The 111,565-nt window shown below is 45.5% G+C and overlaps 1 protein-coding gene across 2 annotated transcripts; it reads left to right on the forward strand.

Annotated features, from left to right (window-relative positions):
* The first annotated feature begins 1,814 nt into the window (after window positions 1-1,814).
* ADAMTS13 (ADAM metallopeptidase with thrombospondin type 1 motif 13) lies at window positions 1,815-105,746 on the forward strand. Of its 2 annotated transcripts, none has more exons than XM_077468142.1 (32): window positions 1,815-1,999; window positions 8,555-8,618; window positions 12,700-12,968; window positions 15,171-15,294; window positions 15,905-16,053; window positions 19,990-20,073; window positions 34,835-34,959; window positions 38,918-39,064; window positions 42,977-43,111; window positions 43,921-44,071; window positions 45,629-45,733; window positions 52,374-52,525; window positions 54,719-54,782; window positions 58,413-58,539; window positions 61,753-61,898; window positions 63,992-64,112; window positions 64,242-64,322; window positions 64,521-64,702; window positions 64,791-64,926; window positions 66,736-66,865; window positions 68,326-68,505; window positions 71,107-71,296; window positions 72,652-72,766; window positions 74,885-75,014; window positions 78,537-78,716; window positions 78,842-79,027; window positions 82,026-82,230; window positions 86,307-86,625; window positions 90,103-90,249; window positions 92,837-93,013; window positions 99,586-99,770; window positions 101,552-105,746. In XM_077468142.1, exons 1-32 carry the CDS (start codon window positions 1,919-1,921, stop codon window positions 101,738-101,740), a joined length of 4,776 nt encoding a protein of 1,591 aa, XP_077324268.1. In that variant the 5' UTR covers window positions 1,815-1,918; the 3' UTR covers window positions 101,741-105,746. The 2 variants fall into 2 exon arrangements, with proteins under 2 accessions (XP_077324268.1, XP_077324277.1); XM_077468151.1 differs by having other exon boundaries at window positions 43,924-44,071.
* The last annotated feature ends 5,819 nt before the right edge of the window (window positions 105,747-111,565 follow it).

Consider the following 111,565-nt stretch of genomic DNA (forward strand, 5'->3'; position numbering starts at 1 on the left):
CGTACAGCGCATGCACGAGTCACGCTGCGCTTTGTGAATGGTCTTATATTGTGTGTCATACAAGGCTGTATGGGGGGGAAGGAGCAGGGGGCCGGACATGTTTATAGATCGCCATGGAAGTGGGAGCGGGTATCTGGTTTTGACAGGCACCAAAAAGTGCCAAATGTGGCAGTGGAGAGGAGAGGAGGGTGCAAACAAGCAGAGCTTCCCCTTTGAGGTGGAGCGCCATTTTAAAGTGATTATAATATAAAGCTTTGTTTTTTGTTTTTTTATAGGCAAACATGCCTATACTTACATGCTCTGTGCAATGGTTTTGCACAGAGCAGCCCCGATCCTCTTCTTCTGGGGTTCCCATGTGACCCCTACGGCACTACAGGCCCCTCCTCTTCATTGGGTGCCACTTTCACCCGTGCATGCTCGCTCCATTGACACAGACAGCGGAACTCTGACCCACCCCCGGATTTGATTGACAGCAGAGGGAGCCAATTGCTCCCGCTGCTATCAATCTGTCCAATTAGGAGAGAGACAGCGGCTGGAGCTGCTGCGCTGGTCCACATCGCTGGGCTTCAGTAAGGAAAAGGGGGTTCTGGGAGGGGGAGCTGCAGCACATAAGGTTTTTAACCTTAAAGAAGAGTTCCAACCACATATATGATTTTTTTTTTTAAATCTATATCTTTCTATCTTATAATGTTGAATTAACAATCATTATTTTCCTAATAGCGCCACTTTTATGACTATTTTATTATAAAACTTACCTTATATTATTCGTGCTTAGATATTTCCATCATAGTTGTGGGCAGGGGAAGACCACAAGCATACACTTCCTGGATATGGTGCTGCTGTATTACCAGCATGCACCGACATTCTCGCGCATGCGCAGTAAGCACAGCAAGCGGCGCAGGAAACTTCTCATGTTGCCATTACAAAGGGCAGTGTCGTCGGAAGTGCCCGCACTGTTGTGATTGCAACCAAGATGGCGCTGTCGCTCCTGTCGGGAAATAACGCAATTTTTTTAATAGTACTGCCCACTGACTCCTGGGAAATGATGGAGCACAAGTGAGGGAGGAAGTGATGCGGAGCTCCACGGACCCGGAAGTGGCAGATTAGGAGCCACTTCCAGGCAAAAATTGAACTCAGTCTCAAACAAAAGAACAACCATCCCCCTCCACCCCCTCATTTTTGTATATATATATATATATTTTTTTCTTTTTCGTTCCGTTGAGGCATGTTTTCTTCGGGAGTTCCAACTCATATCACCGTGGCCTGGTACGTCACTTTCCGCGGTTTTATCCTGCCCTCCTCCTTCCCCACACGTTGCATTCTCTGGGACTTGTGTGTGTCCCAGAAGCTGACAGGATCATTCAGAAAGCGTCACGTGACTCGCGTGAAGGCTTCACGGCCGGTTTCCCTTACTTGCAATGCTGGAGCCTGCACCCGAGGCCCAATGAACGGATTGGCTTGGGGGTGCTGACATTGCGGGCTCCCGGGACAGGTAAGTGTCCTTATAATAAAAGTCAGCAGCTGCAGTATTTGTAGCTACTCACTTTTATTACGTTTTTCCCAGGCCAGAAGTATATATATATATATATATATATATATATATATATATATATATATATATATATATATATATATATATATATATATATATATATATATATATTATAATTTTTTTTTCTACTCTTATTACATGTTTCTTTGGTTCCTTTGTTCTGCAGAGTTCCGGGCTGTTGTGCAAGCTGCTCTTCTATGGTATTGATAGCTGTGTCCAGCCCTCTGTCCACATGTTGCTTACTCTATGTAACTCTGTCATTAATCAACTACCGAACATGCACTTTATTTTACTGGGCCTCTGTATTATCCATCGCTTGGAAACTTCACATCAACAATCTACCAACCATCATCCCTCCTGGAAATAATGATTCCGTCTGTACTGGTACTGCTAGCATTCACCTTGCTCTCCCCGGGGGGCTGCGTACCACCGTGGGACACCACCGAGGTACAACTTTTTAATTATTTACTTTTTAATTATTTACTTTTTAATTATTTAAATAAGGGTATTTTCTGGCGTAGGTTTACATTCCACGCTGTACAGCAGGGTATTGGAATATGACCCCTGCTTTCAAATTTGTCTTTTAAACTTTAACCTTAAGAGGGTTACTATTTGAGAAGGGAACCAGAAGCTAAAATTCAGAATTGAGCTTAAAAACAGTTACTTAAAAAATATACATAATTTAAATGCCAAAAACATGCCTACTATTTTAAAATACATTTTTGTTACAGCACATGGATGATATACCAGTTAGTTTAAATATGATTTTAGTTTACCTTAAATAGCATTTTAGTGCTTTTAGGTGCTTTTGAAACCTTTAACTTATGCAGGCCATACACGGTCGAATTTCGAACAAATTTTCTTTTCAAAATCAGAAAATTTGTTTTTTTTGGGATCCGATGGCGCCACCATTGATTTTCGAAATTCGGCCGACCAAGCCTTCAATTTCACCTCATGTTGCTACAGAAAATTTTTTCGTGACCGGGAATCTTCTTTTCTCTCCGTAAATTTTCTTTTCTTATTACATTTCTCGCACGATTCTCCCATTATTGATTAGAATATCGTTCGTTTTTCCAAAAATTTCCAACATGTCCGATTCCTTAAATTTGACTTCCACACGAAAATCGGCTGTTGTTGCAGCCCCACTAATGGTGCAAAATTCATACCAAAATTCTTAGATATGATTTTCGAAAGAAAATTCTTTCGAAATTCGAACCGTGTATGGCCGGCTTATTCTGGATTGTTTTAATGTAAAGCAGTTTATTACATTTTAAAGGTGTCCGGAAAGTGAATGTATTACTTTCACAGTTAAGTGATGTTTCATTTGGATGCAGTTCATCTGTGTAATATTTTCATTTTTATTTATTTGTACAGATTAAAGTTGTAGCTATTTGATCAGGATAGATGATTACTTTTGTTATGCCTTTTTTAAATGCAACTTTACTTGGTTTCTTAAAAACAATCATTTCTTATCTCAGCTGTCCTTTAGCACTTCATTCTAAATTGATAATGAAACTTTATGATGCATAGGAGCAAGGATGCAAGGAGCAATGGTAATAGTTCAGTTTTTTTTGTTATCCAGGCATTGCGGTAGTACAGGGGTAGGCAACTTTAAAGAGGTGGAGATCTACCTGAACAACGTGGGAGAAGTCAAAGATCACCAGGCACAGTGTCGCCTCCTCACACCTGATTTAAACATCTAATTGCCCTACTGCCGTGTTGCAATTGCATACATTGCATGGCGATCATAGGTTTAAATCACGTGGTGAGGAGGCAACGTATCGCCTCGTCACCACCTGTCAAACTCACTGGGATCGCTTTTCAGAGGAGCAGAACTCAACATGCAGAGCCCACCAGGAAGTCGGCGCAGTGCTGTGCTAATCACAGGCAGTGAGACATTGCCGCGATGCGCAGCTGCAGAGATCAGGAAATGTCTCACTGCCTGTGATTAGCACAGCGTTGCACCGACTTCCTGGCGGGCTCTGTGGAGTGTGCGAACACGCCAGAGCTCATCCCTACTCAGCAGCAGCACCCTTATGGCTCTTCACACATAAAGTTGGCGGGTGGTAAAACCCTGCGGTTGAGTCTTGGCTTTAGCACCCACAATGTCTACCTCCTTTAGCTGCTAAGGCAGCAGCCAAAGGTATATACATGCCAAAGCAGGAATTAAACCCCCTTCTTTTGGTGGGTGATGCCGCCCTACAATTGGGACCCATTCAAGTAAATGGGGCCATTCTGCAAGCACCCCACAACTGCATGCTACTGCGGGGTCCAGGGGTGGTGAGAAAGCAACATAATGCTGCCTGCTTTAACCCCTTGTTTGCTGTACTTCGCAAGGGTTGCAGGGCACTTTCAGAGCGTCCTCATTCACTTGAAGGGGTCATGCTTGGCAGGTGCTACACCCACCAACCACGACAGGATGTATAACTCCTGCTGCGACATGAGTACACCCTAGGGTCGCCACCTTTTCTTTAAGTCAAACCCGAACACTTTAGCGCCACGCAGCAATTTTTTTTATAGTATAAACTATACATATATTTTGCTATTAAATACCATTTCTAATCATATGAAGTTAATCACAAGAGTTCCCCTTTACGTCAGAGTCGGCAGAGTTCCTCTTTTACATCTGAACTCACAGAGTTCCCTTTCACTGTAAGGGGGGACTCTGCAGACTCTGATGTAAAGGAGAACTCTGGGGACTCTGTCATAAGGGGTTCTCTGGGAACCCTGATTTAAGGTGGAACATTGAGAACTCTGATGTATGGAGAAGACTCTGATGTAAGGGGGAACAGTGTGGCCTCTGGTGTAAAGGGGAACTCTGATGTAAGGGGTGCTCTGAGAACCCAGATTTGACTTAGTGTATTCACTCACTCACCCCTTGGCAGTCAGCACCTCTCATCCAGATGTATCGGAGGCTGCTGAACTTCAAATTTCCAGCCCCAACTTTCCATTTCTGAGGCACAGCACCGGGGATTGGAGTGTGGGCAGACACAGAGGGGTAGGAGTGTTTGGGGGGTGGGGTGGGGGTGGAAGCTGCAGGAAAGCCATAGTCAATCTAAATAATGTGTCCGGGTTTCAGGCAGTCTGAAACCCGTACGCATGATTCCAAACCTGAACTGTCCGGGTGAATCCTGGGCAGGTGGCAACCCTAGTACACCCCTGGCCACTGCAGCAAGGTGCGGTTGAGGCAGGGGTCATAAAAACACGTGTTAACTATGGGATTTTACCACACCCAAACTCCATATATAAATGAACCCTTGCTTTTCTGTGCCCCCTATGAGGCTGCTTTCACACTGATGTGCTGCAGTTTACCTGCACTGCGGATGCGGTGCAGTGCATCTGCGACTTTCCTGGATTAGCTGCTCTTTGCCATAGACTTCTAGTGTATCCTGCAGGTGTGGTGCATGTTCTGAAAGTGCACCACACTGTAGGAAAAACCACAGCACATCAATGTGAAAGCAGCCATATACTATTATGCCCAGTGTATTACTTCACATAGACCTGATCACTTCATTCCTGCTGCTGGCACCACTCTGGAGACCGCTAGCTGGGATAGGAGGTGGAGTGAGTTGGTATCACTCCGCATGGGACAGGAGCCAGCACTACAGAGGAGGCATCGGCTTATGCCGCTCTTGCATCCTACTACAGCGCCATCTTTACAAGTGGTCCTTCTGTATTGTACTCTGTTTAATGGCCTGGGATGGCCCAGACTGCAATCTATCAGTCTGCTGTCCACGATCTACTGGCAGATCATGATTTACAGGTTGTTGACCCCCCGCTGTAGTGCATCAGTACACCAACTCTCTTCTGTCCTATCTGGTGATCCTGAATCAAACCTGCTGCTGATTCTTCCTGCCTATCAAACATAAAAATACTGGTGTAAAAAAATGTTTAAATGTAACTAATTTAGTTATTAGAGGCATTTACATGGTGCCAAAAACTTACACATCGCTTTCTATGCTATGCATTCACATCAGTCCCTGCCTTCAAGGAGCTTACAATCTAATGTCCCTATCTCACATGCCCACATGAGATAATTACCTGTCTGTTTATGGAGTGTGGGAGATTACTTTAAACTAACCCCCATGCAAACACAAGAAGAACATGCAAACACCATGCAGATATTGTCCCCGCCGTAATTCAAACAGAGGACTCTCCTATTCTGTAATGCAGAAGTCCTACCACTACGCCACTGTGCTAACGCAGGGTATACACTTATCAAAATTCGGCCAGTTCAGTAGGAACCGGACAGATTTTCATCCATGTGTAGCCCTGTCTGTTCAACAGAAGCCGGTTCCATAATCAGCTTCTGTGGAATGGTCCTGCTAGGAAATCAGCAAACGATCAGCCTCTGTGTATTCCGAGGTGGGGGGCGGGGGGGGGGGGGGGTCAACTGAGCAGCGTTAAAGGTCCCTGCATCAACATCGCTTGCATTGATATGGCGATCTATGACGGTTTTTTTGTTCAAGCAACTGGTTGAGTGAAAAAAACTCAATGTATATACACAAATTAAGACGTTTCTCACGGACACACCCAAATTTAAACCTGTCGTTGGAGTTTAAAAAGGAAGTAAACTCTCCCACTCTGATGCTTCTCTTCATTTAGACCATTATAATAAGTCATTATCAGACTATAGCCACTGTAATCCAGCCCAAATCACATATTACTTACTGTTTAAAGAAACTTTAAAACACTTGTTTCCAGGGGTTAGGCAGCGCCATCTTAAGTATTGTTTTCCACAGTGGAGTGTATTTCCGCCCTTACATTGAACACTTCCTGTCCTGTTAACCAAGCCTCCTTCTCAATCCAACGTTTCTATGGCAACCCTGCTTTCCTGTTCATAGCTGACTTTTATTTTATAGTATTTACTTGTGCCGATTATCTAGTGTTTGCCTATGTCAGTCTTATCAGCTTCAGCTAAGACTGCAGTAATGGCCAGATTTACACTGCATGTCATGCCACATGATCACATGGTGTGTAGGAGGAAGCTCTGAATGATTCTGCAGCCTCCTGGGAGTTCAGTGTTGTGCCGTAGGAAGTCCTGATAACAGATAGATAAGACATAGAGAGTGTGCCGTAAATTAGGGAAGATCTGGGCATGCTCAGTGACTTCATTCTAAAGAACAAAAAGGATTACAACAAAACTAAGCATGTAAGGAGATATCTACAAGCAGTGTTCATTGGGGCTTTTTATGCTGATTTACATGGGATAAAGTTGTGGGGGAGGGTTTACAACCACTATAAGGGCCGGTATGCTCCAGAACCATACAGGATGTGGAATTTTTTTGCGTTTCCCTGTAGTGTGATTTGACAGCCCATTCATTTCAATGGGCTACAAATCACATCCAAATTGCAGAAAAAGTGCATGCACTAGTTTTGAAAAATGTACCACACCAAATAATGTGGTACCACGTGATCTGGTACCTGAAAACGCACTGCGTTTGCTATCTGTGTTTTGGGTGCCATTAACAATGTATTGGCACCTTCAGCAGATTGTAAAGGAAATGTGTTTTGAGTATACCATCTGAGGGAGGATCCTGGTGTTCTTGAGTCTCGTGGAAGAACAAGATCACCTGGTCTGCTGTGCTCCGTGTTGGAATGTCACTGACAATGTTCGTTGTGAACTGTCATCTGTTTGTCCTTTTTAACCCCCCTGGCGGTATTCCCGAGTCTGGCTCGGGGTGGAAGTTTTATACCAAAAGTGGTAACCCTGAGCCAGACTCGGGATCGCATCGCTGAATCCAGGAGGAGATTACTTACCTTCTCCCTTGGATCCAGCGATGTCCCCCCCGCTGTACGAGAGGCTCGTCCTCCGCTCGATTCATCACAGAGCCGATCTCCGTTCCCTGCGAGTACGGGGACGGAGATCGGCGCCAAATTCAAAAAAGTGAAACACACACATTACATACAGTATAATGTGATCTTACAGATTACATTGCTGTATGTAATTATTTCACATCCCCTTTGTCCCTAGTGGTCTGCCCAGTGTCCTGCATGCAGTTTTATATTATAAAAACTGTTCTTTATGCCTGGAAACTGGAGATTGTCCATAGCAACCAAAACTGTCCCTTTACATCAAAAATGGTTTTAGACCAGCTAGAAAAACAGCGATAATAAATTAGAATCACTCGCAGAATTGAGCGATAGCGATTTGTGGGGAGATCCGTCATCAAATACTGAAAAGTAATGACAGCGACAATTCTGCAACTCAGCAAATTTCAGCGTTTTTGATTTGATTACATTATTGAATAATTTTTATTATTGTTATATTATTATTTGGTATAATTATTTATAGTTATTTATTATATTATAATTTATGATTTCATTTTTCAAACTTTATCATACCCGGGATGTCTGCTAGACTCTGGTTTGAACAGATTTAAGAGAGTTATTCCTAAGAATTACAGGACTACAATATAAAACGCCAAATTTTCATGCAAAATAATTGTACCGCTTTCAGCACCTAAAATCCAAAATAATCATCCCGCCAGGGAGGTAAAGGAGAAAGGCCCTGGCTGGGTATTGGCTGCAAATGTCAAAGCTCTTGCAAGCTGATAAGGGTGCATTTTATGTGGTGGAGGTCATACTTTTTGTCACGGTATGAGATATTATCATCACGAGGAGGATTCTCTAAAAATAGCGGCGTTTTACCGCCGACGCAAGGTGCGGTGTGGTGTGAAAGGGGTCTTAAAGTGATATACACTTCTCCCACTTTTTTCCTACGCAAGTGGTGTGACACCTATCCATGGTCACCTATTAAGCACACTATTATTATACTATTTTTTGTTTTTCATTATTGTGACTTATTTTATTATCATTTTTGATTCACCTATTGCTTTTTTACAATTTAGGTTTGGGTTTAGCGCAGCTCTATTTACAATTGTGGTTTTTATGGCTGTGTGTATCTTACAGCAGTGTTGCCGCTTATAGGGAATGTGGATTATTTAGCGCAGTTTCTTCTTGTTCTTTATTCCCATATTGAACAGCCTTGCATGTTTTTAGATGTTCTTGAAGACGCTTGATTCCGAGGCGCTGCTTTCGTATTTTGGCACAGAAAATGTCTCAGGTAAGCTGAAGTAACGACATGACAATGGACCCATTTGCACGTAGCTATTCTACTGTGAAATGTGATGATTTCTAATTGCTTGTACTGTACTGTATATACAACGGCACTGCTGACTGTGGAGACATTACAGTGGCTGTAAACCCTTACAAACCACTTTGGCCTACAGGTAAGCCTAGATTAAGGCTTACCTGTAGGTCCAAGAAATATCTCCTAAACCTACACGGTTTAGGAGATATTTGCCGAAAGACAGGCACCGCTGTCTACGGTGCATGCACCGTAGACAGCGGCGCGCTGGCGACTGAGCGCGCAGCAGTTAACGGCGATATGGCATAAGTGGCGCATGCACGGGAGTGACGTCATCGCGGCTTCGTCGAATGACAGCGCTGGAGCAGCGAGACCCACCAAGAAGACGGAGGCTCTGTACACAAGGGGACAGAGGTTACTTCGCTGGCTCCTGTGTCAGGTAAGTGACACATAATGGGCTACTATGTGATGCGATGTGATGCATAGTAGTCCATTATGCTTCACCTTTGCAGGGAATCAAAGAAGAAGTAAACCCATCAGGGTTTACTTCCTCTTTAATAATATGATATGTTTGTTCTCGGCTCCAGGCGTCTGGTGCTGGTAGCTTTCTACATGAGGATTCTGTCTTCAAGAACCTTTTGTGAACACGGAAGCTGCTCATTGTTTCATTAACTACTAATCTAAAAATGACCTACCTGATCTAAACCGAAACATTAAGACCCCTTTCACACCAAGGGCGTTTTGCAGGCACTATAGCGTTAGAAATAGTGCCTGCAATCCACCCTAAAACTGCTGCACCATTGTCTGTAGTGTGAAAGCCCGAGGGCTTTCACACTATAGCGGTGCACTGGCAGGACGTCAGGGAAAAGTCCTGCCAGCAGCTTCTTTGGAGCGTGTGTTTACCGCTCCTTCACTGCTGCTCCCCATTGATATCAATGGGGCAGCGCTGTAATACCACCGGCAAAACACTGCTATTGCCGGCGGTTTTAACCCTTTCTCAGCCGCTAGCGGGGGGGGGTAAAAGCGCCCCGCTAGTGGACGAAATGCGCAGCAAATCCGGCGGTAAAACGCAGCTAAAAATAATGGTGTTTTACCACCGACGCAATGGGCGGTGTGGTGTGAAAGGGATCTAAGAATTTATTATTTGTAGCTTACTAGTCTTTAGAGGTGGCTTTGCAAGTTTCCTTTTTCAGGCTTTTTGTCCTTTAATTTCAAAAGAATCATAAGCCGCGCTAAACAAATGCTAGCAACTAAAAAGGCAATGTGTAATAATATTAGAATGAATATTATACAGGGTATAGCAACCCTATATGTATACGTGATGCAAAGCACATATGTGTAAATATATCAAAACCAGAACCTAGCTAGTATGATTTAACATATACATACTGTATACAATAAGGTTTTTTAACATAAACCTCTAAAGACATAAAAAGAAAACTTAAACACCCAGTGTGCACAAATAAGTCCGTGTATAAGAGCCGCCAAAATGGTTGACGTAAAACTGTACATAGGAATCTTCTATAGATAAACCACAATACTCCTAGAGGTTCACTGTTAAATCCAAACTTGAAAACGTTGTGTTCAATCCACCACCAACATATGGTAAGGTTTACTGCTTACCAGATAGATATGACCCCCCACTACAGAGGGTCACACGAGGCTTTATGGAATTAAACGCCACTTCCAGCCAAGGGGGGGGGGGGGGGGGGGGTTCCTCAATATCCTCCTGATTCCACTGCTCCAACAGATCTCAAAAAGGGGACTCACTCCCAGATGCTTCACTTTGAAGTCCAAAGGAAGAACTCAAAGGCAGGGGCACCAAAGATCATAAAGGGAAAAAGAGGGGCTCGAGATAGTGTAAAACCCTTTATTTATAAAGATAAAAAAGTAAAAATGCACTTACAAGTATGTAAAAGAAAATAAGCCTTAAGTCCGTGGCGCCGGCCGGACGAACACAGACAGACCCGTTCTCCTGGAGCCCGTCACAAACACGAGGTGATAAGTAGCGTACCATTCAGCCCTACGCGTTTCGCAACAAAATTGCGTCATCCAGGGGCATGTCCTTTAATTTCACCTGGTGATCCTGCCAGCAACACATTTCTTGCCCAAGGATCACAACACTTACTCCTGTATCTATGGAGGAGCAGTGTTGTCACACTAGGCGGCTCTCCTAATTTGGTATACAAATACCTCCTCTCTCCTCGCCTCTATTACAAAGAGGGAAACTGCAGCTGACCATTTCACTAACCCTCAAGGCTAACTTCTCCCACAGTCCTCCCAGACTGAACACTCACGAGCCTACCCAGCTGACTCTCAGGATATCTCCCAGACATGCTGACCTGCTGCCATCTCACTTGCTCTAGTGCCTCCAGGTAAGGGTTTCCTCAATGTGTTGTGGGGGATCCTTCCAGCACCCAAGCCCCTGAACCAAGGTCCCCCCCTCCCAGACTAGGGAGTGCCCTGTGAGGGCCACCAACAGCCTCCTCTGCACTCCATCTCCATCTTCCACCCGACTGCCCTTGCTGGCATGACTCATGTCCATTTATGAGGTGAGTCTGCACCCTGCCAGCCCATTGGCCAAGGTCCTCATAAAATTTGCACGGCAGCCCCTCCTTACTGACACCCTCCAGTTCTGGAAATTTTTACCAACTTCCAGACCAGGAGGAAGTGTCAGAGGGAGCTGCCAGCAGGGCTGGACTTACCATTGGGCTTTACTGGGCTCAAGCCTATGGGCCCCACCCAATAGGGGGCCTCACAGGCCCTGTCGAGATACATAGCCGAGTGTTTACAGTCATGCCCAGTCCCGCTCTATGATGGACATAACACAGGGACTGTGTGTGACTGTGAGCAAAGTCGAGTACACTCGGCTACTCTCGGCTCCGCTCGGGACTGCGAGAGGACCCGAGAGCCACTGAGATACACAAGACCGCGTACTGACAAGGCTGCAAATGACACTGGACAAGGCTGCAGATGGATGGGCAAGGCTGCAGATGGACACTGATAAGGCTGCATTGATTTAAAAAGTTTTTTCCTTGAACTTCCCTCCTAAAAGTTTTTTAATTGCCTCCATCCCTATCTAATTGAAACAAACAGGAGGACTGAGGGTTGGGACTTTAAATGAAGCAGGCGGGTGTAAAACGTTTACATTTATAGGAAACCAGTGATAGGTTACATGAGGTTATCATGAGTACACCAAGAAAACCAATATGTTTCATTCAGTGGATAAACATACAGCAATGACAATTGACCACTAATAATGCAAATCACATATTACAGGTGATCATTAAGTAGGTAAAACATATAGTTGGCATAAAAACACGACATATAGTAGCTCTATGCATTTTGTGGATTCATCCACTCTTGAGGAGCATGCACGTGGACAACTGAATGCTGCAGTATAATAGTAACAAAAAATATCTGTAAGGTATAACCCTGTCACGGAAGGAGATTAAAACAAGGTAATTAAAGGTAATCTTGCCTAGGATAAACCCCCCAAAACCACACTCAAAAGTACCTACAATGTCTGTATCTATGCAGTAGCAATGTGCCAACATGAGTCAGAACTGGTGGGACCTGAGGTGGTTATGACTGACCAGGACTCAGAGAATGTTTCCAAGGAAGGAAATTCCAAAAGATAATGGTCAAAAATGATCACGAGTGCTGGGAACAAAAGTGAGATTATAGAATGGATTTAAAGTCCCAACCCTCAGTCCTCCTGTTTGTTACAATACAAAATAGGGTGTTACAGACATATTCATCAATGTCCCCTTCTGAGTATTGGCAAAATAACAAAGTGCAAACGTAGTCAACCCTTCCAAGGAGACTGTATACTCAGATCTAATAATAATATACCAATATTTTAAATAAAAAGCACTTTGAGGGAAAAAGTGAACAAAGTTTCTGTTTTAGATACATTTAAATACCAATTTGGTTTGTGAATGGCAAAGAGCTATTCACAAATACCAGCAACTGGGGGGGGGGGTAAATAATCTCCAGAAAAAACGTGTGTTTTAAATTTTTACAGAAACATAACACTATTTTGCTTCTTCCACAGCCTCCGACATGGCATTGACAAACCTGACATGTACCTGTGAGGACACAGCGAGGACCCCTCTGTGCTCTGCCACCCTCTGCATCCTTCACTCACACCTGGGCACATTTATATTTACATTCCAGGATGGGTATTGGCCCGTCAATGTACAGCGAGTTTTAAATGCTTCTCAGCACCACCTCATGCAATTTCCAAAGTCCTGCAGATCAATGGGCACCACTCTGCACCCCTCTGGGGTGAAATCTCTGGTCACTTTCTGTGATGGACAGCTGGTGAGTCTTAGTGATAGAAGAGTGCAGGGTTGCCTGTCAATACTAGCTGGTTGGCTATGTACACATCTGGTCTCCAAACAGTCACACTAAACCAACACAACTACAACTGGATTTACTACAAGTGAAAAATCTATTGCAGTTCTGCAAAGAAACCAATCGGCTTCTAGGTTGTTTTTTTTGCTTGTTTTTTTTTTTGTCAAAGCTTAATTGAACAAGCTGAAGTTAGAAGCTGATTGGCTACCATCAGGGCCGTCTTTAAGGCAGGGCAAAAGGGGCAGCTGCCCTGGGCCCTGTCATTGTTGTGGGGCCCAAAACAGCTGCCTCATACTTGCCAACTATCCATGTTTAAATTCCCTTGAAGTTTTATTCCTGTGCTGTGTCCTGATATCTCAATGTGAAGTGCTGGTACTAATGCTGCCCAGCTCTGCCTTATTGTTGTGTGCAGGTGACTCACCTGCAGACCCTGTGTTTACATGTAAATAACCGCCATTCGTATGTAAATTGCGGTGACTATACTGAGTAAATAGCTGCGGCTGGCGGCATTGATATGTAAATAAAGGCATCATTCCTGTGTATATCATGCTCCTCCCCTGCTGGGAGGAGGTGATGTGCTGTAACCTCTAGCAACGAATCAGTGAGCCGTTATGTGTGCTGTAACCTCTAGCAACTAGTCAGTAAGCAGTAATGATATGCTGTAACTGCTGGCAACCAATCGCAATTGCTGCCTGATGTGATATGGAAAACTGATTTTAAGTCAAGCTGCTATTTATTGTACGTCTCAGAGAAGGTGGAGAGGGAAATTGGATTGGGGGGGGGGGGCAGGGTCCAATCTATATTAAAGACGGCCCTGGCTACCATGCACAGTTGCACCAGAATTAGCTCCCTCCAATTTTAGTAAATCAACCCCACTCTGCCTTTCTTTGCAATAGAAGAAGAGATAATAACTACCTGAGATTCTCAAAAACTTTTGGGTGGTAGCTGAACTTTTTTTCTTGGAATGTTTGCTCAGATAGGGGATAAGTGACCACTAAACTAAAGGGACCTAAAATACAGATTTGTGTACATAGACCTGGCAGCTTAAGTGACGTGGGGATATCAAAACCTAAAATTGTATCAAATATTTACCGTATTTTCCTTTCCTGATGCCAATCCATGGCAGCATATATGTGATATAGCTCCGCCCCTATATTTAACCACAGGACCTGTTAAAATCTATAAAAGGAAATCTAGAGCAACCTCCCCTATTCTCTGTAAAAATAACAAGATCAAAAAAGGGAGGGTTTTGTATGCTGCCATGGATTGGTGTCAGGAAAGGAAAATTACGGTAAGTATTTAATACAAATTTCCATTTTCCTGACGCCAACATGGCAGCATACATGTGATCAATAACGAGCGAAACAGGGAGGGCTAAAATGTGTGATCAAACTTTATTACAATAGATGTGGAAACATGGACCGTCTTTCCATTGAAGTCCATTGAAGTACGAGCCCCTGGATCTTCCCCGTGGTGTTTGAGGCGGGTGCACTGCACCAACCAGCCTGCTGCTTTGCAGATGTCTCCATAGGCATTTTGCATGCACTGCCCGAACTTAAAGCGGACCTCCATCCTGAAGTGGAAGTTCCGCTCATCCGATTCCCTCCCCACCTCCGGTGCCACAAACGGCACCTTTCAGTGGGGATGGGGGTGCAGGTACCTGGATAACTTTTTTACCAAAAATATGTAGAAGAATACGTATCAACCTAAACTGAGGGAAAAAAATGTTTTTTTTATATATTTTTGGGGGATATTTATTATAACAAAATGTAAAAAATAATGTGTTTTTTTCAAAATTGTCGCTCTATTTTTGTTTATAGTGCAAAAAATAAAAACCGCAGAGGTGATCAAATACCACCAAAAGAAAGCTCTATTTGTGGGAAAAAAAAGGACATCAATTTTGTTTGGGAGCCACGTCGCACGACCGCGCAATTGTCAGTTAAAGCGACGCAGTGCCGAATTGCAAAAAGTGGTCTGGTCTTTGACCAGCAAAATGGTCCGGGGCTGAAAGTGGTTAATAGTGACTAAAGTGACCTTGCATTTTATTTAGTTTGGGGTCAATGGGACAGTTTTTCATAAATCTTAGTAGCATTTTTTTTTTACATGAAAAAAAAAAGACAGTGTTTGTTTCTGGCTAATAATATTTATTTAATCTATGTATTTTCCCAGCGCGGGTTTATCACGACGGATGTTTACAATTTCTTTATCCAACCGCTGAAGAAGAGGCATTCTTTGCAGAGTCGTGGACTTGGGGGCCTTCATATAATGTCCCGAGAGAAAATTGCACACCCAGGTACAGAGACTGAATGCGCTGCAGTAGCATCTGCTATACAATTTTTTTTTTGGAGTGAAAAGTGTCTTGGTGTGCCTACACTGCATAGTATGATTTAGCCCTTGTACACACGGTCGGAGATTCCGTCGGAATGTGTCCGATCGGAGCGTTTTGTCGGATAATCCGACTGTGTGTGGTCTGCATCGGACTGTTTCCATCGGAATATCCGTCGGACCAAATTTTCCAACTTGCCGGAAATATTTTCCGACAAAATGCTCCGATCGGACATACTCCGATCATGTGTAGAGAATTCCGATCGGACAAAGTGCCACGCATGCTCAGATCAAATTCCTACACCAAAGCTATTGGCTACTAGCCTGAACGTAGTCCTATCGTAACGTAATAACGTCATCACGTTCTGAACGATCGGATTTTCCGACAACTTCGTCCGACCGTGTGTATGCAACACCAGTTTCGGACAAAATCTGTCGGACAAAATCTGACAGATTTGGTTGTCGGAATCTCCGACCGTGTGTACAAGGGCTTAGAGAGGCTTAAAGCACACATGGAATTGCAGATATCTCTTGTACATGAGTTATATAAAGTGACTTGACCTTTGCCGGCCTTTTAGATTCCCAGAACCACCATGAAGCTCATCAACTGACAAAAAGAGCCGCTGTCGGGGTTAGACACCTGGAACTTCTGGTAGTCGTCGGCCATGATGTCTATCAGTTTCATCAGGAGGACACAGAGAGATATATCCTTACCAACCTAAACATTGTATGTACATAGAGCAACTCACCCCTTACCAACCTAAACATTGTATGTACATAGAGCAACTCACCCCTTACCAACCTAAACATTGTATGCACATAGAGCAACTCACCCCTTACCAACCTAAACATTGTATGTACATAGAGCAACACACCCCTTACCAACCTAAACATTGTATGTACATAGAGCAACTCACCCCTTACCAACCTAAACATTGTATGTACATAGAGCAACTCACCCCTTACCAACCTAAACATTGTATGTATATAGAGCAACTCACCCCTTACCAACCTAAACATTGTATGTACATAGAGCAACTCACCCCTTACCAACCTAAACATTGTATGTATATAGAGCAACTCACCCCTTACCAACCTAAACATTGTATGTACATAGAGCAACTCACCCCTTACCAACCTAAACATTGTATGTACATAGAGCAAATCACCCCTTACCAACCTAAACATTGTATGTACATAGAGCAACTCACCCCTTACCAACCTAAACAGCCAATGAGCTCTGGGCATGTTTTTTTTTTTTTTTTTTTTTTTATTAAAGCGGTTGTAAACCCTTACAAACCACTTTGACCTACAGGTAAGCCTAGATTAAGGCTTACCTGTAGGTCCAAGCAATATCTCCTAAACCTATATGGTTTAGGAGATATTTGCCCGAAAACGGGCACCGCTGTCTACGGCGCATGCGCCGTAGACAGCGGCGCGCAGGCGCACTGAGCGCGGCATTCTCAGCGACGGAGCTGCCGCGCGTGTCGGCTCCCGTGCGCATGTGCGGGAGTGACGTCATCGCGGCTTCGCCGAATGACAGCGGCGGAACTGCGAGACCCACCAACAAGATGGACGCTCCGGACTACAGGGGACAGCGGTGACATCACTGGCTCCTGTGTCAGGTAAGTGACACATAATGGACTACTATGTGATGTGATGCGATGCATAGTAGTCCATTATGCTTTGCCTTTGCAGGGAATGAAAGAGGAAGTAAACTCATCAGGGTTTACTTCCTCTTTAACCAGTTCTGCAGAAATGACATCTGGAATTTGATAGACTTCCTATAAAGCCTCTGAATGTTTTCAATAACTTAAAGCAAAGGAGCTTTATTGAAAGAAACACATAATGGTTTAGTATATTTTTTTCCCTGCTTTATCCAAAGCAGGGGCGGACTGACAACTCATGGGGCCCCCGGGCAATAGGAGATCATGGGGCCCCCATTCAATCAGAGATTAGGGGGCCACACAGTATACACAAACACACACACACAGAGTATACAATCACACAGTACACACAGACATGTTTCTATTGGCTGAGAAGGTACTGGAGAGGTGGGGCAGCTATAATCTTGGGATTTTTAGACCAAAAGGATGTCGGTAAGGGACATTTCAAAGACAGATGTAAAAAAAAGCACAATTTTTTTACATACTGTTCCTGGTTTTACTGAGACTGGCAACCCTGATGGGGGCCCCCTAGTGGCATGGGGCCCTCAGGCAGTGCCCGAGTAGCCCAATGGTCAGTCCGCCCCTGATCCAAAGTAAGGCCCCTTTCACACGAATGATCCGTTCAGGTCCGCCTGTCAGTTTTTCAGGCGGACCTGAACGGATGCTCCATAGAGCTCTATGGAGCGTCGGATGTCAGTGGTGACATGTCTGCTGACATCCAACCCGCTCCAATCCGAAAAAGTGTGACGGAGGAAAAAGCTATTTTTCCATCCGTCATCGGATCGGGTGACGACGGACACTGCGGTCCGTCGTCATCCGATCTCCCATAGGGGAGAGCGGCGCTGTGACAGGTCCGTCCCTGCGCAGTGTGCAGAGACAGACCTGTCAGCTTCCTGCTCCGGCGATCCCCACTGAGCAAGCGGATATCCACGGGGCGGATCAGCACTGATCCGCCCCGTGTGGAAGGACCCTAAAAGCAATAGAAAAAAAATTGGTAGAGAGCTAGGCTTTTAATGCTTTCTTAAAACAATGGCAGTTGTTTGTAGAGCGCAATAGCTCAAGCTGAATGACACTTATTGCGGTGTCTAACTAACAAAGGGGATAGATATTTTTTATTTTTTATATAAGTTGTATCACCATTTATAAGGCGAGAAAGAAAGAAATGAATTTACCATACATTAAAAGAGAAAAATTATTTTGTTTATTAAATGCAGTTTTTTTTTTAATAATGGTAATCAAAATGACACACAAACCACAATGATTAGTTTATAACTTAAAAATTCATGTCTAATCATTCTACTTGGTTGAAGTTATATTGGCTGGTTCGAAAGTGTCCCAACATGTTTCGCCTTTGCAAAGGCTTCTTCAGGGGAGCCAGTATTCAACACCAAGTGGTTTTCGACAATATACACTATAAACATAACAGAAGAAAATGACAAAACTGTAAAAATGGAACTGAAAGTATGATGCAGCCGGAAACCCCCCACATAGATAACAAACACCAATTTGGTAAGGGGTGAGTTGCTCTATGTACATACAATGTTTACAGTTTTGTCATTTTCTTCTGTTATGTTTTTAGTGTATATTGTCGAAACCTCTTGGTGTTGAATACTCGCTCCCCTGAAGAAGCCTTTGCAAAGGCGAAACATGTTGGGACACTTTCGAACCAGCCAATATAACTTCAACCAAGTAGAATGATTAGACATTAATTTTTAAGTTATAAACTAATCATTGTGGTTTGTGTGTCATTTTGATTAGCATTTTTTTTTTTTTTTAAACTGCATTTAATAAACAAAATAATTTTTCTCTTTTAATGTATGGTAAATTCATTTCTTTCTTTCTCGCCTTATAAACGGCGATAAAACTTATATATAAAAAAAATAATAATAATATCTATCCCCCTTTGTTAGTTGGGCACCGCAATAATCCCTCCTTCTCTACCTCCATTTTTCCAAATTACCAATTGGGATGAGGTGCCTCAGAATATTTGATTTCCCCGCCTGACCTTCCTCTCTCTTCTTGCTCATATATATATATATATATATATATATATATATATATATATATATATATATATATATATACTGATGGGAATATTATTTCTTAATTAAATGAATTCTTGACCTCCCTAGCGGTGATCCCGAGTCTGGCTCGGGTTGCAATTTCAGTACGACGAGCGGTAACCCCCGAGCCAGACTCGGGATCGCATCGCTGGATACAGGGAGGGTTACTTACCTTGTCCCCTGGATCCAGCGATGTCCCCCCGCTGTGTGTGTGAGCCGTCCTCCGCTCGATTCACACAGTGCCCGAGTGCCGCCGAGCTCCGTTCCCTGCGACGTCACGACGCACGGGGACGGAGATCGGCGCCAAATTCAAAAAAGTAAAAATAAACAAAACACACACAGCACTGTAATCTTACAGATTACAGTACTGTATAAAAACATTACACACCCCCTTTGTCCCTAGTGGTCTGTGCAATGCCCTGCATGCACTTTTATATTATAAATACTGTTTTTTTTTCTACCTGGAATTTGGAGATTGTCCATAGCAACCAAAAACTGTCCCTTTATGTCAAAAGTGATTTTAGACCAACTAGAAAACAGCGATAATAAATTAGAATCACTTGCAGAATTGAGCGATAGCGATTTGTGGGGGAGATCCGTCATCAAACACTAAATCTAATGACAGCGACAATTCTGCAAATGAGCAAATTTCAGTGTTTTGGGATTTCATTACATTATTGAATAATTTTTATTATTATTTATTATATTATAAACTTTACCATACCGGGGATGTCTGCTAGACTCTGGTTTGAACAGATTTAAGAGAGTTATTCCTAAGAATCGCAGACCTACAATATAAAACGCCAAATTTCCATGCAAAATAATTGTACCGCCTTCAGCACCTAAAATCAGAAATAATCATCCCGCCAGGGAGGTTAAAGAAACCCAGTAAGTCAATAAACTAACATTAAACTTGGCCATTTTCTATTGTAGGGGGCAGAGCTGCTGAGAGACGTCTCCCTCGGAGCTGCGATTCGCGTTCACCTGGTCAAGATGATCGTTCTCACCGAGCCACAGGTGATGGTTTCGTCATAGAGGGACACTGTAGCTGGCATGGGGGGAAAATCTATGTAACATGTCTGTCAGTCACCGCCAGTGACATCACCACTTATTTTGAGTCTATTTTGAATTCGATAATATTTTACACTATTATTTTTCTTGATTTATCCAACACCGCTGGGAGTTAGCACCTTTGTAGTGTGTTTATAGTTTGTCACTGTGCACTTTATACCAATTTAGAACTCTGGTTTATGGTATTTATTGATATTTATTTTTATATGGCTATTATCAATAATACTAGGTAATATATGATCTAAGTAGACATTTCCTGTTTTTGATTTGGTGTATTGGAATAGTTGCACTTTGCTAATGAGCACTTGGTACGAGGGCCAGTGCTACCACTAGGCAAACTAGGCAGCCGCCTAGGGCGCACTTCTGCCTAGGGGGCGCCCAGCTGCTGGTTTCCCTATGAGTTTGCATGCTCTGCAGGTTGCAGCATTTAACTAACTCAGTCCAACCGGTAGTGTAACGAGCCGTCGTAGCTATACGTCGGCTCCTTTAAGTGGGATTGCAGTCGTGCGTGCGCTCCGCTGGAAGTGTGCACCCGCTGCACTCTGGGGGTGCTGATGCTCGTGGCCAACTGTCCAGGGCCGGTGCTACCACTAGGCAAACTAGGCAGCCGCCTAGGGCACACTGCTGCCTAGGGGCACCCAGCTGCTGGTTTCCCTCCATGTTTGCATGCTCTGCAGGCTGCAGCATGTAACTAACTCAGTCCGACCGGTAGTGTAACGAGCCGTCGTAGCTATACGTCGGCTCCTTTAAGTGGGATAGCAGTCGCGCGTGCGCTCCGCTGGAAGTGTGCACCCGCTGCACTCTGGGGGTGCTGATGCTCGTGACCAACTGTCCAGGGCCGGTGCTACCACTAGGCAAACTAGGCAGCCGCCTAGGTCACACTGCTGCCTAGGGGCACCCAGCTGCTGGTTTCCCTCCATGTTTGCATGCTCTGCAGGCTGCAGCATGTAACTAACTCAGTCCGACCGGTAGTGTAATAAGAGGTGCAGCAGAGCCCTGGAGCCAGTGCTAGAGGAAGCAGAGCCGATGCTTCCTGTATAGAAGTGCCATCTGTCAGATGGGCAGGGCAAAGAGGGTGGAGTCAAGGGTGGAGTCAATAGGGCGGCAAAATGAGATTTCGCGTAGGGCCGGTTCACAATGCAGGCGATGCGAGGCGACACCGACTTGCCTCGCCGCGACCTGCCGCGACCTCAGCGGCAACTTGCAGATGACTTCTGTATAGAAGTCAATGCAAGTCGCCCCGAGGTCGCCCGAAAGTAGTACAGGAACCTTTTTTCTGAGTCGGAGCGACTCGAGTCGCTCCTCTCAGAACGGTTCCATTGTACAGAACGGGGGCGACTTGTCAGATCGAGGCGAGGCAAGTCGTGTCGCCTCGCATCGCCCGCTGTGTGAACCGGCTCTTAGGGTGTCAAAAATCCTTGCACTAGCCCTGCTTGGTACTTTCTTACACGGGAAATTGTATTTCATTCAAATATAGATAGACATACATAGCTTATCACTTGAAGTATTATACGCACAAGTTGCCTCTGGTGGGCGTTTATTTACTTTAATATTTCTTTATCTCGTTCTTTTCGTATAAGTGGTACTATATTATATATATATTAGATCTTAATACTATTATATTCTCTTGAATTCAAGCATGCACAACACTGTTTGGTGCTAGCACCTCTGTAGTTGCTTTTGCAGATTGTTATTGTGCACTTTTATTATATTCATTTATTTTTTTGCCACTTATTTATGGTAATTTCATTCATCTTTATTTAATAACATCAGGCCATATACAACCATCTAGAGCGTATTGTATACTCAAATATTGTATGTTTTTGAACCATTTGTGCTCTATTCTGTATATGAACTAGACAGAGTAGTAGGTTAGACAGTCCTCTTTTTTTTTTTTTTTTTTTTTTATAATCGAATTAGAATAGCGCGACATCAATTTACTTCATAGACATCACCACTTCGCCTCTTCACTTCTTTCAATCAAAGAACACCTTGTGCTAGGGTTGCCACCTGTCCAGGATTCACCCGGACAGTTCGGGTTTGAAATCATGTGTCCAGGTTTTCGGACTGTCTGAAAACCCGGACACATTATTTAGACTGGACTATGGCTTCCCAGCAGGGTTGCTGGCTGCAGTTGTTGCAGCTGAGAGTGTCTGTTACACCCTCTTTCACACTGCCCAAAGCCAGCACTAACAAACTATACCCTCCCCCCCCCCCAAACACATACAGGTGGGAGAGGAGAAAGGGCCTGATCTGCATCTCTTCCCCTCATCCCTACCCCTCTGTGTCTGCCCACACTCCAATCCCTGGCTCTGTGCCTCAGAAAAGGAAAGTGGGGGCCGGAAATTTGAAGCCTCAGATCCATCTGAATGAGAGGTGCTGACTTCCAAGGGGTGAGTGAGCTCACCATCCATCCCTATTTCTGACTGAAGTCTCCCCCCTTGCCCCTCCTGCCTCTGAGTGAGTACACTAAGGCAAATCAGGGTTCTCAGAGTATCCCTTACTAGTGATGGACGAACTTCCGACGGGACGTTTCGCGAACGCGAAATGCGAACGGACCCAAACGTTCGCGAAACCGACCGTTCGCCGCGGGCCCCATTGACTTCAATGGGAGGCGAACTTTGCAAACCTTCATGTCGAATTTGCGGCCACGTGGTAATTATTAGGGGGTAAAACGTAGTCCCACCATCTGGACAATGACATAATACATGTATGAGGTGAATTTGGGATCGATAACTACAAGCATTTTTATTTTATTTGGGAAATTGTTCTAACAATTCAGGACTATGGAGCTAATGAAGGCAATGGAGGAGAGGGAAGGTCAGGGACCAGGGTAGGCAAAGAAGAGGGTGCAGGAGATGATCACCAGCAGCGTGACATACCGGAATGACACATGCACCGTGATAGAGGCATCTGACAGCAGCACCGTAATACAGAGCACTGACAGCAGCACCGTGACATACAGCGCTGACAGCAGCACCGTGACATACAGCGCTGACAGCAGCACCGTGACATACAGCGCTGACAGCAGCACCGTGACATACAGCGCTGACAGCAGCACCGTGACATACAGCGCTGACAGCAGCACCGTGACATACAGCGCTGACAGCAGCACCGTGACATACAGCGCTGACAGCAGCACCGTGACATACAGCGCTGACAGCAGCACCGTGACATACAGCGCTGACAGCAGCACCGTGACATACAGCGCTGACAGCAGCACCGTGACATACAGCGCTGACAGCAGCACCGTGACATACAGCGCTGTCAGCAGCACCGTGACATACAGCACTGACAGCAGCACCGTAAGCAGCCCCAGGAGGAAGTCAGCACAGCACAGGGATGGTGTGATCCCCTCATAATAAGAACCCCCAGGAGGAAGTCAGCACAGCACAGGGATAGTGTGATCCCTTCATAATAAGAACCCCCAGGAGGAAGTCAGCACAGCACAGGGATATCATAAGCAGCCCCAGTAGAAATATGACACCGCTCAACCTCTTCAAAGAGGAGGGTAGGGGCATATAGTACGGTGTGCTTTTTTGGGTCAAGGAAGTGAGCCAAATGAATTAAGAAGGTCTGTGTGCTTGATTAAAAAAATAGTTTATAGACATATACATGGTCTACTGGTCACATGTGTTGAATTCCTCCGAGATCCATGCCTCATTCATTTTTAGAAATGTGAGGTAGTTAACACTGTGGTGAGCTAGGCGAGTACGCTTATCGGTCACAATCCCCCCTGCTGCGCTGAACGTCCTTTCGGACAGGACACTGGATGAGGGGCAAGCCAACAGTTCGATTGCAAATTGGGCAAGCTCTGGCCAGAGGTCAAGCCTGCCCACCCAGTAGTCTAGGGGTTCATCACTCCTCAGAGCGTCCACATCGGCCGTTAACCCAATGTAGTCGGACACCTGACGGTCTAGGCGTTCCCTGATGCTGGATCCGGATGACACCTGTCGATGGGTCGGCTGAAAGAATGACCTCATATCCGAAGTCACCAACACATCTTCAAACCGGCCTCTTCTTGCAGGCGCTGTTGGATTGGTACCCGCAAATCCTTCTCTGGGAGTGGGAATTGCTCCTCTGCCAGCGCACGCAAAAGCAGAATGCAGCATTTCTCGAAGCAAGGCCTGGAAGTGCTGCATTCTGACAGCCCTCTGCGACGGCGGTAACATTTCCGCCATTTTGTGTTTGTACCGGGGGTCTAAGTACGTTGCCACCCAGTACTGGTCCTTGACCCTCATGCTTTTTATACGGGGGTCCCTATTAAAACACTGGAGCATGAAGGCCCCCATTTGCACTAAAGTGGAAGCGGTGTGGTGGCCTGGCTCCTGCTCATCATCCAGGATAATGTCGTCCTCTTCATTCTCCTCTCCCCATCCTCGCACAACAGGGATCCCAGAAAGGTTTAAAGCATGCTCTTCTTGCTCCTGCTCATCCGCCCCGGCACCATCCTCCTCTGACTCCTCATCAGACTCCTGTTGTTGACTTGTCTCAGATAGAGTAGCCCCCCCTGGGAATTCATCCAGCATTGCGACTTCCTCATCTTCCCGCTCCTGCTCCTCCACAGCCTGATCAATGACACGACGCAATGCACGCTCCAGAAAGAAGGCATAAGGTACCATGTCACTGATGGCGCCATGGCTGCGACTGACCAGTTTGGTGATCTCCTCAAATGGCCGCAGAAGTCTGCATGTGTCGCGCATGAGCAGCCACTGGCGCGGTGAAAAAAAACCCAGCTCCCCAGAACCGTTTCTTTCGCAGAGTTCATACAGGTAGACGTTAACTGCACGTTTCTGCTGGAGCAGCCTATCAAGCATATAGAAGGTTGAGTTCCATCGCGTCGGGCAATCGCAAATAAGACGTCTGACCGGCAGATGGTGTCGCCGCTGAATGTCAGCAAGGCGAGCCATGGCCGTGTAAGATCTTCTGAAATGGGCCGAGATTTTCCTTGCCTGCCGCAAGATGTCCTGGACCCCAGGGTATTTGACAAGGAATCGCTGCACGACCAAGTTTAAGACGTGTGCCATGCACGGCACGTGCGTGATTTTGCCCTGTTTCAATGCGCTAAGCAGATTGGCACCGTTGTCACACACCACTTTACCAACTGTCAAATTGAGCGGTGTTAGCCACTCATCTGCCTGTGAACGCAAAGCTGAAAGGAGTGCCGGGCCAGTGTGGCTCTTTGCTTCCAGGCACAACAGACGCAGCACGGCATGGCAACGTCTCACCTGGCATGTGGAATAGGTTCTGGGGAGCTTGGGCGGTGCAGTGGAAGAGACGCTAGCAGCGGAAAAGGAGGAGGCAGCTGAGGAGGAGAGGGAGGAGGATGGAGTAGGAGGAGGAGAAGAAGAGTCAGGCCTGCATGCAATCCGTGGCGGTAAAACCAAATCTACACGGGTGCCACGGGTTACATGCTTGACGGCCGTCAGAAGGTTCACCCAGTGGGCAGTAAAACTGATATACCTTCCCTGCCCGTGTTTGCTAGACCACGTGTCTGTGGTCAGATGTATCTTGGCACCGACACTGTGTGCCAGAGATACATTCACTTGCCGCTGAACATGGCCATATAGCTCTGGGATGCCCTTCTCTGAGAAATACTTCCTTCCTGGGACCTTCCATTGTGGTGTTCCAATGGCCACAAATTTGCGAAAGGCCTCCGAGTCCACCAGTTTATATGGCAGTAGTTGGCGGGCTATGAGTTCTGACAAGCCAGCCGCCAACCGTTGGGCAAGAGGGTTATCCGGCATCATCATTTTTTTACGCTCAAACATTAGGCCCACGGAAGCCTGCCTTTTTGCAGAAAAATGTGAGCTTGGCGTGATGGAAGGTGGAGTGGAGGACAATTGTGAGGAGAGAGGAGAAGGAGAAGTAGAAGACGAGGCTGGACGGTGAGAGCCTGCAGTGTGGCTTTGTGTGTTCCGTTGCTCCCACTGGGCTCGGTGATGGCTGCTCATGTGCCTTCTTAAGGCGGTCGTCCCTAGGTGAGTATTGGGCTTACCGCGACTAACGCGTTGACTGCAAAGATTGCAGATGGCAACGCTATTGTCAGCAGCGGACACGTTAAAAAAAGCCCACACTGCGGAGCCATGTGCCGGTGTCCTGGGAGCGCCAGATGTGACCGTACATGGTCGATGACTCGCTCCTGATACATTTGCAGTCTGCTTTGTCCCTGCTGTGCAATGTAAGTCATTGCTGCTTCTCCTCCCTATCTGCTGGTCCATATCTCCCTCTGAACTCCCCTCCTCTTCCTCTCTTGTGGGCACCCACGTGACATCACTAGACACGTCATCATCAACGTCACCTTCCCCACCGCTATAAGTAGAGATCTCGGAGTAGGCAGCAACACCGGGGACCAACCTCCTCCTTGGGCTGATCTGGGTACTGGCGTCAGACTGCTGAGTAGCGCTTGTTGCTACCTCCTCTTCCTGATCCAATACCAAGAGTGGCTGCGCATCAGAAATGTCCTCTTGATATGGATCGGAAAATAATTCCAGTGACTCAAGCGGAAGGTATGTGGTGGTGGTGGTGGTGGTCGTGTTGTTGGTGGTAGTGTCTTTGGGGGTGCACATAGCAGAGAGTGAAGAAGAGGGTGCAGATCGAGAGGATGAGGAGGGTGCAGAAGAGTAAGGCTGAGCGAGCCACTCAACCAAGTCTGGTGCATCCTTTAAAGTAATTGAACGCACCTTCTGCAACTTCCCACTTTGGCTCAAGCCTGTTGCTCCTGCCCTACCCCTACCACCCCTGCGGAAGGGCCTGCCTCTTCCTCTGCATGTCATTTTTTAAATGACCCTGTGACAAAACTCTTAGTCCCTATACCGCTGAAGGACTGCTGCAGTATAGGTGAGCGGTCAGCAGTGGTGCACGTCAACCCTATCTATTGTGGACCTATAGCGGTCCTTACAGAACAGCAGACTGTACCGCACTCAAGCCTATGTACCGTAGCACCCTATACCAAGTTACCAGTCCTTATAAGAACTTTTGTGGACCAAGCAGGTTGTGTATTAGTGTTTAGCAGACTGTACGTCAGTCCCTATACCGCTGAAGGACTGCTGCAGTATAGGGCAGCGGTCAGCAGTGGTGCACGTCAACCCTATCTATTGTGGACCGATAGCGGTCCTTACAGAACAGCAGACTGTACCGCACTCAAGCCTATGTACCGTAGCACCCTATACCAAGTTACCAGTCCTTATAAGAACTTTTGTGGACCAAGCAGGTTGTGTATTAGTGTTTAGCAGACTGTACGTCAGTCCCTATACCGCTGAAGGACTGCTGCAGTATAGGGCAGCGGTCAGCAGTGGTGCACGTCAACCCTATCTATTGTGGACCGATAGCGGTCCTTACAGAACAGCAGACTGTACCGCACTCAAGCCTATGTACCGTAGCACCCTATACCAAGTTACCAGTCCTTATAAGAACTTTTGTGGACCAAGCAGGTTGTGTATTAGTGTTTAGCAGACTGTACGTCAGTCCCTATACCGCTGAAGGACTGCTGCAGTATAGGGCAGCGGTCAGCAGTGGTGCACGTCAACCCTATCTATTGTGGACCGATAGCGGTCCTTACAGAACAGCAGACTGTACCGCACTCAAGCCTATGTACCGTAGCACCCTATACCAAGTTACCAGTCCTTATAAGAACTTTTGTGGAACAAGCAGGTTGTGTGTTAGTGATTAGCAGACTGTACGTCAGTCCCTATACCGCTGAAGGACTGCTGCAGTATAGGTGAGCGGTCAGCAGTGGTGCACGTCAACCCTATCTATTGTGGACCGATAGCGGTCCTTACAGAACAGCAGACTGTACCGCACTCAAGCCTATGTACCGTAGCACCCTATACCAAGTTACCAGTCCTTATAAGAACTTTTGTGGACCAAGCAGGTTGTGTATTAGTGTTTAGCAGACTGTACGTCAGTCCCTATACCGCTGAAGGACTGCTGCAGTATAGGGCAGCGGTCAGCAGTGGTGCACGTCAACCCTATCTATTGTGGACCGATAGCGGTCCTTACAGAACAGCAGACTGTACCGCACTCAAGCCTATGTACCGTAGCACCCTATACCAAGTTACCAGTCCTTATAAGAACTTTTGTGGAACAAGCAGGTTGTGTATTAGTGTTTAGCAGACTGTACGTCAGTCCCTATACCGCTGAAGGACTGCTGCAGTATAGGTGAGCGGTCAGCAGTGGTGCACGTCAACCCTATCTATTGTGGACCGATAGCGGTCCTTACAGAACAGCAGACTGTACCGCACTCAAGCCTATGTACCGTAGCACCCTATACCAAGTTACCAGTCCTTATAAGAACTTTTGTGGAACAAGCAGGTTGTGTGTTAGTGATTAGCAGACTGTACGTCAGTCCCTATACCGCTGAAGGACTGCTGCAGTATAGGTGAGCGGTCAGCAGTGGTGCACGTCAACCCTATCTATTGTGGACCGATAGCGGTCCTTACAGAACAGCAGACTGTACCGCACTCAAGCCTATGTACCGTAGCACCCTATACCAAGTTACCAGTCCTTATAAGAACTTTTGTGGAACAAGCAGGTTGTGTATTAGTGTTTAGCAGACTGTACGTCAGTCCCTATACCGCTGAAGGACTGCTGCAGTATAGGTGAGCGGTCAGCAGTGGTGCACGTCAACCCTATCTATTGTGGACCGATAGCGGTCCTTACAGAACAGCAGACTGTACCGCACTCAAGCCTATGTACCGTAGCACCCTATACCAAGTTACCAGTCCTTATAAGAACTTTTGTGGAACAAGCAGGTTGTGTGTTAGTGATTAGCAGACTGTACGTCAGTCCCTATACCGCTGAAGGACTGCTGCAGTATAGGTGAGCGGTCAGCAGTGGTGCACGTCAACCCTATCTATTGTGGACCGATAGCGGTCCTTACAGAACAGCAGACTGTACCGCACTCAAGCCTATGTACCGTAGCACCCTATACCAAGTTACCAGTCCTTATAAGAACTTTTGTGGAACAAGCAGGTTGTGTATTAGTGTTTAGCAGACTGTACGTCAGTCCCTATACCGCTGAAGGACTGCTGCAGTATAGGTGAGCGGTCAGCAGTGGTGCACGTCAACCCTATCTATTGTGGACCGATAGCGGTCCTTACAGAACAGCAGACTGTACCGCACTCAAGCCTATGTACCGTAGCACCCTATACCAAGTTACCAGTCCTTATAAGAACTTTTGTGGACCAAGCAGGTTGTGTATTAGTTTTTAGCAGACTGTACGTCAGTCCCTATACCGCTGAAGGACTGCTGCAGTATAGGTGAGCGGTCAGCAGTGGTGCACGTCAACCCTATCTATTGTGGACCGATAGCGGTCCTTACAGAACAGCAGACTGTACCGCACTCAAGCCTATGTACCGTAGCACCCTATACCAAGTTACCAGTCCTTATAAGAACTTTTGTGGAACAAGCAGGTTGTGTATTAGTGTTTAGCAGACTGTACGTCAGTCCCTATACCGCTGAAGGACTGCTGCAGTATAGGTGAGCGGTCAGCAGTGGTGCACGTCAACCCTATCTATTGTGGACCGATAGCGGTCCTTACAGAACAGCAGACTGTACCGCACTCAAGCCTATGTACCGTAGCACCCTATACCAAGTTACCAGTCCTTATAAGAACTTTTGTGGACCAAGCAGGTTGTGTATTAGTTTTTAGCAGACTGTACGTCAGTCCCTATACCGCTGAAGGACTGCTGCAGTATAGGGCAGCGGTCAGCAGTGGTGCACGTCAACCCTATCTATTGTGGACCGATAGCGGTCCTTACAGAACAGCAGACTGTACCGCACTCAAGCCTATGTACCGTAGCACCCTATACCAAGTTACCAGTCCTTATAAGAACTTTTGTGGAACAAGCAGGTTGTGTGTTAGTGATTAGCAGACTGTACGTCAGTCCCTATACCGCTGAAGGACTGCTGCAGTATAGGGCAGCGGTCAGCAGTGGTGCACGTCAACCCTATCTATTGTGGACCGATAGCGGTCCTTACAGAACAGCAGACTGTACCGCACTCAAGCCTATGTACCGTAGCACCCTATACCAAGTTACCAGTCCTTATAAGAACTTTTGTGGAACAAGTGAGTTGTGAATGTTTAGCAGACTGCAGCAGAAGGGCAGCAGTCAAGTATAATATCCTTTCTATATTTGGAAGAAAGAATATTATACATGTACAAGCCTATTACTGTACCACTGATACCAGTCCTGAAAAGAACCTTTGTGGAACTAATAATAACAGCAAGTCTTTAAAATTACCCTCACTGCCTGACAACACTGCTTCCTTCCTGTCCCTATACAAATTGGCAAAAAAAGAGAACGATTAGTGGTTACTGGAACAGCTCTTTTGTGGACCTTGATAGTAACAGCTAATGATGATGATGATGATGATGATGATGAAAGACTAATCTGGCTGTCCCTGTAGCATACACCGTCCTTTCCCTTTCTCTAAACTAACAAAAGACACTCAGGCTGCTGCAAGAATCAGCAGCACAGCAAACCTATCAACACCTAACACCTATACCAGTCCTGAAAAGAACTTTTGTGTACCAAATAGCTAGTGGTTTATCTCTCCCTACTCCACACAGGAACCTGTCCCTATCTTAACAGAAGAAAGAATGTAAAATGGCCACCGGATCGGGTGTATTTATAGGTTAGGGGGAATGTACAAGTGTCCATGTGCTGTCATGTCTCAATTGGCTGTCCTGTATCACATGATAAACGTGTCACCAAAGGTTAAAGTTCTTGTATACATTAAACACGTAAGTCCGCCGCGGCGAACGACGGAAAAAGGCGTTCGAACGTGCGGACCGCGAATGTCGGAAATTCGCCGCGAAACGACCGCCGGGCGAACCGTTCGGCCATCACTATCCCTTACATCAGAGTTACCCTTTACAGCAGAGGCCACAGTGTTTCCCTTTACAGCAGAGTCCTCTCCGTGCATCAGAGTTCTCAGTGTTTTCCCATAAATCAGGGTTCCCAGAGCATCCCTTATGTCAGAGTCCCCAGAGTTCTCCCTTACATCAGAGTCCCCCCTTACAGTGAAAGAGAACTCTGCGAGTTCAGATGTAAAGGAGGAACTCTGTGGACTCTGATGTAAAGGGGGAACTCTTGTTATTAAGTTCATATGATTAGAAATGTTATTTAGTAGCAAAATATATGTATAGTTTATACTATAAAAAAAATTGCTGTGCGCCGCAAAACTGTTCGGGTTTGACTTGAAGAAAAGGTGGCGACCCTACCTTGTGCTCATGCAAAAAGTGAAAAGGCATTCTGTACATACTGTCTGGGCCATGCAAACAACCCACTGTGGTTACTATGCAGAAGGATAGCTGCCCAGCGCAGTAGCCTGAATACCGCTGCAATCACTACTACTGTAGTAGTGGGTGAGAAGTAGAAGTCGGAATCTAGCTTTTGAGATGCAACTCTCCATTACCTGGGGTGTCACAAAGACTCTCTGGAGTAGTCTAAGGAATATTGGAAGAATGAGAGTGCCATAAAGGTTTGAACAAGTCCAGGAGGAGCCAATGCATAGGAAAATAGCACCAGGTACTAGTATTTATATATTATAATATTTATTCAGTACAAACTCAAATTTAGTGCTTGCATACAAGCCCTTATGAAGTGAGAGTTCTGAAGCCCCCGAAATGCGATTGGATTACTGTTTACCTGTCTTGATGGAGAAAACTCACTGGACTTAGTGTTGCCACCTGTCCAGGATTCACCCGGACAGTTCGGGTTTGGAATCATATGTCCGGGTTTCAGACTTCCTGAAACCCGGACACATTATTTAGACTGGGCCAGGGCCGTCTTTAATATTGATTGGACCCCGGGCACAAAAAAAAATTGGGGGCCCCCTACCATGCAATTTCACTCTCCACCTGCTCTGAGATATACAATAAATAGAGGCTGGACTTCAAATCAGTTTACTGTATAAGGTCAGGCAGCAATTGTGATTGGTTGCCAGAGGTTACAGCATATCATTACTGCTTACTGACTGGTTGCTAGAGGTTACAGCACACATTACGGCTCACTGATTAGTTGCGAGAGGTTACAGCAAATGATTTCTGCTTGTTAATTAGTTTCTAGAGATTACTGTACAGTAATACTACTCACTGATTGCTAGAGGTTACAGCACATCATCTTCTCACTGCAGGGGAGCATGATATACATATGAATGCCACCTTTATTTAAATATCAATGCAGATGGCCACAGCTATTTGCTTAGTAATGCCGCTGCTATTTACATATGAATGCCAGTTATTTACATGTAAACACAGGGTCTGCAGGTGAGTCTGTACACAACAACAGGGCTAAAAGTTCAAGTGACAAGGAAATTTAAACCAGGATAGTTGGCAAGTATGAGGCAGCTGCTTTGGGCCCCACAACAATGACAGGGCCCAGGGCAGCTGCCCCTTTTGCCCTGCCTTAAAGACGGCCCTGGACTGGGCTATGGCTTCCCAGCAGGGTTGCTGCATGCAGTTGTCTAAGCTGAGAGTGTCAGGGTTCTCAGGTCACCCCTTACATCAGAGTTCCCCTTTACACCAGAGGTCACAGTGTTTCCCCTTACATCAGAGTCCTCTCCGTACATCAGAGTTCTCAGTGTTACCCCTTAAATCATGGTTGTCAGAGCATCCATTACTCCCCAGAGTCCTCCCTTACAGTGAAAGGGAACTCTGCGAGTTCAGATGTAAAAGGAGAACTCTGTGGACTCTGATGTAAAGGGGGACCTTTGTTGTTAACTTCATTGTTAGAAATGTTGTTTAATAGCAAAATATATCTATAAAAACTAATGTCTGTGCTGCTAAAGTGTTCAGGTTTGACTTGAAGAAAAGGTGGCAACCCTAACTGGACTTGTTCAAACTTCCAATATCCAGTATCTTTGTTATCCTTCCAAAATTTCTACATGATTTAGCATTGGCAACTCAAATTCAATCACATATTCGGGGGATGTGTTATATTCACAGGGATCCTAGGGATGCCAGATTTACCTAAACCCAGCACCCTAAGCATTTTCTGGCCCATGGAAGGAGTAAAGAGACAGACACTACATTTGTCAAAGTGCAAGATTGCTGTTAATCTGCAAATCAGAAAAAAGAAATATGTAATCAAGGATGAATAAAACAAACAAGCAAACAAGAAGGAAGAATAGAGAAAGAGGGAGGAGATGAGCAAGGGCTCATTTACACTTGCTTTGGCTTCAACACACATTACAGCGCCTACCGCTTCTACATCCTTTTATGTGTTTTTGATGCTTCAGTGGTGCTTCAATGAAGCTTTGGTGATGCTTCGGTGAAGCGTCGGTGATGCTTCTGTAATGTTCTATTGAAGCTTTGTTGAAGCCTGACTGATGCCCTGTGTGTGTGCGGATATCTTGTACCTGCAATTTCTTCAAAACAAAGTGAAGCTAAAGCTGAACTAAAGCCTCTCAAAAGCCACAGGTGCTTCAAGCAAGCTTTGTCATAGCGTTCTATGGAGGCTTTTTAGATGCTTTGAAGCACCGCTAAGGGTTCATTTTACACTTGCTCAACAAGGCTTCAGACAGGCTTTGTTAAAGCTCTCTGAATGCTGGTCAAAGCTCCTGTCAGTAAATTAAATGGTAAGCTTACAGTCCTGTTTACACCTGCTTTTGCTTTGCTTTGCTTTGCCTTTGCTTCAAAAACGATACCCCATGTAGCTACAGTGGTGCTTTAAAGCGTCTTCAAAGCCTCCATATAAGTCTATGGCAAAGCCTCACTTGAAGCCCCACCGAAGCCCCACCGAAGCTCTATCGAAGCCCCACGAAGCCTCATCAAAAACCCACTGAAGCCTCACTTGAAGCCCCACCGAAGCTCCATCGAAGCCCCACGAAGCCTCCTCAAAGACCCACCGAAGCCTCACTAAAGCTCCATCGAAGCCCCACAAAGCCTCATCAAAGACCCACCAAAGCCTCACTGAAGCTCCATCGAAGCCCCACAAAGCCTCATCAAAGAGCCACCGAAGCCTCACTTGAAGCCCCACTGAAGCTCCATCGAAGCCCCACGAAGCCTCATCAAAGACCCACCGAAGCCTCACTGAAGCTCCATCGAAGCCTCATCAAAGACCCACCGAAGCCTCACTGAAGCTCCATCGAAGCCCCACTAAGCCTCATCCAAGACCCACCGAAGCCTCGTCGAAGCACCAAGCAAAAGCAGGTGTAAACAGGACTGTAAGCTAACAATTTTATTTAGTGACAGGAGCTTTGACTGGCATTCAGAGAGCTTTAACAAAGCCTGTCCGAAGCCCATGTTTTGAAGCAAGTGTTAACTAGCCCTAAAGCTACATGGGGTATCATTTTTAAAACAAAGCCAAAGCAAAGCAAATGCAGGTGTAAACAGAACTGCAAGCTAACCATTTTATTTAGTGACAGGAGCTTTGACTGGCATTCAGGGAGCTTTAACAAGCCTGTCCGAAGCCTTGTTTTGAAGCAAGTGTAAACTAGCCCTAGAGGGAAATATGCTAAAGAAAGGGAGAGAAAGGCAGTAAAGGGGAGGAAAGAGAGAAATATGATAAATTATGAAATATGATTAAATGACCTCCTAAAGCCAGTAATAAAAAAAATTGGCACTTATTTAAATTTAGATATTTTAGCAGGATTTTCAATCCTGTGTGTAAACAGATTAAGTACAGATGGTGGAATTAAAGCAGAGCAAGTGCATCATCATGGCACATCATTATATTTGTCTTTACCATTATGCCAGCAGGCCGGGATCCAGATCAGCAACAACCTTACGTCCTCTCTGATGAGTGTGTGTGAATGGAGCCGGACAATCAATCCTCAGAGTGACTCCGACCCCCAGCATGCCGATCTCGTGCTCTACGTCACCAGGTATGAGATGAGGATAATGTAATAACAAGATATATATTATATATATATATATTTATACTGTATATATTTTTATATATATATATATATATATATATATATATATATATATATATATATATATATATATATATATATACTATATATATATATATATACTATATATATATATATATATATATATATATATATATATATATATATATATATATATTTTATTTTTTATATATAAATAAAATTATGGGTGTGTATATATTGCGTAGGTTTTGAGATCACTAAAGCCGCGTACATACGGGCGGACTGTCTGGCCAACTTAGTCCGCCGAAACACATTTCAGCGGACAGTCCGCTCGTGTGTGGGCTTCAGCGGACTTTTTCAGCGTGCAGTCTGGCGGACTAAGTATTTCGGAATTTCCGTAATATTATCCGTCAGACTTTGGTTTCAGCGGACAATCCGCTCGTGAGTAGGCTAGTTCGACGGACTAAGAATGGCGCATGCCCAGAAAGGATTTACACGGCGGAAGGTTGCATTGCTGAGTATTGGACTTCCTATTTCTAGTCCCGTCGTACGTGCTGTACACGTCATCGCGCAAGCTTTCAACGGACTGTTTGCTATCCGTGTGTGGTCAAGTCCGTTCATTCGAAAGTAGGACGGACTGTCCGTCGGATTGTATGACGGACTAAGTTGACCAGACAGTCCGCCTGTGTGTACGCGGCTTTAGTACAACTAAATACTACTACAGTAGAACCTTGGATTAAACCTTGAACCAGTTATGCTTGCAATCCAAGGTTTTACTGTGTTTCCTCCTCCTTTGTAAGCTCAGACAGCCAAAATTAGACTTTAAAACCTAAGAATCAGCATGACAGGCAGAAAATACATACAGTATCTCACAAAAGTGAGTACACCCTTCACATTTTTGTAAATATTTTCTTCTATCTTTTCATGCGACAACACTGAAGAAATTACACTTTGCTACAATGTAAAGTAGTGAGTGTACAGCTTGTATAAATAACAGAGTCAATTTGCCGTCCCCTCAGAATAACTCATCACACAGCCATTAATGTCTTAGCCGCTGGCAACAAAAGTGAGTACACCCCTAAGTGAAAAAGTCCAATTTGGGACCAAAGTGTCAATATTTTTTTTGTGGCCGCCATTATTTTCCAGCACTGCCTTAACCCTCTTGGGCATGGAGTTCACCAAAGCTTCCACTGGAGTCCTCTTCCACTCTCCCCGAAGGGAGGGGATCATGCTCTGCTTCAGTATGTCACAATACATGTTGGCATTCATGGTCCCCTCAATGATCTGTAGCCCCCCAGTGCCGGCAGCACTCATGCAGCCCCAGACCATGACTCTCCCACCACCATGCCTGACTGTAGGCAAGACACACACCTGTCTTTGTCCTCCTCACCTGGTTTCCACCACACATGCTTTACACCATCTGAACCAAATAAGTTTATCTTGGTCTCATCAGACCACAGGACATGGTTCCAGTACTCCATGTCCTTAGTCTGCTTGTCTTCAGCAAACTTTGTGGGCTTTCTTTTTCACCATCTTTATAAGAGGATTCTTTCTGGGATGACAGCCGTGATGAACAATTTGATGCAGTGTGCGGAGTATGGTCTGAGCACTGACAGGCTGACCCCCCACCCCTTCAACCTCTGCAGCAATGCTGGCAGCACTCTTACGTCTATTTCCTAAAGACAACCTCTGGATATGACGCTGACCACGTGCACTCAACTTCTTTGGCCGACCATGGTGAGGCCTGTTCTGAGCGGAACCTCTCCTGTTAAATGGCTGTATGGTATTGGCCATACAGCTCAGTTTCAGGATCTTGGCAATCTTCTTATAGCCTAGGCCATCTCTATGTAGAGCAATAATTCCTTTTTTCAGATCCTCAGAGAGTTCTTTGCCAGGAGGTGCCATGTTGAGCTTCCAGTGACCAGTATGAGAGAGTGAGAGCGATAACACCAAATTTAACACACCTGCTCCCCATTCACACCTGAGACCTTGTAACACTAATGAATCACATGACATTGGGGTGAGGAAAATTGCTAATTGGGCCGAATTTGGAAATTTTCACGTAGGGGTGTACTAACTTTTGTTGCCAGCGGTTTAGACATGAATGGCTGTGTGTTGAGTTATTTTGAGGGGGCAGCAATTTTACACTGTTATACAAGCTGTACACTCACTACTTTACATTGTAGCAAAGCGTAATTTCTTCAGCGTTGTCACATGAAAGGGGTGTACTCATTTTTGTGAGATACTGTATGTATAGAAAAAGAGGTCAAATACAACCCCTTTTATAATTAATTCTGGACAGGTTTCTATTCAGTACACAGGAGGATAGATAGACTCAAAATCAGTTTACTGTATCAGATCAGGCAGTGATTGCGATTGGTTACCAGCGGTTACAGCATATCATTACTGCTTAATGACTGGTTGCTAGAGGTTACAGCATACATTACAGCTCACTGATTAGTTGCTAGAGGTTACAGCAAATGATTTCTGCTTGTTAATTGGTTACTAGAGATTATTGTAAAGTAATACTGCTCACTGATTGGTTGCTGGAGGTTACAGCACGTCATCTCCTCACAGCAGGGGAGCATGATACACATATGAATGCCACCTTTATTTACATATCAATGCTGCCAGCCTGCATCTATTTACTTAGTAATGCCACCACTATTTACATATGGATGCCGGTTATTTACATGCAAACACAGGGTCTGCAGGTGAGTCATCTGTACACAACAATAGGGCAGAGCTGGGCAGCATTAGTAGCAGCATAGGACTAAAACTTCAAGGGAATGTAAACTGGGATAGTTGGCAAGTATGAGGCAGCTGCTTTGGGCCCCACAACAATGACAGGGCCCAGGGCAGTTGCCCCTTTTACCCTGCCTTAAAGATGGCCCTGGGTGTCTTTATTCAACCTTACTAACTATGTAACGATGTAGATGTGTACAATTCTTCTTTCAATAAAATGCATGGCTTCACGTTTACACATGTGTGCGTTTAATGTTTAGTCTTGTTTAGGAGTGCGCGTGCATACATTCTGCAGATCTGTAGATCTGTGTGGCTCTGAATGCAGAGGTGTCCTACTTTTGTTTTCTGCAGCTAAATGCAGCACATAATTTTGCATGTACATGCAGTTGTGAGTATGGATGCATTGATTATTATAGTGCTGCTTTTAGATAGGGACAAAACGGTGCACAGTGCGCATCAAAACCAGGCATGTACTGGCCATCGGGACTACCGGGAGTTTCCCGGTGGGCCGATGGCTCAGTGGGCCACTCTGATGTAAGGGGGCTGGTGATGGGACACTCTTATGTAAGGGGGCTGGTGATGGGACACTCTTATGTAAGGGGGCTGGTGATGGGACACTCTGATGTAAGGGGGTGCTGATGGGACACTGTGATGTAAGGGGGTGCTGTTGGGACACTGTGATGTAAGGGGGTGCTGATGGGACACTCTGATGTAAGGGGGTGCTGATGGGACACTCTGATGTAAGGTGGCGCTGATGGGACACTCTGATGTAAGGGGATGCTGATGGGACACTCTGATGTAAGGGGGTGCTGATGGGACACTCTGATGTAAGGGGGTGCTGATGGGACACTCTGATGTAAGGGGGTGCTGATGGGACACTCTGATGTAAGGGGGTGCTGATGGGACACTCTGATGTAAGGGGGTGCTGATGGGACACTCTGATGTAAGGGGGCTGGTGATGGGACACTCTGATGTAAGGGGGCTGATGATGGGACACTCTGATGTAAGGGGGTGCTGATGGGACACTCTGATGTAAGGGGGTGCTGATGGGACACTCAAAATGTAAGTGGGCCAGTCTGGATAAAGTCCAGGGCCAAATTTCTGTCCCAGTCCAGCCCTGATCAAAACGCATCTTTTTTTTTTCTACCCATGTGAATGAGCCGTTAGCCAACCATTCTGTTGTATTTCTTTACTGAAGGTTTGACCTAGAGTTACCGGATGGAAATAAGCAAGTTCGCGGCGTGACCCAGCTGGGTGGGGCCTGTTCATCCTCTTGGAGCTGCGTTATCACTGAAGACACCGGCTTTGACCTGGGGATCACTATGGCTCATGAGATCGGGCACAGGTAAAAATTCATTGTTATATGATCAAGATCAATGTCTCTTACAGGAAACCTGTAGAGAGAAAATAGGAAGCCTGACATGGCTGACATCTTCTTAAAATGCTAGTTGCCTGGCTGTCATGTTCATCGAATGCAGTGCTTCTCAACCTATCTTATGCCGTGGCCCCCCCTGATCAAATTTCCCAAGTTGTGGGAACCCCTAACAGTAAAATTATTTTCTTAGTGTAGGTTATCAGCACCCAAGGCAAGTCATTTGAGCCCCTAACCCGTGGACATTTAGCGCTCCCTGAGTCTCCTCAGGGACCGCATGCCGGTCGGGACCCCTGTGAGTCCGGTTGCGGGTCCCGCGGACTCGATCGCCACGGGCATACCCACGATCGTCTCACGGGGCGGCTGAACGAGGAGATGCCATTGTAAAAGACAAGTTTAAGCCAACACCCATCTGACAAAATTCCTCGGTTTTGTTGGCCAACAATCTGACCGTGTGTAGGAGGCATAAGTCCATTGGCAATGAACTGGATTATGGGGACGGGGCCAGGAATTAGGTACCGAAAGCATGAGTGCAGCTCTAACAGGTACCCAAAGACAAGGAACACCACACAGAGTCCAAAACAGAGTTCAGTGGTTCTTGTATTGTAGGGCTGTAGGTGAACAGTCAACGGAACATCAGTAATCTGCAATCACTAACACTTGTTTAATGGCTATTGCAACTGCAGCACACATTTGAGGTAACATTTCCAAACAATATGGTAGCCACAAACAGAGCAACACCAGCAAGGAAGCAGGCAGTGGCCCCTAATCTATCCCTCCTTGAGCCGGGAACCTTTCCCTAGAGCTAACTCTTTATGTATAGGGACATGGTTCCTCTTAGGAGATTTTCGAGGGAAAACGACTACTCTGTAGAATACTTGAGTATACAATATTTATTGGAAATAGTTTTTTTTGTATTTTTGTGTAGGTAAACAAAACTTACATTGCATAAGGGAAAAAAGATAAGTACATATAAAAGGTACAGGATACCTTTTATAATAAATATTGTATACTCAAATTTTCTACAGAGTAGTAGTTTTCCCTCTAAAATCACCGAAGAGGAACCAAGTCCCTATACATATACTTTCTGGGATGTGGGTTAACACTACTCCAGACCAACATAGCACCTCCCCTTAGTTTCATAGAGCTATCCCTTTGTCCCTCACCAGCGTGACTCTCGCCACTCACAAAATGCACACCAACCTCAACAGTGCACGACTGTTTATTAGCACTGCCCATACTAAAGATGGTGACTGAGATCACTCAGGGCTGCTGTGTCCGATTGTATCACAGCTCCCCTGATGACTCCTCCAGAAGCCGCAGAAGAACAATGTTCCACTAAGGCTTCATGCACCTGAGACGCAGATGCAAACTCTGCTGAACACATGCTTTCAAAAGCTGAAACCGGTGTTTAGAAACGCACGTTTTGCCGCAATTTAGCAGCGTTTTACCGTGTTCGCGTCTAGAAGCGTTTAGTTAAGCTAACATCATAGACCCTCCCCAAAAAACAGTATTATTAACTACCGTATATACTCGAGTATAGGCCGACCCGAATATAAGCCGAGGCCCCCAATTTACCCCCAAAAAAACTGGCAAACTTATTGACTCGTGTATAAGCCGAGGGTGAGACATGCCTGTCCATCCCTGTGTGTGTGTCCGTCCATCCCTGTGTGTCCATCCATCCCTGTGTGTCCGTCCATCCATCCCTGTGTGTGTGTGTGTCCATCCATCCATCCATCCCTGTGTGTGTGTGTCTCCATCCATCCATCCCTGTGTGTGTGTCTCCATCCATCCATCCCTGTGTGTGTGTGTATCCATCCATCCCTGTGTGTGTGTGTATCCATCCATCCCTGTGTGTGTGTGTATCCATCCATCCCTGTGTGTGTGTGTATCCATCCATCCCTGTGTGTGTGTCTCCATCCATCCATCCGTGTGTGTGTGTGTGTGTGTGTGTGTGTGTGTGTCCAGCCTACCTGTGTCCCGAGCCTTTGTCCCGAGCCTCCGTCCCGTGCCTTGCCTCCTTGCCTCCGTCCCGTGCCTTGCCTCCTTGCCTCCGTCCCGTGCCGTGCCTTGCCTCTGTCCCGTGTCGTGCCTTGCCTTGCCTCCGTCCCGTCCCGTCCCGTGCCGTGCCTTGCCTTGCCTCCGTCCCGTGCCCTCTTCGTCGGCGCCTCGGCGGCCATTGTAAAATTCAAAAGCCGCGCCTCCTCCTTCGCCTGTGATAGGCGGAACACTGAATTTCCCAGCAGCCTGTGTTCCGCCTATCACGGACATCGTATCATCCTCGTCCGTAGTACGAGGATGAGACGATGCCCATGATAGGCGGAACACAGGCTGCTGGGAAATTCAGTGTTCCGCCTATCACAGGCGAAGGCGGAGCCGGAGGCGCGGCTTTTGAATTATAGAATGGCCGCTGTCTGTCTGCTCGACACGCTGATCGAGCGGGCAGACAGCGATGACTCGAGTATAAGCCGAGGGGGGCACTTTCAGCCTCAAAAAAGAGGCTGAAAATCTCGGCTTATACTCGAGTATATACGGTATTTCAGCAATTTTGTGAGACCAGAGTGAGTAGCAGCAGCTGTGAGAGCGGCAGTGTACTTGTATTTAGCGTGTCACTTGCCACGGCACCTGCCACAAGTTGTGGATTGTCCACTTGCCACGTCACCTGCCACAAGTTGTGGATTGTCCACTTGCCACGTCACCTGCCAGGTCACTTGCCACAAGTTGTGGATTGTCCACTTGCCACGTCACTTGCCACGTCACTTGCCACGTCACTTGCCACGTCACCTGCCAGGTCACTTGCCACAAGTTGTGGATTGTCCACTTGCCACGTCACTTGCCACGTCACCTGCCACTTCACCTGCCACAAGTTGTGGATTGTCCACTTGCCATGTCACGTGCCACATCACCTGCCACAAGTTGTGGATTGTCCACTTGCCACGTCACCTGCCAGGTCACTTGCCACGTCACCTGCCAGGTCACTAGCCACGACACCTGCCACATCACCTGACACGTCACCTGCCACAAGTTGTGGATTGTCCACCTGCCACGTCACTTGCCACAAGTTGTGGATTGTCTACTTGCCACATCACTTGCCATCTGCCATGTCACTTGCCACAAGTTGTGGATTGTCCACTTGCAATTGCAGTTGTTTAAAATATTTTTTTAATGGTTTTTCATCATTTGCAATCATTTTTGAGATTTTTAATGTAAAAAAAAATAGGTCACCTTTAAAAACCCTTATAAACGAAAACGCGGCAAAATGCGGTAGCGGCTTTTTACCGCGTTTTGCTGCGTTTTGCGTCTGAAACGTGGAAACTTTTGCGTCTGAACCCATTTTTTTGCTTCTGGAAAAACGAGGTTAAACGCAACTGCATAAAAACGGCAAAAAACAAGACTGTGTACATGGGCACATAGGATAACATTGAATGAGTTCAGGGGCAGTTGAAAAAAGTGTCCAACTGCATCTGAACACGCGTTTAACAGCGTCTCGTGTGCATGAAGCCTTAGTCTCCACTGCCCCCTGCACATTGGCACAGCACCAGTGCCACCTACAGCACAGAGCATATACTACACCTGCCTACAGGCCTGTCTAATACCAGTCTTGGGTTTGACTGTGTGATAGGACAGATGAAACCTCCTCTACAATCACAACTGGTCATAGTGAAGCCATACTAGAATAATAATAATAATAATAATCTTGTGACCATCTTCATTCTATGATGTTATCACATGATTATCTCCATGTGGGATAAGGCAAGGGATGTCAGTGGCCTGAGTTCAGAAATTTTATCATTTCATCAACATTGTCGCATATCTTTTTTCATTGATTCGCCAAAGGCTTCACTTTTTGGGGGAATAGCTGATTTTTTTCCCTTTTTCCCGCAGTTTTGGAATAAATCACGATGGGACAGAAAACAGTTGCAGAGGAAGTGGTTACGTCATGGCAGGCGAAGGAAATCAAAACAACATCCAACTGACCTGGTCGGAGTGCAGTCGCGAGCAACTCCTTTATTTTCTCAGGTAATTGAAAGAGAAGAACATGAAGCTTATGGTTGTCACTGGGACAGGAAGGGAAGTGAAATTTCTCCATTGGGCATCAACAATAGAGACTTAGCAGTTTCTAACCCTTCCCTATTCTGGCTGGAGTTCCAATGTAACTTTGGTTTATAGTTTCATAGTTTCATAGTTAGTAAGGTTGAATAAAGACACCAGTCCATCCAGTTCAACCTGAGTGAGTGTCTGCAATTGTCCCTTACCCTGTACATTGCACACTCACATTGGTCCCTACCCTCAAGGAGTTGACAACCCTAGGTCCCAATTCTTATACTATGGTGAATTTTGGACAGAAGCCAATTAACCTACCTGCATGTCTTTGGAGTGTGGGAGGAAACTGGAGTACCCGGAGGAAACCCACGCAGGCACAGGGAGAACATGCAAACTCCAGGCAGGTAGTGTCGTGATTGGGATTTGAACCAGCGACCCTTCTTACTGCTAGGTGAGAGTGCTAACCACTACACCACTGTGCCGCCCCCATATTACTTATTTTAAAGGGAAAATACCTGTATTTCAAGGCAGGCACATTACAGTTATTATTGCTAAGTTTACTTGACAGGGATTTCAATACAGGGTTCATGTTTGTACTCCTTGTTGTATCATATTTTTATGATATGTATATCCTAAAAGGAAGTACACCCTTATCTTGGTCACTTGTAGGGCTGAAACAACTAATCGATTAATCGACAACTAATTAGTTTGCTCCTTTATAAGCATGTACATGTGAGTAAATACTGTACAGTGACATGAAAGATTTCTCTCTACTCCCTCTACAGCAGTAGCGCTGCAAGCTGCGTCAACGACTTACCAGCACTAGAGGACAATATACCGAACCTGAAGCCTGGTCTTTATTATGGAGCCAATGAGCAGTGCCAAATCGCGTTTGGGAACTCAGCGCTGGCCTGTACCTTCTCCAGGAATGATTTGGTAGGAGTTTGTTTCATTTCCATACTTATCCAACACTCTACAGACTATTTACAACCAACTAAGCTACCAGCAATCAGACTGATCTAAAAGGGATCAGCAATGGTAAATAAATGTATGACTGAATACTAAGAACGGGGTTTGTTTCTTAATGCCAGATCTAGGTGTTAAGGAAAATGGGGAGTTTTACTTTGTTTCCTCTTGTTCATTTTTACACAAGAATAGGCAATAATATGTTCCAGGATTTAATGGGCTACTTTGTCTAAATGTTATACTTTAGATATAATTGAGCCTGGTTAGCAGAATCATTTAAGGGCTCCTGATATTTCTTTGGTGCTCCAGCAGCAAAAACCCAATGCCATATCCCATGACTCTGCTTATGTCCACCTGGAAGATTTGGGTGTTTCCATCCACCTTTGTGTGTTTCAGCCCTACCTATTATATTTTTCATAATTTAAAATAAATAAAATATCCAGCAGTGATGGTGATAGTCCCTTATAGTGGCTAAGAGATAAAAGAAACTGTCAAGAGGTGTATCACTCAAGAGTCTACAAAGAAAGTCTTATTTAGGTTTCATGTACACTAGCCGCTTCTAAACTTGGCGTTTTTTTTGCCAAAGCTCCTAAACTCAACTCCAAAAAAAGCCAATGTGTCAATGTACACTAGCAGAATTTTGGGAGCTGCTGCAGTTAGGTGGGGTTCAACCTCCCTCTCCTAAACATGGAAGAATTGTTCAGGATAAGAACGTTTTGACCGTGGGAAAATGCAAAACGTGGCAAAACCGGCCCAGGTAACTGAAGGAATGGTGTACATAAAGCTTTACTCTAGTTTTGAGCTCTTGATTCGTTTTTCCATGACCAATTTGTTTGTACCAGATAACTTAAAAGTCATTGCAAAATTCCTTTTAATTGCCATTTTTGAGGTTGTTAGTCAACCTTTGTAAAGCCCAGTCTAATGCCGCGTACACACGAGCGAATTGTCCGGAGTACTTAGTCCGGCAAACGATCCGGCGGATAGTCCGGCGGACTTTCTACCGAACGGACTTGGCCACACACGGACACACAGAAAGTCCGGGGTTTGCTAGCGCGATGACGTACAGCACGTACGACGGGACTAGAAAAAGGAAGTTCAATAGCCAGTAGCCAATAGCTTCCTTCTCGTACTTGCTTCTGAGCATGCGTCATTCTTAGTCCGCCGGACTAGCACACTGACGAACGTATTGTCCGCTGAAACCCAAGTCCGGCGGAAAGATTGGAGTGCAAAACTACTTTCTAAGTCTGCCGGACTTCACGCTGGAAAAGTCCGCTGAAGCCCACACACCATCGGATTGTCCGGTGAAATGGGTTTCATCGGAATAAGTACGCCAGACAATTTGATCGTGTGTACGCGGCATAAAATTCACTTGTACAGAAGAAAGTTTTTTTTTTTTTATTTTGGGACATTTTCAGGGATATTTGGGAATGGACTTTAATCCACAGAGCCCCCCGTCTAAATTCGCATTGTATCATTTGTGGTAGTTACATTATTCCTTTTGTTGAATAATTATGGTGTTCCATACAGGATATGTGCAGCGTCCTCTCCTGTCACGTCAGTCGCGAAGATATGACTAGTTGCAGCCGACTCCTCATCCCACTTCTAGACGGCACTGAGTGCGGCCAGAACAAGGTGAAGTATAATGGGTCTTGCTGACTTCACCCAACTTTACTAATAGTGACCCACTCTGTAGCTCTGCCTGGAAACACTAACATTCCAATCGCAACAATTAGGCTTCACGGTCACTTTAGTGTTTTCTGTACTTTATTTTCTCAATAGGTTATGGAGAGAGGTTCCTTTTAAGTAACACTATTGGTGGCCAAGATGCTGCTACTACTACTCTAGGAGAGTACACTGTTTCCCCCGAAAATAAGACCTAGCCCTATTTTTTAGGAGGGCTGCAATATAAGCCCTACTCTGAAAATAAGCCCTAGTTTGAAGTGCTTGTGTGGTATTCGGGGGAAACACGGTATAATTCTCTGTTATGGCGGTGTGCAGTGTGCTGTGTGTGTGTCTCTGATCTCCTGGCTGTCGGCGGGGGATCTCAGCCACCCCCCCTTGCAATGTTAAGAGCGGGGAAGACAGCTTGGGGCAGGCGATGAAAACTCCAGGTGCTGGCGGGGCAATCTTGGCCCCTCTCCCTGCAGTGATCAGAGCAGAGAAGACAGCTCGGGTCAGGCGATGGAAGTGCCGAGCGGCGATATACGGTAAGGGTGTTTGCACAGTTCTATTGCAGCAGCACCTTTTTGCATTATATGATCCTTTTACTGGTATGTTCATACTGGGGATTCCTGCATGGCAAGCCCTACCCCGAAAATAAGCCCTAGTGTGTTTAATATAAGACCTGGGCTTATTTTCATATTGGGGATTCCTGCATGGCAAGTCCTACCCTGAAAATAAGACCTAGTGTGTTTAATATAAGACCCGGGCTTATTTTCATACTGGGGATTCCTGCATGGCAAGCCCTACCCCGAAAATAAGACCTAGTGTGTTTAATATAAGACCCGGGCTTATTTTCATACTGGGGATTCCTGCATGGCAAGCCCTACCCCGAAAATAAGCCCTAGTGTGTTTAATATAAGACCCGGGCTTATTTTCGGGGGAAACACGGTAGTTGCAGGTTTCTCAACAGGTGAGTAATGAAGTCTCTTTGCCTTGTTCATCTGGCAGCAGCTTCCCCTAAGTGCTTATGGACATAAGTTCACAAATGTAGACTCCTCTGAAGATATTCCAGAAGACACGTATCCTTCTGATTCTCCAGGCCTTAACACAGGCCGGCTTTGGGCCTTGGCTTAGGCTGTCAGCTGGGCCAGGCGGTAACAATCAAAATCTCAGTCTTCAGGGAATTAGGGAGCATATTGCTGACAATCCAATTCAATGGCACCGACTACATATACATTCATCTTATTCTATATATTTATATGATATATATAGAATATTAGATACTTGTATACATATCTTGTAACATGAGGTTACTGTCTGGACAAAACATAATACAGTTTATTTACCAGCCCGGCATATTCTAGTACACTCCCCGGGTCCTATACCACACAAAGAAATGACTACGAATTCATTAAAATGGGTTACAAGATATTTATTAAAAATTAATAATTCATTATGCCCATGCAAGGGCAGATGCTTAAGGTAGGCTAACGCATTTTGAGGTTTTCCATCTTTATCAGCACCTCCTTTACTCTAGAGGTATCCACATCACATCGCCCTAGGTGAGATGAATACCAAACGTATGTGTGTATAATTAAGGTTCTAGTAGAAGGCACATGTGTACAAAGTGTTGAAATTATACATTATACATTGTAATTGCAGACAAAAGATGTATGAAAAATGTTAAAACATTAGAACATGGAGTCATTAAGGTATTGAAGCATTAAAACATTAAAACAATAGGGCATTGGAAACCATTAAAAAAATGATTATTAAAAAACCATTAGAAGCTGAAAATTATTATTATTCTTTTAAAATTGTTACTAAAACACACTTAAAATGTATTAGAGCAGAGAACCATTAAAACTGTAAGTCATTATCTCTACTTGCTACAATGGATTCACTAAAACACAGTTATAGTTTAGAGATTAAACACTAAATATATATATATATATATATTGTCAGGTCACCTTGAGGTGAGGTGACAGATGCACACCGTAGGGATCAGGAGTGCACCGCAAGGTTGCGGACCCTACGGATGACTGCTGCGGACGGGAGACGGATCCCACCGGGGTTAGAGTGTAAGATTCCCTGGGGCGCGGAGTCTAAGAGCCAGCAGGTGTTCACAAGCGCCTCTAGTGGTGAGGATGGACTTGGCTGCAACTGGCTCCAGGTCGCGACCCCCAGGGTCCCCCAGCTCACACCCACAGTAGCCTCAGGAGGATAGGGATGGTGAGGGACAAAGCCAAGGTCGGGGCCACAAGCAGACAGGAATAGTCAGGGACACGCCAAAAGGTCAGGATCACAGGCAAACAGGGTTAGTCAAAGACACGCCAAAGTCGGTAACGGAAAACAGTAGAAGAGCACACGGCAGGTAACAGGAAGCTAACACACAAAGGTTGATCAGCGGGGCTGGCCTGCAGTGCACAGGTTAACCCCTTCCCGCCGAGCGTACGCAGATGTGCGTACTCGGCTTCCGGGGGGTATACCGGGTTGATGCCCGCACCTGCAGGCATCATCCCAGTACCGTTTTGTTCAGCTGGTGATTGGCTATCCAGGCATAACAACCGATGCGGCTAAAAGCCGCTCGGCTGTTATGCCGGAGGAGCGGGAGGGGACGCCCCCCCTCCCGCCGCCTCCCGCCGCTGTTACCGGTGCTCCCGCTCGATCGGGAGCACCGATTCAAAATCTGCTGCCTTCAGCTGCTGGGCAGGGACTGGAACGATGCCGTAATCGGCTTCATTCCAGTCTCCTCATCGTAAACACGGAAGCGACGTCATGACGTCACTTCCCGTTTACTCGGCTGCCAATGGCGCCGGTTTAAAAAAAATATCCGGTATTCAGAATCGCAGTTTTCGGCGATCTGAATACATTGAAGTGTAAAGGAGGGGTCTTTTAGACCCCCGATCCCTCCATAAAGAGTACCTGTCACCACCTATTACTGTCACAAGGGATGTTTACAGTCCTTGTGACAGCAATAAAAGTGATCAATTTTTATTTTTATTTTTTAAAAAACAATTTAGTCATTTTGAAAAAAATAAAATAAATAAAAAAATAAGAAAAAATTTTTAAAGCGCCCGCCGTCCCCGCGAGCTCGCGAAGCAAAGAAAACGCATACGGAAGTCGCGCCCGCGTATGTAAACGGTGTTCAAATCACACATGTGAGGTATCGCCGCGATCGTCAGAGCGAGAGCAATAATTCTAGCACTAGACCTCCTCTGTAACGCTAACCTGGTAACCGTAAAAAAAATTTAAAACGTCGCCTATTGCGATTTTTAGGTACCGTACTTTGTCGTCAATCCACAAGTGCGCGCAATTATAAAGTGTGACATGTTTGGGATCTATTTACTCGGCGTAACATTATCTTTCACATTACGCAAAAAAATTGGGCTAATTTTACTGTTTTTTTTGTTTTTTTATTCATGAAAGTGTCCCTTTTCCCAAAAAGTTGCGTTTAAAACACCGCTGCACAAATACCGTGTGACATAAAATATTGCAACAATCGTTTTATTCTCTAGAGTCTCTGCTAAAAAAATATATATAATGTTTGGGGGTTCCAAGTAATTTTCTAGTAAAAAAATATGGATTTTAACTTGTAAACACCAAATTCCAAAAATAGGCTTAGCCATGAAAGGGTTAATATAGAGTTCTCTGATAGGAGCTAGGGTGGAGTCATGCCAGAGGATGGATTACAAAAGCAGTCAGGTGAGGGTCGGCTGGTCTCTAGAGATGAACACATGGAGACAGGTAAGCAGACCAACTCTATTGCATAACCATGACATATATATATATATATACACACACACACAAATAAATATGTACACTCATAAAAGTACATATTCACCTACACAAAGAAAAATGCATATATTCCACAGAATGGAAGTCACTAGTGTATATTCAGTGGTGACAAGATTGGAAAAGTACTTGTGTAGACGCACCTGTGTATAGTAACCCTTTCATGACTGAGCCTATTTTTTGACATTTGGTGTTTACAAGTTAAAATCCGTATTTTTTTGCTAGAAAATTACTTGGAACCCCCAAACATTATACATATTTTTTTTTAGCAGAGAATCTAGAGAATAAAATGGCGATTGTTGCAATATTTTATGTCACACGGTATTTGCGCAGCGGTGTTTTAAACGCAACTTTTTGGGAAAAGGGACACTTTCATGAATTAAAAAAAAAAAGAAACAGTAAAGATAGCCCAATTTTTTTTGTATAATGTGAAAGATGTTATGCCGAGTAAATAGATACCAAACATGTCACATTTTATAATTGAATGCACTCGTGGAATGACGACAAACTGCGGTACCTAAAAATCTCTATAGGCGACGCTTTAAAACATTTTTACAGTTAACAGGTTAGAGGAGGAGTTCTAGTGTTAGAATTATTGCTCTCGCTCTCACGATCGTGGCGATACCTCACATGTTTGGTTTGAACACCGGTTACATATGCGGGCGCGACTTCCGTATGGCTTTTAATGCCCTAATGCAGCCTTTCTCAACCTTTTCAACACAGAGGAACCCTTGAAATAGTTCTCCGGTCTCGGGGAACCCCCTGCTAAAAATTTGAAATCTACAACTCATGGTACATTAGGTTGATGGTCGGTGGGAAGAATGGTCCTTACACTTGTGGTCATTGGGAAGAATTACCTCCTTACAGAGAGCTAAAAAGATCAATGGTGTCAGTGGGAACTTATCTGAGAGGCAGAAATTGTTCAATGCTGAAGGAACCCCTACAACCTCTGGAGGAACCCTGGTTGAGAACCACTGTCCTAATGTTTTAATGCTTCAATACCTTAAAGAGGGATTCCACCTACAAACAAAATATTAAAAGCCAACAGCTATAAATACTACAGCTGCTGACTTTTAATAAATGGACACTCACCTGTCCCGGGTTCCAGCGATGCCGGCAGCCAAGGCCAATCGATCGCTCGGCTCTCGGCTGCTGCCGCCACCATTCTAGGTGAGGGAATCAAGAAGGGAAGCGAATCGGCTTCACTTTCCGGTTCCCTACTGCGCATGCGCGAGTCGCGCAGCGCAATAGGAATTGTCCGCGCTGTCTCTGGGACCCGTGTGTGTCCCAGCAGACAGTGTGGCAGGACAGGAAGTGGGTGTAAATACCTGTCTTTGACAGGTATCTCCACCCCCCCTCCCCCCTGAAAGGTGCCAATTGTGACATCGGGGGGGGGGGGGGGTTCTGATCAGTGGAACCCCACTTTAATGACTCCATGATCTAATGCAGCCTTTCTCAACCTTTTCAACACAGAGGAACCCTTGAAATAGTTCTCCAGTCTCGGGGGAACCCCCTGCTAAAAATTAGAAATCTGCAACTCATGATACATTAGTGTGATGGTCGGTGGGAAGAACGGTCCTTACACTTGTGGTCATTGGGAAGAATTACCTCCTTACAGATAGCTAAAAAGATCAATGGTGTCAGTGGGAACTTATCCGAGAGGCAGAAATTGCCCAATGCTGAAGGAACCCCTACAACCTCTGGAGGAACCCTGGTTGAGAATCACTGGTCTATACATTTCTATAACAATAGACAATCAAGCTAAGCATTATCATTTTATAAAAAAAAAAACCAAAAAACAACTACTTGTAAATATTCTTTCTCATAAATAGAATCCCTACAACCTCTGGAGGAACCCTGGTTGAGAATCACTGATCTAATGTTTTAACATTTTACATACGTCTTTTGTCTGTAATTACAATGTATAATGTATAATTTCAACACTTTGAACACACATGCCTTCTACTAGAACCTTAACTATACACACATACATTTGATATTCATCTCATCTAGGGCGTTGTGATGCGGATACCTCTAGAGTAAAGGAGAATACATCACGTACTATGTGATACATCCATGATCTCTGAATCAGCCATTCCTCTTCATGTTTATCTACCACAGCTTACAGAATTTCTTTTTCTTCTTCTTCTCTCCAAGGCTCTGATGAAGAGGGGAAAACCTTGAAACCCGTTAGCCTATCTTGAGCATTTGCCCTTTCATGGGCATAATGAATTATTCATTTTTAACGAATATCTTGTAACCCATTTTAATGAATTTGTAGTAATTTCTTTGTATTTATCTACTTTGTCTATGAATAAATCATATCACTTTGATTCATGCATTATATCACACGCCTTCCACCCCCCCCCCCTTTTTTTTTTTCCTCTTAGCTCCCTTCGGACCACCCCTGGTCAGTCTAGGTAGCGGGACACGCATGATCGTTCTACACTACTTACCATTCGGAATTACTACTACTTTACACTAATACCACCTGCACGAGCGCAGGAGAAATACCTTTTCTGTTTATATTCTCCTATACTACACTCGCCTGCCCAGTCTTCTTCTTTTATTTTCATTACTTTAAAAAAATATTGCAGCAGCCTGGATCTATTATTATAAAGACAGGCCTTTAAGACATATCTCTCTGTATATGGGGACTGGTAGGTCCTCCTGTCAATCTGTTGTAGCTAAATTATAACCTTTCACATGAGAAGTTTTGCAGATTTGCAATAAGTTATGAAATAGTCTGAACGAATGGCATTTTTCTTAGTTCTAGTAACAAAAAGTATTTAAGTGGACTTTATCTTTTCCACAGTGGTGTCACCAAGGTCACTGCAGATCCCTTGAAGAGCTCAATCCAGTTGCAGCAGTGCATGGCGTCTGGTCCAGCTGGAGTGCCTTCTCACCCTGTTCTCGGAGCTGCGGAGGTGGAGTGATTGTGCGGAAAAGGCAATGCAACAATCCCAGGTAAAACATATGCTCAAGCATTGTATCCTGACACCTAGTATTGCCAGTAAAGCCAGGAAGCTAGCATTTTCAGAAGGAGAAATTCTCATAACTGACAGTTTTTTTTTTCAGTTTATAAACAGGAAGCTAGAAATTCTCATAACTGACAGTTTTTTTTTCAGTTTATAAACAGGAAGCTAGAAATTCTCATAACTGACAGTTTTTTTTTCAGTTTATAAACAGGAAGCTAGAAATTCTCATAACTGACAGGTTTTTTTTTCAGTTTATAAAGCTCTACAGTGCACCTTCTCCACTGTACATTTCACATTCTTCAAGTTAACCACTTCAGCCCCGGACCATTTTGCTGGCTTAAGACCAGACCACCTTTTTGCGATTCAGCACTGCGTCGATTTAACTGACAATTGCGCAGTCGTGCGACGTGGCTCCCAAACAAAATTGACATCCTTTTTTTCCCCCACAAATAGAGCTTTCTTTTGGTGGTATTTGATCACCCCTGCGTTTTTTTTTTTTTTGCGCTATAAACAAAAATAGAGCGACAATTGTGAGTGAGTGACTTGTATAGCGCTACCTATGCAAACTGAATCGTCTCGGGGAGCTTTCTTGCCACCAGAGTCCATCTGCGGCTTTGCATGGTCCTTTTACCCTGTAAGGTCCCGACACGCTTACAAACACATACAACATTGGCATACACATACTAAGGCCAATTTTTAGACGAGGTCTAATTAACCTACCAGCATGTCTTTGGAGTGTGGGAGGAAACCGGAGTACCCGGAGGAAACCCACGCAGGCACAGGGAGAACATGCAAACTCCAGGCAGATGGTGTCGTGGTCAGGATTTGAACCAGCGACTCTATTGCTGCTAGGTGAGAGTACCAACCACTACACCACTGTGTTTTGAAAGAAACGCATAATTTTTTTTACTTTTTGTTATAATAAATATCCCCCAAAAATATATAAAAAAAACATTTTTTTCCCTCAGTTTAGGCCGATACGTATTCTTCTACATATTTTTGGTAAAAAAAAATTGCAATAAGCGATTATTGATTGGTTTGCGCAAAAGTTATAGCGTTCACAAAATAGGGCATAGTTTTATGGCATTTTTATTAATAATTTTTTTTTTTTACTAGTAATGGCGGCGATCAGCGATTTTTATTGTGACTGCGACATTATGGCGGACACATCGGGAATTTTTGACACATTTATGGGACCATTGTCATTTATACAGCAATCACTGCTATACAAATGCACTGATTCCTGTGTAAATGACACTGGCAGTGAAGGGGTTAACCAGTGGGTGGCAGTGTAGGGGTTAAGTGTTCCTAGGGGTGTGTTACTAGGGGTCCTTTCATCCGCCCCGTGGATATCCGTTTGCTCAGCGGGGATCACTCCGTCGATCCCCGCTGACTCCGTCGATCCCCGCTGAGCAGGGAGATGACAGGTCTGTCTCTGCACACTGCGCAGGGACGGACCTGTCACAGCGCCGCTCTCCCCTATGGGAGATCGGATGACGACGGACCGCAGTGCCCGTCGTCACCCGATCCGATCCGCAGACGGATGGAAAAATAGCTTTTTCCTCCGTTACACTTTTTCGGATCGGAGCGAGTCAGATGTCAGCGGACATGTCACCGCTGACATCCGACGCTCCATAGAGCTCTATGGAGCACCCGTTCAGGTCCGCCTGAAAAACTGACAGGCGGGCCTGAACGGGACGTCAGTGTGAAAGGGGCCTAACTGTGGGGGGGCTGGGCTTTGTGTTAATGAACACTGATCTCTGCTCCAATCACATGGCAGAACGAGGAGATGCTGTTTACAACAGCGTCTTCATGTTCAGCCGCCCCGTGAGAGTCCGCGGAACCCGCGACCGGACTCACGGGGGTCCCGACCGGCACGCTCGCGATGGCAGGGCGGCATTTAAAACTGGACGTACCAATATGCCTGCCCGTGCCATTCTGCCGACGTACATCGGCATGCGCCGGTCGGGAAGTAGTTAAAGAATCTTCCCAATTCTTTGCAGATAGGAGGCTTATTGGAAGGCTTTTAATCTCTGTATGCAACAAGGGTTCCTTACTGTAAGAGCTGTGAAAATGTGGAATAGTTATCCAAAGGAACCGCTGAAAGTTGATACCTGTCTGCTACTAAACATCACTGCAGTATGAAATAAGCCCAGTATATTTGTCCTCCTTTCCTCCACAGGCCAGCATTTGGTGGTCGGGACTGCAAAGGATCCAGTCTCCAGGCTAAAATGTGTAATTTGGAGGTAGGTCTCTGCTTCTGATTTTTTTTATGCTAGCTATTATTGAAACATTCATTGTTACTGCATTTGTTGGGGCAGCTGGTTCAAGCTTAAAGAGGAAGTAAACCCTGATGAGTTTACTTCCTCTTTGATTCCTTGCAAAGGTAAAGCATAATGGACTACTATGCATCGCATCACATCGCATCGCATCGCATCGCATCGCATAGTAGTCCATTATGTGTCACTTACCTGACACAGAAGCCAGCGAAGTCACCGCTGTCCCCTTGTGTACGGAGCCTCCATCTTCTCGGTGGGTCTCGCTGCTCCGCCACTGTCATTTGACTAAGCTGCGATGACGTCACTCCCGTGCATGCGCACGGGCGCCGCCACTCGCGGCATTTCGCCGTTGACAGCGGCGTGCTCAGAGCGCCTGCGCGCCGCTGTCTACGACGCATGCGCCGTAGACAGCGGTGCCTGTGTTTTGGCAAATATCTCCTAAACCGTGCAGGTTTAGGAGATATTTCTTGGACCTACAGGTAAGCCTTAATCTAGGCTTACCTGTAGGTCAAAGTGGTTTGTAAGGGTTTACAACCATTTTAAATGGCTTTCCTCCCAATGGCTGTTTGGCTGAAAAGTATCACACAAAGGGGGTTATTTACGAAAGGTAAACCCACTTTGCTCTGCAAGTGCACTTGGAAGTGCAGTCGCTCTAAATCTAATGGGTAGATCTGAAATGAGGGGGAAGCTCTGCTGATTTTATCATCCAATACTGCACAAGCTAAAATGCTGTTTTTTATTTTCCTTGCATGTCCCTCTCGGATCTACAGCGACTGCACTTCCAAGTGCACTTTCAGTGAAAAGTGGATTTTCCTTTAGTAAATAAACCCCAAAGTCTTTTTAACATGTTGGAATGTCTCTATACAAAGGAATTGATTGATAAAGAATTCACCCAGTAAAAATGCATGTACATTCATTCTGTGTGAATAGGGCAAAATAATGACTGTAAATAGTAGCTATAGCCTGTGTTGTTCAAATGTAAATCATTGATTTATATGGGAAAATGCAGCATTTTGCCACTAGATGGAACTAAGTAATATAGAAAATTCCTATGATGCTTAGCTTCATCTAGTGGCCAAATGTAGTAGGTTCATTTTAAATCAATTGTTTGCATTCAAACAGCACAGGATACAGCCTATTTACAATAGTTTAGGAAATAGCCTATACATATAATAGCCTCCGCACAGGGTCACACAGAATAGCAATCTGTCACCGGCTGTGTCCACAGGGCACAGCCAATGACTGATCAGTGTACTGGCTTGCTGTCGGTGTCATGTGACCGCCGTGATGAATCACAGCAGGTCACATGACAGCTGTACACAGTGGATGTCTTTCTTTCATGCCATCCAATATGTACAACTGTGTTGGAAGCTCTGATTGGTCAATTTGATTACATGGTACAGACAGGGTCAATCACAGCCCATTGTACCATGTGATTAGCTTTGACCAATCACAGTTAATTACAACAGATTGAATGAATGAATCGGTTTCATTCAGTAAAATGCTTGCTTATGTAATGAACTGCTATAAGCAAACATAATGTGTAAAATAGACATGTGCAATTCGCTTCGTACGATTTGAAAATTCGTACGAATTTCCGTAAATTTGTACATTCGGGAGGATCCAAAATACGAATTGCTATGCTTCCGAATTTTGTAAGAAATCCGAAATTTAGTTTTACGAATTACGGATAGAAATTCCGTTACAACGGAAACGTGACTGGTGTTTTGTTGACCAATCAGAGGTTTTCTTCTGCTGCAGAGTGAGGGTTGGGAAAATTACCTTTTTTAATATGGGAGTGGGAGAGACTGGTACTGGTAGTCGATGGGAGATTCAGAATCGGACAAAATAAGAATTTTTTTTGTTAATTACAATTATTCGTTATGATGAAGTTAAAAACCCAGGAAGTCATCACAGCACAGGGATGGAGGGAGCCCCACATAATGATAAATTCATCATAACAAACGTTCCTAATTGTTGCGAAAAGTTCACGAACCTAACGAAAATTCGTATTTTGTACAAATCTAAATTGAATTTCGGACATGAATTACGAAATACGAATTAACAGCTAATACGGAACGAAACTAAACAAATCTATTGACGGCGCACATGTCTAGTGTAAAACAAAAACCTGATCGCTTTCCCCGGAGCAATACCATGTTACTATGGTAACATTATATTGCTCTGGTCAAAGTGTGTTAAAAATAATCATTAAAAAAAAAAGGAAAAAAATTAAATAAAAAAAAAAATATATATATATATTTTTTTAAATGATAACTTTTTTCTTTCTGTCACCAGTCAGTGTCCCTGATCACCGACACACCAGTTAATGATGATGCTGTACTGCAGTGGTGAGAGTCAGGCATGTACTGGCCATCGGGACTATCGGGAGTTTCCCGGTGGGCCAATGGCTCAGTGGGCCACTCTGATGTAAGGGGGCTGGTGATGGGACACTCTGATGTAAGGGGGCTGGTGATGGGACACTCTGATGTAAGGGGGCTGGTGATGGGACACTCTGATGTAAGTTGGTGCTGATGGGACACTCTGATGTAAGGGGTGCTGATGGGAAACTCTGATGTAAGGGGGTTGGTGATGGGACACTCTGATGTAAGGGGGCTGGTGATGGGAAACCCTGATGTAAGGGGGTGATGATGGGACACTCTGATGTAAGGCGGTTGGTGATGGGACACTCTGATGTAAGGGGGCTGGTGATGGGACACTCTGATGTAAGGGGGCTGGTGATGGGACACTCTGATGTAAGGGGGCTGGTGATGGGACACTCTGATGTAAGGGGGTTGGTGATGGGACACTCTGATGTAAGGGGGGTGCTCATGGGACACTCTGATGTAAGGGGGGTGCTGATGGGACATTCTGATGTAAGGGGGGTGCTGATGGGACACTCTGATGTAAGGGGGTGCTCATGGGACACTCTGATGTAAGGGGGTGCTGATGGGACACTCTGTTGCAAGGGGGTTGGTGATGTGACACTCTGATATGTAAGGGGGTTGGTGATGGGACACTCTGATGTAAGGGGGTGGTCATGGGACACTCTGATGTAAGGGGGTGCTGATGGGACACTCTGATGTAAGGGGGCTGGTGATGGGACACTCTGATGTAAGGGGGCTGCTGATGTGACACTCTGATGTAAGGGGGTGCTGATGGGACACTCTGATGTAAGGGGGTGGTCATGGGACACTCTGATGTAAGGGGGCTGGTGATGGGACACTCTGATGAAAGGGGGTGCTGATGGGACACTCTGATGTAAGGGGGCTGGTGATGGGACACTCTGATGTAAGGGGGTGGTCATGGGACACTCTGATGTAAGGGGGCTGCTGATGTGACACTCTGATGTAAGGGGGTGCTGATGGGACACTCTGATGTAAGGGGGCTGGTGATGGGACACTCTGATGTAAGGGGGCTGCTGATGGGACACTCTGATGTAAGGTGGTGCTGATGGGACACTCAAAATGTAAGCGGGTCGGTCTGGATGAAGTCCAGGGCCAAATTTCTGTCCCAGTCCAGTCCTGGTGAGAGTATGTAAAAAAAACGTACTTCTATGTAAAAAAAAAGAACATTTTTGGTGTGTTTGTCTTCAAGGATTGTGGAAAGACGCAACTAGATTTTATGACAGAACAATGTGCGACTACAGACCACAAACCCCTCGTCTTGTCCCCTGGGGTCATTTCAAAATACAGCTGGACATCGGCTGCTGCCTTTGCCTATGGTAAGTGTGTCTATCTAACCAAAAAATATTTGCAAGAAATGACAAGATGACCATGACACATTGAGGTTGATTTGCTAAAGGCAAATAGGCTTTTTACTTTAGAAAAAACTCAAGATACACTATCAATGACCTCCCGATTAGTATATCATCCCAGCGCTCAAACTCTCCCTCCCCCCAGCTGCCACTTAAAAAATTTAATATATCTCTAAGAAGGTGAAAAAAGCAAACCTACCACTTACAATGCAAAAAACACCTTGTGGCGCTACAGAAACTACACACTGTTAAATAGCAGTGTACTATGATAACCAAAGCTACACAACGTGAAAATTATAAACACATGTGCATAAATAAATATAATCAACAATAAAGTAAATAGTGATTAAATAGCGAAAAAATGCAATCAAAAAATAATCGCACAAAAGTGATACAGTGAATATGTGACAAAACATAAATATAGAGAATGAACACAATGACAAATAGTGCTCTAATGGAAATGTGCAGTTCCAAAATAAATTAGATTGATCTTCAATCAAATACAATTATTGAGGAGCAATAACTGTAATGACGGCAATAGTTCAAAAAAGAAGAATTCATTTTCAAGTGAACATTCTGTAACCAAGTGTCCATAAACCGCAGAGCCTCCACCGCACCCTTGGTGTTAGTGCCCCCCTTGTTTAGAACACTCACCAGCAGTATTGCCCAGCACTCTCGTGTCGGGCAAAAAACGCTTATAGTGTATACAGATGATGACTATTTCTCCAGCCACTTCTTGTGAAAACTTCGCAGCAGAGGATAATCACTTAATATCTCAGAGTTACCTCAGGGAGACAAAAGAAACTTCCCATAGTGCAACATTGCAAAACTATTTTTAATCTCAATAAAACGTTCGATTAAAATCACACTCACATGGATCCAATTAAAAACAGGCACTTCAAATAGACATTCCACTGGTCAATTCAAAGATCCTTCACTCATAGGCATTGGTGAGCACACTGGAAGCAAGCTAAGTTTATATCAAATAGCACCGTCTCTACACAAGGTATCTGTGTGGTACCTGACAGCAGACAACCCAATTTGAAAGCAGCGCCAGATAGTGATATCCAGTCCTTCAACTTGTGTGTTCTCCTTCCTCCGCCTTCTTTCTAGTCTTTTACTGTGTGTGCTGGTCGCCGTATAGCCACGCCCCCCTACACGCTGTGTAGCTTTGGTTATCATAGTACACTGCTATTTAACAGTGTGTAGTTTCTGTAGCGCCACAAGGTGTTTTTTGCATTGTAAGTGGTAGGTTTGCTTTTTTCACCTTCTGAGAGATATAGGCTTTTTACTTTGCAAGGTAATAGTTAGTGAATGAGGTGAAGTTTCACTTTGTAAAGAATATCCAATCACTTGCAGAAAAAATTTAAAAAGCAGCAGTTTTGCTTGCACATGAATTAAAGATGGAAGTCAGCAGAGCTTCACCTCATTCACTAATCTCTGGGGAAAATTCCCTTGCAGAGTGAACAACCTATTTGGCTTTAGTAAATCAACCCCTTTGGGTTAAAATGTAGTAACTTTATATGAGATCCTGCATTGCAAAAACACTGCTAATGCATTTCAACATGACCATGGAATGCTGATGCATTCATGGGATAGTGCCAAGGTGTAAGCGTGTCAAGATGGAACTCCCTCATTTCATGCCACAACAAGGAGGATTTTTCTAAAATAGGGAAAATCCCTTTTTAATTATCACTGGAACAGGTGTACCCATTGGAGGATTACCTCTCCATTATTGTTTTGGTGGTGACAACTGTAAAATTTTGGATTTCCCATCACTTTCTGTCTTGGTTTCAGTGATCACCAAGACAGATTGGAAGGGTCAATCTCTGCAGTGGTCACATATACAGGTATGTTCTAACCTTTCCACACTCCATTCAAAACAAGAAAAAGTCGGGCCCGGAGGAAAATTCCAGAAGGAATAGATAGAGGGACAGAGGGACAGGATGACTGGGTTAAAAGGGGAGTGGAGGACAGGGGTGGAGAATTTTGGAAGTTTGATGGAGGCAAAATGGACCTAATTGGTGAAGTAGACGAGACAAGAGGGGTCCATAGGGGGTTGTAGGTAGGACGGTCCCAAGAAAGTTTTAGTAGGAAGACAGCAGACATCAAGGAATCTTCCTGCCCTCCCTCCCCTGTAATTTTGGAGTTTTCGATTCTGTCATGGGTCAGTTTCTGGTAGATTAGGGATCTGTCACGGTGGCTGGCGGAGTTCAAGGCCCGTCTTGGGTACGGGTTCCCCTAAGTTCGTACCTTTATGGCAGTAAATGGTGTACCTGACCCTGTCTCAGAGTCGGTGGCGTGTGGCTGGAGGTCTACTTTTTGGGTCATAGGTATTACCAGGGCCGTTTTTAAGGCAGGGCAAAAGGGGCAGCTGCCCTGGGCCCTGTCATTGTTGTGGGGCCCAAAGCAGCTGCCTCATACTTGCCAACTATCCTGGTTTAAATTTCCTCATCCCTTGAGGTTTTAGTCCTGTGCTGTGTCCCAATACCTCAGTGTGAAGTGCTGCTACTAATGCTGCCCAGTTCTGCCCTATTCTTATGTACAGATGGCTCACCTGCAGACCCCGTGTTTTCATGTCAATTACCGGCATTCATATGTAAATAGCAGCAGCATTCATATGTAAATAGCAGCGGCTGGTGGCATTGATATGTATATCATGCCCCCCTGAGGTCATATCCACAGTAATCTTTAGCAACCAATCAATAAAGCACAAATCATGTGCTGTAACCACTAGCAACTAATCAGTGAGCCCTAATGTGTGCTGTAACCTCTAGCAACCAGTCAGTGAGCGGTAATCATACACTGTAACCCTCTGGCAACCAATCGCAATAGCTGCCTGATCTGATTCAGTAAACTGATTTTGAGTCTAGCTGATATTTATTGCATGTCTCAGAGCAGGTGGAGAGCAAAACTGCATGGGGGGGCCCCAAGAAAAATTTTGCCCAGGGTCCAATCAATATTAAAGAAGGCCCTGGGTATTACTTGGTTGCCCACAAGGGGCATTGAGACTCCAGTATACATTCAGTCTTTTACTTGTTATTTGGTATGAATATTTGGTATTTATATGGTAATTTAAATTGTTATTTATATTGATAGTTTTGGTAATTAAAGTGGCTACTATGGACATTAAATCCCAGTTGGTGCCAGTGTGTTGTTATTCTTTTGTTTGAAAACCAGGTGATGAGCTTTGTCAGCATATGTGTCAGGCAGAGGGGATGAGTTTCATGGTGCGAAGAGGGGAGTGCTTCATAGATGGCACCCGATGTCAGCAAAGCACAGAGGCAAACGGCATGTTTAACATCTGCGTTGCCGGTCGATGCAAGGTGAGGCCAGTAAAAAGTTATTAAAAATGTAGTTTCTTTTTTTTTTTTTTTTTTACTATAGTAACCACTGAATTTTATCCAATAAAGGACAATGATATCATCAGAAATAAATTGTAATTAGAAAACAGTAGCTTCACTAATGTAAAGTAAAACGTATCACTGGACAGCAGCAATGTGAATCCAGAATTTATACATTTTATTTGCAATGATGTCACTTCTGTAAAATATATTTGAAGGGTGATGTCACTGCTATAAAAAAAAAATCTAACATCATTTTCAGAAGTGATATTTCTGCTTTGCAAAGTGTAATATATTTAGAGGTTTGTGATTTGAAAACTTTATTTGATGATGATTTGATGATACAATGTAATATTTGATATATAGCTTATGGAAGAGCCCTGGGGCCATCAAAAAGAATTCTGAATTATTTTTTGAGTTTGAAAGTCAGAATTCTGACTTTGAATCTTAGAATTCTGATTTTCAAACTCAGAATTCTGAGTTTTAATCTCAGAATTCTGACTTTCAAAGTCAGAATTGTAAATTTAAATTTTTTTTTTTTTTTTTTACAGAATTCTGAGTTTCAAAGTCAGAATTCTGACTTTCAAACTCAGAATTCTGAAAAAAAAAATTTTGATGGCCCCAGGGCTCTTCCATAGCTATTCTATTTGTACAGTACAGCTAATATATATAGAGGGGGATGGCTTTGGTCCTATAAAATATGCTGATCTCACCTTTACGGTATAGGAAAGATTTGTAAATGTAGGAAAATCCAGACAATTACATAGGTAAAGGTGGGAGTTTCTCTTGAAAGTGTATAAGGGAAGAAGATGCAGAAAGAGTCTCCGTAAAACCCAACTCTAAAGCCGCATACACACGATCAAACAATCTGGTAGCAAAGTCCGGCGGGCCCATGTGTGGGCTCCGGCGGACTTTTTTTACCCAAAAGTCCAACGGACTAAGAAAGTAGTTTTGCACAGAGGATGCTGGGACTGTGACATCATAATGGGCGGGAACATCATCCGGCGATGTCCCTATATAAGTCGCCACACACCGTGTGCCTGTCATTGTGACCAGAGACAGCCACGAGGCAACAGCTCAAGAAAAGAAGAACAGAAGGTGGCAGCGACAGAAGACCGGGCCACCGCTTGTAAAAGAGCTGGAAGAAGGCCCGGTGGCCCAGTAAGAAGAACTGAAGAGGGAGACAAGACCACTGAAGAGGGGGACAAGACCCCTGAAATCGGAACAAGAGGGGGCGGCGTCGAAGAAGAAAGCCGGGCTCCTCCGCTAGTAAAAGAGCTAGCAGAAGACGGAAGAAGACAACCGGAACTGTGCAATAAACTATTTTAACCCTTGTGTGTTGTGTTTTTTTTAAATTTTTTGCACAGGTGAATGGGTAGGGGTACATTGTACCCCATACTCATTCACATAGGGTGGGGGGCCGGTATCCGGGGGCCCCCTTATTAACGGGGGCACACGGATTCCGATAAGCCCCCCGCCCACAGACCCCAACAACCAACGGCCAGGGTTGTCGGGAAGAGGCCCTTGTCCTCATCAACATGGGGACAAGGTGCTTTGGGGTGGGGGCCCCCCCTTCCCCAAAGCACCCCCCATGTTGAGGGCACGCGGCCTGGTATGGCTGAGGAGGGGGGGGGGGCGCTCGCTCATCCCCACCCTCTTTCCTGACCGGCTGGGTAGTGTGCTCGGATGAGGGTCTGATATTTATTTTGTTGTGGGCCCTAACCCTATTGGGAAGATTTTCCCTCATGTCCTGTCAATACAGGAAGTGATGGTAAATATCTCCAGCAGGAACCTAGAAACAAAACACATTTTTTCAGTAAATTAAGGAAAGGTTGGAACCTCTGTCAGGGTAAAATTACTGTTCTAGTCTTTCTGCCCCAGTGGCAACTGCTGCCATGACAACTTCCTGTTTTTCAGACATGTCCGAAAAACAGGAAGTGAGGTGAAATCTCCTCAACAGGGTCATGGGCAGCAATACATTTTTGACAGAAGTATTTACTTTTTCCAAGCCTATCCAAAATGAAAAAAGGTTGGCCTTTAAATCTGCCTGTGTCTAATGCAGGTGTCTCGCTCAGGTCTTTGGATGCGATGGAGTGATGGATTCTGAGATGGTGGCGGATCACTGTGGAGTCTGTGGCGGGGACAACAGTACATGCAACAAAGTTAGTGGCTCTTTTACAGAAGGAATAGCTGGGGGTAAGTTACAATCCTTTGGATAGTGAAATCTAAATCCAAACTTGCTAAAAATAAAATTTAAATGCTAAATCTTCTGTCTATCTATATATCTATACATCTATCTATCTTTTTTTTTTTCTTATGCTGCAGAGTATTTCACATTCCTGACCGTCCCGGTTGGAGCCATGACACTTAGAGTGACCAATAAAAAGCCACTCTTTACTCATTTAGGTAAGAAATAACAAGCTATCCCACAATCCCTTGTAACTATAGTCATATCATGGGGGTAGGGAGGGCGGTAGACCCTAATTTGTGAAATGTTTGCATTAATGTATTTTTACATTCGTATCATGCTACAAAAAAAAAAAAAGCTGTGATGGCCCAGTTAGAAACTTTCACAGATATCTGAATTTTTCTGTTGTGATCCAGCTATTAAAGAAAACTCGGACTACATTGTAGCTGGAAAGCAGAGTATCTCCTTAAACATCACTCACCCCTCTGTCGTGGAGGACAAGCAGATGGAGTACAGATTGATTTTAACTGCTAACAAGCTACCCGGTCTGGAAGAAGTCCTTGTCAGTGGACCCATCTCCTCCGTCATTGAGGTCCAGGTACAAAATGATGTGAAGCATGCTGATTTTTAACTTTTTTTTTTGTTGTTGTTCAATTTTGGAATTATTAAGGCTACTGTCTTGAAAGGTCTACAGAAGATATGGGCCAGAATATGGAGAGGTCACCAATCCGGACATCACCTACAGCTATTATGTTCCCAAAAAGGATCATTCGTACGCCTGGATACAGGTCCTCGCACCCTGTTCAGCCAGCTGTGGAGGAGGTGAGACCAATAAAACCTTTCTCGTCGTATTATAAAACAAATTGTATATTTTATATTTCCTGATAGGAAGTAGAATGTGTGGGGTTTAGCTTGTGATACCACCATATAATAAGAACATGGAAAACTGGAAGAACAGAATGAAATTTACCAGCAAAGGCTGTTCTTAATGAGACTATATTGTGGTATATCGTATATATAATATAAAAATTATATATATAAATGTGACAGACCTAGCCAGGACCGAGGCTCTTGCAGGGGACTGAATGCGAGCCTCTTGCCTTGTGATTATGGGCCATCGCATTTGGGGGAACGGCGCTCTTTGTGAGCTGTATGCCTGGGGACCCCTGAGGTGGTTTTACTTGGATTCGCGTCCGTGCCCCCCCCCAAGACACACAGACTCTGGATATGTAAATGCAATAGAATGAATCACACTATTGGGACACAAACTCTTAGGCCGCGTACACACGGGCGGATTGTCTGCCCAACTTAGTCCGCTGAACCGTGTTTCAGCGGACAATCCGCTCGTGTGTGGGCTTCAGCAGACTTTTTCAGCGGACAGTCTGACGGACTAAGTCTTTCGGAATTTCCGTAATTTTGTCCGTCCAAACTTGGTTTTGTCCGTCCAAACTTGGTTTCAGCGGACAAGCTGCTCGTGTGTAGGCAAGTTGGACGGACTAAGTATGGCGCATGCTCAGAAAGCATTTACACGGCCGAAGGTTGCATTGCAGTGTATAGGACGTCGTTTTTCTAGTCCCGTCGTACGTGCTGTACACGTCATCGCGCAAGCTTTCAGCGGACTGTCTGTTCATCGTGTGTGGTCAAGTCCGTTCATTCAAATGTTGGACGGACTGTCTGTCGGATTGTCTGACGAACTTAGTTGGGCAGACAATCCGCCCGTGTGTACGCGGCCTTAGATGCTAATGTCATCAACTCCAGCCACCTGTCTGTTGTCTTGTATAATGTAAATGAGTCTAGTCTGGCTTGACACAGATTCTAAAGAATATTTCACCAATTGTTGTTTTGTTGTTTGTGCTAATTAACCTGCAATTGAATGAAGGAGTCCAGTGTTGATTAGATAATTAGCCCATGCTTATTAGGTTAGGTTTTAGTCACTGCACTGTATATATTTTGTGTGAGATCTCAAATAAACGTCATATTCCTGGTGTACTCCAAGACTGGTGTTGTCTAGTTCTTGGGGGTTCCCATAGCCAGATCCATTGGACTTGTGATGCAGGACTTAGGAAGCGGTATACTGACGGAAGCACTCAATCGAAAATTTGTATTAACTTTTGGGTGCATACTTATGTAAATATACATGTAAACATGAATTTAGCTCTATTTAGCATCCTCCCTATTTAGCTTTGCATACTTTGTCTAAGCCTGACACTTCAGCTTGAGAGCCAGAAGTTAGTGGTCAGCTAAGTTTTGACAATTGCTGTCTTGTCAACTGCCTAACCTTTAAGAGCTCATGTACACTACAGCTTCTAAACTTGAGTTAAGGAGCTTTCGGCATTTTTTTTCCAAAGCTCCTAACTGCGACTCCATAAAAGCCTATGTGTCCAGGTACACATTGGCTTTTACAAGAGTTTAGAAGCTGCTGAAGTTAAGGGAGGTTCCATCTCCTGAATGTGGAAAATAAGCAAAGGCATTTTAAGAGGCAGCTATATAAAGCTAAATTTTGAATTTTGAATTTGTTCTTAAAGATCCAACATAGGTTACAGTCATGCATTGTACCTTAGCATAGATATCATAGATATAGCATAGATATCATCATCATTAATATTCTGTGCTTGTGATGTCATCCTCTAGGATTTCGAAATGTTGTCTATGAATGCTTCGACCACATTCTTCAAATGCCAGCTGAATCCAAGTTTTGTAATTCTTCTGAGATTCTTGGCCCAGCACAGGAACCTTGTGGTGATGACCCCTGCCCTCCGAGGTCTGTTGGTTTTATTTGGTCAATATTTGGATGGAGTATTATAGAGGACATTGCATTATAATCATATTAGAAACAAAATGATTAAAGTGGTTGTAAACTCTTACATATACCCAGTGAAGTGACTGGCCTACACAGAGATGAAACAAATCCTTCATCAATTGCTCCTGTTTATCTTATCTGGGCTCCTGAATATTTCCTCCATCAACGGCTCAAAAAAGACCACACCTGATGTGGCGGAGGTAGCTGGTCAGTGATTTGCAGGCAGGTAAAAAAACTTCTACTGTCAGAACCAGAGTTTGAGCAGCTGGACTGGAGCCTAATAGTATGCAGCTTCTTTAAAAAACCAAACTATTGTGAGGCGCCCCTCCCCAATTGTTAACAGTGTAGTGCAGTTCCAGTGGTGTGGCGCTTTGTTCTTGGGCCTTGGATCCCTCCAGCTGTTCATCGGTGTTACCAGAGCTAAGTGGACTTCACTGAAAGTGATTCTATTTATGAGAAAGAATATTTACAAGTAGTTTTTTTTTTTTTTTTTATAAAATGATAATGCTTAGCTTGATTGTCTATTGTTATAGAAATGTATAGACCAGTGATTCTCAACCAGGGTTCCGTGGAACCCTAGGGTTCCTCCAGAGGTTGTAGGGGTTCCTTCAGCATTGGGCAATTTCTGCCTCTCAGATAAGTTCCCACCGACACCATTGATCTTTTTAGCTATCTGTAAGGAGGTAATTCTTCCCAATGACCACAAGTGTAAGGACCATTCTTCCCACTGACCATCACACTAATGTATCATGAGTTGTAGATTTCTCATTTTTAGCAGGGGTTCCCTGAGACCGGAGAACTATTTTAAGGGTTCTTCTTTGTTGAAAAGGTTGAGAAAGGCTGGTATAGACTATGCAATGCAGCCAAATATTACCCTGCTCAAGTCAAAAGAGACATTGCTGTGAGGAATCCATGTTTGTGCAGCTTTCCTTATTCTGCAGTGTATTCATGTTGTTTGCCATCCTGATCCTGTTAAGAATTATTGCTGTACTTCTAAAGTTTGCACCTGTTTAGTAAACTGCAAGTTACAGTTTACCATCTGATCATTCAGCAATTACCTATTCTGTTACAAGTCCCACTGCTTGTTCCACACAAGTCTTGCCTTCTTCCAGTGTCGTTTTCTGTATAGTATGATGTGTGCGGTGTGGTGTGCTGCTCACAACTGTCAGTTTTAAAGTGCCCCTGTCACCAGAGAAAATATGGTAGTTGACCTTGTGGGCCTACTTTTGAAATTGTAATTTTCTGTATCTGTTTTCAGTATTTCCAAGGCACAGACCTGGAATACATATTTAGCAAATGAAAGTTTGCCTATGACTTGTGTGAGCTGGAAGTTCAAAGATTTTCTTTTTACAGTTTTCTCAGTTCTACATCACTGCCTCTATTACATCTATCTCCTTCGGTATGTCTTTTTTTCCCCCCAGGTGGGATGTAATGGAGTCCTCGGCATGTACTGCCTCCTGTGGAGGGGGCCTAATGAGCAGGACAATCCAGTGTGTCCAAAAGCTGCGCGACACTGAGACCATTGTGCCGGAATGGCAATGTGCCCACACCTCCAGGCCAGAAGCCTTTGTTTCCTGTAACACAGGGCCGTGCCCAGCAAGGTATCAACATGATGTGGAAAGCACTGGTAGATATTCAAAAACATTCTAATATGTAACTTCCCTCTTATCCTTCATAGATGGGAAGGAGGGAAATATAGTAACAGCAGTATATTTAGCCACCTATGTGAAAGAGGCCATAAAACGATTGAACTGTTTGCCATTTTCTCTTTCTTTGCTCACTGGATATACAGAAACCACTGGAAGCAACGAGAAAATGTGTAGTATTTGGCCCAGGGGCGGATCCAGGGTCTAGTCTCGGGAGGGGCACTGCTATAAATTATGTTTTTTTGGGGGCAATTTATCAGGGAAATGGCTGGTATTGGCGCTTCAATCATTATGGCACCATGGCCGTTATGGTGTCAGGATGATTGAAGTGCATAATTTCTATTATTACATTGTAATATAACATTAAATGGTTCAACTCACCATAATGCAGAATCAGTGGGAGCCCCGAGGGTGTCCTTTGCCATGTCGCCTGCCACCAAATGTGGATTGTCACTTGCCACGTCACTTGTCACCAAATGCGAATTGTTACTTGGCACGTCACCTGCCACACATTGCGGATTGTCACTTGCCACATCACCTGCCACACATTGCATATTGTCACTTGTCATGTAGCCTGCCACACATTGCGGATTGCCACTTGCCATGTCACCTGCCACACATTGCGGATTGTCACTTGCCACGTCACCTGCCACATATTACGGATTTCCACGTCACCTGCCACACATTGCGGATTGCCACTTGCCATGTAGCCTGCCACACATTGCGGATTGTCACTTGCCACATCACCTGCCACACATTGCAGATTGTCACTTGCCATGTAGCCTGCCACACATTGCAGATTGTCACTTGCCATGTCACCTGCCACACATTGCGGATTGTCACTTGCCACATCACCTGCCACATATTATGGATTGCCACGTCACCTGCCACACATTGCGGATTGCCACTTGCCATGTAGCCTGCCACACATTGCGGATTGTCACTTGCCACGTCACCTGCCACACATTGCGGATTGTCACTTGCCATGTCACCTGCCACACATTGCAGATTGTCACTTGCCATGTCACTTGCCACACATTGCGGATTGTCACTTGCCATGTCACCTGCCACACATTGCGGATTGCCACTTGCCACGTCACCTGCCACACATTGCGGATTGTCACTTGCCATGTCACCTGCCACACATTGCGGATTGTCACTTGCCACATCACCTGCCACACATTACGGATTGCCACGTCACCTGCCACACATTGCGGATTGCCACTTTCCATGTAGCCTTCCACACATTGCGGATTGTCACTTGCCACGTCACCTGCCACACATTGCGGATTGCCACGTCACCTGCCACACATTGCTGAGTGTCACTTGCCACGTAGCCTGCCACACAATGCGGATTGTTACTTGCCACATCACCTGCCACACATTGCTGATTGTCACTTGCCACGCCACCTGCCACACATTGCTGATTGTCACTTGCTATGTCACCTGCCACACATTGCTGATTGTCACTTGCCACATAGCCTGCCACACATTGCGGATTGCCACTTGTCACGTAGCCTGCCACACATTGCGGATTGCCACTTGCCATGTCACCTGCCACACATTGCGGATTGCCACTTGCCATGTCACCTGCCACACATTGCGGATTGTCACTTGCCACATCACCTGCCACACATTACAGATTGCCACGTCACCTGCCACACATTGCGGATTGCCACTTTCCATGTAGCCTTCCACACATTGCGGATTGTCACTTGCCACGTCACCTGCCACACATTGCGGATTGCCACGTCACCTGCCACACATTGCTGATTGTCACTTGCCACGTAGCCTGCCACACAATGCGGATTGTTACTTGCCACATCACCTGCCACACATTGCTGATTGTCACTTGCCACGCCACCTGCCACACATTGCTGATTGTCACTTGCTATGTCACCTGCCACACATTGCTGATTGTCACTTGCCACATAGCCTGCCACACATTGCGGATTGTTACTTGCCATGTCGCCTGCCACACATTGCAGATTGTCACTTGCCATGTCACCTGCTACACATTGCGGATTGCCACTTGTCACGTAGCCTGCCACACATTGCGGATTGCCACTTGCCACATAGCCTGCCACATATTGCGGATTGTCACTTGTCACGTAGCCTGCCACACATTGTGGATTGTCACCTACTGTGTCACTTTTCTGCTAAGGTGGTCTTTTGTTGTGTCCCAGAGTGAAGATAAGCGGCAGAGAGATGATGCACACAGCTTCCCGCACAGTGAGGGCGGAACTGGAGGGATGCAGGGCAGTGAGAGATGATGTCATCTCCCTGCTCCCCTGCCCGCTGGCTTCCTGATTGGCCAGCAGCCCTCCTAAGCCGCCCAGCTGCCCCCCCCCCTCACCCGTCCACTCACCAGCACTCAGCACAGTCACCCATGGAAACCGGCCGCGCTGGCACCCGCGGAACCGACCGCGCTGTCATCTGTTGGCCGTATTCTCAGAGGGGGCAATTTCCCTGTTGCCCCCCCCCCCCCCCTGGATCCGCCCCTGATTTGGCCATCTTGTTTCTGAAGACTGACATAAATGTTTTCCTTCTGTGCAGGTGGGAGGTGTCAGAAAGCGGTCCTTGCTTAGCAATCTGTGGCTCGGGGACAGCAAGGCGCCAAGTCTCCTGTGTACAATCTCAGTCTGGCTTGGACGCTGTGGTGGATGCCTCTAAATGCTCAAGGCAGGAGAAGCCATCAGAACATGTTCCATGTGTGATCAGTGTGTGCCCTGTTGGCTGGGAACGGGTGAGTATGCGTTGTCTACATATACAAACTAGAAAGAAAGAGAGATTCACAGGGGAGTTTAAAATGGTTTCCCTTCGAGATTGGAACAAAATAAAGTTGATAATTTTAAGGACTATAGCACCTTGGACACTAACCACTTGCTTACTGGGCACTTAAACCCCCCTCCTGCCCAGACCAATTTTCAGCTTTCAGCGCTGATGCACTTTGAATGACAATTGCGCGGTCATACAACACTGTACCCAAATGAAATTTTTTTTATCATTTTTTTCCCACAAATAGAGCTTTATTTTGGTGGTATTTAATTACAGCTGGGAGTTTTATTTTTTGCTAAACAAACAAAAAAAGATGCAAAATAAAAAAAAAATTAAAAATCATGTTTAATAGTTTGTTATAAAATTTTGCAAACAGGTCATTTTTCTCCTTCATTGAAATGCGCTGATGAGGCGGCACTGGTGGGCACTGATAGGCTGCACTGTTGGGCACTGATAGGCACAGTTAAGTTGGCACTAATAGGCACAGATAAGGTGGCACCGATGGGCACAGATAAGGCAGTACTGAGGGGCACAGATAAGGTGGCACTGATGGGCAAAGATGGGTGCAGATAAGATGGCACAGATGGGTGGCACTGATGAGTGGCATGGATGGGCACTGATGGGTACCACTGATAGATGGGACTGATGGGCACTGATAGGTGGCACTGCTGGGCACTGATGGGCACTGGTAGATGACACTGATGGGCACGGATATGTGGCACTGAGGTGCAGCACTGTTTTTGCGGCAGATTGTGGGCACTGATAGGTGGCACTGTGGGCACTGATAGATGGCACTGTGGGCACTAATGGGTGGCACTGTGGGCACTGATGGGGGGCACTTTTTTATTCTATAGGTGGCACTGTCAGGGGGCAGGTGGGCACTGATACGCTGGCTGTGATCGGGACTGATGTCCCGATCACGGCCGCCGGTGATCGGCTTTTTTTTTCTCCTTGCGCTGTCAGCGCGAGGAGGAAAAATAGCCGATTACCGGCTCTGTTTTGTCACATGATCAGCTGTCATTGGCTGACAGCTGATCACGTGGTAAGGGGTCGGGATCGACCCCTTGCTCCGATCCGTGATCAGGCGAGTCTCATAGACTCGCCGATCACAGAGCGTGCCCCTCAGGCATACTAGCTCATTATGCCTTTGCCTTGCAGGTTGCATTAAAAAAAAAAAGTGCCTTTACTTCCTCTTTAACACCCCATTTTTGCCAAGTCACTAAACTTTATAACTTTTCTGTTATCTCCCTTTCCAGATAAAATCTGGACCTACAGTACATGTTTATATTAATATTCATTCTGATTTATTTTCTTTGTCATCAGATCATTTCTTCAGTAAAAGGAGATTTGCCTCTCGGCGTCTTCCCCTTCTGGAATGATACGCAGGTTTTTGTGTGGAGCCCAATACAGGGTGCATGTTCTGTGACCTGTGGCACTGGTGAGTCTGCATTATCCACTAACAAATGAAGTTGCTCTGTTGTCATCCATGCAAACTTCACATGCATTCAATCTGACAGCAATGAGTAGATTTCAAGCTCAACTCCAGGCAAACAGCTGAATTCACAGATGAAATAAGGGAGCTGCTTTACCTGCAAAGGGATTTGTATTTCTGTTCTTCCAGTTCTGGGATTACACAGCCCTGTCACACAGCACAGTGTTTTCTTTATTTATTTATTACAGGTACTTGTATAGTGCCGTCAATTGACGCAGTGCTTAACAAAAATACTGTATATATTGTACATTTACATCAGTCCCTGCCCTCCAGGAGCTTACAATCTAAGGTCCCTAACTCACATTCATACATGGAGCAATTTAGACAGGAGCCAACTAACCTACTAGCATGTCTTTGGAGTAGGGTTGCCACCTGTCCAGGATTCACCCGGACAGTTTGGGTTTGAAATCATGTGTCCAGGTTTCGGACTGTCTGAAAACCCGAACACATTATTTAGACTGGACTATGGCTTCCCAGCAGGGTTGCTGGCTGCAGTTGTTGCAGCTGAGAGTGTCTGTTACACCCTCTTTCACACTGCTCAAAGCCAGCACTAACAAACCATACCCCCCCCCCTCCCCCCAAACACATACAGACGGGAGAGGAGAGAGGGCCTGATCTGCACCTCTTCCCCTCCTCCCTACCCCTCTGTGTCTGCCCACACTCCAATCCCTAGCACTGTGCCTCAGAAAAGGAAAGTGGGGGCTGGAAATTTGAAGCCTCAGATCCATCTGAATGAGAGGTGCTGACTGCCAAGGAGTGAGTGAGCTCACCATCCATCCCTATTTTTGACTGAAGTCTCCCCCCTTCCCCCTCCTGCCTCTGAGTGAGTACACTAAGGCAAATCAGGGTTCTCAGAGTATCCCTTACATCAGAGTTACCCTTTACAGCAGAGGCCACAGTGTTTCCCCTTACAGCAGAGTCCTCTCCGTACATCAGAGTTCTCAGTGTTCCCCCATAAATCAGGGTTCCCAGAGCATCCCTTATGTCAGAGTCCCCAGAGTTCTCCCTTACATCAGAGTCCCCCCTTACAGTGAAAGAGAACTCTGCGAGTCCAGATGTAAAGGAGGAACTCTGTGAACTCTGATGTAAAGGGGGAACTCTTGTTATTAAGTTCATATGATTAGAAATGTTATTTAGTAGCAAAATATATGTATAGTTTATACTATCAAAAAAAAAATGGCTGTGCGCCGCAAAACTGTTCGGGTTTGACTTGAAGAAAAGGTGGAAACCCTAGTCAGAAACCGGTCCTTGCTTAGCAATCTGTTTTTTAATATATCAAATTTTTGAATATATCTAATCTCAGAAAGCAACTCTGTTGAAGGGTTATATACAATGTTTCAATGTAATACAATAACTGTACTTTTGGTTAAAGCGGGAGTCCACCGGGACTCCGCGTTTTTTTTTTTTTTTTTTTAAAGCCAGCAGCTACAAATACTGCAGCTGCTGACTTTTAAAATAGTGACACTTACCCGCCCAGCGCGCCCGCGATGTCGGCACCCGAAGCCGATCACTAGGTCGTCTGTCGGGTCCTGCCGCCGCCATCTTGGGTATGGGAATCAGGAAATGGAGCCTTTCGGCTTAATTTCCCGGTTCCCTACTGCGCATGCGCGAGCCGCGCTGCGCAATGAGGACAGTCCCCGCTGCCTCTGGGAGCTGTGCGTTTCCCAGCAGGCAGCGGGGCACTTGCTGAAGGGGGCGGGCGCTTGCGGAAAGGGGCGTAACGTACGCCCCTTTCCGCAGAGAGCTATCCCGGAAGTGGGTGCAGTTACCTGGATTATCCAGGTATCTGCACCCCCCTCCCCCCTGAAAGGTGCCAATTGTGGCGCCGGAGGGGGGGGGGAATCCGATGAGCGGAAGGTCCATTTTAGGGTGGACCTCCGCTTTAACCTTATTCTTGCTCTTATGTTCTATAACATTTTATGTCTTCCTGTCCATTCAGAATAGAAGAGTGCAAGGTTAAAGGGAATGAAGATTTGGGTTGCCCAGACAATATTTTGCCTGCACTGCTATGCACTGTAGTAACTCGAGAAGCTCTTGATTTTGCTAATCATACTCTTTCTTTAGGAACTTTGGAACTACATTACGTTTGTGTCCAGTTTTACTCCAAAGAAGAAGTGCCTGAAAATAATTGCAACCAAACACTGAAACCAGACGCACAGCAGCGACCATGCCGACCGCAGAGCTGTCCACCTCTGTAATGAGCTTAATTTTACTAAATGTCTCACTATGTGTTTTTAATTTATTGTGTTCCTGCAAATGAGTGCAAATATTTAGCACTGCCTATTCGCACCTGTTTAGGCACTACAGGTCTAAGTTTACCCTGCCTCTGACATTTGTAATAACGGGCGCCCCCTCTCTCCAGCCACCCCATCTATGAATAATGGATAGATTCATGCATAGCATGAATCTATCCATGGCCGCCACCGCCACCTCCTATCCAGGCTTCCGGCCCCTTTTCGAACGCCGGGCGCCTGAATTACAGTGGCGGGGTGTATTTTTGAAGAACCTGATTAGAGCCATAGGCTCTGAAAGGCTACTAAAAAGGTGGATTCGGAGTGCAAAGAATTACATTTGGCGTCCACCCAGGTGTGTTATAAAAGCGAATTAATATTTGCTTTTCTAACACTGAATCGCCTCTCCGCCAATCACAAAGCGTGGATCTGTTACCTGTCACCTGATTGGCTGAAAGGACAGGTGCTGCTATTAGATGCCTATCAGGAGGAGGGGAGGAGATGCATGGAGGACACAGCTCGCCACTGCCTGACCCGCTGCAAGGTCCCACAGCTTGCTGTCATCACCCGCCACCAGGATGGGGTAAGTCCCGGGTAGACAGCGGGTGAGTGGGCACAACACATTTTTGCATATATCTAATCTCATAAAGCAACTCTGTTAAAGGGTTATATATAATGTTTCATATATTCAGTGGCAGCATTTGATGGGGTACATTGGCAGCATTTGATGGGCATAGTGGCTGCATTTGATGGTGCATTTGGTGGGCACAGTGGCAGCACTTGATTGGGCACAGTAGCAGCATTTGATTGGTACGGTGGCAGCATTAGATGGGCACAGTGGCAGCATTTGATGGGGTACAGTGGCAGCATTTGATGGGGTACAGTGGCAGCATTTGATGGGCACAGTGGCTGCATTTGATGGATACATTGGCTGCATTTGATTGGGCACAGTAGCAGAATTTGATTGGGCACAGTAGCAGAATTTGATGGGGCACAGTGGCAGCATTTGATGGGGCACAGTGGCAGCATTTGATGGGGCACAGTGGCAGCATTTGATGGGCACAGTGGCTGCATTTGATGGGCACAGTGGCTGCATTTGATGGGCACAGTGGCTGCATTTGATGGGCACAGTGGCTGCATTTGATGGGCACAGTGGCTGCAATTGATGGGCACACTGCACTGATGGGCAATGATACACTGCACTGGTGGGTAATTATGCTGCACTGGTGGGCAATGATACACTGCACTGGTGGGTAATTATGCTGCACTGATGGGCAATAATACAGTGCACTGATGGGCAATGGTAGGCTGCACTAATAGGCTGCATTGATGGGCAATGATAGGCTGCATTGATGGGCAATGATAGGCTGTACTGATGGCCACTGATATGCTGCACTGATGGCCACTGATATGCTGCACTGATGGCCACTGATATGCTGCACTGATGGCCACTGATGAGGCGGAACTGATAAACTACACTGATGGGGCTGCACTGATAACCTGCACTGATGGGACTGTACTGATGGGCACTGAACAGCTGCACTGATGGGCATTGATGAGGCTGCACTGATGGGCACTAAGAGGCTGCATTGATGGGCACTGATATGCTTTAGGTCAATATTTTTAAAGGTGTTGTTAACATTCATTTTTGGAACTTAATTCTGCATAAAACATATAACAGTGTAATTTTATGAGATAATTTCCAAGGGCCTGTTTAGGGGCGGACTTAGGGGTGGAGCATGGTAGAAATTGCTAATCAGACGATGGCAGCTTGATCCTTCTATTAAAGTGGTTGTATACTCATTTTTTTTACTTTTACCTACAGGAAAGCCTATAATAAGGCTTACCTGTAGGTAAAAAAAATATCTAAACCGTTCCCCTCGGTATGCGCCGCTGACTGCAGCGGCGCATGCGCACAAGGGGATTCTCAGCTGAAAGCCCGGCAGTGGCCGGACCCGGCCGGGATGAAATCTCCCGAGTGCATGCGCGGGAGTGACGATATCGTGGCTCCGGCCACTCACAGCGCTGGAGCCGTGATACCCGGAAGAAACGTAGAGGGAGCATGTCAGCTCCCTCGGCGTGGATCGGGCAAGATGTGGGGGCCTCGTTCTAAGGTAAGTATTTCATAATGGGCTAGTATGCGGTGCATACTAGCTCATTTTGCCTTTTGCTTTGCAGGTGGTAAAAAAAAAAAAAAAAACATTAGCGGGTTTACTACCGCTTTAAAGTGGAGTTGCCCCCCAAAAAATAAAACCACTTAAAAATCTTTAAAAAAATCAAAAAAAAATAATTGGCAAAAAAAAAAATTTTTACTCACCTCTAAATACCGGTTGCTAGGGGGTCCCTCGTAGTCTGCCTTCTTCATTGCCCGGGCTGGTGACATCACTTCCCCTCGCGCCGCACATTTACCTGGGACCTGTCACGTGTCCCAGGTGACTGTACGGCGTATCACGGCGCCCTGCGCCGCTCGCGCATGCGCAGTGGGTGCCCGGCTGTGAAGCCACAGCCGGGTGCCCACAGTATGCATGACGGCGCTGCGAGCGGAGCGGGGAGCGAGGGGGGGGCTTCGTTCCCCCGCATCGCTGGAACCCGGGACAGGTAAGTGTCCGATTATTAAAAGCCAGCAGCTGCAGTATTTGTAGCTGCTGACTTTTAATTTTTTTTTTTTAGGGGGTACCCCACTTTAAGCTTTTGCATCAGGTTTCTCATACCTATGCATGCTTGCGCTCTATATGATGACTAAGCCCCTCCCTTTCATAATATTGTCAAAAAGGGGCGGTGAATTTAAAATGATGACCCCCCCCCAAAAAAAAAAAAAAGTTCTGTGGACACCCCATGCTTCTAGATACTCATAATGTTCATTTTCTTCAGGGATGAGCAAGGAATGTGCATGAAAGGAAAATGACAAATAAAAACAGCATTTTTGCATGCACATGATTGGATGATGGAAGTCGTCAGAGCCTCTCCTCATTTACTAAGCGCTGAAGCAAATTCCCTTGCAGAGTAGAACTGCACTTGCAAAGTGCAGAGTATATTTGCCTTTAGTTTCACTCATAGTTACATAGTTAGTAAGGTTGAATAAAGACACCAGTCCATCCAGTTCTACAATTGTCCCTATCCCTGTACATTACACACTCACATCAGTCCCTACCCTCAAGGAGCCCACAATCCAAGGTCCCCATTCATATATTAGGGCCAATTTTGGACAGAAGCCAATTAACCTACCTGCATGTCTTTGGAGTGTGGGAGGAAACCGGAGTACCCGGAGGAAACCCACACAGGCACAGGGAGAACATGCAAACTCCATGCAGGTAGTGTCGTGGTTGTGATTCGGCGAGAGTGCTAACCACTACACCACTGTGCTGCTCATTAGTAAATCAACCCGAGTAATGTTATCATTGATTCAAATTATTTTCAGATAACGCTGCACAGATTTGATTAGGTGTTATTACACTGTTAAATATATTGTGTCCTTGTCTGCACAGCTGGGAGGTTCAGGAGTTGTCGCCGTGTCCGTTAACCTGCGGCGGAGGAATAATCCCGCTTTCTGTCACATGTGTCCGAAAAGAAAATGATATCTCACACAAACTAGCCCCCTCCAGGTGCAGCCACTTACCTCATCCAGGCTTCATGAAACCATGCGCCACTGAGCCCTGCCCAGTCCGGTAAGATCGATGACATATTATTAACACGTATTTACCATCAAAGAACTTCGTCTCCTAAATAGAAATATCAGTTACCTATATAGAGCACTGTGAGCAAACAGTAAACACATTGAATGGCTTTTTAGGTGGCGCTACAAGACTGGATCGTGTAGTGTGACCTGTGGAGGAGGAATTTTACAACGTGTTCTCTATTGTACTCGGGATACTCAGCAAGGCAGTACCGAGGAACAAATTGTGGCAGATGCGGAATGCCAGCACCTGCCTCATCCTCAAGAACAGGAGCCTTGCAACCAACAGCCTTGCCCACCAAGGTAAACTCATCCAATATTTATCCTCATTAACATTGCATTATATATGGTTAGTAGAGAGGAGGGGCCAAACATTCCTGGGTTTGGTTCAAAGCGGGTTCATCAAACTTTATTTAAAGTGGTTCTAAAGGCAAAAGATTTTTTTACCTTAACCACTTTCAGACCGGACCAATTTGCTGGTCAAAGACCAGACCACTTTTTGCGATTCGGCACTGCGTCGCTTTAACTGACAATTGCGCGGACGTGCGACGTGGCTCCCAAAGAAAATTGACGTCCTTTTTTTCCCACAAATAGAGCTTGCTTTTGGTGGTATTTGATCACCCCTGCGGTTTTTATTTTTTGCGCTATAAACAAAAATAGAGCGACAATTTTGAAAAAAACGCATTATTTTTTACTTTTTGTTATAAAAAATATCCCCCAAAAATATATAAAAAAACATTTTTTTCCCTCAGTTTAGGCCGATACGTATTCTTGTACATATTTTTGGTAAAAAAAATCGCAATAAGCGATTATTGATTGGTTTGCGCAAAAGTTATAGCGTTTACAAAATAGGGATAGTTTTATAGCATTTTTATTAATAATTTTTTATTATTTTTTTTTTACTAGTAATGGCGGCGATCTGCGATTTTTATTGTAACTGCGACATTGTGGGGGACCCATCGGACATTTTTGACACATTTTTGGGACCATTGTCATTTATACAGTAATCACTGCTATATAAATGCAGTGATTCCTGTGTAAATGACACTGGCAGTGAAAGGGTTAACCAGTGGGTGGCAGTGTAGGGGTTAAGTGTTCCTAGGGGTGTGTTACTAACTGTGGGGGGGTTGGGCTTTCATTTAGTGTACACTGATCTCTGCTCCAATCACATGGAGCAGAGATCAGCGTCACTAGTTGCTAGGCAGAATGGGAAAATGTTGTTTATACAGCATTTCCTCCATTCGGCCGCTCCGTGAGACGATCGCGGGGATGCCCGCGGCGATCGAGTCCGCGGGTCCCGCGACCGGACTCACGGGGGTCCCGACCAGCGCGGGAGCGCGCCGCCAGAGGCGCGCTCCCGATGGCACGGCGGCAACGAATATTGGACGTACATGTACGCCAATATGCCTGCCCGTGCCATGCTGTCGACGTACATCGTCGTGCGCTGGTCGGGAAGTGGTTAATGCATTGCAATGCCATAACATTAGTGCTGCATGTGGACTTTTAATCAGTGTTAAGTTTGACATCAAATTTCGATTTCGTTTTAGTTATAGTCTTTTTGACTAAAATGCCATTTTAGTTTTAATCGTATTTTAGTCACCTCAGTTGTTTTTGTTTTTGTCGTATTTTAGTCGACCAAAATCTCCAGTACATTTTAGTTGTCTAAAATCTAATGGGTATAACTAAATTGTAATGCATTATTTAAACATTTCTTCAGAATTAGTAAACTCAATAAATTCTCCTGGAGTAAAAAATCGAATAACATGTTATTATTGATGATATGAAAGTTTGAACATGCACTATAGACACAGATTTAGCCATTGTGATAGATAACGTCTTTATAAATAAAACCAAATTTTATGAACAAACAACTATAGCAGAAGTACAACTTGAAAATATAAAAAACAAAAAAACAAACAAAAAAACAAACTGTATAACTGTATGTCACAGTACATGTTGGCATTCATGGTCCCCTCAATGATCTGTAGCCCCCCAGTGCCGGCAGCATTCATGCAGCCCCAGACCATGACACCCCCACCACCATGCCTGACTGTAGACAAGACACACTTGTCTTTGTCCTCCTCACCTGGTTGCCCCCACACACGCTTGTCACCATCTGACACCAAATACCTTTATCTTGGTCTCATCAGACCACAGGACATGGTTCCAGTAATCCATCTCTTTAGTCTGCTTGTCTTCAGCAAACTGTTTGCTGGCTTTCTTATGCATCATCTTTAGAAGATGGCCACCGTGCTGCAGCTCAGTTTCAGGATCTTGGCAATTTTTCTTATAGCCTAGGCCATCTTCATGTAGAGCAACAATTCTTTGCAATGAGGTGCCATGTTGGACTTCCAAAGAAATATGATAAATACACTACCAAGCATTATCAAAAAACATCAAAGAGAATTTTTTTTTTCTCTTTTTGATGTTTTTTGATAATGCTTGGTAGTGTATTTATCATATTTCTTTGTTTGATATTTTATTAGCTTGCACATCCCCTGAGGAAGCCACCAGCGAAACATGTCGGGATAGTGTGCATAGATCAATCTGTTATGGCTTTACTGGACCCCATCTTTATTATTTTTTTTTTTTTACTCTCTGTATTTGAATAAAATTGTTACTTTTTTAAGAAAATACTACACTGTTTCTGTATTATATGAATTAAGCTATTACTGAGTCTGTGTAGGCACCGTAAAAATCCCAATTTTTCCTTCTGTACCGTTAAATATATTAACAATATATTACATATTTGGTTATGGGTTTAATACTGCTTTAACTGTAAATAGTACACCACTGATGCATGTTCATGCATTCTTCTTGGTATCCTGAAAAGAGTTTAAATGAGAAAAGTAGTGTCATGTAGCCAGGGCTGGTGCAAGGATTTTTGACGCCCTAGGCGAAACCTCATTTTGCGGCCCCCATTGGCCCCACCCCTGACTCCACCCACTTTATACTGCCCATGTGACAGGAGGCAGCGCTATACAGGTAGCATAGACTCGGCTTCCTCTAGCGCTGGCTCCAGTGCTGCGCTGCGTCTCTAATTACACTACTGGCCAGACGGAGCAGCTGCCTGAGACTGAGTTAGTTACATGCTGCAGCCTGAAGACCATGCAGACGTGGAGGGAAATCAGCGGCCAGGCGCCCCTAGGCAGCACTGCGCCCTAGGCGGCTGCCTAGTTTGCCTAGTGGTAGCACCGGCCCTGCATGTAGCATTTAGTTTCACATCTTAGCATTGTTGGTACTAGAGTTCAAGTTGAAACAAATCTTTCTAATAAGCTGCCTTCTTCTTTTCGTCCTCTAGGTGGCAAGTGGTGGAGATCGGTCCATGCTCTGCTGCTTGTGGCTATGGCATATCCCGGCAGAAGGTGGTGTGTATGCAGACAGTGGCAGGGACAGATATAGTGGTGGAGCCGGAATTTTGTCCACCCCATGACAGACCCTTGTCTGCTGTTCCCTGCTTTATCACCCCGTGCTTCTACACTTGGGACCTGGGGCCCTGGACGCAGGTAAAGTGCACAGGCCATATACAGTAAGTGGTTCCTTTATTAAATTCATCGAAATGTTTCAAACCTATTTTCTCAAGTCAACCTGGCACAGTGGTGTAGTGGTTAGCACTCTCGCCTAGCAGTAAAAATGGTCGCTGGTTCGAATTCCAACCACGACACTACCTGCCTGGAGTTTGCATGTTCTCCCTGTGCCTGTGTGGGTTTCCTCCGGGTATTCCGGTTTCCTCCCACACTATAAAGACATGCAGGTAGGTTAATTGGCTTCTGTCCAAAATTTTCCCTAGTATATGAATGGGGACCTTGGATTGTGTGCTCCTTGAGGGTAGGGACTGATGTGAGTGTGCAATGTACAGGGATAGGGACAATTGTACACACTCACTCAGGTTGAACTGGATGGACTGGTGTCTTTATTCAACCTTAGAAACTATGAAACTGACCTAATTTGTACTTCCAACTGCAAAGCTGTGTTATTTTTTTTTTTAAAGGAAACCTTTCATGTGTGAATTTTGCGGCTGCTTCTTTCTTCTGAAAATGCCATTTGCCTGGCTGTCTCTTATTTGCACTCAGAAATACTACAAATGCAGCTTGAAGCAGACAAGGCTCAAATGGTCTTTTGGGGTGAACTCTGAGCAAATATAAATGACACAAACTAATGCAACATTATTAGATCAATATATGCGTTTTTAAAAACAAGGAGAAGATTTATCCGAAAGAGGGACAGAGAGATGAGCTCACCGCGCCCTGCGCTGCCTCTGCTGTCCCTGTCCAGTTAGGGCTCTTTCAGACAAGCGATGGATTATTTTTTAAAATATGGAAAAGCAGATGGCAAGTGTTCACTACTTCTTCCTCATACCTGTTTTTTTTTTGTTTTTTTTTACAGCAATTTTACATCGGGACCATGCAGCAACTGCAAGCCAAGCAATTGGCTCATGGTTGCGGTGTAACCTCATTGATCTCAATGTGTGAGTTTTACAGGAGGTGCTGCCTATCAAACTCTGTAACCCAAGTCATAATTGTTGCGGCAAAGCATTGCGGCCACAACATCTGTTACGCAACATCAGGCTGTAATGTTAGAAATATGGAAGGGGGGGGGAGGGAAAAGCTACAACTCAACTACCTGGCTGTCGGTCTGAAAGAGCCCTTATAGACTAGGGAGGATCCAGGATGACCTGGACTCAGGATAAATGGGTTGAACGATGTTAGCCATCAGATGAGGACATGTAGTGGCAGAAAAAAGTATTGCGGAGGAAATCTGCATTGAAAGCCTAGGCGTGCGCATGAGGTGTACCAGGTATGCCTCGGCACACCCTAATCTGGGAATCAGCAACCCATTGATTGTATTCTACTCATCGATTGCGGGCAGGTGATGGGTAGACTGCTATCCTTTCTTGCCAACCCCCGGAACCTAGACAAGAGGGGTGGCATGGATGGCATTTACTGGAACCGATTTTGTATTTTACTCCTGAAGCAGCTGAAAGTAGGCTTCTCCTCCTCTCCCTCCTGCCGAAATTCAGCTGCCACAGAAGGAAAATACAGGGGATCAATACCAGCATACGCTGCCCCCCCCCCCCCGCTGCCCCTCCTGCTCCTCTTCTTTTTGCTGTCTGGGCCCCCTCATGTGTTCCCCTGGCCCCCTTTTTCCACCCAAAACTGCCAGCTTACCCTCCTCTTCTGCTGGCTGGAACAGGGGATTGTTTCAGGATGGAGAGCAGGGAAGGGGCTGGAAAATATGTAATTTACCTGCTCCTTCCTTCTTTGAATGAACACAGTGAGTCATCGGTACCGATCACTCACTATATTCATTGATACCCGAAGCATAGTAAACAGTGTTTATTATGCTTCAGTTTGTGAATGAACAGGAAGCCGCTCAGCACAGAGCACTTCCCATTCATTCACTGTCCTGTGCAGCTGAGGCTAAGGAGAAAAGGGACCGGGGAATCTCTGTCCTCAGTCTCCTTCTCTGTCCCAAAAGTGAGACATCAGGGATCTGTTTATTTCACCAAAGCCCCCAACAGGGCTCCTTAATAAGTTGAAAGAATAAATAAATAAAAATTAATATTGTAAACAAAAATGTAAAAAAATTTAAATGTAAAAAAAAAAAAAAAAAAAAAAAACGACTGACCCTGTCCACTGCTCTAGTGACACCAATCTCTGCCCTACTGACACCTTTCACTGCTCTACTGACATCGTCCACTGCTCTACTAAAGCCTCATACACACGATAGGACTTTGTACAAACTTTCCCTTGGATTTTTGTACAAAGGGCGTCGGCTGTGAACTTGTATTGCATACACACAGCAGGACTTTTTCAGCCAACTTTCACCAAATCATGTGGTTTTTCTGCTCTTTACCGCCACCTTTGGTCAACTTCTGTATTGTTGTCTGATCTTTTGCATTGGTTCTGAGCATGCCTGTTTGTACTTTGTACAAAAGTCCTATGGTTTTCTGTACACACGATCAGACTTTGCTCCATCGGGCTTTTGTTGCCAGAAAGTTTGTCCGTTCACACAGCCAACAAAAGTCCGATGAAAACCAAAAAAGTTTGTCCGATGGAGCGTACACACGGTCGGATGTTGCTCCAAAACAGCTAATTTGCATGTTTGTTGTCAAAAAGTCAGATCGTGTGTATGGGCCTTAACTGACACCATCCACTGTCCTACTGACACCAATGTCTGCCCAAAGGCCCGTACACACGATCGGCCTTTTGACAACAAACATGCAAATTAGCTGTTTTTGGAGCAACATCCGACCGTGTGTACGCTCCATCGGACAAACTTTTTCCGTTTTCATCTGACTTTTATTGGCTGTGCGAACGGATAAACTTTTTGACAACATAAGTCCGATGGAGCAAAGTCTGATCGTGTGTACGCAAAACCATCGGACTTTTGTACAAGGTACAAACACGCATGCTCAGAACCAATGCAAAAGATCAGACTACAATACAGAAGTTGACCAAAGGTGGCGCTGGAGTAATTGAACGTCCTCTTTTGAAGTGTCGTCAGTACGTTGTGATGTCACTACGTTCGTGTTTGTTGCCTAAAAAGTCCGATCGTGTGTATGCAATACAAACTTGTGGACTACGCCCTTTGTACAAAAGTCCACGGGAAAGTTTGTACAAAGTCCGATCGTGTGTATGAGGCTTTAGACTGACATGTCCACTGTCCATACTATCTTCTGCCCTACTGACATCCACGCACCATCCACTGCCCTACTGACACCGTCCTTGTTTGAATACATTTTAAAATGTTTGTTTACATTTATTTAGAAGTGTGTGTGTGTGTGTGTGTGTGTGTGTGTGTGTGTGTGTGTGTGTGTGTGTGTGTATGTCTATATACTGTGTGTGATGTGCTGGAAAAACAAGTCTGATCCATGGAGGCCCCACGTTGGAACTTACAAGACTAATGCCCCGTACACGCAATCTGAAAATTGGACGACAGATCGTCCGTTTTTTTTTTTTTTTTTTTTGCATGCTAGTCGTATATCGAACCTGAAGATTACTAAAGTTCCAAAAATTCTCGTACGACAGAATAAAAAAATCGGAAGTGATGTCATGTGTTGTAGTGTATTTCTATCGTATTTTCGGATGACAACAGTACTGATTAAACGAAAATCATAGGATCCGGTATCGTACGAGAAAAAATGTCGTGTTTGTCTGATCGGATAATATCAGATGTACCATAGTGATCGCCCCTCAAAAGCTTTGTACTAACGATCTGATTATCATATGATCGCGTCGAAAGCGGAATTTTCTGTCTGATTTTCGGATTGTGTGTACAGGCCGTAAGGCCTGATTCACACCCAAGCATAGCGGGAACTAGCTTCTTTTTTTTTTTTACATGTTTTTCAAGCATGTCCGCATGTGTGCTTGAGCTTTGGGGTGCACAACCTAATGCAGTAGGCTGCACACACCTATATACACCCGTCCTAATTCTTTCCAGCCTCCGTGTATCAAGGGTGTGTATTTTGCATGAGTATTTTCATTGTTAAGGTTTTCCCATCTCAAAAAGCAGATAGTGACGTGTCAGCTGGCAAGGCAGAAGTAATATGTGACTGAAATGTCTCTCTCTCTCTCTCTAGTGTTCAGCTACCTGTGGTAATGGGATTCAGCAGCGACAAGAATTCTGCATCAACTCGAAGACCCACCAGCATGTCACCCCCACGTTATGTGGTCACACACCAAAACCCGTCACACTACGTGGCTGCACTGAAAGGCCATGCCTGCAGGACACACAGACCGCTCGACCGGGTGCAACCCATACGTTGATGGGAACACCGCAGACCTCTGTTGCCCCGGATCACCAAAGGCCTCAAGATAGAGCCTCCCCCCCTGACAGTAATAACGCACCAGAGAGGCCCGGTGGAGCAGCACCAGCCGATGGTGCAGGAGATGAAAAAGGTAGATCTAGAAACTTCACCCTCATCACCGCTCAGTTAGCATGGACCTAAAAGCAGAACCACTCAATGCCAAATGGGAGCTGCAAAAGAGAAGAAAATCTTGTATAAAAAGGAGATAAAAGCATCTGACACTATATAGTATTACCGCTGTATAAATCACTTCTAATGCCGCGTACACACGATCGGACTTTCCGGCTGACTTGGTCCAGCAGACAATCCACCGGACTTTGCAGCGGAGGTCCGCCGTATTTTCCGAACGAGCGGACTTGCACACACGCAAACTGATCCGCCGGACTTTTGGCGGAGGTCCGATGGATTTTCCAAATGAACAGACTTGCCCACACACGGACTAAAGTCCGTTCATTCTGAACGTGACTCCAGGTACGACGGGACTAGAGAAGGAAGTCAATCTCGCCGCTTTCATCAGCGAGATTGACACCTTGCGAGCCCTGTCGCCTGGTATGGATTTTAAGGGTAACCCCCATGCCCAAAAAAACAGCTTGGGGGGAGGGTCCCCCAAAATCCATACCAGACCCTTATCTGAGCACGCAGCCCGGCCGGTCAGGAAAGGGGGTGGGGACGAGCAAGCGACCCCCCCCCCCCCCTCGAATTTTCTCTAGGGCCGGGACTAACCTAGCGTCGCTGTAAGCGGTTCATTTAAAGGGGGCTCAGAACTCGCTGGCAGACTTTCTGAGTCGTCAGTGTGTGAAACAGGACGAATGGTCACTCAACCAGGAAGTGTTCGAGGAGGTTGTGAGGGCTTGGGGTATACCAGAGGTGGATTTGTTCGCCTCAGACAGCAACAAGAAGGTTGCTCAGTTATTCTCCAGAGGGATAGATGACTTCGCCAGTGCATGGCACTTCAACCTGTGCTATGCCTTTCCCCCAGTAAGGCTAGTTGCGGCGGTCCTCCAGAAATTTCAGACCCAGGTAACGGATCTCATTCTGATAGCCCCGTTTTGGCCAAGAAGGGCCTGGTTTGCAGTCCTAAAGAGATTGGCAATATATCTTCCGATTCATCTTCCGAGGAGGGAGGATCTGGTTACACAGGGTCCTATCCGGTATCGTCAAATAGAGACCCTCAGACTAAGCCCTTGTACACACGGTCGGAGAATCCATCGGAATGTGTCCTATCGGACCGTGTTGTCGGATAATCCGACTGTGTGTGGTCTGCATCGGACTGTTTCCGTCGGACCAAATTTTCCAACTTGCTGGAAATATTTTCCGACAAACTGGGCCGATTGGACATACTCCGATCATGTGTAGAAAATTCCGATCGGACAAAGTGCCACACATGCTCGGATCAAATTCCTACATCAAAGCTATTGGCTACTAGCGTGAACGTAGTCCCGTCGTAACTAAATTACGTCATCATGTTCTGAAAGATTGGATTTTGCGACAACTTTGTCCGACCGTGTGTATGCAACAGTTTTGGACAAGATCCGACAGACAAAATCCGACGGATTTGGTTGTCGGAATCTCCGATCGTGTGTACAAGGGGTTACAGCGTGGTATCTGAGGAACAGCTGTTAAGGCCCCAAGGTTTTTCAGAAAGGATCATCAAGACTCTCTTAGCCCTTGTACACACGGTCAGAGATTCCGACTAAATGTGTCCGATCGGACCGCTTTGTCGGATAATCCGACTGTGTGTGGTCTTCATTGGACTGTTTCCGTCGAAGTATCCGACGGACCAAGTTTTCCAACTTGTCGGTAAAATTTTCCGACAACATGATCCGATCGGACTTTGTCTCATCATGTGTAGAGAATTCCGATCAGACAAAGTGCCACGCATGCTCAGATCAAATTCCTACACCAAAGCTATTGGCTACTAGCCTGAACGTAGTCCCGTCGTAACGAAATAACGTCACCACGTTCTGAACGATCGGATTTTGCGACAACTTTGTCCGACTGTGTGTATGCAACAGTTTCGGACAAAATCCGTCAGACAAAATCGGACGGACAAAATCAGACGGATTTGGTTGTCGGAATGTCCGACCGTGTGTACAAGGGCTCAGAATGCCGTAAGCCAGTGACCCGGGACATTTACACCAAGGTGTGGAAGAGGTTCAATTCCTGGTTAGGAGAACAGGGGCAGGAAGATCCAGGTATTCCGGCAGTGCTGGAAGAATTTCTTTAAAGCCCTCTCCAGGTCCAGGCCAGTGAAGGTCTGCCCCCTGGGATCTATCCTTGGTACTTAGTACAAAGAGTCCCTTAGAACCTATGGAGAAATCTGATGCTAAATGGGTATTTTTAAAAACAGCTTTTTTTGATTGCAGGCTCCTTACAAAGAGCACCGGCCCAGACCCCGTACTGGGGCGCCTACTGATACCCTACACAGGGGCACCATTGGACCCCTAACAGAGGCACTGACTGAGACCCCGCACAGGGGGCACCTATGGAAACCCCACACATGGAGCCCCACTGATCCCCTCACAAGGGGCACTGGCTGAGTCCCCTCACAGGGGGTATCCACTAAGCCCCTGCGGAGGGCCCACTTAGACGACCCCCCCCAAAAAGGGGGTCGCCATCAGAGCCCCCACAGTGCTGTCCTTCTGGAAGAAGGCGTCCGGCGTAGCCGTGTGAACTAGCCGAAATTTTTGGCCGCCTGCCGAGAGTGCTCGGTAGGCTGCAATGCCACGGTCTAAATTAGTAAAGGGCTATCCATCAGGTGCCAAGGTGTACCCCCCCATAGTCACAACTCGGGAGGGGTGGTGGACAGAATGTCCGAAGCACCTAAGCCAGAGGCCTGGGCCTCACCCAGGGAGGGGGAGATGTGGAGGAGAACCCCAGAGGGACCGACCACCCCAGGGAGTACCCGCGCCCCACACCACTCCAGAGAAGGAGAGGAGGGGGCCCCTCACTTACTGCTCCAGCGAGCACGCAGGTAACGCTCCCAGACAGATCCTCCTCGCCACTGAAGTGGGGGGGGCTGTCAGCCATGAGGAACGTTGGGACACAGACGGAGACCCGGTCGTATGTGCGCTTGCAAGACTTATAACTCGCAGGTCCAGCCCCCTGGCCAGACTGGGGAGACCACACTGGATCTTAGTGTCCAGCGCGTCGCCCAGTCCGGCAGTCGATTGTAGCTCTCACAGGAGGGAACTAGGTCCTTACTCCTGACTAGGCAGAAAAAAATTGGAGGCCTAGAGCAGAGAGGGGGGTGTATATCACCTAGGATTGCCTATAGGCGGAGCCAAGACTTTTTTCTGCCTAGTGTCCTACTCCTGTAGGGGGCAATAAAACCCTATGGTTCTGAATAATGGAGCGCTGTGTCTGTCAATGAACGAATGAGAAATTACATTTTGAAGTACTTTTGAATGACGTTCGACAAGTCATTGAATGTACCGAAACTTTCTGTACGAATGTTCATACAAATGTTAATGCGGGAATTTACTAGTGTATGGCCAGTGTTAATGAGAAAACTGGTAGAGGGACATAAAGTTAACTAATAAAGTTATGTTCTTCCAAACTCCTCCAGGTGTATGCGGGCAACTTTTCCTGAGCGCCTCTGGAATAATCAACACCACCGGGATTCTGGAAAACTATTGTATATTCTCGATCGGACGGCCGCTAGGAGAGATTATTGTCATCAAGATTCTGTCCAGCTCTCTGAACTGCTCAGCTGGTGGGTGTTTTTGGTCCTGAATCTTCTGTACATATAATTGTCTTAGTTTAAAGAGGAAGTACACCCTGATGAGTTTACTTCCTCTTACATTCCCTGCAAAGGTAAAGCATAATGGACTACTATGCATCGCATCGCATCGCATCGCATAGTAGTCCATTATGTGTCACTTACCTGACACAGAAGCCAGCGAAGTCACCGCTGTCCCCTGTAGTCCGGAGCCTCCATCTTCTCGGTGGGTCTCGCCGCTCCGCCGCTGTCATTCGGCGAAGCCGCAATGACGTCACTCCTGCGCATGGGAGCCGCCACTCGCGGCATATCACCGTGGACCGTGGCTCGCTCAGTGCGCCTGCACGCCGCTGTCTATGGCGCATGCACCGTAGACAGCGGTGCCTGTCTTTTGGCAAATATCTCCTAAACTGTGTAGGTTTAGGAGATATTTCTTGGACCTACAGGTAAGCCTTAATCTAGGCTTACCTGTAGGTCAAACTTGGTTGTAAGGGTTTACAACCACTTTAATCAAAGGTCTCTTAGCGCCAACTAGTGACATAAACTGTGTACTACACCAATGCTATCCTCAGTGAGCATAGTTTGATGCCACTGTCCTCAAGTCTTTAGTGTTTAAGTATTAACTATACCATTCATGCTATGTACACAGGCCACAATGCCAAGTACACAATGAGAAAATGGGATGAAAAATACCGCTCTCAAAGCAGTCATACGATAATCTGGTCGTTAGCACACAGCTTTTGAAAGACGATCACAACAGTTTATGCAAAATGATCCAAAGGGACAAACGTGAAAAAAATCTTTCTTTCACGTTTCCAGAATGAACGATTTTTATTTAATCAGTACAGACCAAGACCACGCATGCTCAGAAATGAAAGAATACATTACAATACAACACATTGCATCACTTCCAAAGTTGTAGTCTGGTGTTGTAGTCTGGTGTATGTGAATATTTGTAGCTTAATCACCTCCTTCCCACCGTATTGTAAAATGACGGGTGCAAGGTGGCTCCCACTCTCGCCGCTCCTATGTGTCCGTGAAGCGATCGGTGGTGCACTCTGTCCCTGGGACATGGCGCGTCACCGTTCTTGATAAAGAGACAATGATACGGCTCTTTACCCATGTGATCAGCTGTGTCCAATCACAGCTGATCACACGTAAAGCAGGAAATGACGGTTATCGTCATTCCTCTCCTTACACTGACAGTGTGTGAGGAAAGGAGATTCCATCGGCGGCATCTCCTCACAGGGGAGATCTGCACAGATAATCAGGGCACTGATCATCAGTGCAGCCCGAAAAGGGGCCCAGCAGTGATGCTAATCAGTACCCAGCAGTGATGCCAGTCAGTGATGCCGATCAGTGCCTGCTCATCAGTGCCACCTATAAGTGCCCATTAGTGCTGCATATCATATCGGTGTTGCCAATCAGTGCCCATTAGCGCTCAGTAAAGGGCTGCCATTCTTTGAATCAGTAACATTTAAATTGGCCCAAAAAAATAATCACGTGCAGAAAATCCAGTCCTGCGTATAAATACTATGAAAAGCCTGTTGAATCTGGCCACAATATACAGTATATTAGAGGACTATGATCAGGGCAGGACTTACCTTCGGGCTTGACTGGGCTCAAACCCATGGGCCCCGCCAAGATACATAGTTGAGTGTACTCGGCTCCGCTCTGCTCACAGTCACACCCAGTCCTGCCCTATGATGGACATAACACGGGGACTGGGCGTGACTGTGAGCCGAGCCGAGTACACTCGGCTACACTCAGCTCCGCTCGGGACTGTGAGAGACTGAGAGGACTCGAGAGCTGCCAAGAGGACCTGAGAGCCACGAGAGGACCCGAGACCTGTCGAGAGGACCCGAAAGCCGCCAAGAGCCTCCGAGAGGAGCCGAGAGTCGCCAAGAGCCTCCGAGAGGACCGTAGAGCCGCCGAGAGGACCCGATACACAGGACTCTATATCTCGGCGGCACCATTTTTAAACTTCAAGGCTGCAATGACAAGGCTGCAAATGACACTGGGGCAAGGCTGCAGATGGATGGGCAAGGCTGCAGATGGATGGCAAGGTTGCAGATGGACACTGATAAGGCTGCATTGATGGGCATTTAAATGTTTTTTTTTCCTTTAAATTCCCTCCTAAACTTGGGGTGCGTGTTATACGCCGACAAATACGGTAATGTATAGAGGGTAGGGCCCGAATGTGACTCAAGCCCAGGGGCCCCCACCACCCTAAGTCCTGCCCTGACTATGATTAAAGTAAATCTGTACCCTTTCATTAAGGATACAAAACGTAAAACTTACATTAATCTCCCTTTTGCATAGTATTCACCATAATATGACGGATAATATTTTTATCAGACCTTCTGGCAAAGTGTCAACTTCCCAGGGTGTAGGAAGAATAGGGAAAGGCTCCCCTACCCCACAGCCAGGTCCAAGCACTATGATATGAGGGGAGGGGATGGGGGGCGGGGGCGGGGCCCAAGTCAATACAAATAGTGACTTTCAGAAAGTCGGTAATTGTCTAGGGACTTGTGAAAACTCTGGGATTGATTTTTCATCGATTGATTTACTTCCTATGTAGGGGAGCTTGTATTGTTCTATGGCAGAGCTATGTGGAGAAAGTCTTGTACCCGTATCTCAGGGGTCACAGTGCAAACGCGATCGAATACAGTGACTGTGAGACTGCGCCAAGTTCAGCCCGGTAATGGAATAGCCCTGGAGTACTCAACTAGACCAGACTCTAAAACCGATCACCAAGGTACGGCAATATCATTTACTGGAATATAATGCAATTTAAACGAAATGTGCCTGGCTGTCACCCTGGTCCTCTCACTTCTGTAATGTTTCTAATGGTATGAAAGACAGGCAACAAGCATTTCCTGAATTAAAAGTCAGCTATGATGGCTTAAGTGCTGCTTCCATGAAACATTCCCTTTACATTTATTGCTTCATAAGTAGCAGCCAATGGACACGGCTTTGATGGCTACCAACTTGTGTCTAGAAATCTCTCTGCGGTGTCGGACTGAGCTGCAATTCTCTGCAATCAACATGTAATCATTGTGACTACTAGGGTTGTCACCTTTTCTTCAAGTCAAACCTGAGCACTTTAGCGGCTCACAGCTATTATTTTTATAATATAAACTATACATATATTTTGCTATTAAAGCGGGAGTCCACCGGGACTCCGTGTTTTTTTTTTTTTTTAAAAAGCCAGCAGCTACAAATACTGCAGCTGCTGACTTTTAAAATAATGACACTTACCTGTCCAGCGCGCCCGCGATGTCGGCACCCGAAGCCGATCTCTCAATCGTCTCTCGGGTGCTGCCGCCGCCATCTTGGGTATGGGAATCAGGAAATGGAGCCTTTTGGCTTCATTTCCCGGTTCCATACTGCGCATGCGCAAATCGCGCTGCGCAATAAGGACGCTCCCCGCTGCCTCTGGGATCTGTGTGTTTCCCAGCAGGCAGCGGGGCACTTGCGGGAAGGGGCGGGCACTTGCAGAAAGGGGCGTAAGTTACGCCCCTTTCCACAGAGAGCTATCCCGGAAGTGGGTGCAGTTACCTGGATTATCCAGGTAACTGCACCCCCCTCCCCCCTGAAAGGTGCCGATTGTGGCACCGGAGGGGGGGGAGGGTTCCGATGAGCGGAAGGTCCACTTTAGGGTGGACCTCCGCTTTAAATAACATTTCTAATCATATGAAGTTAATAACATGAGTCCCCTTTACATCAGAGTCCGCAGAGTTCCCCTTTACATCGGAATACGCAGAGTCTGCTCTTACATCTCAACTTGCAGAGTTCCCTTTCACTCTGAGGCTCGGTTTACAAAGGGGGCGATGCGAGGCGACACGACTTGCCTCGCCGCGACCTGCCGCGACCTCAGCGGCGACTTGCAAATGACTTCTGTATAGAAGTCAATGCAAGTCGCCCGAGGTCGCCCAAAAGTAGTACAGGAACCTTTTTTCTAAGTCGAAGCGACTCGAGTCGCTCCTCTTAGAACGGTTCCGTAGTACAGAACGGGGGCGACTTGTCAGGTCGCGGCACGGCATGTCGTGTCGCCCCCTGTGTGAACGGAGCCTAAGGGGGGACTCTGCAAACTCTGATGTAAGGGAGAACTCTGGGGACTCTAACATTAGGGATGCTCTGGGAACCCTGATTTAAGGGGGGACACTGAGAACTCTGATATACGAAGAGGACGTTGATGTAAGGGGGAACACTGTGCCCTTTGGTTTAAAGGGGAACTCTGATCTCAGGGGTGCTGAGAACCCTGATTTACCTAAGTGTACTCTCTCAAAGGCAGGAGAGAGAAGGGGGGGAGACTTCAGTCAGAGACAGGGATGGATGTAGGGTTGCCACCTTTTCTTCAAGTCAAACCCGAACACTTTGCATCGCACAGCAATTTTTTTTTATAGTATAAACTATAGATATATTTTGCTACTAAATAACATTTCTAATCATATGAAGTTAATAACAAGAGCCCCCCTTTACATCAGAGTCCACAGAGTTCCCTTTTACATCTGAACTCGCAGAGTTCCCTTTCACTGTGAGGGGGGACTATGCAGACTCTGATGTAAGGGAGAACTCTGGGGACTCTAACATAAGGGATGCTCTGGGAATACTGAGGGTGTACACTGAGAACTCTGATGTACGGAGAAGATTCTGATGTAAGGGGAAACACTGTGGCCTCTGGTATAAAAGGGAACTCTGATGTAAGGGGTGCTCTGAGAACCCTGATTTGCCTTAGTGTACTTACTCAGAGGCAGGAGAGAGAAGGGGAAGACTTCAGTCACAGACGGATGAATGGATGATGAGCTCATTCACCCCTTGGCAGTCAACACCTCTCATCCAGATGGATCTGAGGCTGCTGGACTTCAAATTTCCGGCCACTTTCCTTTTCTGAGGCACAGCGCCGGGGATTGGAGTGTGGGCAGACAAAGAGAGGTGGGGGGGAAGAGGTGCAGTTCGAAGCCCTCTCTCCTCTGCCGTCTGTATGTGTTGGGGGGGGGGGGGGGTTGTTAGTGTTGGCTTTGGGCAGTGTGAAAGAATGTAACAGACACTCTCAGCTGAGACAACTGCAGTCAGTAACCCTAGCCATAGTCCAATCTAAATAATGTGTCCGGCTTTCAGACAGTCCAAAACCTGGACACATGAACTGTCCGGGTGAATCCTGGACAGGTGGCAACCCTAGATGGATGGTGAGCTCACTCACCCCTTGGCAGTCAGCACCTCTCATCCAGATGTGTCTGAGGCTGCTGGACTTCAAATTTCCAGCCCCTGCTAAGGCACAGCGCCAGGGAATTTGAGTGTGGGCAGACACAGAGGGGTAGGGGCGGGAGTAAGAGGTGCAGATTGAGCCCTCTCTCCTCTCCTGTCTGTGTGTTTGGGGGGGGGGGGGCTTTAGGCAGTGTGAAAGAGTGTGTAACAGACACTCTCAGCTTAGACAACTGCAGCCAGCAACCCTGCTGGGAATCCATAGTCCAGTCTGAATAATGTGTCCGGGTTTCAGGCACTCTGAAACCCAAACGCACGGTTCCAAACCCGAACTGGTGGCAACCTTAGTGACTACACAGGTCAGAGAGGTTGTAGAGTATTATATAACAGGAAGTTACAGTCTTATTAGGAAGCACTGTGTAAAGTTTACTTAAATCTGACTGCAATGGGTTATATGAAACTAGGGGGAGATCTTGGCTTTGCCACAATTGCAGCAATCACTGAGTGATTTCAGCTGCATATAATCAGGGGAATTTACAAAAATTGGAGCAGCTGTGAATGGAAACCAATCAGCATCTAGATTTAAGGGGAACTCAACCCTAATACTAAAATCTCTAAATCTACTAGCATCTACAATCTAAGACTAACCTATCTAGCCATTGTAAAGAAGAAATCGCTATACATACATTTGTGCTCATAAGTTTACATTTATGGTTTCTTGGTCATTTTTCGGAGAATATGAATCATAACACAAAAACTTTTCTTTCACTCGTGGTTAGTGTTTGGTTGAAGCCATTTATTATCAATCCACTGTGTTTAATCTTTTGAAATCATAATGGCACCAGAAACTACCCAAATGACCCTGATCAAAAGTTTACATACCCTGGTGATTTTGGCCTGATCTATAATTAGTGTGTATAAAAGGTCAATGAGTTTCGGGGACTCCTGACAGACCCTTGCATCTTTCATGCAGTGCTGCTGTCAGAAACCACAAATCAGACTGAGACAAAAGAACAGTTAAATCTCACTTGTTTAATAATAATAATAAAAAAAATAAAGGTAAACATAGTCAAAACATAGCCAGAGTTCAGGAACCGGAACGGATAGTCAGACAACCCAAAACATCAGGGAGCCAGAGATGAGCGCAGAAGAACAGCAAGCAGGATCTGGAGCCAGAAGGAATGTCAGCCAAGCAAGTCTTTAACAGGAACACAGAAGAGCGTCTCTAGAAATGTGACCAGGGCAAAGGCAAAGATCATCTGGGCTGGACGGCTTAAAGCAGAGCTCCACCCGATTTATAAAAAATTGTTCCCGAATATTATTTTTCTCTGTTATATATAATGAGGACATTTAAGTTTCATGTACCTTTTGTATCCTTGAGTTAACTACCATTTCCGTGTTTGGGGGATTGCAGATATGGGCGGGGTTTCTGCGGATATGGGCGGTGTTGCTACGGCTAGGTCGACGCTTCCTTTGTGCCGCACTGTCTCCTGGGATCTTTTTTCTTGTTCCCAGGAGTCTGTGCGGCGGCCTGGCGCGAGTTATCGCGCAATTTAGAACCAAAGCTGTTGACGGCGCTCCTATACAAACATGCGCATGCGTGATATCTATGATAGAACGGGCGTTGCATTCTGGGAGATGCACATCACAGAATCCAGGAAGAGAATGCCTGTGGGCTTCACATGCCCACAGGCAAGATGACAACTATCGATATCATTTATATAAAGCGTACTTTGCTTGACAAAAAGCAATGGGAAAACTTCAAAAAACGGGACATGTAAGTAACAAATGTTAATACTAATTTATTTTTAAATGTCACAAAAAAAAAAAAGTCGGAGGCAGTGGAGCCCCGCTTTAAGTAAGCAGGACTGACAAGCAGGATATCATCAACAGGTGAGTCACTGTGGACAAAGGAGCTGGCAGTTAGCCAACAGCTTCGAGAAGGAAGGGCTGAGCCCAGCCCTGATAGCTGCACTGGATTCTGAGTCATGGGGAAAGCAAAAGAATTGTCAAAGGATCTGTGGGAAAAGGTAGTTGAAATGTGTAAAACCGGAAAGGGATATAAAAAGATATCCGAGGAATTGGGAATGCCAATCAGCAGTGTTCAAACTCTAATCAAGAAGTGGAAAATGAGGGGTTCTGTTGAAACCAAACCACGGTCAGGTAGACCAACTAAATATTCAGCCACAACTGCCAGGAAAATTGTTGGGGATGCAAAGAAAACCCACAAATAACTTCAGGTGAAATACAGGACTCTCACATGTGATGCGGCTGTTCCAAGATGCACAACAAGGAGGCACTAGAAGAAAGATGGGCGGCATGGTCGAGTCGCCAGAAGAAAGTCATTACTACGCAAATGCCACAAAGTATCCCACTTACAATACGCCAAACAGCACAGAGACAAACCTCAAACCTTCTGGCACAAAGTCATTAGGAGTGATGAGACCAAAATTGAGCGTTTGGCCACAACCATAAACTCTACATTTGGAGAGGAGTCAACAAGGAAAGGTACACCATTCCAACTGTGAAACACGGAGGTGGATCGCTGATGTTTTGGGGATGTGTGAGCTACAAAGGCACAGGAAATTTGGTCAAAATTGATGGCAAGATGAATGCAGAATGTTATTAAAAAAATACTGGAGGAACATTTTCATTCATCAGCCAGGAAGCTGCACATGGGATGTAGTTGGACATTCCAACGTTACAATGATCCAAAACACAAGGCCAAGTCCACCTGTCATTGGCTACAGTGGAATAAAGTGAAGGTTCTGGAGTGGCCATCTCAGTCTCCCGACCTCAATATCACTGAGCCACTCTGGGGAGATCTCAAACGTGCCGTTCATACAAGACAGCCCAAGAATTTACAGGAACTGGAGACTTTTTGCCAAGAGGAATGGGCAGCTTTACTATCTGAGATAAAGAGCCTCATCCACAAATACCACAAAAGACTTCAAGCTCTCATCGATGTTAAAGTGGGAAATACACGGTATTAAGAACTGGGGTGTGTAAACTTTTGATCAGGGTCATTTGGGTAGTTTCTGTTGCCATTATGATTTCAAAAGATTAAACACAGTTGACTAACAATAAATGGCTTCAGCCAAACACTAACCATGAGTGAAAGAAAACTTTTTGTGTTACCATTCATATTCTCTGAAAAATGGCCAAGAAATCCTAAATTCTGCCGGGGTATGTAAACTTATGAGTACAACTGTACCTTTTCTGAAGCCGCTCCAGTCCGGTCCCACGCTGAGCTGTCAGCTTCTCTTTAGAGGCGGGTGTAGAAGGCAGCCGACAGCGGAAGCCCCAAAGTAAGTCTATTGGTGACATCACTTCCCAAGCATTTCACAGCAGTTGTTAGCTGTCTCCTCTGCAGAGCTTCCACCGCTGGAGACCGGGCCCGAGCGGCTTCAGATAAGGTATGTATAGCAATTTCTTCTTTAGGGCTCTTTCACACGGGGCGGATCAGTGATGAGCTGCCCTGTGGATATCCGCTTGCTCAGCGGGGATCGCTCCGTCGATCCCCCTTTGTTTTTACCTGGTGATCTGGCCAGTAACACGCCTCCTGTATTTGAACACCCCCACTCTGGATGAAGAAATACCGGGAGCACCTTTGGACAGCAGCATTGCCAGTCTGTATGGGAGTATTAGATGTACTAGAAGATTTAAATACACTAACAAAGTGAAGCCAGCTCACACTTTATAAGCAGTTACAGCAACAGTTTTTTTTTCCATTTTTGGGATAAAGGGTTTACATAAATAAAAGAAAACTGATCATTGTAAGCACCCCTGTCAGTACCGTAGTAAACGGTTGGTCTCATCCCTGTAAGTGCTACATTTGTAGAACTTAAAAATAAAGGAAGGAACGCTTAAAATAGAAAACAAATGCAACCATCACATCTAAGAATTGGAAAGATGCAATACATTAAATGTTTGCTTTTGGGGTTTTATACATTATTCAACGGAACCAGAGGAAGTTGGAAGCTGATTGGATGCCATGCACAGCACCTCCCACAGATTTAGTACATTCCCTCGACTATTGTATGTAGACATTGGATGGTGTATGGACAATGTTAGGAGTCTGATGTAGCGGCAATATGACGGCGCTCTCCTTACTTCCCATAGACTGTGATGTGCAGCTGTTTGGGTTGCGAGGGGACATCCGAAATCCTGTACAGCCGCGGTTTGCGCTGGACTCCCCTGCTTGCCGTATCTTTATCGATGTGCCTCCTAAGTATACCATCGCAGTCCATGCTTTGTATATGGACCTTGAAAATGGGACCAATAAGACGCAGTCAGATTACATCCTGGTAAGTAATCACACTGCCTATGCAGGGCTGAATGGACAGACTCCACCAAAAACAGATATGTAACCTTTCAGGGGTTGTCTGAAAGTGGAATCACATGGCATACACTATATTACCAAAAGTATTGGGACACCTGACCTTTAATGGCATCCCAGTCTTAGCCCGTCGGGTTCAGTATTGAGTTGGCCTCACCCTTTGCAGCTATAATGGCTTCAACTCTTCCGGGAAGGCCGTCCACAAGGTTTAGGAGTGTGTCTATGGGAGTGTTTGACCATTCTTCCAGAAGTGCATTTGTGAGGTCAGGCACTGATGTTGGATGAGAAGACCTGGCTCACAGTCTCCGCTCTAATTCATCCCAAAGGTGTTCTATCAGGTTGAGGTCAGGTCTCTGTGCAGGCCAGTCAAGTTCCTCCACCCCAAACCCGCTCATCCATTTCTTTATGGACCTTGCTTTGTGCACTGGTCCAAATCACTTGGTAGAGGGGGGTTTATGGCATGAGGTTGTTTTCAGGGGTTGGGCTTGGCCTCTTTTATATCCAGTGAAGGGAACTCTTAAAGGGCGTCAGCATACCAAGACATTTTGGACAATTTCATGCTCCCAACTTTGTGGGAACAGTTTGGGGACGGCCCCTTCCTGTTCCAGCATGACTGCGCACAAAGCAAGGTCCATAAAGACATGGATGAGTGAGTTTGGGGTGGAGGAACTTGACTGGCCTGGCCTCAACCTGACAGAACACCTTTGGGATGAATTGGAGCAGAGACTGCGAGCCAGGCCTTCTCGTCCAACATCAGAGCCTGACCTCACAAATGCACTTCTGGAAGAATAGTCAAACATTCCCATAGACACCCTCCTAAACCTTGTGGACGGGCCTTCCCAGAAGAGTTGTAGCTGTTTTAGCTCCAAAGGGCGGAGCCAACTCAATATTGAACCCTCCGGACTTAGACTGGGATGCCATTAAATAAATTTTTCGTGTAAATGTATATTGACCTTTTTAGCATTTTAGCTCTCATAATACCTAAAGAACGGGCTTTATACCCTGACTTCTTGATTTTTTTTTCACTTGGCCACTAAAAAGTATCAGTTTCACAATGTTGTTCCTCCTCTACCTCTGTATTTGAGTCAGTGGCGGCTGGGGCTCAATTTTTTTTTGGGGGGTAAACAAAAAGATTCCCCCTTAATGGGACTTTAAATGGACCACCAATACCACCAAAATTCAAAATAAATAATTTTAAATTCATATAGCAAAATTTTTAAAGAGAAACTTCCAAACACATAGTACCTCTAATAGAGCATAAAACACATATACATAGAGAACATGTATACAAAATAACTCTCAGAATGTCCCAAACCCGACGCGTTTCCAGTCTCCGTGATTGCAGAACTTTCATCAGGGGTGTAGAGAGAAATACTGTCGGAGCAATTTTGCAGAAATTGTTACAATGTATTAAAAAAAAAAAAAAATCTTGCAAACAGTGATTGGAATTTTCCACTGTATTTTCCATTTCTTTACTAGTGACAGCTATAAAAAAAAAAAATTTTTGGGGGGGCGGCAGCAAACAAAGCTCCCACCACTCCGCTCCCCGAGCCCACACTTTTTGAAGCCAATCAGAGCCTCCCGATCTAATCACATGCTTCGAAAAAAACAAAAAAAAAACCATTGGAATCCATGAGTCCCTGCGTGTAGATTAGGGGCCGGACGCATGGATTAGGGGGCCGGTGCCCCTGGGCCCCATATGGATGGGCCACCACTGAGGTGTTGATCTGTGTGTGTTCTCATCTCCAGATCCGGGACATGAAGTCGATGAAATCCACCGCTTTCCATGGAAACAACTTGTTCTACTGGGAGTCCACAGGGAGCCGGGCAGAGGTTGAATTTAATGGCGACTTCTCACAGGACAGAGTCAGATTCCGAGCGCAGTACTGGGCGAAGCAGAGGGGGAAGCCAACTCAGAACGGAGAGTCGGTTGTCTGACCAGGCCGTGGTTGAGATAGCGGAGCGTGTTCAGGATTACCTTCAAAACAGGAGCAGATCTGCTGCCCTCTCATACCTCGGTTACTCCCCTGTAGTGCATACTGTGCATGTAAAGTTGTGACTGATCAATTTTTGTCACTCATTCAATGCAATTTCTTCAGGTTCCTGCTGTGATATAATTCCTTCAATTCATAAAAAAAGGATCTCTCTTCCCCTGATCCACAAACATTTACTGACATTCCCCAAAACATTTACTGACATTCCCCAACACCCAGATTGTCTAAGCCCTTGTACACACGGTCGGAGAATCCGTCGGAATGTGTCCTATCGGACCGTTTTGTCGGATATTCCGACTGTGTGTGGTCTGCATCGGACTGATTTAGTCGGAATATCCGTCGGACCCAATTTTCCAACATGTTGGAAATATTTCCCGACCAACTGGTTCGATCGGACATACTCCGATCATGTGTAGAGAATTCCGATCGGACAAAGTGCCACGCATGCTCAGATCAAATTCCTACATCAAAGCTATTGGCTACTAGCCTGAACGTAGTCCCATCGTAACGAAATTACGTCATCACGTTCTGAACGATCGGATTTTCCGACAACTTTGTCCGACCGTGTGTATGCAACAGTTTCAGGCAAGATCCGACGGACAAAACCCGATGGATTTGGTTGTCGAAATCTCCGACCGTGTGTACAAGGGCTTACTGTTTACCAGAAAATCTACAACGTGGTAATATTCACAATGCTTACATCACAGCCAATGTTATATTCTCCTTCAGTGAATGTTGGCCTATCTATTGCCTAGAGAGATGTGGCCTGATTGAGTCCAGGGGCAGACAGACCATTCGGACACTCGGGCACTGCCCAAGGGCCCCATGCCACTAAGAGGCCCCATCAGGGTTGCCAGCCTCAATAAAACCAGGGACAGTATGTAAAAATCTGTGTTTTTTTAAAAAAATCCCAAGATTATATCTGCCCCGCCTCTCCAGTATCTTTTCAGTGTGTGTATGTGTATTCTGTGTGTGTATATTGTGTGTCTGTGTGTGTATATACTGTATGTGTGTGTGTGTGTGTGTGTGTGTATATATACTGTATGTGTGTGTGTGTATATACTGTTTGGCCCCATAATCTCCTATTGCCCGGGGGCCCCATAATCTCCTATTGCCCAGGGGGCCCCATGAGTTGTCAGTCCACCCCTGTCTGAGTCTGACCCATATATGCAGTGCGGGGACAAGGTCATCCAGAGCCCAGGGCAAACATGCCAAACTGCCCCCCCCCCCGCCCCCAAGGTGTATGAGCATTATGCATCATCAAAAATCCTCCCCCCCAAAAAAAAAATTGAGCACTAATCTTTTTTACCCCTCTAAGCATAAATCCCCCCTCCTCTCAGTGCAAATCTGTTCCCCTGCTGAAATCCCCCCTCCCAGCACAAATCTTAACCCCCCCCCAACCCCCCCAATTCAAGTGCCCCCCCCCAAAAAAATCACTCCTCCTAGCACAAATTATCCACCCCTAAGATTACCTCTCCCGATAACCCCACTGCAAATCCCCCCCCTTCCAGCACAAAGCGCCCCAATCATGCTTCCTAGCACAAATCTTCTTCCCCCATTCCTTCTCCCCCTAAATTTTAGCATACCCCCCAAATTTCCCCTCCTAGAACAATACTTACTCCCTGCTGCCCCCCCAAATCCCCCTTTCCAACACAAATCCCCTCCCCCCTATTTCCTTGTGGTGCCCCCCCACTGCCCATGATACCACAGTGCCCAGGGCAGCCGTCCCTCCTGCCCGCCCCTTGTCCCGGCCCTGCTTATATGCCACACTGCAGATTGTAGGCTGAAATATCTATTCCCATCTGTTTGTATGTATATCCATCATTCATTTGGAGGGTTATTGTAGTCAGATCCAGAGCATTGTGTCAGGAATCCAGCAAAATGTATAAATATGCCCCTATGAAGAGCTTTGTTGAAGGTACGGGCACAGTTATGGGTCACGTTCCCATCTCATCCCTTTAAACCCAAACACCTTTGAATCACACGGGTTCTGAGGCTAATTAAATGCAGCTAAGGAACCAAGTGAGTTTAATTACCACCTTAAAGTGGATGTAAACCTTTACAAACCACTTTGACCTACAGGTGAGCCTAGATTAAGGCTTACCTGTAGGTCCAAGAAATATCTCCTAAACCTACACGGTTTAGGAGATATTTACAAAAAGACAGTAGACAGCGGCGCGCAGGCGCACTGGGCAGGCCGCAGATCACGGCGATATGCCGCTTGTGTCGGCTCCCGTGCGCATGCACCGGAGTGACGTCATCGCGGCTCCGGCAAATCACAGCGCCGGAGCAGCGAGACCCGGAAGTCACTCTGAGATACATGGCATGCAAGATGAAGACGGAGGAGCGCTTTGGGGGCTTCGTTCTCAGGTAAGTTATTCATAATGAGGTAGTATGCTATGCATACTAGCTCATTATGCCTTTGCCTTGCAGGTTGCATTTTTTTTTTTTTTAAATAGACTTTACTTCCTCTTTAACCACTTGCAGACCGGACCATTTTGCTGGTCAAAGACCAGACCACTTTTTGCGATTCAGCACTGCGTCGCTTTAACTGACAATTGTGCGGTCGTGCGACGTGGCTCCCAAACAAAATTGACGTTCTTTTTTTCCCACAAATAGAGCTTTCTTTTGGTGGTATTTGATCACCCCTGCGGTTTTTATTTTTTGCGCTATAAACAAAAATAGAGCGACAATTTTGAAAAAAACACATTATTTTTTACTTTTTGTTATAATAAATATCCCCCAAAAATATATAAAAAAACATTTTTTTCCCTTAGTTTAGGCCGATACGTATTCTTCTACATATTTTTGGTTAAAAAAAATCGCAATAAGCGATTATTGATTGGTTTGCGCAAAAGTTATAGCGTTTACAAAATAGGGATAGTTTTATAGCATTTTTATTAATAATTTTTTATTATTTTTTTTTTTACTAGTAATGGTGGCGATCAGCGATTTTTATTGTGACTGCGACATTGTGGGGGACCCATCGGACATTTTTGACACATTTTTGGGACCATTGTCATTTATACAGTAATCAGTGCTATATAAATGCAGTGATTCCTGTGTAAATGACACTGGCAGTGAAGGGGTTAACCAGTGGGTGGCAGTGTAGGGGTTAAGTGTTCCTAGGGGTGTGTTACTAACTGTGGGGGGGTAGGGCTTTCATTTAGTGAACACTGATCTCTGCTCCAATCACATGGAGCAGAGATCAGCGTCACTAGTTGCTAGGCAGAATGGAGAAATGTTGTTTACACAGCATTTCCTCCATTCGGCCGCTCCGTGAGACGATCGCGGGGATGCCCGCGGCGATCGAGTCCGCGGGTCCCGTGACCGGACTCACGGGGGTCCCAACCAGCGCGGGAGCGCGCCACTGGCGGCGCGCTCCTGATGGCAGGGCGGCATTGAATATTGGACGTACATGTACGCCAATATGCCTGCCCGTGCCATTCTGTCGACGTACATCGTCGTGCGCTGGTCGGGAAGTGGTTAATCAGCCACAGAACCTGTGTAATTAAGCTATTTACTTAGTAATGTCACCACTATTTACATATGAATGCCAGTTATTTACATGTAAACACAGAGTCTGCAGGTGAGTCATCTGTACACAACAATAGGGCAGAGCTGGGCAGCATTAGTAGCAGCACTTCACACTGAGATATCGGGACACAGCACAGGACTAACACTTCAAGGGACGAGGGAATTTAAACTGGGATAGTTGGCAAGTATGAGGCAGCTGCTTTGGGCCCCACAACAATGACAGGGCCCAGGGCAGCTGCCCCTTTTGCCCTGCCTTAAAGACGGCCCTGATGGTTGGTTGCGGTGGTGGAGATAAGTCAAGTCAGCACCTTGAATGTGATTGTGGAACCTGAACTCATCTGGAATGACGACATGAAGGTATAAAGTACCATCGTTGTTTGAAGGCATTTAATTCAATAAAATAAATTGTTGAATGTCTGGATTTTATTTTTTTGCTAAATAAAACCCTGTACTGGGACAAAGTTTTCTATTACCATTGACCTCATTCTGGAAAATGCTAAGTGGCTGGTTATTCCATGCGTCACTACACTGAGAACAAGCATGTAGACTGTTAAAGGCACTTTAAAAAAAAAAAAAAATGCAACCTGCAAGGCAAAGGCATAATGAGCTAGTATGCATAGCATACTAGCTCATTATGAATAACTTACCTGAGAATGAAGCCCCCGAAGCAGTCCTCCTCCTTCTTCATCTTCACCGCTGCCATGTATCCCGGAGTGACTTCCGAGTCTTGCTGCTCCGGCGCTGTGATTCGCCGGAGCCGTGATGACGTCACTCCCGCACATGCGTGCGGGAGCCGACATGAGCGACATATCGCCGTGATCTGCGGCCTGCTCAGTGCGCCTGCACAACCACTTTAAGTAGAAATCTGCACACTTATTCCAAGCCAATGACTCAACGTACTAGAATAGCAGGATCAGGGTGACAGCCAAACATTAGCATTTTCAGCAGAAGCATACTTAAAGGATTAGTTAACCTCTACCTAAAAACTGCCTGTGCAGGTAAGGGGCACCTTTAGACAAAAAATTAACTGTGCAGCTTTGACTAAAGTTGAATAATGCCCTTGCGATAGATGTAGGCCATTTATTTACCTCCTGAAGACTGACTGAAAAACTCCCAGAGACTGCATCATCCTGTCCTGCCTTGTTACTAGGACATTGCTAAGACCCTCCCAGACATTACTGCTCACCCCCATCATCACAGAAGTCAGCTCTCCATCCCTTACACATGTGGTCCACTGTTTCCTCTGTCACAGCATCGCTGAGCTCAGAACTACAGAGAAAGGACAGAGAGTGCTTGTAAGGGGGTTTGAATCGGCTGGGAGTGTCTTAGCAACATCCTAGCAACAAGGCAGGATGCAAGTTTTTCAGACAGGTTTCAAGGTATGTAAATGACCTACACCTATAGCAAGGGCATTATTTAACTTTAGCCAAACCTGCACAGTTTGTTCACATCTACAGTCACCCCTTATCTGCATAGGCAGTTTTTTTTTTGGGGTAAAAGTGAGCTAACGCTCTAACCACTATAGGAATTCTTTAAAGTGGAAGTAAACCCTTCTATCGTTTACAGTCAAGGAAGCCGCCATCTTGGCCTCTAATGATTCTTCAACTGCCATAATGCTGCACATGTGATCAGTTAGGACACCAGCCATTGGATGGTTTGAACGTTTGGTTGAGAGCACAACCAATGTGAAAGTTAGCATTTCCGGCATGCCGGGAATGTAAGTGTTTTTTGAAACTGTGTTTACTCCCGCTTTAAATGCTGCCTTGTAAAACAATCTATATATTTATATAGAGCAAATGTTACCATTGCTACAAAGAGTTTTCTTAACCTCACTTAGATCTGACAATTTTGTCATTTGTTACATAAACCGTTATGTATTGGCCAAGATACTTTATTTTATTTGCATTAAAGCGGGAGTCCGCCGTTTTTTTTTTTTTTTTTTTTAAAGCCAGCAGCTACAAATACTGCAGCTGCTGACTTTTAAAATAATGACACTTACCCGCCCAGCGCGCCCGCGATGTCGGCACCCGGAGCTGATCTCTCGATCGTCTCTCGGGTGCTGCCGCCGCCATCTTGGGTATGGGAATCAGGAAGTGCGGCTTCATTTCCCAGTTCCCTACTGCGCATGCGCGAGTCGCGCTGCGCAATAAGGATGGTCCCCGCTGTCTCTGGGATCCGTGTGTTTCCCAGCAGACAGCGGGGGACCTTCGGAAAGGGGCGTAGATTCTGCGGAAAGGGGCGTAGCTTCTGCAGAATCTACGCCGGAAGTGGGTGCAGATACCTGTACTGTACAGGTACCTGCACCCCTCTCCCCCCTGAAAGGTGCCAATTGTGGCGCCGGAGGGGGGGGGGGATTCCAATGAGCGGAAGGTCCACTTTAGGGTGGAGCTCCGCTTTAACATCCAAATTTTCAGGACATGCTTTGGGGATGTAACCCCTTCTTCAAGGTACAGACAGTACTAATACACCGTTTTTATTGAAATATTAAGAAGACAATCTCTGAGGGGGAATGAAACACATGCATACACAGCAATGGTAATTAAACTTGGTAGCTAGTAAGATAAGGCAGGGAGAGAGCTACAGTATGTACTGGGAGGGGGGAGGAGTCACAGAGGTGATACTGGTTATAAAACTGTTGGATAGTGATCTAGAAAACTGAGGTCCACATTTAGTCTATTATCTTTTGTGTCAATTAGAATTTTCATTCTTAGTTGATATTGTTGTCAATAATATTCTCTGTGATAGGGGGTCTACATAGCCCAAATGGTTTATAATATGTCTTCTACTGCTCAGTTCATGGTGTTGTCGTATATACTGTATGACCAGTTTTCTTTATTCTTGTTTTGTACTTAGAGTTGTACAATCTAAAACCTAAATAAACACCAAATTATCATTCTTACTTCAAAAGTTTTCCTTTCCTGAGTAGCTTTGAAGTTTTCTTTAATAACTAAAACGTTCATATAATTTGTTAAAAACTCTCCTGGGATCTCCGTTTTCATTTACTTACATTAAGGCTCGGTTCACACAGGGGGCGACACGAGGCGACACGACTTGCCGTGCCGCGACCTGCCGCGACCTCAGCGGCGACTTGCAAATGACTTCTGTATAGAAGTCAATGCAAGTCGCCCCAAGGTCGCCCAAAAGTAGTACAGGAACCTTTTTTCTAAGTCGGAGTGACTCGAGTCGCTCCTCTTAGAACGGTTCCATAGTACAGAACGGGGGCGACTTGTCAGGTCGCGGCACGGCAAGTCGTGTCGCCTCGTGTCGCCCCCTGTGTGAACCGGCCCTTACCCTCTGCAACATTGGCTGGAAAGTCATGTTAAGCAAATTGTCTAAATCACTAATGCGCAACCTGTGGCCATTTGCAGGGCCAGATTAAGAACATCATGGGCCTGGTGCTGAGGATTTTGGTGGGGCTTTTTATAAAATAAATAAAAATGCAAACAATTATTTGTTATAACAAATTAAATAAAATAGAGAGAGGGAGGATGAGAGAGAAAGGGGATGAGAGGGGTAAGGGAGGGAGGATGAGAGAGAGAGAGAGAAAGAGGGAGGATGAGAGAGGATGCGCATGAGCATGCGTGGGAGTGACAGCAACACAGGCAAGGCACAGAACCCGGGAAGGAAAACCGGGTGAAGATGGAAGCACAGGGACCTGCTGGACTGATCACAGTGCAGCATTGGAGGGCTCAGTCTGACAGGTAAGTGTACCCTAATGTGCTAATATGCTGTGCGTACTTGTACATTATGGCATAACCTACCTCAGGGCCTCTAAAAAGTAGTAATGTTAGCGAAGTTTACTAGTGCTTTAATATTGCAGGATTCCAGGGGCCTCTACTGACCTGGATGCCGTTGAGCAGTGCCCAAGTGCATAGATGCTAAAATTTCAAAAATATTTTCAGGGTCACTTTTTTACCAGTGGTATATTTAGAGTAGCTGACATCCTTTATGTTCCTTTATACATCACAGTAATAATCAAAAAATGAAATGAGTACTAATAATGGGCAGAACAAATAGGAGGACTGAGAATATTTCCTTTAGTTGAACTAACAAAAGTGTGTCCATTCTAGAGTTGGGAACATTGAACATCTGAATGCAATGGTCCTTATGAATGGACATTATAAAGTTCTTATCTATATTCCTGGTCATGTCATACAAAGCTTATTTTTTACATTGTTTGTCGTTTTCTTTGTACGATATTTTTACTGCATTTTACTGTAGAATGAATATGTGAAAATGTGCATTTTGCAAAAATCTCATATTTGGAGCTGAGATCGCTGGGGACAAAGACTGCACAGAACAGGGAGATGTTTTTTCTTTTGTTTTCTTGTTTGAACAGTAAACCAAGACTTGTACCGAGTGATTCTGAGTCATCTATGAGCCGTCTTTCCAGTCACATGACCTATGATGTCATCTCTACATACCATCTCATGCTTCCTTAACTATATTGGATTCCAAATCAGCTGACCGATCACCATTGTCATGTTACAGTGTTTACACGGTTTAATAAACAGTACCACAAGTGTAGAGAGCACAATTCTATGTAATAAATTCAGAGTGGATACAATACAAGAGATGAGCGGATAGATGTGACCTCCCTGTACATTATATCCCCTGAAATTCATAAAGACTGCCACAGACAGATTTTGTGAAAGTGTCTCACATGCGTTCCAAAAGTGGTGCAGCGTGCGCCAAATTCACATTCCTGTCTAGAACTTGCACTTGAAGTTGAGTCATGCTGCTGCACTTTTAGAACATGAGAGACACTTTCGCTAAAATCCGTCTCTCTGCACCAAAAAGAGAGTTCACGAGGCTCTGGCCGCTCCATTCCCTTGCACTATGACATCACACGACATGCTCAGGCACTGCCTCTGCCAGACCCACCTCCGCTGGCGCCACCCAAACACATTGTAGCGGGCATTTGGATGGTCTCGGCCCGGCTCTGGACCAGAAGGCCCCTTTCACACGGGACAGATCAGTAATGATCCGCCCCGTGATGATCCGCTCGCTCCGTTGTCCCCGCTGAGCCGGCGGCGGACAGGGCGGTCCCCGCACACTGTGCGGGGACCCCCCTTTTTAGCTCTCCGCTCTCCTCTATGGGGATCGGATGAGCACGGACCGTCTGTCCGTGTTCATCCGATCCGCTCTGCAGACGGATAGAAAAATAGGATTTTCCTCCGTCTGCAGAATCGGACTGTTGCGGAGGCGGACAATAGCGGGTGTCTGCGGATGTTCATCCGCAGACACCCGCTATCCCATAGGGATGAATGTATGTGCGTATTTCATCCGCAAACGGATGGATGAAATACGGATATATCGTCCGCATGTGTGAAAGGGGCCGAACTGCGCATGTGTAGTTCCAAGCTGTGCGTCACAGTCATATTTTTTACTGGCAACCTTTTCCTGTCACTGACATTTACTGGCAGGAGAAAAGTACCTGTTTTTTTTACGGTTGGCAACACTGCTTATTGTGCTGAAAGCATGCTCCCTGCACTGTAGCCAGCGGGGATCGGTAAGCTCCTGATGCATACTTGCGATTGGAAGCTTTCCGATCATGTGAGCGCTGTGACAATTACAGCGGTCACATGACCCCAATGCCTCTGCCTCCCAGCCCTTTTGTCTCGGTAAACGCTGGTGTGATGCGGGAACCAGCGAGATTCCTGTGCGGGTTCCGCATCGAGTCTGAATTGCAGGCAGTTCACACTGACATTTGCAAACCGCTGCGGGTGTCAATAGAAATTAATGACACCCCCATATTGCTAAACGCAGTGCGAACTGTGGAATTGGTTCGTCTGAACACCCATGTGATCCGATTCCAGTGCGGACCAAAAAAAAAGGGTCCTGCACCATTTTGGTGTGAATGCGATGTGATTTCAGCCATACAAACTGTATAGCACAGACATCGCATAAGTGTGAACCCAGCCTGAAGAGTTCTAACAGCCAGCTCGGTGTAAAGGGGTTAAAGTGGTTGTTAAGCCACTCTAACCTGTATACACCATCAGCAACGCCTCCTATTGTACTGTCCCCCTCTGTGTATGATTTATAAATAAATGCTGAAAATACTTAATTTCAGAGCCGAGATTGCTATCACATGACTGGCCGGATCTCTCCTTTCCTCCTCTGAGAGATGCAGCGGGTGGGGCCAAGATTCCCCTGCTGACGTCAGTCGGAGGGGGGGAGGAGGAGAGCGTCGGCCAGTCATGTGATTGCGATCTTTGCTCGGAAATGAGGT

Source organism: Lithobates pipiens, unplaced genomic scaffold, assembly GCF_037356315.1.
Source record: "Lithobates pipiens isolate NorthernLeopardFrog02 unplaced genomic scaffold, aLitPip1_a1.2 Scaffold_11, whole genome shotgun sequence".
Classification (NCBI taxonomy): Eukaryota; Metazoa; Chordata; class Amphibia; order Anura; family Ranidae; genus Lithobates; species Lithobates pipiens.

Excerpts from the sequence above, each read along its gene's own strand:
- ADAMTS13 (XM_077468142.1), top strand. The coding sequence starts at position 1,919 with ATGATTCCGTCTGTACTGGTACTGCTAGCATTCACCTTGCTCTCCCCG. Across the intron at positions 66,866-68,325 it reads GATGACCCCTGCCCTCCGAG|GTGGGATGTAATGGAGTCCT; the intron begins GTCTGTTGGTTT and ends TTTTCCCCCCAG. Across the intron at positions 78,717-78,841 it reads ACTGAGCCCTGCCCAGTCCG|GTGGCGCTACAAGACTGGAT; the intron begins GTAAGATCGATG and ends ATGGCTTTTTAG.